General features: G+C 44.8%; 6 protein-coding genes across 8 annotated transcripts; 3 read left to right on the forward strand and 3 right to left on the reverse strand.

Annotated features, from left to right (window-relative positions):
- Window positions 1-14,083: 14,083 nt before the first annotated feature.
- On the reverse strand, window positions 14,084-34,451 carry TFAP2A (transcription factor AP-2 alpha). Of its 3 annotated transcripts, XM_030492181.1 has the most exons (8): window positions 34,347-34,451; window positions 26,419-26,476; window positions 26,042-26,317; window positions 23,025-23,076; window positions 20,986-21,217; window positions 19,895-20,013; window positions 17,431-17,572; window positions 14,084-15,908 (listed from the first exon to the last, which is right to left on the reverse strand). In XM_030492181.1, the coding sequence occupies exons 1-8, from the start codon at window positions 34,418-34,420 to the stop codon at window positions 15,620-15,622; spliced, it is 1,242 nt and encodes a 413-aa protein (XP_030348041.1). In that variant the 5' UTR covers window positions 34,421-34,451; the 3' UTR covers window positions 14,084-15,619. The 3 variants fall into 3 exon arrangements, with proteins under 3 accessions (XP_030348041.1, XP_030348021.1, XP_030348031.1); XM_030492161.1 differs by having other exon boundaries at window positions 26,042-26,476; XM_030492171.1 differs by lacking the exon at window positions 34,347-34,451 and adding an exon at window positions 27,774-27,853 and having other exon boundaries at window positions 26,042-26,476.
- Window positions 34,452-53,538: 19,087 nt separating this feature from the next.
- On the forward strand, window positions 53,539-56,069 carry LOC115605521 (N-acetyllactosaminide beta-1,6-N-acetylglucosaminyl-transferase-like). The gene is made up of 4 exons (XM_030480135.1): window positions 53,539-53,574; window positions 53,656-53,755; window positions 53,859-54,017; window positions 54,882-56,069. The coding sequence occupies exon 4, from the start codon at window positions 55,113-55,115 to the stop codon at window positions 56,067-56,069; it is 957 nt and encodes a 318-aa protein (XP_030335995.1). The 5' UTR covers window positions 53,539-53,574; window positions 53,656-53,755; window positions 53,859-54,017; window positions 54,882-55,112.
- Window positions 56,070-66,689: 10,620 nt separating this feature from the next.
- Window positions 66,690-74,890, forward strand: LOC115605568 (N-acetyllactosaminide beta-1,6-N-acetylglucosaminyl-transferase-like). Its single transcript, XM_030480261.1, has 3 exons — window positions 66,690-67,758; window positions 71,305-71,397; window positions 72,556-74,890. Exons 1-3 carry the CDS (start codon window positions 66,690-66,692, stop codon window positions 72,744-72,746), a joined length of 1,353 nt encoding a protein of 450 aa, XP_030336121.1. The 3' UTR covers window positions 72,747-74,890.
- Window positions 74,891-80,364: 5,474 nt separating this feature from the next.
- LOC115610523 (transmembrane protein 14C-like) lies at window positions 80,365-83,955 on the forward strand. The gene is made up of 4 exons (XM_030492194.2): window positions 80,365-80,514; window positions 80,864-80,965; window positions 82,853-82,937; window positions 83,150-83,955. Exons 1-4 carry the CDS (start codon window positions 80,439-80,441, stop codon window positions 83,205-83,207), a joined length of 321 nt encoding a protein of 106 aa, XP_030348054.1. The 5' UTR covers window positions 80,365-80,438; the 3' UTR covers window positions 83,208-83,955.
- Window positions 83,956-85,805: 1,850 nt separating this feature from the next.
- Window positions 85,806-116,241, reverse strand: MAK (male germ cell associated kinase). The gene is given in 17 exon segments (XM_030492207.1): window positions 85,806-87,886; window positions 90,822-90,950; window positions 95,795-95,815; window positions 95,818-95,893; window positions 95,895-95,926; window positions 97,162-97,165; window positions 97,614-97,743; window positions 98,310-98,482; window positions 99,511-99,831; window positions 101,566-101,733; window positions 104,784-104,955; window positions 105,044-105,176; window positions 106,884-106,963; window positions 108,006-108,127; window positions 109,063-109,117; window positions 110,790-111,131; window positions 116,130-116,241. Coding segments are annotated over 16 exon segments (1,869 nt in total). The 5' UTR covers window positions 110,891-111,131; window positions 116,130-116,241; the 3' UTR covers window positions 85,806-87,734.
- Window positions 116,242-124,193: 7,952 nt separating this feature from the next.
- On the reverse strand, window positions 124,194-128,995 carry GCM2 (glial cells missing transcription factor 2). The gene is made up of 5 exons (XM_030502674.1): window positions 128,952-128,995; window positions 127,394-127,646; window positions 126,880-126,992; window positions 125,287-125,412; window positions 124,194-125,091 (listed from the first exon to the last, which is right to left on the reverse strand). The coding sequence occupies exons 1-5, from the start codon at window positions 128,991-128,993 to the stop codon at window positions 124,210-124,212; spliced, it is 1,416 nt and encodes a 471-aa protein (XP_030358534.1). The 5' UTR covers window positions 128,994-128,995; the 3' UTR covers window positions 124,194-124,209.
- Window positions 128,996-142,428: the final 13,433 nt, after the last annotated feature.

A 142,428-nucleotide genomic window follows, 5' to 3' on the forward strand; every position in this document is an offset into this window, starting at 1 on the left:
CCTAACCTTTAGCACCAGTGAGGCAGCTGTGCTGCGGGGTTAGTAGGAGTCATCGTGTTGGTAAATGATAATTGCACTGTACATACAGCCCTGAGCTGAGCACCCTACAATTATGGGGGAAGGTTTCCTGGACCTCTCACAAAAGGCCCTCCAGTCAGGAAGGTCTCACCAGGCAAGCTGGAAAGACCCTTCTCCCTGCAAGACAAACTCTAAGGCCAGGGTGGCCTGGACTCTGAAGCCTCAGAAGACAAAGCTCAGACAGGACCTAAGAAAGAAGCATCCATCAAGCCATCCTGCTGGTAGCAAGAGTGGAAAGTACTCTCTGCTATGTCTTTATGCACTGAAGCGTATATTCAACACCTTGAGGCACTCTGAGTTGCCTCAACTCAGAGCAGTTGAAGGGAGATAAACAGGACATTGTGTTCAGGTGTACTTTGCTCCCTGTGATTGCCATGGTATGAGAGAAGCACTGCTCCCTTCTCTCTCTGGTTTGACTTCCACCACAATTACAACCTTTCTCTGGGGTGGGAGTACCATTCATAGGTCTCCTCAACTGTTTTGGCTGAAGGAACCCCTTCCCATCACTTGCCACACTGGTGGATGGGAATACCTTGGGTACAGTCCACGATGCTGGCAGGCACTGAGAAAGTCTCCTGCAGAGAGAAAAGGGTCTGTGGAGAGCAGCGATGCTGGTGACTCTTCACAGAAGACCCATCTTCTTGACATGTGGCCAAATCTTGCTCCTCTAGAAATAAAATAAACAAGCATTGAAAGAGCCTGTCTTCCATACAAGCCAAAGAAAAGGCAGTTTGCCTACTGTTAAACATAAGTTACACCAGCCAAACACCAATACCAGCAAAACACCACTATGGATATTTAAGGACCCAAATCAGAGTCTTGAAGTCCTTCATCAGTCATGGCTGCAAGGGCTTCATCTGACCACACTCATACCCCAAACTGTCGTATTTTACCACATTAACTCTATATTAAGCCCCATCACTTGGATTAGACCCAGTCACATCTTCTGTACGGATATCTATGCCTCTGCCAAAATACAGCAAGGAAGGGGACCACTACTGCCCTCAGCAGCTTATTCAAGTGGTTTATGGCTTGCATGTGCCTTATCTTGCATTTGAATTTGTCTGGCTCCAGCTTCTGGCCTCCAGTTTTGGAGAAGGTCCCTTCTGTGTGAAGTATTTTCTGCCCAGGGAATTATTGTCATGCAGGGCACTTGTTGCTCTGGGCACGCCAGGTTTCCCCTCCCAACCAGCAGCAGCGCCAGCCCCAAAGGCAGAAGCCCAGTCACAACTTGACACTAAGTAAACATCCCAGCCCCATTTGAATGGAAAGGCTGTCCAAGCGCCCTCCAAAAAAAAAAAAAAAAAAAAAAAGTATAAAGAAAAAGAAAAAGAAGACTTGCAGGGCTCTGCTGTATTTGTTTTAGTCCTCCTTCGCTGTCTGGAGGAAGGGGAGAGAAGAGGACAAGGCCCCTCAGCCCCCTCCTCCCAGCTCCGGCCAGGCGCACATCCATCCCACCCTCACCCCTGCGCCAGCTTTCAGATCCCCTGCAGCTGAAGAGTGTAGAAGACCTCTCAAATCTGGCCTCTAAGCTGATAATTGCAGCCCCTTCACTGGCACAAGGCAGCTCTCATGCCATTTTGACCCAAACTATGTCTTCTTTCTGTATATTTTTAATTAGACTCAAGAATGCAGAAAAACCAGCGTGAGATCCTTTCATTCCCCTTTGTTTAATATCTGTTATTATGACATTAAGTGTAGGGTTTTGTTGTGGTAGAGAGTTCAAAATCCCCCTCGGTTCTGCTGCTGTAGCCATGGGTTTGCGTACATTAAAGTGGTCATTTTCGGATTAGCTCTTGCTTTCCCTTTGATGCATATGAAACGCTGAGCCAGTTAGCTGGAGAAGGCATTTTACCTCTTTTGTTGCCCTTCCTCACAACCAACGGCAGGGAGAGAACGAAAGCCCCCTGGCTCTCTTAAATCAGAAAGGAATTTCCAAAGGCTTTAAAGCTTTAGTTGCCACTTCTGTCTGGGGTTGCCTGACAAAAAATAGAGTGGGGTTGTTTTCAAAGGAGCAGGCGATGAGGAGCCTCGTATTTGCTGCCGTTGTTGTGGTCGTGGTCCCTCCTGCGCCTGTTCTGTGGGAATTCAGGAGTCCCAACAGCAGAGCCAGGGCTGAGTGGTGGCACACCCAAAACTTTTCTCTGAGATACACATGGTTCAGCGGTGGGAATCAGCATTTTGGGGCAATCAAAGTATATTTTTTTTTTTTTTTAATTCTTTCTGGTCTCATCCTTTTTTGTCCTTTTCTTCTTTTCCCCCTTTTTCTTTTTGATTTGGCAGTTAATGGGAAGCAGAACAGAGGTTTGATTGAGCAAACCATAAATTTCACATACACCTCACATGACACCATCAGCCCAATGATTTCTTTCCAGTTACATAAGACCTACGCTCTGCATGGTTGTTTCTTTGGGATGTCTGATAGTCTCTTATTTTCTCCCAGGGAGAGAGCATTTTCCAGCCTTGAGCTCTTCCCACCTTAACCATTCCTATCATTACAACTAATCCTAAGGGCTCTCGATTAAAATAAAATTGAGCCAATTATAAAAAAAAGATGGGGGGAAAGTAGTTAATTAGAAAAAAAATAATATATATATATACACACAACTTTTTTGCCACCCTAGAGATCATCCTAAATATTCGTGTGAACGTCGGGCAAACCGGGAAGGGGGGGTAGGAGGTCGGGGGTACGGGGTGGTGTGTTTATGTCAACACGGTTCAGTGATGGAATAATGCTCCCAAACGTGAAGCCCCAGCCGCGAGGCATGTGAAGTCCCAGCTCCTCCAGGTGACAGGTGCTGCGGCAATTCGGATGCGTGGGGGCCGCTCCCGCCCCTTTCCCACCCCGCCGGGGGCAGCCGAACCGGGGAGCGGGGCTGCTCCTTCACGAAATATTCCTCGTCCACCGGGATTATTTTTACGTTGGGAAACCCGCTTCCTTCTTTTTCTAGCTTATTTTTCCTTTTTCTTTCTAATTTTTTTTCTTTTTTTTTAGGCGTTAATACGCGCCTAATCAGCGAAATATGTTTTAATTTAAAAGCCAATAGACTGCAGCGGAACTACGCTGCAGAAATCCGATGTAAGGATAATTTGGAGTCTTCAAAAGCGCTGAGTCAGCGGCGGAGCCCATCTCCATGGCTAGAATATTGTTTCTAACTCCCGCTGCTGTGTTTCGCTTACTGTTATACCGATTGTATCGTGTAATTATTGTTCGTTTTCCAAAAATGTAATTACTTTTTTTTCCCCTCTTTGTTTCCTTTGCAACGTTAAATCTGCCAAATGCCTGACTAAGGCAGCTCCAGAAAATAAAAAGAGGGGGAAAAATACCCTAAAGCTAATGAAAGGGGAGGAGGTCCCTTTCTCTGTCTTCAGCCAAAGATTTTCTCTCCCAGGCACCTTCTTGCATCGACGATTTAATAAAAATACCAGCATGTGTAGAACAAAACCTTCAGGAGAGCCCGGCCCTTGCTGGGGGACGACACCGGCTCCCAGGCAGCCCCACGCGTGCCCCGGGTGGGTTTCCCACCTCGGACGGGCCCGGCGGCTCCGCACGGAGCAACCTGCGAAGGGTTAACGGGAATAATACCCGTAATACCGATAATAACAGTAAAGCTCTTGAGCTGAGGCCGGGCTGAACGGCGGGACCGGGCGGCCCGGAGCGGGGGGTCCCCTGCGCACCCCCCTCCCCTTGCCATGGCCACATGGAGGGAGCCATGGTCCCCAGGCAGGAGGCGGCGGGGATGGGGGGGGATGCCGTCCAGCAGCCAGGAAATCGGGTTCCCACCCGGGGCACCGGCCGCTCGGCGGCAAGTTTGGCTCCCGGGCCGAGGAGCAGGGAGGATGGAGGATGCTGACCCCCCGCCGAAACGTCGCGTTGCTCTTCTCGGAGCAACTTGAAAGGGTCGGCCCGGCGGAGGGGGGAATATATGGGGTGGCTCTCGCAGCGCCGGAGATATCCTGGCTAGAGTCGGAGGAGTAGAACGCCCAGGAGAGGTGGCTATACTCGCCTTCCCCTCTTTTTTAATGTAGGATCCGGGAAGTGTGAAACCTTATAAGACCAGCTCTCCCCATAAATTATACCTGCTTTAGCCAAACCGGTGCAGAAGGGTCAAGTCCCCCGCACGCCAGCAAACCTCCCCTCGGAGCCAAGGGGGACCGGGGGCAGCTGGCGGCGCTTCCCACCGCCCCAGCGCCAGATACTGCTGGCGGGCTGTCTTCGGAAAGGGGGTGGAAAGGGTGGGAAGAGTTCTCGCTCTCGTCTTGCCTGGGTCGGAGGAGGATCAGCCGCGGTAACTCCTGTCCTCAGGAGCGTGGGTCTGGGGTTCCTCAGCGCGGAGAGACAGATAGTCCCTGAAGCCGCGGATTTTGTTTCTGCCAAACAATGCTCCCCCGGCCAGCGCTTGTGTGGGAGACAAGCAATTGTGCTCCCTTGCTTAAATAAATCATTGATGGGTGAAATTACACATGCTCACTTAAAATGTAATGTGATTAAGAGATTATGGGATCGCAGTTAATATGTTGCCTCACAGCTTCTGGACCCAATTCCTGACACCAGAAATCTGTCAGCCACAACTGTCCCTCCGTGCGGGGAGGAAGCTCCCTCTGACACAGGCAGCTGTAAGGGGTGGCCGCGGGTGAGGGGGGAATCCCCCTTCTGCTCCCCGCGGGGGACAGAGCAGGGGACAGTCAAATAAATAAATAGATAGATAAATAAATATATAAATAGATTTTGTTTAGGGTGAGCGCAGGGGGAAAGGCAGGAGCCGGGCTGGGGAGGGGGAGAAGCGAGGGTCTGGGGCTGCGGCTGCAAGCTGATTACCTCTCATCTGAAAGCTGCTCCATTTCCTCACACGTCGGGTAAGTCCTTTATCATGAGGTGGCACAAGCCCTGCCGGGGGCTATTGGTCGCCCCGAGGAAGGAGCCGGGATGGCAAGCGGGATCCTATCATCAGGCTGCATAATAACCCCGGGCTCGCCACAGCTGCGCTGTGACCCTTTGTGATGGAGCCGATAGCGCTCCCGTGAAATAATGTCCTGCTTTTGGGTGTGAAATCACCATGTTTATTAATTGAGCTAGACACGAGGGTTACCTTTTTCTTTCCAAGCCATGAAAATTTGTGATTCAGGGCAAATGGTTCCCCCTTCCTCCCCGCTCCCTCCCCCAAGTTGTGTTGCCAAGGGGTTAAGAGAGCAGGACCAGCTGGGGAGAAGAGATATTTTAGAGGTTCGAGCGGCACCAAGTTCCACGGCAAGTTCACAGCAGCTTCAAAGACAGCCAGCCCACACCTTGCTCAGCCCCAAAAGCAGTCTCCCCAGTCCGGGCAAGCACCGCGGGGAAATATAAATCGTACCCCAAAAGGACGGAGGCCGGGGCAGGAGGGGGTGAGATGTACACTGCGCAGCCTGCCCGGGCCGCCCCGCGTAGGGGTGCGCGCAACCCCGCACATGCACTATGGGAAGTGTGTCGTGCCGAAAGAGTGAAGCTCTTCTCGCTCCCAACGCACTTTTTCTCCCTTTTTTTTTCTTTTTCCCCTTTGCAATTAGGCTTGTAACGAGCCTGTCTGTGTTTCTGGGCCGATAGTACTTGTATTTAACCTAATTAAAGCCGACCTTTTAATTTTTAAAAGATCTGAAATACAAACACGCCTTTTTTCTTCCTCCTTTTTTTCCCCCCCCCTTTCCTTCTCTCCCCCCCCCTTTCCTATTCCGCTTTAGTAATTTAACGTTTGAATCTCTGGGCTGGAACATGCAACCTTTCACCAGAACACAGACGGAGAGAGAGACGGAGGGAGGGGGGGGAAGTAGCAAAAACCTGCCATGAGGTGGAGGGACTGGCTTTGCCCGAGCATCCGCGACAGGCTCCCAGGTAGGCAGCTCCCCCCACCCTACCCCGCCTCCTGGGGGGAGATTCCTCCCCTCCCCTTTCTCATCCTCCTCCAGTGGGCAGGGGGTGACAAGCAGGGAGCAAGCCGGGGGCCCCCAAGGAGGCGGAGTGGGCACCGCTGCCGTGGGGGGGCCGGGACCCAGCGGGGACAAGCAACTCCCGTGGCGGGGAGTGGGGATAAGGAAGCGCTTCTCCCTATGCGCCGAGCAGCCGCGCGATTTTCAGCCGAGCGCTGCCTGCCGGGGGGCGGGCGCAGCTGTGGGGGGGCCCGACACGAGCCTCGCACTGCAGGCAGCGGCACTCCTGCCTGCCTGCCGCTCCCCAGCCCAGGTGAGGCTGGGGCAAAGCCCCTACAGTAAGTCGGTAACGAGTGTGTGCATTAATGTCTTTGACGCCCATAAAGCAGGAACTGAACGAGCCCGTTTCCCGTGAAAGCCCACCCTCGCAAGATTTCAGCGAGTTTTTCCGATCAATGGGAAATTAAACTTCTTTTATTATTATTGTTGTTCAGGGCAAACCCGATTATGCTGATTTTTAATTATTTTACTTTACTTTTTTCTTTTTGGTAATCAAAATTATCCTGGGTTTTTTGGTTGGGTTTTTTTTTTTCCCCGCTGAATGACATTACAAAGAATTTTGTTAAAGAAAGCCAGACTAATTGCTGCCAGAGAGTCTTTTCATAGAAAAGTCTGGTTTTCATAAGGCAGTTTCTGTGGATGTTGCGGTTAAATCCAAACCTAGCGGAAAGAGGATTTTTTTTTTCTTACTTTTTTTTTTTTTCTTTTTTTAAGGCGATTTTTCTCAGCAGCAGGAAAGACCCACGATTTAGTAAAACAGGGACCCACGGAGCAAACGTTGCGAGGAGAAAACGCCGGGCGCCTCTCCCCCGTGTGTCCCTGAAAAGCTCCTCGCAGCCCCGCAGCCAGGAGGGTGGAGGGGCGGCGGGAGTGAAGAGGGGGCACCCCGGCCCTGTCTAGCACCCCGCTCGCCTGAGAAAGCCTCGGTCTCCAACCTGCGGCGACCCCATAGGGCTGATGGGGGAGGCAGGATCCCCATCCCCTGTAGCCCCAGCACAGCAAGGCAGGGAGGTTGGCGGGCAATCCTCGCCCCAGGAAAGGCAACGGACTCCCCCGGGAACGGCGGCGGAGCTGGCCCGGGGTGGGGGCTGCCTCCCATCATGCCCTCCACCAGCCGTCCCAGGCAGCTGCGCCAAAACAAGAGGTGAGAAAGAGCTGAACAGTCCCACAAGGATGTAAACATCCGCACATCTTTATCTCTCCCCACCCCCCCAATATTAAATCATCGTCGGTTAACCATCCTGCTTTCCTCTCCCTTCACTCCCTCAGCTCGGGGCTCCAAGGAGCAATTTTTAACCCCCTTCACAACATCCACGACCCCCTTGCCTGAAGGCGAAGGGAGGAAAAATAAACGAGCGAACAAATAAGAGAGGGAGCCCGTCCGTGCCGCCGGGCAGAGCCGCAGCCCGAAGCCGCCCCTTCGGGGGCCTCGGAGCCGGCCGGGACGAGGGGCAGGAGCACCCCTGCCCGTCGCCCGTGCCCAGCGGCTCTGTCCCGGCGCTGCTAGGGGGAGCCGGAGTGAGGGCAGATTCCTTCAAAACCCCTTTCCCCAGGCCACGGAGAGTCGCGGGCGTTTTCCAACCGCTAATTCCCAGCCCTTGCCCTGTCATCAGCAACACAGCTACCGAGAGGTGGAGGTTTCACGCACACAGCCCCCAGCCCCTCTCCCTGCCCCGACGGCACGGCTGGGCTGGCCGAGCTGGCTATCGGAGCTGTCCTTCTTCCGCGCACCAGGGAAAAGAGCTCAACTACTCGGCGGGTGGCTTTTATTTTTTTCCTTTTTTCCTTTTTCCAGCATCAACACCACCACCACACTCAAACGCCTTTGCAGTCAGAGCAAACTCAGCCCGGTGCTGCTGCTCGGTGGCCCCTTTTGTTCCCGGCGGGGGCACAGGGGGCTCGGCCCCACCGAGGCTGCGGGGAGCCCGGTCCTCTCCTCCCTCCTCTCGCCGGAGCGGGGACGTGATAAAAGGAGACAGGGTTTGATTGAAATGGCGTGTGCCAAGCTGATGGGAGCCAGCGAGGGACAAAGCACCGAGAAGCCATGGACACTCGAGCAATTATTCCTCCACGCTGAAGGTGGATTAGTGCAATGGAAAGAAGCATATGTTCGGCCTGGGGCGACACTCCCCCTGGCTGGGTTTAGAGAATGAGAGCAGAGAAAGAGGCTGAACCTGGAATATCAACTATCCGGGAGACAGCCCACCCCACCCCCTCTTCTCCCGGCCTCTCCAAAAGTCTCAGGGATGAAGAGAGAAATACACACACCCATAAAGATAAATAGATAGTACGCACATGCACACAAACACCCATAAAGATAGACGCACGCACACCTCTGTGTACAGACACACGCACGCACAGCTCTACACACCGACACGCGGATAGGCAGGGAGAAAGAGGCGCCCTAGGTGAAAAACCTCCCCGGGTATGACAATGCGAACAAATAAACAGCCAGCCTCCAAGAGGGCTGTAGCAGCAGCCAGTTCTGCTGGAGGCTCCAGCTTCCCCAACCCTTCCCCAGAAACTTTCCAAAAGCAGCTGCAGTGACAGACAGGGTGATCTCCATCTCCCCTACTAGGGGCCTGTCCAGGCTCTCCTGAGACACAAAGCAAAAACCTCAATTGCTCTCTTTCCACCTGATTTTTTTTCTAAGGCATATCCACCATCCTGCTTTCGCTCCCTTTCTCCAGCTCTCTGCAAAACCCCACCTTTTCCAGCAGGATAGACACAAGCTCTCACAAGGGTGCAGGGATGGGGAGAAGCCCATCCCCACCCCAAACACCTACACCCCAAGGAGCAGCCTGCATTCAGGCCCTGTGGCAAGGGGGCACCCATTAGCTTCTGGCCTGGGTCATCTATACCCATACTAAGAGCCACAGGCTCCAAAACATGGGCAGGGATGGCAGGAGCACCTTTTTAGCACTATTACAGTGTAGCTCATTAGGCCTAATGAGGAAAGGAGTGCTGAAGCCAGGCACAGACCCTGCCATCCCCCCAGCACTGCCCTTCCTTGCCTGGGTGCACATGTGCTGCAGCATGGGGCATCTCCCTAGCTATCATCCAACCTGCCCTGCTTGCAGGGCAGAGAGATAACCTCCATCACAGGAGAGGAATGGCCACAGCACCAGACGAGAGACAGGACAAGCACAGGGAGCAGCACCCATTAGCAAGGCGAGGGCAAGGAGGATGTGCTGGAGAGAGGAAAGCCTACCAGCAGGCTTAAAAGGGAGGGAGGGAGTGAGAGAGAGAAGGAAAGAGAACACAGCTCCCTTTCTCCTGGGAGCTGCAAAAAATGCTCTGCTCTACAATCAGAAACGTGCCCCAAATATTTCACACCTCCACTTCTTTATCCTCAGCTTTGGGGATCAGGGTGGATCATACACAGAGGAGGGGGCTGTGCCTGAAGCAGTGCTAAGGCAGAAAGTTTTATGGGATGAACGAGCGGGTAAGAACATAACCAAAAACATTGTGTAGAAGCAACATACATCTCTCAGCCTGCGAGTGTAACAGCACAGCCCACACTCCTGCTAGAAAACAACTCTCTATTCAGAGCCCCTGCATCTGCTTTCAATAGAGTATTACAAAGGGAATTAACTATACCACAAGCAACAGCAATGGGGCTTGAGAGCATCTCTGGACATGGAAGGTCTTCCTGTAGACACTGCCTTATAGAAACTAGTGTATGCAGCACACTCAAGGAACAACATGGTGAAATGGCTCACACGTCACCACCAGCAGTCCTCCACCTTCTTGCTCCAAACAGAAAATTATTTCTTCCTCATCTAGGCTGTGCTTTTCCTCCTTACCCTGCTTTGAAGATGTCTGCGCAAACGAGCTCTGTGACTATGAAAAGGACAGCCACGGAGCTTGGAGTAACCTCCGGGCCCTGGTTTTGAGAGGGAGGGACTCATACTTGCATGAGAAAACCACAGTCCTTGGGTGCTGGCACTTGCCTTGCAGAATCAGGGCCTAGAAGACAAGTACCTCCAGGAATCAACGGCTGCCTTCTACCCTACTAGAAAGCTCTCGTTAGTCTTGGTCTGATTTCCACACTGTGTTCACTCGGTGACAGTACTCTAACCACTCTGTTGGTTAGATAAGAAATTTTGGACCTTTGGGCTACCAAAGCTGAACTCAGCATTAGAGAGACATGACTACAGTGGTTGTAAGAGGGAGTAAAAGACCACAGATCTGTCACCTTTTATATGTACAGCACCAGGCACCAGTAACAGTTCAAGGACACAAACCTTTATCACCACCACAAGCTATATTTCTATTTACTGTGCTTGAAATATCAGCTATTTCAGCCACCCAAGAAAGCCTTGAAACTTCAACTACAAGAGAAACAAGGATATTTTGCTATTCTGAAGCCAGTAAGGCTGCATTAGTAATGGGTCATGAAAGACTTTTACTTTTCCTCTGTTTGCAATTGCTTACTTTAAACTACTTATTTTGGTCAGTTTGGAGTTACTGAACTAAATATTGCAAATAGAGAGGCTGAAACCTATGCAGAAGAAATTATTTAAGAACTGGGCTTGGATGATTTCTTGTTTCCTCCATACTGGAGATAAAAAGAAGGAACACATTCTAGTAATCCCTGCTCATTTTCATGGCCATTCTTGCACCTGTAACTCAAATAATGAAGCCATTTGTTATTTATATTGCACTTTCCCCTCCATTCTAGATTTCTAACGATCTGACCCTGCTTTATGGCCCTGACAAAGCCTGAAACCGGTGTGGAGTTCCAATAATTGAACGATATAGGGAAAAATCTTTAGCTGGAATGAAGCAGATGTTAGCTTCATGCAGTCCCCTAACTTGATTATTCTTTGGACACGTTAGACAAGCATTAGTGATTGATAATGACGCTAATTAACCCCTTTCCTTTCCAAAACAGCAAACCAACGCCAGCAGGATTCAGCAAACAACACACACAAAGTACAGCGTATATCAATATCCATTCAAAGTGGACCAGTGACACAACTTCACTGCCCAGTACACAAGAAAAATCTTCTCCTGCCAACACCGAACCAGCTCCAAATCCATTCTAAGAGCTAGCAGCTCCCGCCACGTGCAGGACAGGGAGCAGGAACATTTGGAAAAGGTGCATGGGACAGAATCAGAGGCACTGTTCATTTTTTACACTCATGACCCTGCGCTTTGCATTATCAAGCTGGTTTAAATCACTCTCCCCTCACTAGCTGAGATGGGCTTCGCATTGCTTCCCATTGGAAGGGCGCTTGTTATTTTAGCTACACTTTGCTAACACCAGAGCTGACGCTCTGGGAATCTGGTCTGGGCTGAGACAGGCACATACCGAGGAGGGAAAGGGAAGTGCACATTCTGGAATTTAAATGTGAGGCAGAAGACGAGTAAACAAACAAGGAGCTGATCTGATTACGCAGTCGAATTTATCATGGACAATAAAGAAATCACCTTTAAATGTAAGGGTTTGGATAAATGAATACTCCTAGCAAGTGAATAAAATGTATTCAATTAACTAAAAACCTTGTGCACTTCTGAACTGAAGTGGAATCGACTGTAATTGATTTATTTGAAACCAGAGGTTAAGGACTGAATTAGCTAAGTACAACTGGGTATTTCAAGCCACTGACTTCTCAAATGTCAAATCCCTTCTATTTTAAATATTATTTCAGCTGCGGGGCATTGCTGTCCTGATGACTGTTCCACCAGTTAAATCTCAAATTATATTAATATTTGATTTTTGGAGGGTGGGGTAAATTACGGTACAAAGTGGAGGGCTGTCCTTGTTCACAGTGAAAGAGCACCGAGCTGTATTTTGGTTCACATGTAGGAATTAGCTTAGTGTGGCAGTGACGGTCTAACATTCAGCCACCGCTCACCCTCCTTGCAGCCAATCTGGGGGGGTGGGTGGAAAATAGCAGCAGATTTTTGTTTGGTGTATAAAAGCATGACCTAGAATTTCACCGCTCTGCCTTGATCACAACGTTAAAAACGCATCCAAAGAACGCTAAAGTAATTAGCACGTTTTAGTAACTGCATATTGGTCACAGCAGAAGAGGCTGAACCGAAGCTAGTCTGATTTCCATTATCGCCTGTAAAATCCTTCCTTAGAAATAACAGTAATAAAGAAATCCATGCAAGGTCATTTCATTTCTGTTTTCTGGTGGCTTGCTAATGCAGCAGCAGGATACTCAAAATGCGCTCTCCTAGCATAAAGTAGCTAATTATGTATTTAAAACATTATTTATTATGACCTTATAATGTTCAAGCATAAGACTGCTTTATACATCGCCCAGTATAAAACGATTATATTGGGTACAGGTTTCAAAAAGTAACAAGCATCTGTAAATCCAGATATGAATGAATGGTATTTAATAAGATTGTTTTCGTTTAAAAATGAGTATTTATGTGTTGCTGTAGAAAGAGCAGCAATGTATTGCTGTTTATGAATGCTATTGTGCCTGAGGTTAGGATCCCACACACAATCTGAGATGCAGCCAAGAAAAACAGCCCTCATAGACAATGCTTCACTTCACCTGCTACAGTACTGTGCATTTCATTTATGTCAAGAATATGTACAGTTAGGGTTCATTCACCTCATTATTTTGTTACATCTACTTTACGGTTAACCAGTCTCTCTTGGAAATAATAAATAACTGTTTTTAAAACAATTGCAGCTTTGCATTCAAAAGATCCACTTTCAATTTATAGGAAAAAAATATTCACCATTTTTATAAACTGGCTGGCTCTCGAAAATAGAATTTAGACTCCACCAACTCTCTTTGTGCTTGGCAAGATTGATTTTACACTGCCTTCCATAAGTAGATTACCAAAGCAAAATGAAACATCTTGGGCTTTATCTAATGCTTTGCTTCACCAGCCCTACCAAACGTCAAAATATATGAGCAAATGTTAATTCTCTTTGCGGCTTTATTGTAAACACCTCCCTCTTAACCACCTCAATTCCTGCCTGAGCAAAAAGGGAAAAAAAAGGGGGGGAGAGTGAGGGAGGGAAGGAAAGAGAAGAGAGAAAAATCAGCCACCACCACCAAAATATCATGAACACTTAAAGGAGACCATCTCTTTAAAATGCCTTTACATTCTGAACCACGTTAGCCACCCTTCCTATGATATAATATAATCCAGCCTGATTCTGACTTCACCTACTCCCTGGGCCAAGGAAAACAGATTCGAAGTCTGCAGTCTCTTGTTTTTACAGCCCATCTCCAAGATGCACACTCCATTTTTTTTTTCCAAAGCAAGCTTTCCTATTTTACAACCGGTTTCCACAAGAAGAAACTCAGGATAAAAATTTCAGACCCTTATAAACCGACACAACCACCTCCAAATGTCAATCTGTGCATTCCACTAAAACACGAACCATCAATCAGAAATAATCTGTCTCCTGCAAGATTTCACTAAAGTTCACAACCGTGAGATGATTTTGTTGGCATCGACTATGGAGCTTTTCTTTTTTCTTGAGGGGGAGGGAGCACCCAGCTCTGATTCACCAGTATATAATTTTTTTCATAGCACCTAATTTTTGGTATTTGCTTGATAATTATTCTTTTTAAAACACCTTTCTCAAGATGTTTTTTCTTAATCTCTGCTCTGCATTTGGACAACTACATGTACAAAATATTATAGGCTTGTAATTCTGCACGCTACATATGAACATAAATAAAAACCTAGAGGTCAACATAAATAAAATAAAACTTTATTTTTTTTTTTAAATAAAATTATGTTTTGGTTAAAGAAAAGATAGTGTGTCATTTTGTTAGTAGTACAGACAATTTTTTATCCAAAAGAATACATTGTGCTTTATTGTGTCATTTGTCTGAATACAGACTCAGTGGAATATCTAAATGATACCCTGCTCTGAACTCCAAGTTGAAAGTAAGTTTTTATTATACTTGAGGGAAACAATGGGTTCAGCTGCTTATTGCAAGGAGCAATTGTCAAGGGAGAGTTAAACTCAATTACTGTAACCATACTGAATAAAAAATACTGCCAAGAACAAAAATACGCCTGGGTAAAGACAGCCACTGAATAAAAAAAATCGACATAAAGCGTATCAAATATTTATTTATCTGGGCAACAAAGGACTATGATACATTGATAGGCATGGAAACTACTGCCGGCACAACTCAATACAATACAACTATAACTGCTTCCAATATGGCCAGTGGAAATACAGGATACCAGGTGGTCCCAAATGTTTGAAGTTCTTTGGGAAAAAAAAAAAAAGGAAAAAAGAAAACAGAAAAAAAAAAGGATAAAAACAAAAGAAAGGGAGAAAGGAAAAAAAAAAAAAAGAGGAGGGACAGGAAAGAAAAGCTAAATCTTGTTTTAAAAGACAATATTAATTTATTGCTCTGATGGTGCTTTCGGGAGAAGGACAGTGGATGAAAATAACTTCTTCTTTCATTTTCCACAACACATAAGGGTTGTAAAACCACCAACATGTTTAAAAACCTTGCCAGGGTCCAACATCACTTTATTTTATCTTCAATGAGAAACTAAATGTCATACTAATTATATATAAAAATTCATGGTTTTTTATTTGTTCAGCTGCTTCATTGTCGCCTTTAACATGCTACAACAGGGCTAAAAATGATGAATCCCAGAGAAAAACCCCCAAAAAACCTCTGATATCTAAATAAGTACCATGAACCACATGATGAACTAAGAGGGGAAGATTTAAAACCCACTAAACAAGAGGTAAACGAGATCACCAGATAAATAAAAAAAGGCTTAAAACAGACTCACCATATTTACAATTCCCATTAAATTACACATAAATAAATATATACATACATGAACACTGATTCCCTTATATAATAACCGTGAATCGTGTTGCAATAGAAAGTTCAAGTGGGTCGCTTTACCTTGGACAGGAAAAAGTTCTACAACTGAAGATATGACATGGAACTGCTTGTGTTTTGTGTTCAAGTTTATTCACAATACTGATAAAATGTCATCAGTCCTTTTTGCCTTTCATTTGTTTGCTGCTGCTGTTGTACTTTTTTCGCCTCTTTTTTTTTATGTTTTTCATTTTTTAATATGGCTACAATCTTAACTGAAGTTTATGTAAGGGAAGGTGGTGATTCAGTCCGGTGAAGCTCATAGAATTTTTAAAGTATTGTTTATTTCTTTTTGTTATTTTTTTTAATTTTTTAATATATTTTTAGAAAAAAAAAAAAAAGTCCTTTTCTTTTTTGTTTTGTTTTTGTGATTTTTTTTTTCCTCCTTTTGTTTTATTTAAAAAAAAAAGTTCACAAACTCAAGACAGAACTTTTTTTCCTTTGCTGGCTCCGTCCCCCTGTTCTGTTCTCTTAGGCTCCAAACTGGGGTTAAAACGGTGGTGGCAGCAGAGAGAGGAGGGGGAAGTTAAGAGGGAGCAAATGGAAATGTGGATGCTGGGAAGGGATGTGGGGAGAGGGCAGAGCAGTCCTGCAGAGTCAGAGAACAAGATTGGCAGAAGGACGCTCATTCTGTTGCTGTAGCCTGGGGTGCTGGGTGCAGGGGAGAGGGAGGAGGGAGATGAATGGATCGATGGGCTATGAGGGGGAAGGGAGAGGAGTGGGGGGGATCCTCACTTTCGGTGTTTCTCCTCTTTGTCGCCGCTTTTGGTGCTGTTGTCTGTGTGGCTGTTGGGATTGTTGCTGAGGTACATTTTGTCCATGGCCTTGAGCGCCTCGGTGAGATAGTTCTGCAGGGCAGTGACGGCAGCGCACACTGCCGGGCTCCCGAAGCCGTGCGAGATGAGGTTGAAGTGGGTCAGGCAGCTCTGGATGCCCGGCTCCAAAATGGGGTTGGGCCGCGAGTTCCCCAGGGGAGATCGGTCCTGAGCCAGCAGGTCGGTGAACTCTTTACAGATCTGTCTGTAGCACAAATGGAGCAGAGAGACGGAGGGAGGGCAAGAGAGGGGGAAAGAAATGAACCATCACTGGCGGCAGCAAAGCCTCTGCATTCTCCCTGCTAGATTACACAAGCCTCTGGATCAAGGGGGCTGCTGCCCCTGAGCGCACACGCGCTCTCTTGCCTCTCCTTCTCCTTTCTACACATCCTTCCCCCTAATTCTCACACGCACAAACCTCTTCCCTTCAGCTCACATGCACACACTAGCACACACACACATCATGCCCCAGCCCTGGCCAGCACACAGGCAATTAACAGGCACACAGATACGTGCACCTCCCTCATCGCAGCTGCCTGCATCCTCCCCACAAACACATGCCCCTGCTCAGCTGGGTTTTGGAGCAGGCACAAGGTTTAAAGTTCCCCAGCAGGGCAGAAGGGAGTAGATGGGGTGCGATATCCAAAGGGATTTATCTGTGTCTTGGAAGATACTTTTTTTGGGGGGAACTGGAGAGAGGTGCGGGCCTCTTCCTTCACAAGGCTAAAATATGTCTGTGTGTGAGGAAGTAACAGTGAGGGCAAAGAGGGGAATCGAGGCTTTAAATTAGGGTATTCTGAGACATCTGTGTATGTACATCTCCATCTTCAAATCCAAAGGGACCTTCCCACACAGGGGAAGGCTGACACTAACTGGGGTCTGGAAATTTCCTTCCAGGGAGGTGGGAAGAGAGGATACGAGGGCACGGTGCAGAAGTTAGGTTAAACCATCCCCTCACTGCACAAATGGTTGGGGAAATAACACACCTTATAGCAAAAGAGCTCGGAGGCATGTTGGAACATTTTGTATTCTAAAAACCCGCATTAATGTCTTCCAGCCATGAAGCGGCTCCCATCTTCTGCCTGCATCCTCTGGCACTGTGCCCTTTGGTGACACCTCCATTGGTAATTAAGGGCTACTAAACAACCCTTTTCATTTCCAGCAAACATATCAAAACTATCTTTTTCTGTCCACATGCCACCTGGAAACCTAGGCAGCCCCACCAATGGCAAAGTCCGCTAGCACTTTAACTGCATGCAGATCGGAGTTTAAAATATATTTTTAATATCCGAGTACTCAGTGAGTAACAGAGCTGCTTAGGCAGAAAGAACCATTGCCGATTTTAATGAACTCAAATCAGTTTAATGTGCTGGTTCTATTTTACTGTCAATGGGAAGGAAGTTTTCCCCTTCTACCTAAATTAAGAAGCTAAGTGAAAAGGCCTGGAAAATGTTTTGCTCTGAAGAATTACTGCTTTTTCTTTAACTAAACATCCACCCACAATTTTCACGGCTTGCTTTCAAGGTAATCTGCACAAACTTACTTGATGCAAACCAAGCTGGGTGATAGAGTTCTCCTATAGCAGGAGGGCAAACACACCCCCTCGCCATTTGCAAACCCATCAGCCACTGGCTATGTGGCAAATGCTCACAAATAAAAGCCCCAAACCCGGGTTTGTTGCCCACCCCTCACTCCTGAGCAACACACCAGAAAGGTAAATGTCTTACTTTGTAGCTAGAAGCATGTTTTTTCTTGTGACTTGCTCGTTTGGATCGGAATGTTGTCGGTTGAGAAATTCAGCTACTGCTTTGGCAGGAAATTCTGTCTCACAAACGTACCCAAAGTCTCTAGCTAGATGTACTGCTTCTCCTGAAAAGGGAGGCACGAGTGGGGATGGGAAGAAAACACACGGCTCATCAGTACACATTGCACAGAGAAAAACATCCATTAGAAAGAGAAGTGGGCTACATTCTACTTGGGCTTTTCTTCTAAAAGGCTTGGACCTTTTTTCCTTTGAAAAAGGTAGGGTAAGAAATGCTAATCACGTCTTATCTTGCAGGAGTTTTCTTTGCTTCAGTCAGAGCAATGCAAATGTGTATTTTCATGACAATCCTTACAGGTAAAAAAATTCTTATGCGAGATTTCAAAGTTTACATTGACTAACAGATACTTTTAGACAGGCAGGCTCCATCCATCTCGAATGTGCGCTTAGATTTACATATCCACACCTCTACACAGGCATTTACCTACATTTCATTCACAGCTATTCACTCTGGAAATGTTTGTGTGCCTCAGCCACCTCTCTATACTCTTTTGCAATGCATCAATGATTAATATTGATCATAATTACTCCTAGAGCTCTTCTAAATAAAATGCATTAAACAGCTAAGTGTTTAAAATTTAACTTGATCGCATATAATTATATGTTCACCCCCAAACGATTAACCATGAGAATTTTAGGGTCATTCCACTGAGTCTGTCTGTTTTGTTGATTTTCAAATCTTTGGTTTTAATTTCCTGAACCAGTTGGTTTTTACTGCAGGGCTTCCTGCCATTAGCTCTAGCTCCGGAAGAACGCATGCGCCAATTAGAGCTTCAAAGCCTCAGTCCAGTGAGCTTGTTTCCATAAAATGGAGCGGATCATAAACAATAACAGTACTCTAGAAACTGCCTCATCGCTACAGGACTCAAAGCCACAGCAACGTTTATACTGTCATCCCCCCAAAAATTACCCACCATCGCGAAGTTATCTGGAGATGGGCCTCTGGTTTTGTTTTGGTTTACAAAAAAAATCATTCTTTTAAAGCCATTGTATATGAAAGCCAAACAGAACAATAGATTACCATAAAACCTGCTCCATATTCATTAACATCACAAAAAATGTCAAGCATCTACCAAATCTAGACTTTTTACAAGTTTTCGCCTCGAGATTTTCACTACAGTGCGTGGATGCGATGGCAAAGCATTTTCAGAAACACAAAAACACAGTAATTTTCACGCAGCATAAATATAGTGGGGCCGCTAATCCTGGTGTTTAAATAAATTGAAGCCTGGCATCACATAGCACTTCTTTCCCCATCCCTTTGAACATGAAACATCTCTCGCAGAATGCAAAGCGACAACAAAACAAAGCAACAAATTCCCTCCTACACATCCAAACTTCAGCAAACCTGCGCAGTCCAGGCTGAGCTTAAAAGTGCTTTGCAGACTGAACCAGTCCAAAATGCAGTCAAACCCATAAGTGAGGGGAAAGGACAAGGATCTATTTGCTAGCTTTGGGCTTACTTTGTGCCAGGCTGTGTGACACAGAAACTGCGTCAGAACTAAATGACTGCAAACCCTCAAGCTTCCCACCTCCCGTTTCTGACAGCACAAGGTATCCCAAGGCATTAGACATTAAGTTGCACCTTTTCTGGCCAGAGCAAAGCAGAAGAGAATGATATAGCCAAGGGAACACATGTTCTGAAAATGAGAACCAAAAGGGAGTGGGGGCTGGTGGTGGTTCAACTTTGAGGCTTTCAGGACACCATTAATTCATGGCTGAGGTCAAGGATTCCCAAATTAATTCAGGAAGTAATGGTCACGCATTTCTCAAATGCAGATGTCAGAAAACTTAAATGATTTACTTTTATGTGGCTGCAGGCTGGGAGGGAGAATAAACTTAAAGTAGCTGCAGTTTCTGACATTTAAAATTGCTTGGTTGTCCACCTGTGGCAGAACGAGAGCAGCGAAGCATTAGAGGCTCTGCTACCCGTAACTTCCAACTCAACACTTTGGGGTCTCTTACAAGGTTGAGGCCACAATCCCCATGAGCAAGGATCCTTCCCATGCTGCTCCCAGTGAGATCTGCTTACTCTAGGAAGGGATTACTCACTTGAACAAGGGAGCAAAATAGGGCCCTGAAAACATCTAGCTCAGAGACTTAAAAGCAAATAAATGGTAGAATGCAACACTGAGTCTGTAGAACTCACACGATCCCGCTTCAGGTTAAAATAAAAAGAAAGGCACACAATTAATATTTTTTCTGAGGCACAGAAAATAACACCTTTCCGATTTCCAACAAGCAGCACTGACTCCAGGGGAAAAAACCCCAAAACCAACAAAAACCAGAACACAACCCAACACCAAGTCTTCTCCCATTATGCAAAAGCAACAGGCATACTTTCCAAAGGAGCCCTCCAAGTCACTTACCCTCCACAAGTGACGTGAGCAAGGTAACGTTAGCAGCTTTACGCCTCCCGGCTGGCAGGTTTAATCCTATTTTGTCCAGTTTCTCCCGCAGAGATCTCCCTCCGTTTTTAGACTTCGCTCTGCTCCAGACAGAAAGGCATTAAGAAATTGGGCTGCTGAGGGGCACCCATTCCCACTTTGTGTCCCTGTCATGGATCGCCCCATCACCTTCCCATAGAGAGGAGTGAAAGCGTGGGGGAGCATGGTTATGGGGAGCTGAAAAGCAAATGCTGCTGAAAGCAGTCTTGGACATAGGGATGGGGCTTTGGGTGGCTTCATGTCTAGGGAACAGGGGCCCTCACTAAGGTTTGGATCAGCCTCCAGGCCATTGGGGAGCTCTGACCAGAGGCAGCTATCAGAGCTTTAAGGTAACATAGACCCGGGGTACCTTCTTCCCACAGACCCAGGCAGCGGTCTAGGCCTTTATGGGAGGTGTCCAATTTATACACCAGTAGCCCCCACTACTGCCATGGAGCATCACTGCCCTCTCACTTATCCCTCCATGGCCCATCTGTGGCTTTTCGGCCAAGCCAAACCAACCCAGGCTGTGGAGGTGGGAGTTGGCTTAATTAATCCTGGATGCTATTCCCTGCCCGGGAACTGCGTAATTGCCTGGGTGAGGCCACAGGCCCAGGGCAGCAGGGTGGGTGCCAGTGACGGGGCACCCACTGGCAACCTCCCCCTGTTACAAGGGTAAAGGGGTGATGCTGGGGTTCATCACCGTGATGGGACAGTGTGTCCGGGACATACACAGAAGGCTGTGCGTTGCCATGGTTACAGCCCCCCCTCTCCCCCGGCTGGCTGGCAGCGCTGCCCCAGCGGCCGCGCACACCTCGCCCCCTAGCGGTGGGCGCCGCGACCCCCCGCACCATCAGCCGCTGCCGCCCCGTGCGGACTCTCATCATTATCATCATCATCATCATCATCATCATCATCATCCCCCTCCTTCCTCCATCACTCCCTCCCTCCCGCTCGCCACGGCAGAGCACGGCCCGGCGGCAGCGGGCGTTATCGGTCGCCAGCCCGCCTCCCGCCGTTCCCCCGCCCCTCACCTCCGTAGCACTCCGCCCAGCAGGGAGGCGTTGAGGCACTCGGGCGGCGAGAGGCGTCTCTGCACTTCCGCCACCGTGACCTTGTACTTGGAGGTGGAGCTGAGCAGCGAGAGGCGGCCCGGCACCGAGCAGAAGACCTCGTTGGGGTTCACCACCCCGCCGAAGAGCGTGTCCTTGTTGATGGGGATGGAGGAGACGGCGTTGTTGTTAGACTTGGAGAGGGACACGGGGCCTGCAGGGAGGGAGGAGCAGGGAGGTGAGGGTCAGGAGATGGGGAAAAGGGAGGGCACGGGACGGGACGCCGCCGCCGGGCACCGGGGCCGCTCGGTGCGGCCAGCCCCGGCCCCGCACCGCCTGCGCGCACGGGGGGAGCGAGGGCAGGCCTGCGGCAGGGGTACCCTCGGCTCGCCGAGGGAGGGGAGCGGGGCAGCCCTCGTCCCTCACCACGGGAATCCGAAAGGAACGCGGCGGCCCCGCGCTGCCCCTTTTCCCCCTATCCGGGAGCGTGGCACGCCGTCGAGGGGGGGCGAGTGCTGGTTGTTAAAGCACGTCAGTACCGACCGCGTTAGACGTCACGGGCAGGGCTGGCCCGCAGCGGGGAGCCGCCGACTGCCTTGCCCTCGACCCGTGCCGGGAGATGGGCGCCGGACAGGCTCCCTCGGGGGCCGTCCCGCCCGCCCCGCGCCTCCCCGGCGCGCAACTTTTGACGTGGGAAAACACGTAACGCAGCGGGGAGCCGGCACGCGCGTGCCCCGGCTCGCGCTCCCCCCAAATATAAAAGCCTAGTCCCTCCCCGGGGCGGGCCGTGCCGCCGTTCGGGTTTGCGGTGCCCGCCGGCCCCGGCCGTGCAGCCGCCTGACCGTTTCACACATGCACACACATGCACACCCCGCCGCCCGACCTCGGTACTCTTTCGCGGGCGCAGGCAAACCAAGCGGGGGGCTCTCTCCATTTTGGATAGATCGCTTGTGACATTAATAGCTCTGGGAAGGCTAATAGATACAACAGGAGTTAAACGAACTCTTGAGATTACTAATAAAAGAGCCAATTATCATGTCGACTTGGAAAGAGCATCTCTTAAGATTTATCCCGTGCACATCTAATTTGACGTGACAAAGGCTTTGCAGAGGGGAGAGGGGGATTAAACTTTGGGCTCGCTGACTGCACAGCGGTTAGGGTTACGGAGGAGGGCTGCTCTGCTCAGCACCTTGCTCCGATGGCGGCCGGGGCACCAGAATCCCAGGCGGGCACACGGCCGCGGCACCCCTCGGAGCGGGCAGTGCCTATGCCACGAGCGCCGCGAGTTTTACTCCACCAGCAGCTCCCTGCACGGGATCCAAACGCAAACCACTCGCTTTCCACCGAGACCCTCTGTTGCAAATTGCCCTGTGCCATCTTTCCCAATCCTTCGGTCACCCGAAGAAAACCGGGAAAAGAAAACCGAGTGGAAACACACCAGAAATACTTTGCGCGATTTGGGGACCGGCTTCCAAGCAATGCCATTCCAAGTGAAGCAAGCACACAAAGCCAACGAAAAGCAAACCGCCTGCCTGACAGACACACACCAGCTTCCAGAAACCGGCCCCTTGCTCTCCAGCAGCCCACCTCATCACCGCCGCGATTTAAATAAGAAAACCCGAAGAAGGAGGAACAACGTTTTGTTTTCTCATTCACAGCCCCGTTTACCAACAACGACTAAACCCCTCCGACCGTTCAACCAGATGTGTGGGGCAAACCATGGAACCGAATTGTTCCCTAATGCACTAAAATACCATCTCAGATTTTCTAGATCATCTACTATCACTTTTCCTCGTTAACGACAACAATAATTAAAAGACCCGGCAAACGTGGCCACGTAAGAGGGCGGATTTTGACCCGCATCGCCCGTTTTCTTTCTCTGCCTCCGACCTCTTGGCCAACAGTACATGCCAGAGGAAGAAGCCCGGGGCCGGGGGGTGGGGGGAGGCCGGGTAAGTCCTCCCTGCCAGTAGTCCCCAGCCTGTGACGACATGTTTGGTATGCGCAAGGAAACGGCTTACCTTTCTTAATTACAGTTTGATCTGGGATGTTAATACCGGGGTCTTCTACGTGCTGCAACAAAAGGAACAGGCAGGGATGTAAATGTACAACCACAACTAACGGCGGGGGGGTGGTGGGAGGACCTGAGGTGAGGGAGAAGTTGTGGGCCCCCACCCCAGGCACGGTGCAAGCAGGGAAAAAAAGATCCTGCGGCAGGGAGCAGATGGGATTTAGGGGGGGATTTCCTTTATCGGGAGGAATCCTGCATCCCTCCCTGCTCTTCCCCAGTTCCTCAAGAAATAGAAATAAATGATAAATCGCCCACATGCCCCCGGGGCTTGAGCGGCCGAGCCCGACATCCGAGTGGCCTCCAGCTTCTGCCGGCTCCCTCCTCTCCCTTCCCTCTCCCCTTTTCCCTTCCCTCCTTCTCCTCTTTTCCCTGGCAAGCAGTCCTGGCCCTTCCCCACCGGCGCTGCGCCCACGGGAGGGAAAGCACAAAGGAGCGGGGAGCGGTGGGGTGCAGGGGGGGGTCCCACGCCGCCCCACGCACCCCCGGGCTCCCCCACTATTGTCCCCTCTCAGGTTCCGTGGTGGCGGCTACAGCTGGGGTTCGCGCGGCAGAGCCACGACGTGATTAGAAAGTCAAATGAAATCATGTTTTCTAATTCCAAAAACTGACAGGCAATATAATGTCTGGCTGTGTTTACAAATTAACACCAGTGCTGCTGAGATAGAAGATTTCGCAATCGTTACAAAACCCAGGCATTACCATTTAAAAAACTATTACTTCCTTCTCTAGTCTTTGTCCAACAATAATACTGATTCTAACATTTTCCATTCTGTCTTGGATTTATGCTCCTGTTAATTGTGCCTGATCTCAATGATTCCGGGTGGATGGTACTAAGTTGCTTTATTACAGGTTTTATTATACTCAATGCTCTCATTTGTAACTTGCCTAAAGTGCTTCTGGATTTAAGTATAATTAAATTGAGAAATGTTCAGAAATGACTACTGCTGCAGTTCTTGTGTTTTAACTATATGGGGAAATATGATCCCTTTATGCATGCACCCTAAACCCATAAAGTAAATGTAGTGTGGCATAATACTTTTATTTGTGTTATTTCTACACATATTCCATACAGGGAGGACTGTTAAGTTTAAAATCCCACGGAGATATTTATGATTAAATAATTTTCAACGTCTACTTGATTTTCTTAAATATTTAGCAGTCGTTTTTATTAAAGGTTAACCGTTGCAGCAACGGAAAAATTCAAAAATGACCCTTTCTCGACCCAGATTTCAGTAAAGGATTTTTTCCTTTTTTTTATTTTTTTTTTTTTAATAACTATACAAAATACTAGTTAAAGATACATCCTCTTATTTTTATGCCTTGGTGCATGCAGTCTGCTGATTCAGTTTTACAGAGAAAAAAAAATTTGGCTGGGCTGGTTTAAGGATTTAAACCAGATGGCATTTGGTTTTCCCGAAGTATAGCAATGCTATTAATTCATAGAACTGCAGAGAGAGGAGGCTTCCCGAGTAAGCCCTCCGCCACAGAGCACCATGGAGGAGAGGGAGAATTCAAGAGAACATTTTAGGTCATGTTCCTCCTTACAGCAATCAGGGGCTTGCAGTCAACAAATTAGTTTATTCTTACTATTGCCTCCATGTTATTTTATATCAGGTTTAGTGAATCGACCCGCTTTTAACGGATCCAAATTGCTGACTAAATCCTCCACTTTGGGAAATGTATGCGTTTATTGCAAAACTGCTAAACATAACCAGCAATTTTCTGTGGCTAATTTAGCCAGATGAGGGCTGTAATAAATTCACTATTTTCCATGAGTATAATTTACAAAAGATTTCAAAATGACCCCCAAAAATAGGTAAGTTCATCTGAACATTATCCTTGCAACACGAAACTGTACTCATTAAACTGTCAACGAATATATTATTGTAATATTTGATCCTGTAATTTGGGATGGCATTTCAGCAAAAATCACATCCAGATACCACACTTCCCTCCCTCCCTCTTTCCTCCTGCAAGTCGGGCAGCTTCAGCCCCTCAGCACGAGCTCTGTGGGCTTTGATATATTTATTGCCATATTCTAATTCCATTTTCAGGGAGAAACCCAGAAAAATGAACTTTGATCGGGACCCATCACATTGCATAAGGCCACTTGCCTAACCGAACAATAGCCCTGGCTTGATTTGTAAATAGCCCGTGTGCTAATGTCATGCTTAATTAGAAATCATTTTTTAAATCTGTATGTATCGATAACAGAATTAAGTCCCCCAAATAATGCATCCTCCAATGGACTCCCAACGTTTAATTTAATATAGGGTGTAGCAGGTCTGGCTCGAATTTGATAACCTATAGCTAATGATTTATGAGGTCATCCCTTCACACCGCTACTAAAAGAAGGCGGCAGCATTTTAGTATACCTCGTCCCTGATTTGTCAATTAATTCCTTTAGAGAAGAGGACTGCCCGTACCCCCTCACAACTTAGGATGGCATTATCCCGTATGTCAATTCTGTAATCACAGGACATCGATTTTCCCTTCTTAGGCCACTTTCACCCAGTTTTTTTTTTTTTTTTTCTTTTTGCTTTCTTTCTTTCCTTCCCCCTTTCTGTTTGCCTGGGAGGACATTTAATGAGATCTCGCGTTTCAGACTCGTGTTTTTCCCAAGGCAGTGAGAAATCCCCAAATGCACAGCCCTGTGGTGATATTATATATTCTTCCAATCGTAACAGCTTATTGTCATTGAGAAGGAAAGATATTGTTAACGATGACAGTAATTTGATTTATTTATATTTTAGCGGGCGCTTTAGCAGGGAGGCGTCGCACAGGGACGGGCTGCAAGAACCTATTGTTCTAGGTGGGGGCTTCGCCTTTCCCCTGGGGGGGTGTCTCTTCTTCCCTCCCTCTTCTCTTTCGGGGGGTGTCCCCCTCCATCCCCCCGAAGTTGGGCTGCCGCGGGGTGAGGGGACAGGGGACGGGGGCAGCAGGCCCTGGGGCAGCATCTTTGCTTACCGGCACGTCCTCGATGGCGTGGGGGATGGAGTGGAGGGGCAGGTCAGCCAGCCCGGAGCCCAGCCCGTGTGGGGCGTGCAGCAGGTCGTCGTGTCGCCGGTAGTCCCTGCGTGGGTCCAGCCCCGAGAGCTGGTGGGGCAACCCCCGGTGCGTGTGGAGGAGCCCCGTCTCCTGGCTCTGCCTCTGTCCCGGCCATCCCGGGTGCTGGGGCTGCGGCTGGGCATGGAGGGGGTTGAGGCTGTAGGGGTCGTTCACGTGGGAGTAGGGGTCCTGAGACTGGGGGTAGATGGGCTGGTAAGGCGGAGGGAAGTAGGGGGGCTGGAAGTCGGCGTTGGGGGTGTGGGAGAGCGGCGGGGCGCTGGTGTAGGGAGACTGACCCACGGTCCCCAGCTGGGGTAGCCGGGCTGTCCCGTTGCTGGTACTGTCGTGGCGCTCCTGGGGAAAAGGGGGGTGACGAACGGGGGGGGTTGGGGGGGTGAGGAGGGGGAGGGGAAGGAGGGGGAGAAAAGAAAAACAAAGATAATATCAAACTGTTTCTTCCCAAAATCACCTTGCAAATTTTACCTATTGGGCAAAGATGAGCAATTCGTCCGCTCCGAGGCGGAGAAGAGCAGATCTGGGGGTTTCTCTGCCTCTGATTTCCCTTCGCACGCAATTAACAAGCAGTCTAGCTTTTTAAAGAATAATAATAATAATACTAACGGCAACAACGATAACAGCAATAATAGCAATAATTACAACAGGACTGCTTATAATACTGCAGCGATACAGCGTGGACTCCCGATCGGGCCCCGGCATTTCAGGAGCAGGTATTCCCCGCAAATAAAAAGGAAAAAATCATAAGCGGGCATTATTGAAATAATAATTCTCCCACGACCCGAAACCCTCCCACTGGCCCTGGGCAGAACCGAGACAAATACCGTCGCTGGCATTACCGGTAACGCATCCCAAGGAAACCCTCGAAAATCCAAGCCCACTGCCATTTTGTTACTAGAAGACGCCGAAATAGGCTTTAAACAAACCAGTCGTTCCCCCCGCGAGTTTTACAAATGTTTCGGGGCGAAGGTACGGCCACGGGCCCCCACCTACGGGGAGACCCACCACGGTGCCCGGCCGAGCTCCCCGCTCGCCAGCGGGCCATTTGGGATCAGAGGGAGCGGCGGCGGCGGCCGGAGCAGCGGAGGAATGCGCCGGGCAGCCGGGGGGGAGCTACACCCCAGCCCCGCCGCCCCGGGCCCTGACGGGCAAGCGGCACCGGAACGCTCCCGGGCCCTTCGGCACGGCTCTGCCGGCTCCCGGAGCCGGGCAGAACAGCCCCCAGGTATGTCCGGGGAAAAAGGCATGGCCTCCGCGGAGGAGGAGGAGGGTACAGGGGAAAGAGCCACGATCCCGAAAAAGGGAAACGAGAAAGACGAAAATATCCCGTTTGCAGGTGGCAAGGTGAGGAAATGGAAACAGTAGGGTCCAAGGAAAGGTTTTTGCCTTTCTCTCGAAGCAGACAAAAAAAGAGAAAAATTTTAAAAAGGAGGAAAAAAGAAAGAATTAAAAAAAAGGGGGGGGCCTAAACCAACGAATTTATAAAAATGAAGGAAATGCAAGGAAGAAAAATGAAGGAAGGAAAAAAAGCTCTCTCCGGAAAGCTGCGTGCGAAACCCCGACCGCCACCGCCGACAACAATAGCAAGCCCCAGCACACACCGAACCCCCTCCGAGAGAAACGCGAAGCAACTCACCATAGCCGAAAAACTGTGCACTAACATCTGCGAAGAGTCGGGGGTTACAAGTCAAGGTAGAAAAAAAAAAAGCCAAAACCAAAACCCCAGAAGAGGCAGAGGAAAGGGACCGGCGGAGCGCGCAGCCCCCGGCGGAGCCCCGCGGGTGCGGGCGCGGCACGGGCGCGGAGGGAGCGCGGCCGGAGCCCGGCGCTAGGCGCGAGCGGCGGGACCGGGGCGCCGGGGCTGCTCCTGCACCGCGGGCGCACCACTATAATCCATCAGAACTTGCACCGATCTCTGCTGCCCTTCATCGGGTGTTGCCAAGGCGAGCTCTCTATCCTGGCGTAGTGTGAGGAGTCAAAGTTGGTTGTTTTGGTTTTTTTTCCTTTTTTGTTTGTTTGTTTTGCGCTTTTTTTTTTTTTTGCCTTTTTTTTTTGTTTTGTTTTTAGCGTATGTGTGTTTGTTTCTTAATCCTTTTTTTTTTCTTTTTTTTTTTTTTTCCTCTGTCTCTTTCTTTTTCTCCTTTGACTTAGCTGCTGCTTCACTTGAGCTCCTAATAACAGATCTGCTGCCTTCCTGGAGACTCCTAATAGCAGATATTCATGACTATTAATATTACACGAACACTTAATAAGGGAAGAATGGCTGGAAATCGAGCGTGAAGCGAGAAGGCAACTCAAGGCAGAGCCTGTTCTAAATGACGTCCATTGAATGAAGAATCAGTGTATCTAATCAGAGATGGGGGAGAGGGAGAGGGAGAGAGAGACAAAAAGGGAGAGAGAGGGAGCGGGAGAGAGAGAGGGGGCACATGCTGCTGCGTCTGACGAATCACAGGGAAGGGGCAACATTTTAAAAGGTTGCAGGGCATGCAAAAGTGAAAGAGAAAGAGATCCGGAGAGAGGGAGAGGGTGGGAGCCAGGAGGGGGGTGCAGGGGGGTGGGGTGCGGGCAGAAGGAGAGAGGGGAGGGGGCGCGGGATCCCCCCTTCCTCCCGTTCTCTTCCCCTCCCTTCCCTTCCTCTCCCCCCACCGCCGTCGCCTCCCCATGCCCCGAGCCCCGCGGTCCTTCGCGGGCGCACCTCGGGCTGCGGCTGCTGCGCGTAGCCGGCCTCAAAGCCCAGCGAGAAGAGCGGCTGCTGGCTGCCCGCTTGGCTCTTGCCGCCCTCGGCCGCGCCGCCGCCTTTGCGCGGAGTGGGCTCCGCGGGGCCGCCCCCCGCCGCCGCCCCGTCCATGCCTCGACGGCGCCCCGCCGAGGGGCTCCCCGCGCCGCTGCTCCCGCGGCGGCCGCCCCACGCCGCCGAGCCGGCTCGCCTCCGTGCCCCGCGTCCCGGAAACCGGCTGGGAAAGTTTTTTTGGGTGTCTCCCCTTCTGGGTGTCAGCCCTCCTCCTCCTCCTCTTCTTCCTCCGGTTCGAGCCCAGCGCCGAGGCCGGCGGGCGCCCAGGGCGAGGGGGCTGGGGAGCCCAAGGAGCATCCGCCGGGCTCCCCGCGGCCCCCCTCTCGGAGGATCCGGGAAAAGACGGGGGGAAAAGGCAGGAGGCGGCGAGGCAGGGAGGGAAGGAGGGCGGGAGGGACGCGAGCGGGAGAGGGAGCCGGGAAAAGAGGCAAGGCGAGCGCTTCTCCCGGCCCAGACAAGCCGGGGCTCCGGCGCAACCCGTCGGACTGGCTGTGCAACTCCCAAACAACTCCCTCAAACAGGCACCGCTCCTCCTCGCCGCCGCTGCCCCACCGCAGCCGCCGCGCCGCCGCCGCCCGGCCCCGCGCTCCGCCCGCCTGCTCCGGCCCCCGGGGCTGAGCGAAGCTGGCCGGGCTTTACTCCGCTTTCCTTCCCCCCCATTTTTTTTTTTTTCCTTCTTTCCCTTTTAAAGGCAGGTCCTACCCCTGCCAGGGCACAGCCACCCTCTTTTCCGTCCCCTCTGCAAGTCACCTCGCCGCCGCTCCCGAGCAGAACGAGGAGCAGCACCGCGCCCTCCCGCACAACAGCCCGCGGGCTGCGGCGGAGCGGCCGCTACCCCCGCCGCGCTCGGGAGCACTTCGGTGCAAAGTCCCGTTAGCGCAAGGCAACAAAAGCCATTGGCGATGAAATCCACACGCTCGCACGTGTGCACGCTTGAACACTGAGCCTGGGGGAGGAAGGAGAGAGACACTCTCTCCTTCTGAAATCCAGCTGAGCAATATATATATGCACACACATATATATTTTTTTTCCCGGCTTAATAAATAAATAAAAACAGACCCCTGACACTTCATTCCTAGAAATCAAAGAAATCAAGCATCCGCCAGCGAGCGTATCTAAGCCCTCAATTTCCGCACCGGGAGACAGCTTTATCCCAAACTCCTCGATCCGGGACTAAACCACCACATCATTTAGTCGCCGGCGAGCCTGGCCGGTCCTCCATCCCTTCCCTAAGCTCCAGCATCGCCCGAAGCAGCGGCAGGGTCGGTTGGGATCACGGCCCCCCCTTTGCCCCAGGCGTGCCCGTCGGCAGGGCTCCGCCGAGGCTGGGGGCACCTTCCCGCGTGGGTCACGACCACATAACTGCGTTCGTTTGCAAAGTGGAGTCCTTTATTGGGCGGTGTAAACGCGCTGCACAGCCAACTTTTGCGAAACGGGTGACAATAATATTCGTTGGTTTGAGACTAGGCATGGGTCCTGGGCATCGCTCTTCTTTTTCCTCTTCACCTTTTTGTCAGATTAAAAGGCACTCGCCTCTTTCTAAATATATGGATGCACACACAGACACAGAGAGATGCACGCACACACTCGGTGCTGAACGGCTCCAAAACCAAATCAGGGTGGATTTAATTTTTTTTCCTTTTAATTTTCCACTTGGAAAAATATTATTTTTCGAACTCGTGGGAGTGTGGCCCTGAAAATTAGGAAGCTGGGGAACACCGCTCGCAGCCCTGGGATTTCAGTTCGGCAGCTGACCACTGCAAATTTGTGCAGCTCGGTATAATCGACATGCCGCTACATCCAAAAGATTGAATTGAAGCGTCGATCCTGAGCCAATTTACTGGGATGCCTCGGGTACCTGGCGTTTAGGAATAATTCTCTTCCCTTTGTCTCTTTGCCCTTTCATTCATTCATTCATCGGTCCATTCATTCAGCTAGCCAGCCACCTATCCATCCATCCATCCATCTGGATGAGTGTAGCCTCCTAGAGCCTTATCTACAGAGGATCTACCTATAGCCCAGACTGATGCTGGATCCTGCTTGCCTTTCCTCATACACTTCCGACAAAGCCGGTTTTCCACAATCCCCGAAGTTCCTGGGGAAGGACCCCAGCCCCTCTCCAGCTGCAGGACCGCACGGAAGCCTGGCGAAGGAGCAGAAGTTTTCCTAAACGAAATTGGGAGTCGGAGGGATGCTTCAGGCTCCCGCTCGCAGCTGCGAGGCCGGGGCTCTGCCCCGGCCAGAGTGAAGCGCTTACCTCACATTCCTCATACTTGATATTATCCGTCAGTTTCCAAAGCATTTTCATGGATTGGCGTGAGAGAGAGAGGGAGAGGGTTTGGTTCTGCCTTTCCCTGCGGTGGCGGCGTGGGGAGCGCGGCTGGCGGAGGCTGCGCAGCGCTCCCGTCCGCGCTCGGAGATCTCCCTCTAATGGTGGAAACTTTTCCCTTTTCCAGCTCTTTACCCACAACCTAATCGCCTCATTAGCATATCAACAACAGCCCAATTGCTCGCCAGCACAACAACCTGCAGCGATGGACACAGGTAGCGAGGACCCACGAGCAAAGAGGGGAAAACAAAAAACAAACCAAAAGCAAACAAAACAAAAAAAAAAAAAAACCCAAAAAAAAAAAAAAAAAAAGGGACAAAAAAAGAAAAAAAAAAGAGGAAAAAAAAATAAAAAGGAAAAAAATGCTTTCTCCAACCCGCCGAGCCCTTGCACAGGGGGCAGCGGGCCCTGGCTGTCTTCCTGCCTGCGGGCGAGCAGAGCTCGCCGGCCTCCGCTCCCCCCGCGCCCCTGCCTGCCAGGGAGGAGGGGAGGAAAGCGGCCAAAGAGGCGACCGTCCCTTCATCTGCAGCTTTTGGGGCTAGCCATGAGCCACCCCCTGGCTTACTTCTGCCCCTCCCCCCCCCCCTTTTTTTTTTCCCAGGGGTTTTAAAGAAACCAAAACGAGGAGAAATGAGACTCGGGTCTTGCTCTAACGAGGTTATTGTCTGCGGAGTCTCCTGTTGCCCTCTGGATTTGGTTTGATCTTTTTGGTGGATATTTGAAAAGCTTTTTTCTTTTGCAAACTATTTGGTTCCTCTCGGCTCTGTTGGCTGTTGGGCTTCAGGAAAAAAAGTAGCCGAATAAACCCAGCATAACCTCCCAGAAAGAAGTAGATGAGCGGTAATGTGAATGCAGCAGGAGCCAGAAAGTCTTGCAAGCACTTGAGCAAAGGGACAAAACAACGACCATAATAAAACTTCGGTACTTTCTTAGGTGGAGAGCTTCGTTTGCTTAACAATGTGCCGCTAAGCGGGCGCTCAGACCGCCCTCCCGGGGGGCTGCTCTTCCACCCTTGTCCTCCTTTACGTCCTCGGGTGCCCAGCCTGTATCCATTCACCGAAAGGCTTCGTTTTCCCCTCTCACCGATCCCGCGCAGCTCCTAACGGGGGACCGAAGCATCCCTTCTCCCTGGGCCCAGCTCCCCGGGCACTCCCCGGAGTGGGGCATCCCCACGGGAAGGGAGGGCATCTGGCTGCCCTGTCGCTCCCCAAAACCCTCTGCCAACCGCAGAACCTGCCCTGTGGGCCCGGGGGACCCTGCGGCCCCTCCGCCCGACCCTGGGAAAAATGCACTGCCTCCAGCAGCCAACAGCCCCTCCGCTCCGTGGGGAGCCACTGCAGGGCCTGGGGGGCCAGGGCACGCGTCCCAAAGTCGGGAAGGTCGGCAAAGCCTGCAGGCTCCGGGCCTGCTCTTCCACACACACACATCTACATCCTCAAAACGGATTATTTTTTTCTTTTATTCTCTTTCCCCTTACCCCCTCACCCCCTCCTCCACACCCCGATGCTCTTTTTCACCAGCGCTTTTGTCTGCAAGTCGCAGGAGAGTAAACTGTTGGTTTTACTCCCATTGAGGTTCAAATGGAACTGGCAGATTAAGCCTAGTTAATGCCCCCGGGGGGGAAGATGAGAATAAGAGGAGGGGCGGCAGATAACTAAGGGGCCCATCGCCCCTTAGCGCCGTCCTGGCGGAGCCGGGACAGCCTCCCACCCGCGGCCACTCGGGACTCCCGTGGGCCAAAGGCCTGGCCCTTGTCCCTCCTCTCCGCCAGCTCCAGGGTGTGGGAGTACTAAGGGAAGGAGCGTCTTTCCGCAGGAGAACCGCACTGGGACTCGGCTCCTGCTGTCTGCGCACCGTGTCTGCCAGGCTGGGACCCTCCGCCGGGCACGGGGTGGAGGGGCAGTGGGTATGGGGCGGCCGCAGCGCCGGGGAGCGGGAGCACGGAGAGCCGGGTTGTAAGGAAAAGTCGGGAACAAATTTCAAGGCAGATAGCCTCTAAGTACGAGTTGGCTTCAATAAAAAAAAAAAAAAAAAATTAAAATGCTCTTTTGATCGCTTTTCCGCACCAACATGATAAAAAGACGCCAGTTCTAAATGTAAAAAAATAATCAAAAATAAATCTTGGTTTACTGCATTCTCCCTCCCCCTCCTTTTTTTTTTTTTCTGCAGACGACTTATTGCTACCCTAAGAAATAAATAAGACAATCCGAAGAAAGACTTAGCAGAGAAATTTGAGTGGTTGAGAGCAGAAAAAGCAGCTAGGCTCCCATCTTCAGCTGGACTGTCCGGGAAAAAACAGTGGTTTTCGACAATAAGAGCCCGGGTGTTTGATCGGGACGGTTCTTCTTTCCCTGTATTAGCCGGCAAATCGCGGCGGTCCGGCCCGAGGGGACAGACACCAAGGCGCTGAAGAGATTTTCAAGTGTCTCCCGGTTTGGGAGCCGCCGTAGCTCCACGCGCGTAGGCTCGCCCGCGGGACCCACAGGGCCGGGCCGGGGCCGCGTTTTCCCCACCCGGCCACTCTTGCTGATGGGTGCTGCTTTTCCCTCCAGCTCACCCCGCGGGACTGCTTTCCACGGGCGCTGCCGCTGCGTCTACAGCCGGGTAGGACCCGACAGCGTCCTTTATCCATGGGACAGGCTCAGGTGAGGGCTCACGGCGACGTACGCCTGCAGCGCAGGCCCCGGGCTATGGGGCCCGCCGCGCTCCGAGGGCAGTCCCGGGGCCCCGCGGCGGGACGACTACCGCGGCCGCCGGCCCCGGGCGGAGGGACGGCGGGCGGGCACACGCCGCCCTTCTCCGGCCCACGCTGCTGGGCAACTCAGCCCCGGGCCGCGCCGGCCCCAGCGGCGGCGGAGAAGCAACCCTCGCCCCTCCCGGCCATCGTCCCGGCCCGCCGCTCTCTACCTGTTGCGGCCGGGTCCCGCCGGTGGCCGGGGGCAGCTCCCAGCACAAGCAGCCTCATAACCGCCAACTCCGGTGTCAGGTTTGTCCCCGCTCCCTGCCGGCCCGTCACCTTTCCCGCTCCAGCTGTGCCTCCCGTCCCAAAATAACAATTACCACCCCCCAGGGCAGGAGGGTCGCCTTACCTGCCAGTCCCCCATTTTGGCAAGGATAGACATCCTGGCTGCAGGCTGCGGATCCCAAGGTTCCTGCTGGTCATGGACTGCGAGGCCAAGCCACCCGCCCGAGACGCCTATAGGTAAATCCTCCCCCTTACCTGCGCCGGGACTCTCTCACCTGGCCATAAAGAGCTGGGTGCTCCCTACCCGCGCCTGCGCGCTACTCCCGCGATGCCTGCGCGCTGCCCCCCGCCGCCGCACTCCCACCGCGCCCGCCCGGCCCGCGGTCCCCCGGGGTGCATCGCCGCCAGCCCCCCCGGGCATCTCCCGACCGCGCTGCAAGCCGCCCGCTCCGCTGCCCCTGCGCTGCTCCCCAGAACAGGGTGGAGGAGGGGGGGCTCTGCTCGCCCCGGTGGCTGCGGCCGGGTTGGGCGACGGACGAGCTTCCCTCTTCCCCCGGGGGGCGGTAGGTTTCCTCGGGGGGCAGGTTGCCAAGCGAGAGTGAGCGCTCGTAGCAATAATAATAATAGTAGTAATAATAATAATAGCAGTAACAACCCCAAAAGACAAAACAGCAGGAGAGCTGAACTTGCCCAGGTGGGTAACGGAGGCGCTGCAAGTGGCCGGGGGAGCCCAGGGGGAAACAAAGAGCCCCCCAAAATGCATATGTTTTCTGCTGGGGGCGGGGCAGCAGCGGCCGGGGGGATTTGGGGCCCGGCGCGGGGTGAGGAATGCTGTGGGTCCCTCGGGGAAGAGCGGCCTGCGATATCCTGTGGCCCTTGTTGGACCTCCCGTGTCCGCACCCTTGTCCCCGCCGTGTGTTTTTTTCCCCCCCTCTGGGTTTCAGGTGCCGAAGTGCCCTGGAAAGTTGCCAGGGTGCAGCGCAGCTCTGATTTCACGCCCCAAAAGAGAAGGAGCGCGGCCCCTGCCTCAGCTCCAGGGGTTGGGCACGGTGGGAAGCAGCACTCCAGCTGCAGGATTTTGGGGAGGGATGCAATAAATTGCCCCTTTGCAGTTGCACAGCAAGCCCCTTTGCATTTCAGAGACAGGGGAATGTGGCATCGTGTCCTAAGTGTGTGTCACTTTGAGGCTTCCCAAAAGCCGGAGCTCCTTGCCCCCCACCTATGTGCCTGTGCTGGGCCGGGTCTGGAGTCCTGGGCTGGTCTCAGCCTCCATTGGAGGGAAGGGGAGCACACCTCTCGCCCCACCCTAAGAATCTGGGGACAGAGACCTTGCAGAGGGAGGTCAGGCCGTGTTCCCAGCAGGTGGCCAAGCGGGAGGCGAGAGCCGGCACCCGCAGGCCGCTCTCGCCCCAGGGAAACGCTGGGGCCGCGGACAGGTGAACCCTGGATTCCTACGCGGTTCCGCTTCCCACCCCCAGCTCCAGCTACCCGGGCTCGGCGGGACCAGGCCCCTTCCGCAGGGACCAGCGGGGCGGAGCGCGGTCAATGGGCCGTGCGCGGTGCGCTGCCACCGCCGCTCCCAGCGCCGGCCCGCCGTGTACAGTTAGCGTCAAATTACAGCAATTAGCCGGGCACCGGAATTTAATTACCCAGCCCTGCCCCTTCCACACGTACCCCCCCTCCCCTCCCCATCGTTCCGGTGAGGCTCCTGCTCCGGGGAGATGCGGAGCAAAGGCAGAATGGGAGAGAGATGAGGATGATGAGCGAAGACTTCGTAGCTTTAGGACTCTGCCGCTTGTCCTGTTCCAGGTTCCCGGCCGCCCTGCCCCTCCGAGCCCGCTCCGGGAGACGGCAATTTTAGCCCCGTAAAGATAATTTAAAATGATGCTTTTAATTATTGTTATTTTGCGGGAGGGGGGAATTAATCCGATTTCAAGTTGGCTTTTGGCGAAACGTTCCTGGTAAACTTGGGTGCCACGTTTCTGTTGTACTTACGGTGGGGATGCCTCCCTTCTTCCCTGCCTCCCTGGGCTCCCCATGCAGGGTTAAATCTCCCTGGCCGGGACCCGGCTCTGTCCCGCGGTGCAGCGGGGCGGGAGCCTGGTTTGTGGTGCTACGGACAGCCCTGGCTCCCATTGGGCTCATCCCTCCGCCCTTTTTCTAGCCCTGGGAGGAGAGCATGGACTGGGGTGTGCCTGCAGAGCCCGGGGCTGTGGGGCGCTACTTTTCCCCTCCCGGAGCGTTTGATGACCGCACTTCGGGGGTTAATTCAACTTCCTGTCCCGGTGTTTGAAGGATTCCTTTCCCTCACCGGCCTTGAGGGCAAATCGGTCACGGACAGGAGCGGGGAGCTAAAGCCACTGCACCCTGGGCTGCTGTCACCCCTAAGACGCCAGCTCTCCGGTGTCTTCCTTGTCCTGCTGCCCTGCCGCTGCCCTCCTCCCGGTGTTAAGGGAAGATGAGTCTGAGGAAACTTCTCTTCCCAGACAAAACAATCTCTTTTAAAGCAAAGACAGATGCAACCTCTTTCTTTTAATTCTTCTTCTTAATTCCCCCCCCCCCGGCACACAACCCTCTTTGTCACACCGCGCTGGGTCACAAGCTCGGCAGTGATTTTTGGCAGGTGGATAGGAGAGAGTCAACCGCGGTGTTCCATCCCCTCTGACTTATTTCTGACGGACGCGCCGGGTCCCTCCCCGTGGGCTGTCACAGATGCAGCGGGCAGCAGACGGGGTGCAGCCCTGCTCGCCCCATCCCCTCCACCACCCTTTTTGCTAAACCGCGCCACGTACCTATTCCCAACCAGGGAAAGGGGAAGAGGAGATGCTCTCGGAGGGCTTTCCCCTGCCCGGCTTTGAGTATCCCCAGCCAGTGAGAGTTACCCGACGGGTCGCTGGTAACCCCTGGAGCCGGGAGCATCCCACACCTATCCGGCCCCCGGCCAGCTCTTGGCGTCTCCCTCCTGCCTGTACTGCCTGCTCCCAATGCGAGCTCGCAGGAGCGGTGTGATATACCCGGCTCCTGATGCTCTGCGCAGAGTTTGGGGTTGGTTACTCCTCGCACTATTGCGTTTCCCTGCCCCAGTGCCGCCCCGCTGGGGAGAGGCTCAGCGCCGCTGATTTCCACCGGCTCACTGACACATAACTAACTTGTTTTCTTTTTTCAAATTCATTTTTGAATGAATAGGGCTGCGGAGGGGTGGGCTGGGCTGGCTCCCCGGTGGGGTCCTGGGAGAGAAAGATACTCCTCGTCCTTCCTCGCTTTGCACTTTGCGGTCCAACACGATTCAATGAGGTTCTGGGGGCTGGTGCCGGGGAAGGGGATGGGTTGCGCCTCGGGTGTTAGGCAGAGGTTTTCCGTCGGTTGATCTGGGGGTTTGCGTCCCGGTTTTGTGCCCTGCTGCGGGGGAGCCGGCTCCAGGCTGGAGCAGCACCATCCCTGCCGCCGGTGGGTCCTGGGAAGCCCTTCTCACGCGCGACGTGTGGAGGAAAGGAAGGATAAAAGAAGAAATCCGTCCGTGTCCGCCTGCCACCGGCCTGCCCACGGTGCTGTCCCCCGGCCATTCATTTTAGCAGGGGTTGTTTTCCTTCACTCCGCTTTCTCACGGGAGAGAAGCTCGCCGAGAGCAACAGCTTGCTCCAGCCGCTCTCGGGACCTCAAGAAACCAATGCCCTTTTCCTCTTCGCACTCCCCCCTGGATACGCTTTGGATGGGAATGCGAGCGTCCCGCCTGCGGGGTGTCATGCGTGGAGCCCCTGGGCAGCCCCCGCCGAGCAGCGGGAGGAGGATGATGCTGAGGATGCTGTGCTCTGAGCACAGCACTGAGGTACTTCTACTTCTCCCATCTCCCCACCCCCGGGGCACGGGCCCGGCGTTTGAAACCCCAGAGTGTTGTCAGGGGCTGATCAGTTTGGAAATCAGCTCTACATATAAATAGCTGTTTCTTCCCCGATGTCAAATGAAGGGGCAGAAGGGGTGTCTGCGCACAACTTTTGGGAAGCAAGATGAAAACTTGCGGTTTAGACAGGAAAGCAAAGATTTTCCAAGGAGCACACAGGTCTCACCTGCTCCTTTAATATTCATTTGCTAAACTAACTTTAGTATTTATTTGCTAAAGCAACTAAACTAGCAAAACCAGGAAGTAATTGAGAGTTAAAACGGAGCGCAAACTGTAGTACCAACACAATCCAGCTACTGAGGGCTGGCTGGTGTTTGCATGAGCAACCACATGGCACAAGTTCCCATGCTGTAGACGACCTAGGGAAATGGAGCAGGTACATTCTGCTTCACCAGATGCCTCTCTCTCAACCTAGGCCCTTTAGGGCTAGGTACTGTCATTGCTGGAGCTCCTCAGATCATCCCTATGAATAAAGCATTGGTGTGGTAAAATTCTGTGCTTCGCTTTTTTGGATTACTCAGGGAGCAGTTGAATGGTCTCAAATACAAATGTTTGTGAGGATTTTTTTTTTAAAGCACAATAAACCCACACTGAAGCCACCCAGCATTGTTGTCTTTAGAAAAATAAATCTATCCACTAGAAGCATGTCAAGATCTGAGTGTTTATTCCAACTTGCCCACTTTTTGCTGTTGCAGGTTCATTTTCCTGAATGGGAAATAAAACCCACCCAATTTTAGAAAACTAGTTGCATTTGTAACTTGGATGTGTAATTGGAGTATTTTCCCGGGGCAATTCTGGACTGCTCTCCATGTGTCCTACAGAAAAGCTTTTGCATTTGAACATTGGCAACCATTTTGCCAACAATCTCATAGCTGCATGAGGTTGCGGTTTTACTGACCATGCTACCCATTGCTTACAAGTAAGTTTTATTTGACATTTATTATTAATTTTCTCATCAATAATAGTCAGATGAAATCCAGAAAACATTATGCTGCCTAAAGGTCCCTTCACTGTGACTGCCCTGATCAATGTTAGTGCTAATATAAATATTCTGGGAAGAATTGCTTTTCTTCAGCAAAGATTCACTGCCTTCACTCCATTCTCTGCCCTCAGATACATGATGCAACTGACATACCCTGAGTACGAAACACCAAAGTTATGCTCTGGCAGTAAGTAGTAAGTTCTCTACACGGGGAGTTTTTGCTTGAATTAAAATTTCGAACTGAGCTCATAATAAGATATGCATAAACCTCAAACAACCTCCTCCCCCGGGATATTATCTTCACATTTAATTGCGCCCAGTAAAATAAATTCTGTACGTGTACACTTTGGGAAGGATTTTGATCTGGTAATTTTGGTGTATCTTCTGATCTGTGGCAGCTTAAAATAAGCCTGTACTAACATCCTTAGAAACTGTGGAGAAGCAGAAACTGTGCCCTGCTAAATAACGCCTATTCAGCTGCTAAATATTTACACATAGGCAGGAATGAGCTTTCCTTGTAATGCTATCTCTTAACTATATATTAACATTCAAGAAGAAAAACAAATGCAAGTCATTTAAGCATAGGCCAAATCCCTGGTTCTGCTAAAGCAAATAACAGAGCTCCGCTGACTTGCACGGAGCAGAATGGGGCTCCTTCATGTTACCTTCATGTCATATTAACATTGTCGTTTTTATAATGACTTCCCTCTTAGAGCACTCGCTACTGTATAATAAGCTTCAACAAACCCTCAAGAGGTGCAGTGTTATTAGTTTATCTGCTTTACAGATAAGTAAACTGATGCAAGGGGAAGATAAGGAATTTCCCCAAGGTCTTGCAGCTGGTTTGCTGGAGATCAAGGGAAGGAAAGGAAACTTCCCTTTTGGGACTGAACTAACCACCAGACCAGTATCCACTCTTCCTACTGCTGGAGACAACATGTCCTATAGCCAGGAAAGTGATATTAAGAGGAGCAGCAGGTGATCAGGATCTCTATAAAAAAGGTAATTTCCAGTCAGGTGCCTAATATTGCTCTTTGATACCTGAACTTGGGCACCTACTTTTGAAACTCCCGGTTTCGCTAATGATACTTTGGTGTTGCATCCATCCTAATAATTCCAAGACCTGTTTAAAAACAAAGCCTGGTATTACCCGCAGCAGAGTTTAAATAAATCTACTTTGATATGTCTAGGCTAACATCTGGAATGCTGTCTGCAGGCATATATTTTAAAATGTTGACTAATTACAAAAGCCGTATTACTGGAAAATGATTGGTTGGAGGCTCTGATGTCCAAACAAAATTAATCTGCACAAAACCCCCTTTAAGTGATTTTTTTCTTTCTTTTTTTTTTTTTTTTTTTAACAGAAACTTCCAAAGCTCTGTAGTCTTTAATCTAGCCCAGCCTTGCATGCAGCTGCAATACATTTAGCCTTTACATCAGCTCTAGCCATTGTCCCTAGCACATGCCACAAAACTTTATGGTATTAACAGCAATGCTGTATGGTAGAGCAATTGTCAATAAGATTTATCACTTGGTGGAGAGCAAACCAAACGAAATAGTGAACAGCATGGCTTTTTTTCCATGGCAGCCTATGCTATGGTTTGCTTGGCTCAGTTGTGTTTATGTGATGTCCTGCCTGTCTTCCTGAGAGCTATGGAGTAAAACCTCCGGAGGTGAGTGAAAGAGCAGGCCGTTCACCGGATAATCCAGCAAAATCATTCCATGTAGCCATTGCAGGAGTACCAACCCGCTATACGTATAATCTGATGGCAGTCAAGAGCTGATGTAATCGCTCTTACACTAGCCTCCTCCCTATGTCAAAGGGGAATGAGGGTGCGGTTGGAGGATGGAGGTTGTGCCTGACATGCACCCACATTGCAGCCGTCCTGGGGATCTTCAGCCGGGTGTCTATTACAGCATCAGCAGACACCTCCATGCCAGAGTCAGCTCGTAAGGACAAACCAACTGGATGGACATTCAGACCATTGCCATCACACTCAGGAAAGCAAACAGTTACTCGGACACCAGACAGCAAACATTTTATTTTCCAAAGGGTAGTATTACCATACCAATGCAATGGGACTTTTCCAGCTTCAGCAGTGAAATCTGTGCAAAGGAAGCTTGAGGTCATACTTGCAAACATGGCATGAGAAGGACAAAGCGAAGCATCTGTAGGAATTAGGTCCCCACACCTGGGCGCACACCATCCAACCGTCTTTCCATGGCCGCTCCTCTGGTGTCCCCCTGGGAGAGGTGCAGGGTCACCACCAGTCACCTACCCTGCTTACACCAGGCAAGTGTAAGCGATTGCAAAGCCCCAGAGATTTTGCAAATGAAATTAGGCCAGGGCTGATAAGATGCTTCCTTAACACCACCCACCCCAGAGCAGAGTCCTCTGACTACATGGAGTGGGAGCCTTCCCGGACAGGAAAAGGCTCAGCTTTAGATGTCTTTTCCTCAGTCTTTGGCGCCCCTGTGTGTCTCCTTTTGGGGAAATTCAGCGGCAGAACAACCTCAGACTTTATTCCTTTAGCACCGGAAAGGCTGCGCTTGAACGTGGTGCAGCTCTGCTCTGGACAGCACTGCCGAGCAGCCTGACCCTAATTTGAGCTCTGCGATTTCCACTCCTCACCTGTACTCCTTTTATATGCTGGAATCACCCTCTTAGGCAACTTTATCCGAAGTGACTAATGTTTCTAAAGCACCACTTCCTGGAGTCATGGCGTTTATTGTAATCTTTTCTACATCCCTGTATCTCCCAGTATGCATGAGGTGTAGACTGTAAAGAACCTTGAAGACAAGAAGTAAAAATAAAGTGTTTGAAGTACTTTAGCACTCAAGGAGTCAGATTTACAAATTGGACAGGCAATATGGTACTTGTGGGAAATACACATCTGTATCTCTGCATCAGGATTGCACTATAAGCTTCTGTGTTCTTCTAAGGTGAAGGCAGAAGCAGAGGAAGTTCAGTATAAAAACTTAGCAAAATCCTAAGAACTGTAAATATTTTTTTTTGTGAGGTAGGTGGTATTATTTATCTTGTGTCTTCAAGATAACTGGGACACAAAGGAATTAAGCGAGTTGCCTAAGGGGAAGACAGCTGGACAAAGAGGAAGGAAATCCAGCCAGCCTCAGTTTTGAGATTTACTCTGTCACAGGTCCTGCTATAAATGGGCTCTGCAGAAATGAGTCTCCTAAGTCTTTGCCCCCTTTCCTGTCTTCCAGCTGTAGGCACCTATTTCAAAACATGTAAGAGATGTGCATGTCTGAGGGGTGTGGTGTTTATTTGGGGCTATGCTGAAAACACACACACTCTCTGTGCAAAGTGTCACTGGAAAAATATGGCATGCAAATGCAGACAGGCTATCACTTGCCCCAGAGTCAGCATCACCTGCTTCACACTTAACCTTTGCTAACCCTGGAGCAGGCCCTCCTCTCCCGACACCCTTCCCTGCCTCTAGACAGATGGCCCCAGCTGTAGGCGATGTAGATGTAGGTCTGCCCTGCCCATATTTATGGGTGGGTGGTTGTCCTGCCTTTGTTTCCCACCTGGAGTGCTTATTACTCCTTTCACCAGCTCTTCCAGGACAGCCTCCCTTGCCCAAGTAAATCTGGCCCCTAAGGCCACAGCTCTCCATACCAGGTGAAGCTGTCCTAAGAAGCATTTCTCACCTCATTCCTTTCTTGTTCTATTACAACCCTTCCCCTCCTTTCACACAGTATCAGGTTGCCCCACCAAAGCTTTTGGTAAGGAATGCTGCTGAAGTCAGGCAGCCAGCTTAAAAATAACCCTAGAGAAAAAATAAAGGTATTTAAATCAAGGGACTTGTCCTGTGTAAGGACCTAAGACATCTGCCTTGCAGCCTGCTTCCCTCGTGGATGTGGGCATGTCTTAACCCCTGCCTGGTCTTGCACATTGTGGGTTGTGTTTCAAAATTTGAGAATAAGCTACTCAATCTTATAGGCCCATTAGGGAACATGGGCTTTGTTAATAGCCGGGTGCTCATGTGGAGCTCCTCAGAAGGAAAGCCTTTCCCTGTGTTCCTGGAAATCCTACTCCCAGCAGCACAAACGGTAGGAGGATAGTCTTCATCTGACCAGGGTGAAGCTCTTTTGCTTACCTCCATTTTATGCTCTTCCCGCACAGAGGGGAATTGGTGCTGCTTCATTTTGGAAGGCCATCATTGGTTGCAAAAGGTGGTGGCTAATCGAGTGGGTGAGTGTGGGGTCAAACTCAACCCTGCAATTGTATGAAATTGATTTCCAGCGCAGGAAAAGGGTTTCTATAATTTTCCCTTATAACCGGGCCCATTAGCTAAGCGGGGGATATATCGCACTTGTGAGGAAGCATAGCACAAATACAGCTCTTAAGGGCTGTAAGCCCCAACTGCCTACGCTAATGGGTCATGTGTTGGCTTGACCCGGTTTACAGGCTGTTGATTGAGCATAAGAATTTAGAGCAGGAACAAAAAATTGTCCCATAAATAGGCTGTCTGCATTTTAAACTAAATTAGCCCCACAGTGAATGGCCTCCTCTACTGAATTACAGCATGACTGAGCCTGCGTTGGGGATTGAAAGGGATTCATGTGGCTGGTTAAGAGCAGCATTATTAAGATTATTATTGGGGGCTGGATCAGGCCCAATATGAATGCAATTATTCAGGACCTTTGAGCTACAATTATGTGTGACAGAAGAAGCCTAAGTAGCTGATGGCAGAGAGTTTTTGGCCTTTACGGCCATGTAGCTCATATACAAGCAGACAAGGCTTACGGCACTGACAGACGGGTTGTGGTGAAGCTTGCTGTGCTGGTTGAAGACGTTTCCATCTCCAGCCGTGCACTCCTATAAAAGAGCTGGCAGAAGGGAATTGGTTCCTGAGCCTCAGTCGCTCTGTGGAGAAGCTCAGCACCTCAGGCTGTGGTTTCACACCACAGAGAGTTCAATGACAATACCAGCCTTAAGGGATTCACACCCTCTTCCTCAGCCTCCTGTCAACTTTTTGCAGACCTGCTCGACTGATTCAGTTCATAAAGAACAAAAAAAAAAAAAAAAAAGAAGGGGGGGATTTCCCTCCCCTTCAAATTTAAGCAGATCAGTTCTTGAATCTGATCATAGTCTGGCCCAAGCTCTCCAGCCCATGGAGCTGAAGGTGTAGGATGGGGATGGTCACCAATTTGGAAACCAGGGCCTTACCTTAAACTGCTATTGAGGGCGTTTTTTCTGTGTCTCTCTTCCATTCCTGTGCCTGGAAAATGGCTTGTCTTCTGGCTGGACTTTGACCTGCAAGCAAGGAGACAGAAAGTGTGTATGAAATCAGAGCGGAAGCAGCGTGGAAAAGCATGTTTGGAACAGCATGAAATTTCACATGCATTTTCATCTCCAAGTTTGCCCCAGCCAGCTTACACACAGCAGAAAACACTACCTCTTTATAATGGGTGAGTACCTACAATTTATTGGAACTGAGCTGTTGCTAAACACATGGAGTAGCGATGTATTAACACATTGTAAAAGGCCGTTTGATCACCATGGGATTCCAGATGAGCTAACAACAGAAAATAAGCCGTGATTCAGAAATGACTCATTTCAGCATTTCTCTTTGATGCAGCAGTTCAAGCAAGCCCTGTCTATGCACATTCAAATGAATTCACTGAATAGTCATTGAGCCCAGCCATGCCATGCTTACGAAGTCGTTTTTACAAAGTATAAGTACAGTTTTTAAGTATAAAAATTGGGCAATTTCTAGCAAGCCGTGCCAATGAGTGACTCTTAGTCACTCCTGCCCCCGTAGGAAGACAACCCCTTCCTACGCTTAGAACCTCGACGCCAAATACTAGTTTTCCATGATTCAAGTCCTCCAAATGCGGGGATCCTAAGAAATCACCCGCACCGTGCGTCGTGCATCTTCTGCCAGGTTGGAAATAACAGCAAATGGGGCGACGTCTCAGCGGGTCGCGTTTCCCACCGACTCGGCACGACGGTAGGAAAAAGGCTGCTTCTCCTCCTCGTCTTCCTCCTCCTCCTCCTCCGCCCGGTCTCTGTACCGGCCGCGAAACCTCGGCGATACTTTAGCCAGCATTGCCATCCAGCGGCGCAGGGGACAAATGACAGCGGAGAGGCTCGCGGGTAGGAGCGGCGACCCTCTTGGTTTAATCGCGATACCCGGCTGGACAGGTTGGCCCAAACTTGGGCAGCAACCTAATGGGTGGATGTAATATATTATTTATTGATAGCGTGCAACACCACTGTATAGTACCCCTTGCTGTTAACCAGGATGTTGTGGAGAAGGCAGGGAACATTCATTTAACATACCTAGGGGATGGTGTGCTAACTGAAGGGTACCCAGTCCACTTCAGAGAACAGCTGCTGGTGGATGCTAAATCCTGACTGTATTTGGAATCTTTTTTTTCTTGGTGTAAGTTCTCTGTGATTTAGCAGGCAGAATTTTGCTTTATCATTGTTCTATAGATTGCAGATTTCAGTATATTACTCAGATGGTCGTGCTAATGCAGTCACCTGGCCATAGAGCTTTATTTTTTCTGAGATGCTGCTAGCCAGGATGCTTTCCCAAACCTCAAGCATTAAGTAACCAGTGTAGAAGACTACTGGTAAAATAATCTGTAAAAATACAGGGTTGTTCTTTTCCCGGGAAAACTTCCAGTATTTACATCAATCTGGTCTGGGCTTTGCAATGTGTGTATTGCCCACCCGCTCTTCATGGCTTGGCCATGCTGCCATTTCTTGTTGCCCAGCGGGAAATTCTCTGAATCATCTGGGTTGCAAAGGACCAAAGCCCAAGCTAAAGGAGGCAATGACAGTCATTTTCCACTACTAATGTAATGAAAAAACCCCCTAAGCCCCATAATAACTGCTTGGGCTTAAGTGGTTGCATAAGAGAGTCAAAAGGACTGTTTTCTTTTTGCCAAAACCAGTTTATGGGACAGCACAGAAGTTATTCTGCAAGCCCCAGTACAGCTGCCGGCCCTACATTGTGAAGCGGGTCTGGCTGCCACAGTGGAAATTGTCGCCACAGGATAGAAGGTGCTGGCTGGTGAATGCCAAGGACTGGCTGCTTAGGGACAGCATGGTGGCCAGCAAGTTTTGCCACAAAGAGCTGATATACAACCCCAATGTCTATGCAGCTGAAACCACTGTGATACTTAAGACCAGGCAGAGAACAGGAAGCGGGGCACCCTCCTGGTGTTCCTGTGGAAGCAGTCAGGATCCAGCAGAAAGCGAGAACCTGTAGAGGTTTCAGTCGCAGCTTCCCAACTGGCTTCCCAATTGGTGTAGCAACTGCAGGATGGGTGGGAGGAAGAGAGCAAGAACCCACATTTGCAAGGGAAAGGTAAAGCAGGAGGACATTGGCAGATGGTGCGCTTTTAGACCCAATCAAGTAGGATGTAAAACACCACAAATTTCATGCTGTACACACAGCGGCATCACTAGAGCTCAGTCCCTGAGCAGGCTGGATATTAAATTGATCAAACTGGTAATGAAAGTGGGAATTACTCCATCTCAGCTGACACAAGGCAGGTGACCTTATTAAAAAATATGCCAGTATATTTAATGGGGTAGGGCAGTTTCTCAGGGAATTCATGATTAATGTGGCTATAACTCTGGAGATCCCACAGCTAATGCCCCTGGAAAAAGTCTCACTTCCACTATGAGATGGCCGGGCTGAAATTTTTGAGATGGGACTGTCTGAATAGAGGCACAGGAATTCAGCCACTATTTTCTGACAGAAAAGCCAAATCACTCAAGAACTGCTGCACTGACTATAGAACACGGTGGCCTCATGCTGGACATTCTAAGCTGGGTATGTAAGAAACCTCAGAGCCTCCTGAGGGATGCAGTGTGGCCGTTCTGTGGCCTGTTCAGGCTAACTGCCAGGAGGCAACTCGAACTCCCATGCTGTTTAGTCATCACTGAATCAACAGAAGCCACTGTCCAGACACTGGCTGCATTTTTAATGTCCTGAGCAAGACCTGACTTGGAGAAACCTTGGTATCCACTGACAACCAACAGCCTGGAGCTGGGCAGTGGTTGCAGCTGTCTTAAGCTATACGCACATATATGAAAAGGATGTGAAAGTGAGAAAAGCAACTGTCTGTGCACCTCTGAGAGGGAGCAGGAACTTAGGAGAGTCATAGCACCCCAGCCCCGTGTTGTGTTCCCTACAGGTGCTAAGGCCTACGGAAGAGCAAAGGAGCAGGACAAGCAAATGTGGCACTTTTCCTTAGCACCCTTCTAGCCTCCAGCTATGCTGATGGAGGCTTGTGAGATGGACACAGTTGTTGTATATCCAAGAATGGTCCTCTGCCATGAACTTGCCCAGTTACATGAACACAGCTCACACAGAATGGAGCAAGCAGAGGTTTAGGAGTAAAGTGTCTGTTTTCTTCTGCTTGCTGTAGTTGCAGGGAAAAGACGCCTTTGTGCACATTCTTTGCAAATAAATATAGCAAAATCTAACCAAAATATAGGCTTGGGTTTCAGGCCAAGGAGCATCATCAGTGTGAACAACAGGCAAGAATCTGTAAGTAGTCCCCAAAGAGAGAAACTGAGACAAACTGGAAGAAACAGATACTTGAATTTTGAGACTTCAGAGTGAAATTGCAGTTCAAGGCAGGATCCAGGCATGCTGCAAAAGGAAGGTCCCAGAAAGCATCATGATTTAACCTGTCATGAGACAGAAGACCCATGCCAGGGTACCAGCTGCCAAGGTATGTATGGTAACTGGGGAACCCAGTAAGAAAACCCTGGCCTGGGAGAGGCAGTTTAGCGGGAAGGGACCAGACAAGATGAGGCTGGCTGCAGGAGGAATGCAATGTTGTGCAAGACAGTAGTTTTCTATCCTCTTTACAACCTTCCAGTGACCCAATATGGGGAGAATAGATTGTCTCATCCTCAGTAATGCCATCAAGGTCTGTCTCTGACCCTGTGGCAACTGGTGATTGCAGCCACTGCCCTTCCCGTAAGAAAGCCGTAAAACGTTTTTGCACATGCAGTAAAACAAGGGACCAAAACATAAGCATGAGCCTCCACCTGAAGCAAAAGCAAACAGGAAGGTGCTTGGCAATTGAAATACCTGGGAGTGGAGTGCAAGGCTTTTACTGAACACTGTTCTGGGTGTCTGTACATCAGCAAAAAAGGGGAAAAAAATACTGTGTTCACGGCAGGACAGTGGCAATTTTAAGCACAAGTTTGGGGCTTACGCAATGTGAGGCAGATGGCTCATCAACACAGATTGCTTTGTCCAGACTGTTGGTTATACAAAGAGGAGACCTTGACATACAGTAAAGCCTCCAAAGGGAAAATGAGGCAACAGAAGTTGAAAGTCCAAACCTTAAGAAAAACATTGTTCTTTAGGCTACAAAATGTGGCATTTCTGCTAGTGGGAAGAAAACTGCAGCTGCATGGCACAGGCCAACTTCCCTCCCAGCCTGACAGCCAGCATTTGTCACTTGTTACACGTTATGTCTGCCAGTTATGTCTGTCATTACTCACTAAGAACCTGGCAGGCTTTAATGGTCATGGATGTCTAACATTATCTCCGGAGCAGACCTGGAGTGCAGTGTGAGGGGAACACTTTCAATCCTGAAAGCCCTTCGGGAGACTCTGGAGCCTCACAAACCAGGTGGGCACCTCACCCTGCTTACAACTTGGTGGGGTGTGAAGAGACTTTTTTCAAGCAAATCCTGGCTTGGTTCTACCTAAACCTAGTAAGTCTGTCCCAGTAGGAAGACATTAAGCACAATGGAAGCATACCTACCACAGCCCTCTGAAAGAGGATCCTGATCATTCTCTGAAAGAAAACTAAGCAAAGAGATGGAAAAGGCATCATGCTAATTTGTCTTATGATGTGAAAAGACATGAGAGGTGAAATACCTGTCAATAGGTATACAGTTACAAATTTATCATTTATTAAATGATTTTTCTTAATGCATAGGATGAATCATCAAAGTATCATACAAATTCTTTTCCTTCTAGAGCGGTCCAGGACTATCTTGATCTTACTCAAATTGCAATGCTAATGGTAATTAGCAGAGATAAGCATATTTCTAAATGATGACAAAATACTTTTGTTACAGTTCCTAAATGTAATAAGATCCCCAGCCCAGCTGCAGCCAAGCTAAGGTGATACTGTAATATAGGCAATCATAGGAAAGAAAGCTGGAAAAAACTAGAAAATTACCAGGCCCAGACCAGTACGACCTGCAAAACTGCTGAAAAAGCTACACCTAACCTGCTTCTGAAAGCATTAAACAGGAAAATTCTAGCCTCTCCAGACAATCTAATTCACATTTAACTGTTTATCAGCTACAAAAGCTTCCCTAATGTCTGATCTTCACCTCTCCTGATGCTATCTAAGAAGATCAGTTCTTGTCCTACGCACAGAGAACAGGGTGAATCAGCTACTCCCTTCCTATTTGCACCAGTATTTACTTCTGGCTTTCTTTTTTTTACATGTTTAAAGACTCTCTGCCTTTTTTTTTTTTTTTTTTAATGACAAAATAACCATATGTGTATTTCAGTTATTCCTGACAGGGGATGTTTTTGAGATCCCTATGGACTCTCAGCTCATTTCATACCTGGCATACTGTACTAGTTATATTGCCAGAATAAAGAGCACAATAACGCTAAATGATTAGTGGAGTCATTAGAAATAAGAGGAATGATCCATAGATCCACTCTCTGGAATAGCCAGTCACCTGTACCAGCAGGCAAGGATGTGGCCAGCCTTGCTTGGCAGAGCAGGTCACTCCTGCCCTTGGCCACACAGGGACCAAGCGGGCTGCAGGGATGCTGCCCTGGCGTCTCCCTAAGGGTCTGACACCAGCTGCCACACTTCGGCAACTGAGGGGAACACCTCAGGTTTGTATTCATAACGTTAGCAAGTGCCCATATGATTGCAAAATCCAATGTAAGCTACCTTTGGACACCTCTCCAGTGCAAATAATTGCTGCATGTGTACATTTGTACTTTACTGTACATTAATCTGTAATAAGAAAACAGACCTCTCTCAGTGCCTTGACTACACCAGTGTCACCTATAAAATCCAGACATATTTAACAGAAGAAAACCAGCTTTGCCTCCACAGCCTGCCTGTCCTCTATTAGGACATGTTTAATTATGTCTTGCTTTTTCTGCGCAGGAGGATAAATGAGCTGGGAAGAGAATGCCGTGCTGTTGCTCCTGAGCAGCTGACGAGGAGTAGTTTGCACAGAGGTGAGAACACATCCCCATTGAAAATTAATTGGAGAAGGGAGTAGTAGAGTGATCTGCTTCGGACCAGTAGCAAATCTGACTTGCAAAATGCACTCTGCTAGCGACTAGGCAATATTTCTATTCCTGAAACCTCTATAGCTGAAAGACTATCACAAATTCAGACAAGCAGTGAAGTTCCTGCAGTGTAAGAAGCTCTGCATCTGGAGCTTGAGAGCACCACAAGACAAAAGGGAATGAGATGCTGTACTGTCTGGCCCCTGCTGTTTGTGCAGACAGATGTGCTCACTGACTGCATATGATTAGATTACTGGGTGATTTTACTGGACCATGTGAGCTGAGCTAGCGTTTGCCTTCATGTGTCATTTCATCTCTCCTCCCATTCGCTGCCTGTGCCACTGACTTGTGACTGTCCGGTGTCAGCGTGTCTGCCTGGGAACTCCTGTTGAAGGTAGGCTTGTACTTTCTTCTCTTTGAATAGTTAGATTATGGCTGGCTGGGAAGCGGAGGAATAGCAGGGGCTGCTCTGAACAGGAAAAAGCAGGAGCAGAAGAGAAGAGATAGAAATAAACTTTAACTGCTCCTGCGTTCAAACTCTGCTTTCTCCTTCCCTTTGTTATACAGTGCATATATACCTTCCAGCTCAGGCGGGGCAGGTAAGGCACGGGTTAGAGAAGATTGCTGCCAGGCAGGGCTGCTCTGAAAGAAGAGTTTTAGGGAGACAGTGCACATTGCACAACATCCCAGAGCAGCCCAAGACCAAAGAAGTTCCATCTTGTTGTGAGGAAGTGTGAGGGATGAGGAGATCCTTTACTTAGGCACAAAACAGTGGGCTGTGGCTACCTGCACTTCCTAAGCAGAAAAACTACACTGAAGAGAAATAGGTTGCTTGCAACAGCTTTGCTGTGATTTTAACATTAATGCCAATGCAGACTGACAGCTTTGCATGTGAGGGTCACATAAAAGAATGTCATGATACAGATGGTTTAGTCCTAACAATAGAATAGAAAATGCCAAGTGACTCCAAATAGACAGGAAATGCATGATGTTTGTCACTACTGACCGAGGCCAAACAAGAACTGAAAACCAACGCGTAAAGCCTGCGCATCTTGCTTTTTAAGTTAGCTAACAAATTAGCTGAAACCAATTATCTATATTTATTAAGGCGAGAAGCAGTTTACTGAGTATGAACTGTATTTCTCAGATAATATCTTTGTGGTCTGGAAAGGTCTGTTCCTATTTAACCACAGGGAAGCCATTTCAATCGCCAGTCCCACTGGAGAGTGTGTTTCCACTACAGGAGCCACACCTGTAATGTTGACAGAATGTAGAGAAACATGCTCCTCTCATGTTATAACAAGAATTCTGACAATGCATGTCCAGGGAACAATAGAAAGGAGCAGCACTGCAAGCATCAGCCATCAACAGTTTTAGCTAAACCAGCACAGACCCCTTTTACATAGTCTTTGTCAAATAGCATGGTAAATTTGATCTGCTGTTATCATTTTGCCCAGTAACCGTTTTTGCTCACAAAATATGCTGAGGCCCAATACAATCCACAACAGGAGAAGCCACGGGCATCACAAGGTCTCCTGCCACCTTGCTGCTTTTTCACAGACATTTGCCATAATATGGTTCAGATTTACATCTCGATTTGGTGCTAGTTGCATCTGAACTTCAGATGAGTCTGTAAAATTGACACTTCACTAATATCTGAGAGTTTTTCCATTGAGGTGGCTCACGTGAATTGTACACTCTGTTTCTTTGTTTCACTGATGTTTTTTGGTTTTGTTTTTTTTTTTCCTTTTTTTTTTCCCCTTTTTTTTGGGGGGGTAGTGTGTGTGTGCAATATCTGCCGATAATCCAAGGCATGGAACTTATTTCACAAAGAGCAGCATAAGGTAGAACTAGTAAAAAACCCCAAACCACAAAACCTCAAAGGTTTTGAGAGCTTTGTTTTCCACAGCAATCATTTGCATGAATGGATATCGTCCAAGTCATTTAGATGCCTTGGAAACTGTTAGCTGTTATACAGCTAGGAAAACTTTTAAGAACTTTAATATATATAAAAGATACATATATATACACACATACATATACACATATATATGTACCTAGGGAGGCTGTTTTCTCTTAGGTGTTGAAGTTTGCTTTACTAGCATGGTCCATAGCAAACAAGTAAGTTACAGGAGCAACAAGAAAACAAGATCATTTGCATGTGTTTTCAGGTTTTTAAGTACAAACTGTTCCAGGGAATCGAGGCACCAGGTTGAAGAAGTGGCAGCAAGCACGCAGCCTTCTTTCCCTAAAGGCTAGTAATGCCAAAGGATCATGGTTAGTCTGGATAGCTGCAAGGGTGTTGCAGCAATGTCTGTGCAAGAACAACCAAACAAAACCACAGTGAAACACACCAAGGAAAAGTTAAAATCTTGCATTTCATTCTTACGATGAGCAGGCCTATCTCTTGTTTTCTGCGTATATATATATATGTATATATATGTGTATGTATATATGTATGTTTTATATATATATTTAAAGTCCTTGAAGGTTTTCCTAGCTGTGTAGCAGGTTACACAGTGTCTAAAATGGTTTTAAAAGCATCTGAGCAGACAGTTTAAAATGCATCTAAGTGCCTTGGGCAATATCAGCCTTTGGTACTTTAGAAAATCTACATGTGCTCTCTGCCCCTGACACTCCACCAAGGAAATCCTGATTCCTGCAGGAATGTTGGCACCTGCCTCTGGTTTTCTTCCTTCTCCATTTTCCTAACTCCAGCTGGATGGAGGTCTCATGTTAAGACCATGGCACAGGGGAAGAAATGGTCTTGCTGCCAGCTGGCCCAGTGAACATGTGAGAAGATGCTGAACTCAATGATCTATAGAGTGCACAGATGACAGCAAGATGCTGCTGGCCTTATAGTCACCTGTGGTCGTGGCAGTTTGTGTTACTGAGGTGTGAGGTGGAGGAGTGTTGTTCACTTTTGGCTATAATTTACTGTAACAATCAAATTAGGAAGGAGCAGTGTTTTGAAGCACTCTGGACAACTCTGTGCTTCCTAGGACAGCATTCACCAGTAACTGAGCTGGGACACATCTTCCCCTCATGGCGTGTTTGCTCTGCATTTCTTTGCGAGACTCAGTTAATGGTCCCAGGTCAGTGTCTGCTCATCTCTCTGAATCCTCTTTTAATAAGCCACACTGTTGGGCTGCGGCAGCATTTTCCAAGTGATTTCTCAGCAGCATCAGGTGAATCTTTGTTACTTCCTGGATCTTTGCACACCTCTATTCAGGCCCCTCAGTTCCATCTGAGCTATCCTCCTTCCGAAGGCACTGGTGTCCATGAAGAAGGCTGCTGTGACCATAGCCATCCCTACCTGTCCCTGATGATTCTCTGGTGAGGGGTGGCTCTGCTGCTCACTGTCTCTGGGTAAGTTTAACTGCAAGGTCTGTCCTGTACAGTGCCCCTCCTGGGGGACGTTTTGGCCACAAGCCCTTGCAAAGCTTCTCCAGTGCTCCTCTCCTCATTACAGCTTATGACTGTACCTGATGGGCTGAAGTCACTGCCTGCAGCCTTCAGTCTGTTTGAACAGAGAATCCCGGAGACTGTTTGGAGCCAGGATGGGAGGAAAGCACAGCTTCTCGGAGGGACCTGCCAGCACCTGAGGTGACTTGTCTGCATGAGTTGGAAGGTAGGTGTCGGTATTTCTGCCTCTGTAACGTGCTGGTCTGCCCAGTCAAAACATTTACAGGCATAATCTCAGATCATCTGATACTGACTTAGCATTACTTCACATTGGAGCAAAAGGACATGATGTTGGAAAAAATTTATATGCCTCAAATGTGCTGTCTCATGGCAGGAGATCCAGATCAACAGACTCACAGTTGGAAGAGAGAGAGCCACCAAGTATTTCACTTTAGCCAGAGCCATGCCACAAGCTTTAATTGCATAAGTATGCTGTTATACCAAATGCATGCATGGCTCTTAGAAACAAGAATGATTCATCAGAAAGCCTAAGGTTAGGTTAAGTAGTTTAAAAAACAGGTTTCGCTAACCCAGTTCCTTTTGATGGATGTAAGCCTGGAGCTCATCACGACTCATCCATGACACTTGGCAGAAACTATTTGGCAGATTTTGAATTTACAAATAAAGAAAACATCACTGCAAATAATGATGGCTCTGATATAACTCAGAGGCTAAAAAGATTCCCCTGCTTCTTATATGCGGTTGTGTTGGTGGCCTTACATGGTAGCACGGTGTGCTGAACAGGCCTTTTTATAACTCTGAAGCGGTAATGACTGATACACTTGGGTGGTTAAAAAAAATTCCTGTAAGTAAAAAAAAAAAAAAAAGAATTATACATGAGGTAAATGTGAGGGTTTCCTGTCACAGGGTGCATACTCGAAGTTTTACAGCTATATGGTACATGCAGGGAGAGCAGTGAGGGAGCAGTTAAGAACTTATCTGTAAATTGAATTCAAGGACACTGAAATATATGCTACTGGCTGTTCATTGCCTGGCCAGTAATTATGCAATATGTCTGTTTAATCTTCAGGGTGCCGTGGAGCAGCTTCTGCCTGCACGTTGTTTGCTACTTATGCTGCTTCCACATCAACGATGACTATAAAACTATTAATATTGAAAGTAAAGACAGCAGCTGCATGCTATGCATCAGATGGATACATCTGTTCTCAAGAAGGAAGCAAGAGCAGCCAGCAAAACAGTTTGTGGTGTCTGATCTGACCTCTCTGCAATATTTCAAGTGAGACTCTTTTTCGGAGCAGCAATGAATACACTCAGATATTGTTTCTTTGCTGTTCTGATTCTCAGTGTTTCACTTCCAATTGTTTTTTATGCTGGTAATTTGCACACACAAAAATCTCTTCGGAGGCTGAACGTCCCGGTGAATTCCACTTTAGCAGAAGCCTGCAAAGCACTTATTGAAGACAAGATGCCCTTTGTGAAGGAGAATGCTTTAGAAACTTCATCCAGAGAATCCAGTTGCACGGAGTACATCACGCGGAACCGCTACATCACCCGCACCCTCTCTGCTGAAGAGGCCGCCTTCCCCATTGCCTACGTCATGACCCTGCACAAGGAGTTTGAGACCTTCGAGCGGCTCTTCAGGGCAGTGTACATGCCCCAGAACGTCTACTGCGTCCACGTGGACGCCAAGGCGCCGGCCCGCTTCCGTCGGGCGGTGCGGCGCCTGCTGGGCTGCTTCCCCAACGCCTTCCTCGCCTCCCGGGCGGAGCGGGTGGTCTACGGCGGCGTCTCCCGCCTGCGGGCTGACCTCCACTGCATGAGAGACCTGCTGGCCTCGGCCGTGCCCTGGCGCTACCTGCTCAACACCTGCGGCCAGGACTTCCCTCTGAAGACCAACCGGGAGATTGTCCGGCTGCTGAAGGGCCTCAGGGGCAAGAATGTCACCCCCGGGGTGCTGCCACCCCCCCACGTCACCTCACGCACCAGATACGTGCACAGGGAGCAATTATACTCTCTCTTCTCTTTCATGCTGGTGACATTTGTGCGCAAGGCTCCCCCTCCCCACAACCTGACCATCTACTTTGGCTCCGCATATGTGGCCGTCACCCGTCCCTTTGTGGAGTTTGTGCTGCAGGACCAGCGTGCCATCGATCTGCTGGTGTGGTCCGAGGACACCTACAGCCCTGATGAGCACTTCTGGGTGACGCTCAACAGGATCCCAGGTGAGTACTCCTTCTCTCCTGTTTTCTGTAGATAACACAGATGCATTGCCAGGTATGCACATGCATGCGCACACACACAAAGACATATATCCAAGGTTGATTTTGACAAAACCTAGATGAAAAATTTAATCAGATCATAATTGATAAAAAAGGCTGATCAGTCAAATAAGCTTATTTGCCCTTTTTGACCATTGAGGGAGAAATTACTGAGCAGTGCAGGACGTGCTTTACTGGTCTGTCCCCAAGAAGGAAGTCACTCAGAGGGTCTAAGTTCAAATTGAAATCCTCAGATATTTCAGCTGTTAAACATTTTACCTGTAAAACTGGAGATGAAGAAAAAAGAAGGAATAAAGATTAAAATATGTAAGCGTTGTAGGGAACGTGTTTTTTACAAGTGTCCTGGGTCCAGCTGTAGCAGTCATTTGTCTCCTTCTTAGCAGCTGGTGCAGTGCTGTGTTTTTGACTTTTAGCCTGAGAACAGTGCTGATAACACCAATGTTTTTAGTTGTTGCTAAGTAATGTTTACTCCGATCAAGGACTTTCAGTCTCATGTTTTGCCAGTGAGGAGGCATACAGGAAGCCGGGAGGAAGCAGAGACAGGAAACCCGACCCAAACTGGCCAAAGGGGTATTCCATACCGCAGCACATCATGCCCAGTGTATAAACTGGGGGGAGTTGCCTGGAAGGCCCAGATCACTGCTTGGGTCGGGCTGGGTATTGGTCGGTGGGTGGTGAGCAATTGTATCCTCTCCCCTTGTTATTTCCCTTATCATTATTATCATTGGTGGTAGCAGTAGTGGTTTTGCATTATACCTTAGTTACTGGACTGTTCTTATCTCATCCCGTGGGAGTCACATTCTTCCGATTCTCTTCCCCATCCGTCCGGGAGCGGAGGGACGGGGGGAGGAGGGGGAGTGAGCGAGCGGCTGCGTGGTTCTGAGTTACTGGCTGGGCTTAAACCACGACAAGAAGATGTTCATTTTCTAGGAGGAATTTTATTTTTCACAAATAGAATTCAATTGCTCCCTATGTATTACTCCAGAGCCAGAAAATAACGTGAGTTCAGGCTAGAATCTGCTTCTAGTCTTTGTATGCTTTTCTGTGGGCACACACATACCATCTCTCACATAACGCCTGCAGAAAAACCCCATGTACTCATAACTACTGCCTAAACCTCACTTTGCAAGGTCAAGGATTTATTCAGTAAAATAGAGCCAGTATTTTCATCTTCACCTTAGGTATTTGCAATTAGTTTTGCTTTGTTCATATGACTGGGAAAGGGTCAGAAGATGCATAGGACTTCTCCCCCATGCACATTGATGCTTTTAGAAACATCTGGTAGGACTTCATTGTGCCCAATGCCCTAGAGCTTCACAGCAGCTCGAAGCAGGGCTGTGAGGAATGGAAACAGGATAAATTTCTTCTTCTGCCATTTTTTTTCTTCTTTCTTTCCACCCCTTCCCTACTGAACTTGTGGAAAACAAAAACAAGGAGCAGTAACAGTGGGGCAGAGCATGGCTACTTTAACCTAAGCAGTAGACTGTGGGTCCATTTTGCAAGGCCAAATTATCACTTAACTCTATGAGAATAGTGCTTGCTCTTCTCATAACTATATTTTACAACTGGCATGCATGAGATGCACAAATGATTACTGATTGAGATATTTATGGTACAATCATCACCAGATGCTATTTGTAGTTAGCTGACTTTTCAAAGAAGCTGGTTGCTGTGATCTTATCATAGTCCATTGCCTCAGGAGCAATAAACCTGGGACCAGATATGTTCTCCACAAACAGAAAGATTTAGGTAGTTGCCATTTGTTGTACTGCACTGTGTAGCTTACATAGGCTGTGCATTTCATTGTATATTTAGAATCATAGAATCATAGAATAGTCGGGGTTGGAAAAGACCTTAAGATCATCTAGTTCCAACCCCCTGCCATGGGCAGGGACACATCACACTAAACCATTTCCATGATCACCACTGTATGCTTTCCAGTGTTGCATACTGGAATAACAATTTTTGTGCTTTTTCTCTTTGCATTCAGAAGATGTAACATTTCCACAGCAGATATGTTTCCTTCCTCTTCCTTGTTTTCTATGCCATCACATTAGTGTGTCTGGCCAAAAGTGGCCATGCAGCTCTCATAGATGTACTCAGGGGCTGCTATTTCCAGGATTTTGAATCCAAACTTGTAAGCATAGCACAGAGTGTCACTCACCTGAATGTATCCAAGTCAGATCCAGACTCTGGGGTGAGAAGTCATCCCTCTCAGTGCATAGGGTGTTAGCCTGGGACTCAGTTCCTGGCTGTAACAAAACCTCTTGTCCAAGTTTGACCAGGCCACTTCCTCTCAGCTTTTCAGGCATATCAAAGGGAGATAATGGTGTGAGGCAGTGGTCCAGCTGTTAGAACTAATAGTTGGAGGCCTCCAGGCAAGCAAAGAGATCGTTTAAGGACCAGTTTGGATGGACAGCATATCATGAAAAAACTAAACCAGACAGATTTGTCATTTCAGACACTCACAATATTCTCAGTTCAGATAAAAGATTAAAAAAGACTGTTTGATTCCCAAATCTTAAAATAGCATGCTTATTACCCAGAGACATGCAATGAAGACCAAGATATATTTTTTTTTTCAGCCTCCTAAAGCTAAAGACTTTCAATTCCCATTCAGTTGGTTTTCAAATACAAGTCTTAACTTATCTTTGGTATTTCTCTCAGGCCACTTATCTCCCACATAAATTCTGTGTGACAGAAAATTCTTGAAAGTCACTTTTCAGATAAGGAAGAGAAGCATGGGGAAAATAAGGGAAAGTATTTGCAAAGTATGTAGGCCTGAAGTGACTGGCCCTAAATTACTTTCCCCAGGTCTCACAAGAAGCACACACCACCACAGTGCAGGTTAGTGGCCACGTCCCAGGCCAGCAGCATAACCACTGGGCCACCTTTCCCCTCTCTGCTCACGTAGAGCAGAAAGTAGACTCTGGTTGCTGTGGGAGAGGTGTGTATCCAGAGTTCACGTTATCGAGTTCTTCAGAGTAGTTTTTACTGGATCCTCTTCCAAGCCAAACTCCTGTCCCACTTTCACGTGACGAAGTCACAGCGTATGCTTGACTTGGGATACAGGCAGTCCCAAGTGATAATCCCTCAGGGTACACACCAATATGTACATTGACATACACATATGCTGATCCATTAGTAACTTAAGCATTGTTCATTGGGAAAATAAACGTCAGAAGAAGTAACAGCAGCACTTCTCATTCAGAGATGCCAACATGCTCTTAGAAGGGAGATCGGTCCTATTATTTCCCATTCGCAAAAGCAGGCAGAAAAGGATGAAATTACATTCCTAGTGTCTTAAACCAGACCGTAGGCAAAGCCAGAACTGGAGCACTGACACCTAATTCCCACTCTAATGCACTGGATTAAACTGTTGTATTTTCAGAATTGGCTCACTTGCAGAATAACAGAGTGTGGTTGCACCGTCACCTTTGCATCAGTCCCATTTCTTTACTAAGGGTGTGGGTGCACAAGACAGCTGAACACTAAAAGCTCATTGTTCCCAAAATAGGAAATTTTCTCCTTATCCCTTCCTACTTCTTTCTGCCCACCAGCCCTGTGCTAGGAGCTTTGCCAGTTTAACTCACTTGGTCTGAAGAAAAACAATCTACTTCTTTCCTCAATCTGTGAATTTAATTGGCTTGGTGAAGAATTTGGCCAGCGCTGAAGTAAAGCATGAATTAAAGCTGGGAGTGAACATGCAGATGTGAGCAAAAGGGAGAGGAAAATGGGAAGGAGAGGAGGAACAGCAGCCAGATCTTCCCCTTTCAGTGCCGGTGAGCCATGAGCCTGGCTCAACTCACTTTCTACAATGCCATCTGCATACAGGCATTTTTTAACACCTGATCTTGGAAGGGTAGGGCAGAAATATTTAAAGGCATTGTGTGTGCTTTATCGCTGTCAACAGTTTCTGTACAATTTCCATCCTAGTGCAGACGAGATGTATTTGGGAAATGCAACACTGCTAGTTGAACATATTTTTGCTATTGCGTTTAAGATAAATTTCTAGGAAACGATGATATGGAGATAGATACAAATTTTATGGTCTCATGGGTTATATCGCTCTTACAAACTTTGTCTGTTTAAAACTCACATGCTCAGGTCTTTGAGCTAAAGCTTTTACCTATAGGAAGTTTTTGCACATTGATTCCAATGAAACAAGTCCTATCTTTGCTTTAATCTTCAAGATTATATCATGCGCACCCTCCAACTGACAAGTAAGCTATAGGGAAATATTCAAGAGTGCATCCTCACAGCCAAAACAAATATGTTAAAAAGGCTAGCCCATAGCCTGGTGAACAAATGTCATCTGTGTGCCACAGGTAGCTTACTGCAATATCCTGTAAAAATGGCATCAGTTTTCTACTTCAACCTTTCTGTTAGGTGCTGCTGGCACCAGGTTCTGTATTAATACCAGCCTGGAAAGCATGAAAGAGTTTATCTGTAATCAGTCCTTGCCCTGGATCACTGCACAGTGCTATAAGTGACTGTGCTGGCAGGGCTGAAGGGCCTTGGTGGTTATGGGAATGAACAGCCAAGGTGTTCAGGGACAGGAAATAAATCACCAGAGGTCAGCAGTATGTATTTAGGTAAGAGGCTCATCTCCCAGAGTACTTAAACCACCATCCTCATCCCTTCTCTCAAAACTGTGACTGAATGCACTTGTGCACATGCAAAGGAAGTCTCTTTCCTAGTCTCCTGCACCTGTTCTCCAAGTTTCTTGTTCAGGTTGCATTTTAGGGAATTTCTCCCAAATTCAGGCATGCCAAGAACATCCTTTTATCCAAACCCTTTTCAGAGTCCCTCTTGACAGCTTCTTGGCAAGTTGGCCTCTGTCCTTTCTGCCCTGTTACAAAGAGACAAGAATTGTTACTGCAGCCTGGGAAACATACCCAAGGCACTGTCTCTTACCTGCTTTACCAGGGTATGTGCAATAGCTGCTGCTGTTGTGGTGGGGACAGATGTGTTTTAATAGTTGTCATCTTTAGCTTCAGAACTTAACCAACATTGATGGAGATGCCATACCACTGAAGAAGCAAGTGAAGTCTTAGCTATTTAGTCATGAAAAGATGCTGGCAGAGCATCCTCTTCTCCATAGGGCCTCTGATCAGAGCCAGCCCTGAAGCGCGTTTCACTATTTACAGGCAGATATGAAGGTCCTCTCCATTCACAGGGGCAGGAGATGCTACATTTGGGGCTACAGCTATGGCTGGATTTAGAAGTGAATGGCAGTCAAGACTCAAGAATCTCAGTGAAGAAGTAGAGAAGTTTGGGAACAACTCTTCCGGAAGCACACTGGATGGGCACAGTGGAGTGTTGCATTGTAATATCCAAGCTGGCCAAATACTACAAGCAGTCTAGGCATAACAAGAAACACAGCCATAACCAGCAGAAATAGGGTTTTGCACGTGCACTCTGATGCTTTTGGTGATGGATTATTCCCAGCAGGGTGCTGCTCCCCCAGGGTTCAGTGTGCGGCTCCACAGAAATTGCATCAGCACAACTAGAGTACTGTACAGAACCATGAACAAGAGGAGCAAGAACTTCAGGAATATGGCTCATGGGGCATTGTCACTGACAGAAATGCTGAGGAATCACTGCCACACAACTAGCTGGTGTGCCTCCAAAAGGCACTGTGTTGCTGCACAGACAGAGCATGGAATTCTGGAGGCAGGCTTTGCACAGGCACGTTTGATTTGCTGATTGTGGTTACACAATTAATGTTTTAGTTGGGAGCAGAAGTGTGCTTCTGAAGTCCTTTCCATCCAACTGTTCCCTCCTATGGAACACTAGGTTTATTCAGGTAATGATCTTAGTGCGCAAGGGCTGGATTCCTTCTCTGGTGGAACCAAACCAGAAGATGTACATTAGCGTGCATCTAGTGCACTACAGCAGCTAAGGGGAACACAGGAATCCCAACAAACAGCCTCACCACTGCCAAGCATGGTACTGGTTCTAAAGTGCACACCAGCAAGTATGTGACAGTAGAAGACTCCAAAATGTCAAGGACTCATGTTGTGTAAGTAGCTAGGTGATGCCTGCCTCCATATTCTTTCCTTGCTCTCCATCTCTTACCAGTTCCCCCATGCTGAACTTCACCTGTTTTTCTATGCTCCACTTCTCTATTGCTTTCCTTCCTTGATGGTAAGCAAAAAAGATTGCAGATCCTGGCACTCATCCAAGATCTTTGTTCCTGGATATCACAAAGCGGCCTTGCATGAGAACATTCACGTCCAGCCACACTGCTTTTTCCACCTCACCCCAAGTCCAGCATCAATAACTTCATCCCACTACCCGTGTCTCCAACCCATACAGCAGGGAAGTGTGGGGATACATTAAGATGAGGCATCAGACTCTGTTTCGCAGAGATGCAATGAGTATTGCTAGTCCCAATATAGGAGCTGTTAAATCATTAGCGATCCCCTCAGGATACGAGCTGCAAGAGAAAGCCTGCGTGTAGCAACTGGCTGTTACAAAAATCACTCACTCATTCCCTGCCATGTAGGAGTGCTCAGTTATATTCTGGCAACTGAGCAAGGCTGCAAACACATCCTGGTGTGCTAGAGCAGCCTTTCTAAGCTTCCATGAAAAGACCCTAACATGTGGGTCCTTTCTCTCCCGCAAAATGCCGGTGATGTAGCAATGGTGCCACGGTCAGCAATTCTTTGCTTCCTGTCGCTGCAGAGCACAACAGCAACTTGTTTGGGGTGGTTTGCCCTTACATGGAGTGCAAGGTGGTTAGCAGCTATGCAGCCATTAGCCACATTGACACCTCTCTTCCCTGCTTTCATTCTGGCTGGCACAAAATTCATCCAGTTACCCATGGAGAGGATGGTCCCACCTCTGGCACATGCCTTGGTTATGCACATCCCTCTCATGCACAGACATCATGAGTGGTGCTTGGCAGTCATTTGCTGTAAGGGAAGCTGGGGATTTGCAAAGTGCCAGAACAGAACCACTTCTATTCCTGGTTTCTGCAAGAAGCCTGCAGAATGGTGACCAGCTGCGGGTCATCTGTCCCAGAGGAAGGGAAGGGGAAAGGAGCACCATGTCGCTTTTGCTCTTGTGTCAGCCCAAAAGGGACATTGGGTACACAGCATGCCACTGCTGCCTGCTGCAAAACTAGACAAAATTTTGCATCAGCCATGCAAGCCCACAAACCCAGACCACTCTCTGGTCTGAATGGGCAGACCACAAGGCCTCCAGAAGCTTCGTGTCAAGCACAGGTATCTGGGAACATCAGCAACCTCAACCCCGTATCTTTGAGTGAGTTTTTTTCTCTTGTTCCAGCTAACATGACAGAAACTGGAAATCCATGGAAGATGATGTTGCATTCTGGCTTGTACTTAGTTTTCCAAGGATTCACCCAGCTGTGCACTAACCACAATTTTAAGCGTTTTTGATACAGTTACATATCGTGTCTGTCTAAGTGCAAAGGACCAGACTCACCTCAGCTCTCTCCAAGCAGGATGAAGGTTGTGAATGTGTTCACTTATTTTGTCAGTGATGGGTAGTTTTGTTTTTAAGTTGAGTGTTAAACCACCCCCAAACTTTGAAAGTCTATCTGCACCACCCTGATAGCAATTCCTCATTTGGGAGCTGAGTGATAGACAGAAAAATAAGGAAGAGATTTGGCATACAGTATGTCTCAGGTAATGGCAGGCATGTGGCAGGTAATGCTGTGAGTCAAGCTAGTATTCTCTCAAGAAAGACGGGAGTTGTCCTTGTTAAAATTTCACTGCAGTTCATCTGAAGCAGTAGCTTTACATCCAAACAAGAGCTGGTGGCTCTCAAGGAACATCTCATTCGCATGCCTTGGATGTAGGTGTGAGATACAAGAATAATACCAGAAAATTCTGAGCAGCGCTGCTAGCACATTAATCAATCATGTTAGCCAATTCCTTATTTTAAAGTTTTTATAAAGCCATTTGCTTGTACAGACCTGTGTGTTTTCCAGACAATTTAGCTTGCACCGAGCTTCTCTCTACAGCAACTTAATAATTCAAAACTGCGTTGGTACCTCTCCACCCCACTGTTGTTTGTAGACAGCCTCTTGGACAGCCTTCTCCACAATGCAAGCATCATACTAACATGCACTACAGCAATTCTGTTCTGCCTATTAAAATTGTTCCTTTTCCTTAGCTTAGTGCCCACCCTTCAAAAGACAGACAGACAGTGACGCAGAAGCTTTTTGATGATTCCAGACAATGATGCTAGTTGAATAAGCCGTGTTCTAGAAAAGAAGTATTTTGTACCTATGTCTGCAGTGTTACTCATCTAACTAATCCTTATTGTCTTGATCATATTTTCCATTATTTTAATGAGTCTTCCTTATTGAGCAAGAACTTCTCACAGGAATAAGGCATTAAAAAAAAGGGATTTTCCTGTGACTGTTACTGAGTCTCATGCCTGCACAGCTGTTGTAATCTCATGATCAAAACCTTTCTCTTTTGAAAAACCTGCTTAAGGAGAGGTGTTGCAACACCACCGCAGCAATCACAAAGCCACCATCTTCATGGCAGAATTTCCTGAAAAATTACTTTTGTCCTCTATCCACCATTCCGATAACTCATAGTTCATCTGAGAAGATATAACTTAAAGTAGGGCTTGGTCTCTGTGCAATCTGCAGTCATTGGAATTTAAGTACTGCTTTCAGTAGGAGCAATACTTTGCTTCACAACCAGTTGTTTGCTTCTCACTAAAACATCACTTAGTGATGATGGGATAAGGAAGGCGATGTCTTCAAGAAATCTTTCTGAAAAGCCATAGCTAATAAATGAGCTTGTGTTCCTTTGCTTGATTCTCCTTTATCTTTAAAATTATCAGGCATTGGACTAACAGGCTTCAAACAGCACAACTCCTTGAAGAACAGAATCAGATGACAGTAATTTAAGAAAGAATTTCTTTCTTTCTAAATTCTGGCATCAGGTGATGTCTGTCACAGTTCATGCATGTAACAAACTAAATGTCAGTCCAGTTGCAGTAACAGAGACTTCTCTTGATGTTCCCAGATGCTGAGTTGACAACAGCCCTTGTTTTTGCTAGGGGGGGGAACTCCAGTCAGGCCACCCGAACCTGTCCCCTCCTTTCACCTATGAGCAAATTCATCTGACCACACCTAAAGCTACGTTGCACTTGTTGAGAGACAAACCCTGCTGCCAGCACCCTGCCTGGGCAGCCGGGGTGGAAGTTGCCAGAACCACGCCTGAATGGGTGCTGGGGTGGGCGCTGGCGTTTCCTGCACAGCAGCTCTCCCATCGCTGTCCTTGGCACCCAGTGTGTCCCCACAGGTCCAGCTCACTCCTGCTCCGGGAAGGAGGTGTTTCCTGATCAGCCCTGTAGATTTCAGCAGCTCTGATGCAGGACTGCAACCCTGCCAAAGACACTAGTTTATGGATCACTAACACCTCAGAAAAACCTTCTTCAAAACACATCATCAAATGAAGGTACTAGACCTGAGATTCAAAACGCATCATCAAATGAAGGTACTAGAATTGAGATTCTTTCATTATTATCTATCAGACGATTAAAGACATGAGGTGCAGTTTAGCCCTCTAATGACTGTCAACAGCCGGATGGCATTGCCTTAATTCAGATGGCTGTCTTGAAAGAAGTAGTTGTAAACAACTTCCCCCCCTCCCCAACTTTTATTTCCTTCTCTCCAGGTTCTAAGGTCTGCTTTAAAGTTTGATAATCTTGAGTTTATTTTAGTTAACCCTTCACCCCTCCACACATATTTTTGCATTCACATACCTCACTGAAATGAAAATTTATGGTGGCAAAATACAAAATTAAGCCTCTGTACATTTTTAAGGAGGAATGATGGGGTTTTTTTTCTCCGATGATTCAGTCTTATCTTGAAAGAAAATCTCTTCTTCTGAGGACTCCCCCATATCTTTACCAGCCACCTCCCTCCCATGGACAGCTGGGAAAACTTGTCTCACAGGACAAGCAAGAAGACAGATAAACCATGATTTCGGAGCAAATCGTTCTTGCATACTGCCTTATGAGCCCAATCAGAGAAATTCTTGTTGCTGTACAGGGTTAAGAGGTGTCTGTTTCCATCCTATCTGCATTTGCTCATCAGCTTCTCTCCATCCTCCTAACACTGACAGCTTAAACTCCTTGACTACAGTTCTGCAAGATGACAACAACTGGAAACAAAACAAATCAAAACAAACCTAACTAACTGTTGGAGAACCTGGAAGGGACTAAAATGGACTGGATGTACCTGGGTGTGAAGCCCTGTGTCCATGAGCAGGACTTTGTACACACCTAGGAGCGTTGCAAGCATGGTGGCCACCACCAGAAGGCAAGGCCAGCCCGCAGGGTCCGTGTCCCCTTGCCTCCAGCAGTGCCAGCAGCAGCCTGAGGGCTGTGTTTGGAAACACACCATGAAGGCAGCAGGTGTGGGGAGCACCCTTGGGTGCTGGGCCAGCTGCAGGCGGTGGCAAGACTGCCCTTCCCAGGGCAGGGAGGTGGCTTGCGGCTGTGCATTTCATGGGTCAGCCTCGCGTTTGTGTCCCCTCGCTGTGGGACTGCTGGGAGGTGCTGGCCGGGCCAGGGGTGGCCCGAGGCTGGCAGCGTGGGCCATGCGGTGTCAGCGGGTGGTGAGACTGCTGGTGGCCACCGCAGTGCTGCTGGGCGCTGCCATGTTGCTATGGCATGGCAGGCAGCAAGCGGTGGGCAGCAGGGGCTCCCCCGAGGCCATGGCGCTGAAGCAGGCATGCACCACACTGCTGGCCGGGCAGGAGTCCCGCCTGAGGGACAGGCAGGTGCAGCCAGTGCAGCGGGCAGCCCGCTGTGGCGCGTATGTGTCCCACAGCCAAAAATCCCTTCAGAGACTGAACGTTCCAGTGAATTTCACTTTAGCAGAAGCCTGCAAAGCACTTATTGAAGACAAGATGCCCTTTGTGAAGGAAAATGCTTTAGAAACTTCATTCAGAGAATCCAGCTGCACGGAGTACATCACGCGGAACCGCTACATCACCCGCACCCTCTCTGCTGAAGAGGCCGCCTTCCCCATTGCCTACGTCATGACCCTGCACAAGGAGTTTGAGACCTTCGAGCGGCTCTTCAGGGCAGTGTACATGCCCCAGAATGTCTACTGCGTCCACGTGGACGCCAAGGCGCCGGCCCGCTTCCGTCGGGCGGTGCGGCGCCTGCTGGGCTGCTTCCCCAACGCCTTCCTCGCCTCCCGGGCGGAGCGGGTGGTCTACGGCGGCGTCTCCCGCCTGCGGGCTGACCTCCACTGCATGAGAGACCTGCTGGCCTCGGCCGTGCCCTGGCGCTACCTGCTCAACACCTGCGGCCAGGACTTCCCTCTGAAGACCAACCGGGAGATTGTCCGGCTGCTGAAGGGCCTCAGGGGCAAGAACATCACCCCCGGGGTGCTGCCACCCCCCCACGTCACCTCCCGCACCAGATACGTGCACAGTGAGGGGGCCAGCCGCAATGCCTTGGGGCTGGTCTTCCCCCTGCTGCGCAAGGCTCCCCCTCCCCACAACCTGACCATCTACTTTGGCTCCGCGTATGTGGCCGTCACCCGTCCCTTTGTGGAGTTTGTGCTGCAGGACCAGCGTGCCATCGATCTGCTGGCGTGGTCTGAGGACACCTACAGCCCTGATGAGCACTTCTGGGTGACGCTCAACAGGATCCCAGGTAGGACATCAGGTCTGGGGAGCGCATGGAGGTCCCCACCGTGGTACCTACCACCCAGCACTTGCTGCCACTTGGCCATTGCATGGTACCAGTTCTTCTATGGTGGCCACCATGGCTCACCACTCCATGGAGGTGTTTCCAGCTGTGGCTATTGGTGGTGCCCAACAGCAGGTTTTCACCAGTCCTATTGTTTCACATGGAAAAACCACTCAGCAGGTGAGAGCCCATGTTGGCAGTGCTAGTGGCAAGTGAGCACACTGTGCCTCCTTGAGTCTGATGTCCCGGTCATTCATCCTCTTGGCTGAGCTGTCTCCTGGGAGAACAGCATCTGTGACTGGGTAAGGGAGGCCCCAGGGGTGGTGGGCATTGCAGTGTGATGGGTTCAAGGATGCTGCATGCCCTCCTGGTTAGCAGCAGCTGCCTTGCCCCATGAAGACCCAGGGGTGTAGCACGGCGTCCCCTTGGCTTACACACTCTTTGGCCATGCTGTCTCACTAGTCCCACCTGCACTTCCTTATACCATCTTGCTTCTCCAAAAGCCACCAAAGAGGGTTGTGAATTTCGAGGTCCCTGCATACATACAGGCTGCACAACTTCACTTGTAGGGCTGAGGTTATGCACTTTCCCACCTATACATGGCCCACACCAAGACCTGAATGTTTCCCAAACATAAACACATGGCCCCAAAGACCAGCAAAAATTATGGTTGATTTCAATCAGGTCTTGCAGAATAATACTCCCAAGGGCGATATGTACACCATTTGAGGCAGACATCTGAAGTACAAGCTCCTGAGCACGAGCTTATAAAGTGCAGGAGAAAAGCTTGGATCAGTTGGTGCCACAGAAATGCAAAGAAATTGTCCCCTCCCCTAGAGCGAGATACCAACGAGGAAGCATAGGCTGCTTCAGGGGACTGGTGGAGACTAGACTGTTGGCAGCTAGGTTTTAACTGATGTGTTGGTTTGATCCTGTAATCACAGGTACGGGATTTGGAAGGCCAAGGCAAATCAGGCAGCCTTTTATGCTGCAAGATTCCCAGCCCAATGTCAGTTTATGTTCAGCGTGTGTTACAGAAATTCCAACGCAGTGGCTCGTTTTGTGTAAGCTTCTTATGTTTGTCTTCATAATACATGGTAGCGATGCAAGGAGGAAAGGGAGTGGACTGCCTCTTGGAGCCAATACATGCAGATCAGCTCTCAGTGGAATTGCAATGGCAAAAACAACCCAGGAAGAGCTTAGCGGAGAAGCAGGTTGTGTTGCCTTTGTTCTATGAATGAGCTCCAGTGTTTTTTCTGCTTCCAAGCTTCTGCCAACATGAAACTAAAGGCGCTGGAGCAGCTGGCCTGTCTTTCTAGTCACTCATGGCTGCCTTCACACCCGAGCAGTGTAGTTCTGCTGGTGGCTATTTCTAAGACCTGGTGGTGGCAAACTCGTTTCCAGGACAGTGCTCAGTATGGCTGCCCACGAGGAAGCTCTTCCCCCCTGCTTCTTTTCAGGGACAAGAACAAAACTCTGCTAAACAAGATAGAGTGGGAAATGAGAGCTGAATAAAAGTAGAGTGAGCAGCTCATGCTAAAGTTTATATTAACTTTCACATCACCACCACTTCTCAGACAAACTATTTATACAAACAGGACCCCAGAACAGCTTCCAAATCTGAAGTCCTTTGCTCAAACAAATATTTAAAAGAAAATGTGGCAAATCCATTTTTTTCCCCAGTGCTGAGCTGTGCTTTCCCCCACTCTTGAATTAACTTACAAAAATGCCTAATTTGCTCAATTTGGGAGATGGTGAATAATGTGAAGTCAGTAATTTTGTATTCCTAGAAGGCAGTGCCTCCCAGTCTTTCTGTGGATGTCCTGGGGTCATTCCTGTTTTGTCAGTCATCTTGCTGCTTCTCCACTGTGTCAGCATTTTCCAAGTCTTTCCGCACACCACATTTACCTCCATCTGTTATGAACAGGTTTTTAATTGAGGATGGTAATGCACATCCCAGGCCATTTAAAGCGTCTATCCCCTACCATCAGTGCCTCTTTTCGTCTTTTATAAAGTGTTATCTTTAGCTTGATGCTTTCTACAGAAAAATAACATTTTCCAATTTTTTTCCAGGACAAACCCACACTTTTTGGCATGTTATTTTATTTGATAATAGCCCGATACAGAGAGGGGGAGAAATAGAGTAGTAAGTTCTGGTTATAGCTGCCACATCTGTTTATGGCAAAGTGCTGTGGTGGTTCTGCTGTTGGATCACATGGTCTTTTTGCATCTGTTATAGAAGTTGTGACTTGGTAATTGCAAACAACCATCCTTACTTACCAAGAACAAGCTGTTCTCAAAAACACAGAGCAAAGCAAGCAAACAGAAAAAAAACCCTGATGCTTAACCTTTCTCCTATCCAATTTTTCAAAACACCCCAGCCCCAATCCCCTCTGACATTATACAGTGCCTTCAGGGTCTCGTTTGTCCTTCGCTGTGCTTCTCTTCAAGTTCACAAGCAAAACAGTTGTTGGGTTATGGTAACTGTAGAGGTACTGTACTTGTTGCCATCTGGGAAAGGAACAGAAAAACCCAAAATATTTACAAAATCTTACTTTGCTTTCACCTTTATTTTTTAGAAAACACCAAGGTTAGGATGATGACACACTCTCAGCTACCATTTCAGCGCCGAGGGCTTCTTGCATGTGCTGCAGCCACCAGCTGAAACTGTGTTTTACGGAACTGCTGGCAAATCACCCCGTTTAGGGTTGTAGTTAACCAGCAAAATGAATAGCCTATATTAATACATGCTTTAAATGAAGTTATGAAATCAGGAAGATGGGCTAATTAGCCTTAAAGAGAGAGGTTAGAACTGGAGATTAAAATGTTACATGTTTATTTTAGCTAAAATCATTTTTGAAGGGCTTAGGTTCCCTGTCCTTGCACAGGTCCCACAACTCCAAACCAGTGCTATTATGCATTTCATACAAGCTCTAAAAGGTTTTGTTCTCATCTCATTGTGATGAAAATGCTTGTCTTTTCAGTATACAAAATGAGTGTGCTGGTTTTGGCTGGGATAGAGTTAAATTTCTTCATAGTAGCTAGGACGGGGCTATGTTTTGGATTTGTTCTAGAAACAGTGTTGATAATTCAGGGATGTTTTTCTTATTGCTGAGGAGTGCTACACAGAGCCTAAATTCACGTGAAGCTATTATCTGTCGGTAGCCCAGTGTTCAAATAGCACTTGGAGGGCACCGCTGGTTGGGAAGGTAGAAGGTTACATGAGTGATGGTACACACATGCAGTATCCTACTGAGGCTGTTGCAAAAGTGGGATTTTATTTCTGAAGTGAAATGTTTAGGTCTCTTGGTCTGATATCTTGTTTATGTCATGAAAGCTGCTTTCTGTGAAGAAGCCTGGCAATAGAGTTAGCAGCCAGGCATCTGCTGATGCATATTCCTAAGTATTTCATCCCAGCTCTGTGGAGAAAGGTCACAGACAGTGGACACAAACCTGAATACACAGCTGTTAAAGGGACTAATTACTTGATTTTCTGTTACCTAATTGCAGGTGTCCCAGGCTCCACGCCCAATGCATCATGGGAAGGTGACCTGAAAGCAGTGAAGTGGATTGATATGGAAGAAGCACATGGAGGTTGTCATGGTAATGTATAAATTTTTCTCCACAACTTTTTTCTGTTCATATGGGGAAAACCACTCAACTGTTGTTCTTGTACTCCTACAGCCTCTAACCATAATGTGAGACAGTCTTTAGACAGCACTTCATTGTGACATTAGAAAGAAGTCAATTCCTTCATAGCCCATACGTGAATGACAGCAGCTACATAAACAGTGAGAAAGCTGGAACAGTTGCTTCTTCATCAGGAATTTTATAGAAACTATCAGCCTTGGAAATGCGGATATCTGGCAGTGCTTAAGGCTCCCATGAGTTAGATGACTATTTTCTTGAAGACCTTAGGGGAATTTTCTCACAGGTGGGTGGGAAGAGTCCACGTGTATGTCCCACACTGGGACGCAGATGTTCTAGAGCCAGCAGCAGTGCGCAGTGCAGATGTCACATGTGAACTTGGACAAATCCCAGCTCTCAGCTAGGCACTGAGTCTTGCCAGAGCCACAGCTGACCAGGAACCTAAGGAGCTGCTGGCTGATGATTACAGTTGAGCTTTGAGTTTTCCTATGTCATGCTACTTCATGACATGACGTTACCGGTAGATAATGTGTGGTACAGCACATTTAATTTTTCAGTCACTGGTTTGTACATTGCATACTCCTACTACTGACATATCCAAGTGGAACAAGAAAGGGAATACCAAAATGCTAACAATGCAAACTGTATTTCAAGAATTCTTAATCCATAACATGGTTGTTTGTGTTGAGGAGAAAAAGTTTTAGAACTTCAGTAAGCTTCAGTTACAGCAGTTTCACATTGGCATAACTACGTTGAAATCAGTGAAATTACACAAATATTGCTCAGAATTAGCTAGTGGAAAATCTAGTATGAGTAAAAGTATCAGTTTCTCTTCACTGACAGAAGGAAATTCCCCTTTGCTGTGTCTTAGCCTTGTCTGAGAAAGAGTCTGAATTAGTAATGTTTCTTTTCTGATGTATCTCCTTATTTTGCTCATTTATTCTGAAGCAACTTTCATTTCATCCCATTGTTCACACTTACTCCCACTGCACATCCAATAGGCCTTTCAGTATGTTTGTTGAGTAGGAGCTTATAGTGGCTTTGCAGAAAAAACTTTTAAAAATTATTTGGATTTTGATTCTGACAATGCTTTTTTCCTTTTTCATCTGGCAGGCCATTATGTCAGAGGCATTTGTGTATATGGAACAGGTGACCTCAAGTGGCTTTTTAACTCCACCTGTATGTTTGCAAATAAGTTTGAGCTTAAAACGTACCCCCTGACTGTGGAGTGCCTGGAGCTGAGACATCGGCAGAGAACCTTGTCCCAGAGTGAGGTTCAGGTGGAACCCAACTGGTATTTTTAGCTAGCAAAACCTCAAGCTACAACATCAATAAAAGTGGTCAAGAGAATAGCTGCAGCAATCTTTATTTTTGCTGTACCAGAAGCATGAACTCAAGAGACAGGTTTCTTTAGTATATTCTGTAGATGCAGCTCAGGCCAGCTTATCTCACACTGCCTGCAAAGCTCACCTTCCACTTAACACCCAGAAGCTAGAGCACAAGAGATACAAAAAGAGACACCAGGACTAAGGTCCTCTTGCAGCTGGAGGAGCTTTGCACTTTTGCCATTTTTAATGGGCTGTTTTCCAGCCCCAACTTTTGTCTTGTTACACTGTCATTGCTATTTTTTTCTATAAAAATATAAAGAGATACATGCATCCCAGGCACTTTTCCTGTCTAAAAGACAAGTGTGCACATTCAGTAAGCAAAAAGATAATGAGTCACAGTCAGCAAGGTTTTAAAAGCAGGAACACAACTGCTGGCTATACATACAGATGAGGTTTTGTCAAAGATACTGATATTTACTGTCAGAGAAGTACTGGAAATGGAATAAAGATGCTGCACTTCCCAGATCTTACCTGTTCTTTATCTGTTGGGACAAGTTTTTTAAGAGAAAACAGCATCTTTTACTAGATCAATGGGTGTGGTTAGAAAAATCAGATAGGCTTTCAGACACAGGAGCCCTTCTCCCTGTTTGAAAAATGGGGGCTTGCATATTTGTCTTACTTGGTCAACTAACAGAACTGGGAAAAAAAAAAACCCAAACCTCTCTACGTGCAGATTTTGGCTCACCAGTGTCCTTAAATCATCATGTGTAAGGACACAGAGAGTTGGAAGGCGGGGAAGGAAGTAGATAAATATTTTCAGGACTGAAAAAGCAGTAACTGAACTTTGGCAATAAGTCATTAATTCTGTGTCATAGTTGGATATGGCATAAGCCTTCTTCCCAAGTTGACTTCTTTTCACCTTCATATAATGGTTAATGCACATACTTAACCTTGGGGTTCACTTCATCACAGCCCTACTTTTATTCCCCAGTAACAGCCACTAGAGGGAGGCCATCAAATATCTGAGCAGGTTTTCCCTTCCAAGTCTGCATAACCCCTTAAAGCACACAAAATCTCAGCAAACTAGGCATGCCACAAATAAATAAATCAGTGCTTGGAAATATTTTAGCATGACAAACAGAAGGTAAAAGTTATGAATATTGGTTATTGTGTCCTAAAAAACAAACCAAAGCTATGAATGCTTCTTCCTGTAACTATGACAGTTGTATTTATGTGGCATGTTAGCAGCACTGTTGAGTGACCAAGTCAGCAGCACAAAGGCAGTGTAAACTGGGATGCCTGAATCTAAGGAGGGTGTGTGCTGCTCTCCTGTCTCTCTTCTGAACAAGCGATGATGGCTCACAGAGTACCCCTTGGATAACAGCAGTTTACCACCAACTTTATTAAACCATTGCTGATTTCAGGGTCTTTTAATAAACTGGATTGCAAACTGCAGCAGTTCAGAAATGACAACGCATCATATTTAGATGTCCTGAAGCAAGGCTGGTAACCTGCAGGGAAGGTTCTCAGCAAGCAGGATCTGCATCAGTCAGCTTATTCTGCATCTATAGCTGCCAACACCTAATAATGCAGATCCCTGCAGAAAAGTACAAACTATTTACCTTGGGAACAGAACTTTGGTGAAAATCCTGTTCAGTTTTTTGGGGGGAGGGGAGAAGAAGAGGGCTTTGCTAACTTGCTGCCATGGTGGGAGCCGAAGAGAGAAGTTTTTCAGAGGGAGTAATTCTCCCTCTTTAAAGAGGGAGTTTTAGGGTGTCCAACTCAAGAGAGATCTGGAACTAGCTCCCATTTGATCTAACAAGCTGAATATCCCCCAAATTGAAACATCCCAAATAAAATAAAGGCATTCTCACAGTTTTATGAGAATATTTAAAATAGCCTAGAGTGCAAACAAGATGGTATTTCGTTGTTCGGACTCCACAGGCAAATGACAAAATATCACCCAACAGCAGAAGCAGTAAGCTTGGAAGTTTGAAACTCTGGATATAAAAGGGTGTTGTACTCTGAGCCTGATCAAACAGAGGTATTTTAATCCTGGGTTATATTACCTGTTTAAGTAAGAACTCAGAAAAACATCACAGATTTCTGTCCAGCTGTGATTTAGGAGGTTCGCTTTTTTTATGAATGCTATTCCAGATTATGTTTTTCTGTAAGTAAATAAATATGTTTTCACAGTGTGACTGATTTTTGGGTGCAATATCTGCCTCATCAGCCTCTTCTTTTTTTAAAAAATAAAGAATATTACAGTTAATCACTGTAGAAGAGAGAAAAGCACAATTTCTGGCAGCCGAGCTTCAGAAATGCATCTACACCAGTGAGATCTATCAGTACTTTGGCATAGCAATAAAAGACAGGGAAAGATGAAAAACTGGAGGAGGTGGCTGGTAGGAAGGACGTTAAGGAGGGTTAGACTCCTGTGCACAATGGTAGCAAGAGTGATTCCATTCAGCAACTGTGGTGCATCTCCATAGAGGGAGCTTGCGCTCTGAGTAACCTCTACCTGCACTTCCTTGTTTTCTACAATTACAGCAAGGCACATAAAAAGTAAACTCTTTCCCAGTGCTACCTGTAGCAAGTTCCTACTTTCCAAATCAGTAGGAACAGAGAAGCAAAGTTTTCAGTTCTGTCCAGTCGCTCACTGAGATGCTGACAGGGACGGGGCACACACAGCACATGCTCTCTCTAACAGGATTTCCAAGCAAGTCAGACTTTCCAGTGAAGACCCTGTGGCCACGCATTCCCCAGAGCCAGCCGACATAAGCAGGAGCTGCAGTTTCGGTCTTGCACAATGTCCGTGGCTACAGGTCTCCTGTTTCCCATTATGAGTAACTGGCAGGTTTCATGCTGTTTCCCTTTCAGCTGAACACACCCAAATACTTCCAAAGATCCCCCACCCCTAGGAAGATGTGTGGTCTGTGTGTGCCTGCAACATCAGAGGTGTGCATAGCAGCCAAAAATGTCTGGCAGTGTGTGCCAGGTTGCAGCAATTGCACAAGAGTCTCTGGGAGCATAGTTGTGAGAGCAGGTCCAAGAAAAGCAAAATACAGCTCTGTGCCTCCTTGTGTTCGCTGAACGGATTGAGCCCGCTACTGCTAACAGGGTATTGGCACAAATACTGCTCTAGGGCTCTGGTCTATACACCTGAAATAAATTCCCTGGGTTTTTTGCAGAGAAGAGAGGGCAAGTTCTAGGCCTAGCTTGTGGCTCGATGTTTGGCAGCAGGTATCCTTTTAACTTCACTTAAGCAATGAAAGTAATGTGGATGTGTTCATGCTTTCAGTTTTACCTCTGCTATTAGGCATCACCTTAGAGGCCATACAGTAGCCAGCTAATATGGGTCCACTACTGGACCACCTTTACCCCAAATGAATAACAGAAATGGTATAAAAGAAAGGAAAGGTGACACCGAAATTGAAGAATGGAGCAAATGCCAAGCATGCCTTTAACGGGCTTGTGGTCTGGTTTGGTTTGCTCTCTTGCAATATCCCATTCCTCTGTTAAAGTACACAGCCTTGTTCTGCAAACTGTGTCTCACTTAATTTGTGGGCACCACAGCTATCACAAACCCACCATTTGGCACTCACAACTGCAAAACGGAAGCTCTGATGCGCATGAATAAATTGCATGGCCACAGGGGAGAGAAAACTAAAGTACCCAGTAGGACTGTCTTCTCACTGGCTTCTGAGTCAGTCACTGGCTTCTAAGTCAAAGGGCCAAAGACGCTGATGGACCTAACTTTTGTGAACTGAGAAGTCAGCAGTGACATCAGTAGCACCAAACAAGGAATGAAGTAGAAGATGTGAGTACTGCAAACATGGAGAATGGTGCCAAGATCTGCCCATTAGCACACACTGATTCGAAGGTTAAGACACTGTTACGCCATAATGTGCAGGAAGACAGTAACATCCTAAGTTTCCACCAGGAATCAGCCTGTGAACATGCAAATATCTAATGAACAAAATGTCTTTACATAAGGCTTAAAAAAAGAGTTACTGGCACTACTCCACAGCAGAGAGGCACTTTTGCTGGCCCTCTGCAAACAAATCCATTCCTAACAGAGCTGAATGAAGACAGATTTTCATTGCTTCAGATTCACAGTGCCACATTACAGCTATGGTTTTGCTTGCCATTTCCTTCCTCTCCCCATGCCAGAGAAACCAGGGAAGAGTTCGAACTCTGCTAACAGAGGGCCGTTCAAGAAAAGGTCTTTGCCTAGCAAATCCTCCTGGCTCGTGGCTGGTGACTGCCAGCAGAAATTTTGTCACGGTGGCGGTTTGCTATGTGAGCAGAAAGGCTCACTCATAGGAATGACAAAACAACTGGCCAGTGCGTGAATGTCATTTCTGGGAGGGGAACCCAAAGAGGCTGGAAACTGGCACAAGAAATGGCCTAGAAATAGGCAATCAAGGTGAAACAATGGCATCAAGTAGGTAACAGGTAAACCTTACTATCTCTAATTGATTAAGTATGTCAAACCAAAAGTAAAGGTCCTGCTTTAAACAAAGGAGCCTGCTTGGTTTTGATCAGCAAGTCAGGCAGACAGCCGTTAGCACTACATTGGCTAGATGCTTCAGGCCCCACCACAAACCCTATGTGCCTAAACCAAACATTTGCATCCCATGTAATGGCACAAAAGTGCAAATTGCCTCCACAAAAGGCAGGAAGCATCATCAAATATGATCTGTAGTGTTAGTCTTTTCCATGCACCCACTATTAAGGGCAGTAGAGGAGGTCTTAAGAGGAAATAGGAGCTTAGAGTAAGGGAGAACCCAAGAACGTGGGGAAGAGGAGGACAACAGAAAAGACAAAGAAAGCCTGAGGACAAAAGTAGGGTGGAGGTAGAAAGTAAACAAAGATGGGAAAAGGAAAACACAGCACATGAGAGAATGAACTGAGAATGTGAAGAGCTGATAAGTTAAATAGGACAAAAATACTGTTTAGATAAGTGTCATTTGTTCACTGCAATCCTTCTTTTACAGAAAACCTGGGCCAAACTCTGCTTTGCCATAGAGCTCATAAAACTGCAATAGGCGGCCCTTTGTGATTTTGTTTTGTTTGTTTAGTGAAAGCTTGACAATCGTATTAATTTTCTTTTGGTTAGAACATGTTTGTCCTAGTCTCTTAATCGTTCACATACAACAGAACAAAGTTCTAGGCTGAACACTTCTTCTTTGTAGTTTTTTATGGAAGCAAGCATGGAGGACAGTTCATTGCCTTGTGAAGGAATTGGTCTGACCATAGTTTGCAGATTGCAAGCCTCAGATCTTCTGATTGCTTTTTCCTTGCAGATATATCTAGGCCTAAGCAAAGCTATCATCAGTAGTGCAGTTGAGGAAAAAAATCCCCACAAACCAGAAAGCATGATCGACAAGTCATTTGTGTTGTTCTAGAGGCAGGCCTTGAAACTTGCCAAGTTTGATAAACCTTTGGGTACACATTAATGAACAAGGTCTGCCAGGGGTCAGAAGGCAGTTTGCTTCTTATGTCAGCTGGGCCTCATGATATTTTCCTTCCTGTAAAATACATAAGAGATCTTGTCACAAGCACAACCCTCAGTGCTCAGTTCTCAAAGCACAGCCGGGAAGGAAGGAGGCAGAGATCAGCTGGGAAACATGCACCGATTTCACAGAGCTTGTGTCACACACAGTTATTGACCAGCTGAGGTTGGAAGAGACCTCTAGAGACCACCAAGTCCAACTGCCCTTTCTCAAAGCACAGCCAACTTGCTTCGGGCTGTGTTCAGTTGGGTGTTGAATATCTCTACGGATAGAGATGTCACAGCCTGCCCGAGTGCTTCTTCCAGTGGCTGGCCGCCTTCACAATGAAAAGTATTCTACTTATGTTTAAAAGAAATTTCCTGTATTTCAACTTGTGCCCATTGGCCTTTGTCCTGTCACTGGGTAACACTGAGAAGACTCTGCTCCATCTGCTTTACTCTGCTCCATCAGATATTTATACATACTGATAAGATGCCTGCTCCTGTGCCTCCACTCCTCCAGCCCAAATAGTCCCAGCTCTCTCAGCCACTTCTTGTATGAAAGATGATTTAAGCCCTTAATCATTTTCATAGCCCCTTGCTGGACCTGCTTCAGTATGTCCCTGTCTGCCTTGCTCTGGTGAACCTAGAACTGGACCCAGCACTCCAGCTGTTTGTCACCACTGAGCAGAGGGGAGGGATCACCTCCCTTGACCTGCCTATTGCAACCCAGGGTTCTGTCTACCTTCTTTGCTGCAAAGACATGTTGCTTCCTGATAGGCAACTTCTTGTGACACCCTGGGATGTCCAAGGCCTTTCCTGCAAAGCTGCTCTGCAGCGATCAGCCCCAAGCACCTCCGCAGCCCTAGCCTGGGAGAGCCGCACCATCCCTCAGGAGCTGGGACTGCATCCAGTGCAGTGCTGGGGCAGCCGCTCCATGTGGTGCTGGGGATTGTGCCCTGTAGCACATCACCACCGTCACCCCGCATGTGCACTATGTCTTCAGCAGAGTTTGTGGGGAATCCAGATGCCTTCTTTTGACATCTGTATTGGGCTTATGTGGCAAGGTTGTGGTGATGGGAGGGCTGCAGGGATAGCTTCTGTGAGATGACACAAGCAGCTGCCCTCATGTTGGGCAGAGCCAGCTCCAGTTGGCTCCAAGGCAGACCCACTGTTGGCTGAGCCCATCCGCGATGGTGGCAGTGCCTCTGGGATAACATATTTAAGAAGGAAAAAAGAAAACTGAACAAGAGCAACTGCAGCCAGAGAAAGGACTGAGAACATGTGAGAGAAACAGCTCCGCAGACACCAAGGTCAGTGAAGAAGGAGGGGAGAAAGTGATCCAGGTCTCGGAGCAGATTCCCCTGCAGCCCACGGTGAGGCACCCTGTCCCCCTGCAGCCCATGGAGGTCCATGGTGGAGCAGATACCCACCTGCGGCCCATGGAGGTCCATGGTGGAGCAGATACCCACCTGCGGCCCATGGAGGTCCATGGTGGAGCAGATACCCACCTGCGGCCCATGGAGGTCCATGGTGGAGCAGATCCACCTGCGGCCCATGAAGGACCCCATGGTAGAGCAGGGGGATGCCTGAAGGAGGCTGTGACCCCCTGGGAAGTCCACGTTGGAGCAGGCTCCTGGCAGGACCTGTGGCCCTTGGAGAGAGGAGCCCACATGGAGCAGGTTTGTGGCAGGACAGGTGACCCCGCTGGGGATCCACGCTGGAGCAGTTCATGAACTGCAGCCCATGGGAATGACTCATGCTAGAGCAGGGAAAGAGTGTGAAGAGGCAGGAGCAGCGGCGAAGAGGCTTTATGGACTGACTGCCACCCCCCCTCCCACCCGTCGGGAGCCCGGAGCGATGTTGAACCCTGGAAGAAGGGGAGGAGGTGGCTTTATTTTGCTTTATTGCAGGCTCTGCCCGTGTCGGTAACCGATGATGACAGAGCTTTGCTCCCGGGGAACCCCAGCACCAAGACGCTTCACAGACCCCACGCCCACCCCCACCGCCGGCTCCAGCACCGTCCAGGCCGCTCCCCGTGTGCCCGTCAAGGCCTGCGGGCGGGACCTCCGGGGGAGGCGGTGCCGGCGCCGCGGGGAGGGCGGCCCAAGGTCGGAGCGCGGGGCGGCGGGGCTCGGCCAGGCGCTGCCTGCGGCCTGCGCTGCCCGCAGATGGAGTACGACTGGCTGGGCTTCGGCTACGCGGCGCTGGTGGCGGCGGGCGGCGTCGTCGGGTACGCCAAGGCAGGTAGGTGCCGGTGCCGGCGGCGGGGCGGGGGTGTCCCGGTCCTGCCCGCAGGCAGCCTCCGCTCCGCCCGGCTCCGGCCCCGGCCCGGCGGGTGTCCGAGTGCTGCGGGCGGGAGGAGGGGCTGTGTCATTGCTGGGCGGACCTCAGGGGCTTAAATGCTGTCCAGAGAGGTGTCGGGGTGTCGGCCGTGCCCTGAGGCTCCGGGACTGTGTGCCGGCCCCGAGCGGGGGTGACCCCGGCACGCCGGGCTGAGTCCTTGTTGCATGGGCACGGTGCTCGGCCGAGGTCTGGCAAGATCAGCAGTATATGTGTTCTTTTACTAACTGCTTTATCTTTAATTTTATTCAAGGCAGCGTCCCTTCTCTAGCTGCTGGTCTTCTCTTCGGTGGCTTAGCAGGACTAGGCGCTTACCAGCAGTCCAAAGATCCAAAGAATGTGTGGCTTTCCCTTGGTAAGTGTGCATGGCTGGTAGCAGTGGGGATAGTAACCTGCTTCCTACCACGTTTCAGCTGACCCATGCCCTTTTATTTGTACAAATGTTTTAAGTGGTGGCGGGGCCTGCTGCCTACAGCCAGGAGGTATTTGTATGAGAGCGTGGTACCTGGTTCTAAAACCTAGGTTGTCCTTGAAGCCAGAGTTGGTGAAAAATACCTATCTCCTCTGACAGATCAGATCCTGTTTAAGCTAATGTAGGCACAGGAAACATATGTGGAAAATGGTTGTGAAACAGCATTTTTAGCCTGTTGTTGTGGAGTGTTTTTTCAATAGTGATAGCACTGTGACAAGCAGTATGTGGCTTCATGTGGCTGGTTTGCACAAGCATCTCAGAAGAGCAGAGCATGTTTTAAGGCATCATATACTGTGGAAGAACAGTCTGGAGTATGTAAAAGAAAGGAAGCAAGGATCTATTCTGCCAGAAGTGGTAGGTTGGCTTGCAGTTAACCCTTCAGGTGAAGGATGAAATGTCAGTGGAAAGTATTATGAAGCACTGGAAGAGGTCAGGTGGACCTTGGGGACTTCCATCACTGCAGGACTTTAATAACTGGTTAAACCAGTATCTGGGATTGATCTTGCCTTTGGGCACTAGGTTAGCCTAGGGGTCCTCTTGAGGTTCCTTCTAGTTCTGTAACTATGTCATAGTATTACTAGTGTTATGATACTGTAGCATCACAGTGATTTAAGACTGCTTAAAACCAATAGGACTGGATCATGTAACGTGCTGAGAGGCTTTATGAAACAACCCCTGGCAGATACTGCAGAGGCCCAAACTGTCTTGTCAGTACGGAGTGAAACATAAAACACAGCTTAGTGTGAGTCAGAGTTTCCATTTGTGAACTGTGTCTCCCACTCTGGTGTGCTGTGGGAATGGCTATGCATCTCTGGCATGAGTTTGTCATCAGTGTCACGACAGAGAGATGAGCAGCTTCCGTACATCCTGGTGTGGTGCATGTAGTGCTTTCAAGTGGACCTCTTGAAAGCTGTGTTGTGTCGCATTCTGGCACAACTCTTTATTCATCCATTCCTCCTCAGCCCTGCTGTGATGTACAGTTGTGGCTTCCACTGAGCTTTAGGTAGAAATACAGAAAAAGAACCTTGGCAGGATGTCTTTAGAATAGCTTTTGCTCTGTCTGATGCAAACAAACCGGAAGCTGTGGAGAAGGGTATACAACGCCTCCACCTGCCTTTCTTCCTTGAAGAAACAAGGGCCCTGTAACTTTTGTGTGAATATTGATGGGATTTTTTCCCAGATCTAGAGATTAAATAATTTGGAGTAACGTTTAAAATGTTAGTTGCTCTTTCAGTTTAATCCCTTGGATGGCTTGTTGTTTGCTAATCCATATTTTCAAGTGGGGCTATTTTATTTCTAGTTGTAGTATTTAGTGCTGTCTTCCAGAGCAGAATGTCACAGTGAAATAGGAACTGTAATAAGATTTGCTTCCCATGTAGTGAACTTTGTCACCCTCCCAGTTTTCTGGCAGTTCTGGGCCTCTCTGTATTCAAGGAAATAATCATTCTTCTGCAAATAAGGAGAAGCTGGGGGAGAGTTAGTGATCTGCCCAGAGGATTGGAGGGTAGACAGTAGCTTCAGCCCTGATGAGATGTATAGGCCTCTGCTGAGCACTGGAGCATGCTTACTGATGCTGCTGAGAAGCTTGCAACAGCTCTGCTGTTTAACACAAATAAGTAAAATGTTTGCATACGCCTCCCTAGGGAGAGGAGGGAGGGAGGGAGGCATTCCTGCCTGTGGACAGAGGCCTGTTGCGCTGGTGCTGCTGAATGTCCAAGCGCTGCAGCACTGCGCTGGTATTTCTGTTCTGACTGGGCTTCTTTTCAACAGTGGCGTCTGGGACCTTGTCTGCTGTTATGGGAATGAGATTTTACAACTCCAGAAAACCAATGCCTGGGATAGTTGCTGGTGCCAGGTAGTCACCTCTCTTTTGTTCTTGCCTGTATTTTTGAATAAGCATTTTATTTAACTCATTTGTGGATTATATTGTTTTAAAAATGCTATGTGGTGAAAAATGAAGTCTTCTGGTGGAGTTCTGCTAAATGAAATCTCGTCGATGTTTTCTTCCTTGTTGTTCTTTTCCTCCACCCCATTTACTTTTTCTGTAACAACTGTTCTGTTCAACAGTTTACTGATGGTTGGACGGCTTGGACTGCAGCTCATGGAAAAGCCTCTTGAGCCATAAGTCTGCATCAAGTCACTTGAAGATATGTGATTGAGAAGCCTGAAAATGCAGCTGCCTAAACGTGCTATACAGAAGTGGGAAAGGCACTGCTACCTGTGCACTGTATTTTTTATATCCTGACACGTGAGCTGTGTTTTTTAAAGGAGAGCCCTTCTTATGTTTTCCAAAATAGTATTTGTCTTAACTGCACTTTTTTTTCTGCACTTTGAAGCAAGAAAATATGATTATAGCATTAGTTTAGCCTCTGGTCCTGCAGCTTACTGTAGGCAAAGGCCTCTTGGCACTTACACATAGATAGTTGCAGGATTGAAGCTTAAATGTGCTATCTGGACTTATCATTCTAAAATCATATATAGCCCAAAACCAAGGGGTGAGGAGGTGCCAATTTATAGCTAGTAACTACCATAACAAATGTGCTTATTGTGTTACTTCTCCCTTTCTGTGCCACTTCATCCTGTCATCATGTTTGTCAGTCAGGGGCTTTGTTCTTCCAGCACTGTGTATTAGAACCATGTCCCACAAAACACAATCATGGAGCAGGCTGTCAGAGCAATGAATGCAAACCTGTTACTTGCAATTACTTGTAAGCAAAAGTGCCCAGCTAAATGTAATTTGTTTCACTTTTACAATTATTATTCATAAATAAAAAATATGCTTTATTAGATAATGCTGAACTGTAAGCATAGCTCTTGCATTTAATGAGCATTAAAATGTTATTCTCAATAAACCAACAAATCATTATTGCAAACTTCTGCATGCCACACAACTTTTTCTTTAATTGTTTATCATCTGGATTGATACACTTTCGTGTCTTTTCTGCAGGGTGCCTGGATGTATTTGCAAACATGAATTATGTAAATAGTCTTTACTCTATTCCCTGAATCTAGTGACTTGCAAATATAAAAATCCCATGAACTAGGGGGGAGATGTAGAGAACAAAAGCATGCAGACCATGTGTTCAGAGAAGTGTTATATTAGAGTTGGTTTTTATTTTGTTTTGGTTTGTTTTTTTTCTTCTTTCTGAGAGGAATCCTCTAGTTTAGATTTGAAAAATGCCTTATGAAAGTTTAAAGACTGAAGTTGATCAGCCTTTGCCCTCAGTTGATTCCCCTGATGCCTGAAATCATTCTAAATATAAACCTGCGATACAGAAATAATCCTGGACGCTGCACATGGATGGTACCATATCCCTTGTCTGGTCTCATTTAACTTACATCCCTTTGTGCAGAGGTTCTGAGCTTCACTTTTTCAGCCATTCTTTGTTGGTGCTGGTACTGGGAGAAATGGAAGCAGTGCTTGCATTAGATTGGTGACCCTCTGGAGTTGCTCAGAGTTCTCTAGATATCAGGCCAGTACCTTAGCAGGAGAGTAACATCTTGTGGATTTCCTTCTTTCTTTCCTTGATGCAGCAAAACAGGCTGGGCAGTGAACTGCTGCTGCTGGGGCAGGAGGCACAGAATTAGTCCTGTGGTGGTAGCCAGGCTCTGCCAGCCAGTGGTTTGCCAGGCAAGTGGCAGTAGTGAGGCAGGGCTGAGGTCAAGCCAGGATGCCAAGTCAAGCAGGTTGGGTTCCACATTAGAAGGGACATGCTGAGACCTTTGCTCCTGCACAACTCTGGTAAGGGTCTCAGGCCACACAACTTGGGTCAGAGCTGGCTTAAGCACAGGCAGTGAGATTTCTTGAGGGGAAACTTGCACACCTTGTGTACTTGCACACCTTCCTAGAGGCGTTATTCATCATCCTGCAGAGTTCAGCTTCGGGTGCTTACTTTTTCCTCTTACCTCCCTGCACGGAAACAAGGGGTGTGCAGGTCAGCAGATGATTTTGTTTATAAATCATCCTTTTAAGTGCCTAATCCCAGGCCATGAACCCAGCGTTGGTGGGCAGATGTCTGAATATCTTTGCTCTAGCTCAAAAAGCTTCATCAGCCAGACATTAACATTTAAGCCACTTCTCTTTAAACTACTGTATGAGTTTCGAATTGCTTTTGAAGCAGTGTTCTTCTGTAGAAGATGCAAACAAAAATACATCTTCTGCAATAAAATGAGAACAGCCACAATTTGGCAGTTTTCTAATTGTATAATGCTGGTCTCGTATCAGGTATCTTCGCGTTTGGGCTGCGATTCTCCTTCAATGGAATAAAGACAACAGAAAGCAGGGAATTGGACTGATAAGCTTTTAAACTCTTAGGCCAAACTCTTAAGCCTTGCTGCTGTTTCATGAATTTCGGAAAGCAGTAATTCCTTAATTAAAGCTTAAATTCAGAACAGCTGGTAGAACTCATTACTGCTTTCCATGTTCAGGAGAAACTGCAGTAAACCAGTGAGGAGAGAAAAGCTTTAGCCTTACATATTTTTTACCCCCTTGGAACTTTATCAGGATATATATTAAATGTCCTAAGCATTAGATGGTATTTCTGCACTAACGGTTCAACATGTATCAATGAATCAGAGTTAAAATGACTATACAAAGCGTATCTGCTCTTACTACTGATTTTTCTTTCTGTTTGTGAGAAGAATTTCTGAACACTTGTCATGCTTTGATTACAGACAAGTAAAGGCTGTTATGGTTATGTCAAAGCTGTTCCATATGGTAAGGACAGCATGTTTCTTCTAGCCATGTTTAGTGCCATAAATAGTAGCTGTTTATTTTTCTGCTCTACGTGACTTACAGACATGTGAGCGGTGGACACGTTATTAGTCAATTCCTTGACCTGACTGTGATTTTAACCAAATCACAGCATCTTGTACTAGAGATGAGTGATTCATTTCTCTTGTTGGGTTTTTTTTTTTTATTTGGTTTGTTGGTTGGGGTTTTTTTTAATTACAAAACCAGTGCATTTATGCCTGTTGAAAGTCTGAGGCTGTCCTCTGCCGCAGCCAGTTACAGGTATACTTTACAGATAACTTAAGATGCATTTAAATAGCATAGGGGCATCTGTTAGTACTAAGGGAATGACAAATAGTTAAGCCTAGGCCAATGGAAATTGAATTAAACTGTCTAGTGCATTACTAAGCAGATATCCTTATCTAGCTCTTCTAGTATTGAAAGTGGCATTTTCTTTAGGTGCAATTTTCATAACAAAATATTTGACTTTTTAGTACAACTGGTTTAGATTAAATTGATTTCCAGGAAGTTAATGTAACCCATATATTATAGCACATTAGGTCAACAACAGGAATTTAAAATTTATATGCAGTTATAAAAGCCATACAAATACATTTTTTACAATGCTTAATGTAATCATTAACAGCTTTACATCTTTAAAGAACATAGTCATTTTATACTTTAAAATGGCAGGTTTAATGTAACTACTAGGCCTAAAGCATCTGCTCTAAATGCAGTTGTTAACAGAAGTAGCCTAGCCCTACGCCCAAAAAACAATTTATTGTACATTGCAAGGTCCTTTGCAGGATATTATTATAAAGCTTATCATGGAAGCCAGAGAAAGTACTGAGTAAGCATATAAACAGTGAGGTATTGCATTATTAAAGTTTTTGTGTGCTTTCAGGTACCTAAGTTAGCCTTTAAGAGCTAAACCAGAAATCAGCGTTTTTGAAGAGCAGCCCAATATCCTCCCTCACGTAGCTTATTCAACTTGTGTTGTTTAGTTTGATCACCCAATAAAGACATGTAGAAACAGGAGCTTACTGAGAATTCATGCCTTTTTGACTAAGTCACTTTTAAATTAACTGACAGACTGCACTGGTTTAGGCTCCTTAAAATGTCACTGTGACACCCCCTTGACAGGACAGATATCAATCTCCACAGATCTTTGACCAAAAATGGTAATAAGTTAATTGTAACAGTAGAATTTAATTTTCAGGCTTCACTACTGCTTGGCGAGATCAGTCTAGCATCCACTACTTGTTTAGCTATTTTACAGTATTGCTATATCATTCTATAGCCATGTAAGGGCTAAGTTTTTAGACCTTTTCTTGTGTAGTATTTATCAGTAGATTGTGTATGTCCTACCACCAGGAGTCCTCGTTGTTATGAATATTTGCACATTACAGATCCTAAGTAGCTCTTGAAGTACAGGTGAGCTCTGAAATCCTCGTAGGAGAGCGTGGTGTCCTTCACAAAGCCCTGTCTGTGCTTTCACTCTGATCTTTTTGGTAAGGAACTAGCTGAATATCTGAAAGCATGGTGCTGCTCTGCTTTAGCCCTGCTTCCAGCTGCTCGTGTACTTCAGACACATGCCAATAGTGGATGTTGCATTGGGCGAACAACCATAACAGTTGTTTTAAGAGTATGACGAGATCCATCTATAGAAAAGTGTCGAGTGAAGTCTACTTCTCTGTAGTTTTGGCAATATGTGTCATACAATACCTCAGTAAATCCTACTGTATAGACACTATTTTACATGGTATTATACGTATTATACAGGTAATAGAACGCAAGGTCTTTTTTCCTTCTTTACTGTTGCATAGTCTTCGGACAAGTTAGAGCAAATAGGCATTTCAGGTTTCCAGTGCAGAACTGAACACAGCTGACATAACCTCTATAAGGATGTATATATACTTTCTATCTGTTTCCTCCATATTTGGCCATCCAGTCTGTTCTTCCGTGTACTGGCTGAATTGGTGGGCGAGTTAAGATACTCAAGTTTTTGGCTGCTGAATTGAAAGTAGGACCTGGTAACTGAGCACGAGCAGCTTTGGTTTTCCACGAATAATCTGAAAGGAATAAGAACTCAGAATTAACTATGACTCAAGAGGTATTTTACTCTTCTGCAAATAAAAGAGCTTGAAGACGATTTGTACTCAAGGATGCTAACGCAGCAGGATGCTTTGTTCTCTGACATGCTGTCTATGCTTGTTTATAGATGATGTTAATGTTTTCTATAGTTTGTGTATCTTATTAGTTATTCTCATCTACTGGATACTTGTTTTGCAGCAATCCCTTGAGAAAACACCGAGACTGAAATTCAGTGCAAAAACTGATGTGCATGTCTACAAGTTTGTATCTCCTGTTACAAAACCGCTACAGAATGGAAGTGTTCTTTCCTCTATCTCAAATATTTAAAAAAGCATATAATTATAGCTTTGATAAAATTATTAAGACCCAAGCAGCCGAGACTGAAGTACAGCTGCTGGAGAGCCTCTTGTTCCTTTTGAGATTTTATGCCTTTTATTCCCCTCCTGCTTAGCTGAGAACTCGTGGTGTACCTGGTGGCGAGTTCTCTTCATCTCCTTCTCCTGTTTGTCTATTGATTTTGTAGGATCTGTCCAAGTCGATATTTTGGGGTTTTTTTTATCCCTTATTATTCTCTTAATATTGGCATCCACCTACTCTCAGGCACTGAAATGTGCACTACTGTATTCCCATCCTTCCTACTCAGATTTCCTGTTTCTGCATTTCAGATAGATACCAGTACCCCAAGCTTCATGTGATTAAAGTATCTGTCCTGCTGCAGGGGGGTACAGCTCATAGTTTTCCTCATGTTCATCACCAATTCTGCCTTTTTCCCAATCCCTTAAAGTCAGTCATTTGAGACCTCTTATCCAGACTCTTACTATACCTTACTATTGTTTCCTTAGTATTCCCAAACTATATCCTGCCCTTTCCATTTCTACTTTTGTATTTTAGTCTTCTATTAATATTACTATTTTTATTTTTAAATTTAACATATTACAGCTTTGGGGTTTTTTTTCCTGCCTATGTATCGTTCTGTTTCTTATGGAAAACCACCTATTTTTTTGTGGTATTTTAAAACAGTGGCTTGAACCCATTAAGGAACCAGGTGAGGATCAAGATATGTAAAAAGGAGGACTCTCAGGGAACTGAAATTGGGGGTCATATCTCTACCTCTTTGAAAATGAATACTGTTCCTTTTTATTGTAGGCTGGCATTCCCTATCTTTCATCAACAAGTATGATTCCAGCCTACCCCCTCTCTTGGCAATAAAGGTCATTTTTCTTGGGTCTTAGCATTTTCCTCAGAGAAAGTGAGGAAAATGCTACATTAGATTATTTAAATTATGGCATTAAAAACTTAACAAATGAAGACAACAGAATAAAAACAATTGAGAGCATAACTTATTTCAGTTTGCATAATACAAAGCAAAGGGTCACCAAAAATGTTAATGGTTAAATATTGACAGATACGAGATAAAACCTGCCATTTGCTTCATCCTTATCTCTCTTCCCATACAAGTATGCAGAATTTAGGCTAAATATGAGGGGGTTAAGCAATAGGATTCTTGTTCTTCTCCAGGACATGGAAGAGTCTCTTAATTGACCTCCATCTGCCAGCCTTTCTGACTTTACTACACATTTTCAATTCCTAATTACAGATTAACAGTGAATTTATTTCCCTTTGGATCACCACATGTAATTCCTTTTCGTTCTCACTATTCACAGCAGTCTAGAGATAGTTGCAGATTTTGTCCTCCTGTGAACTTACTGATCCACACACTGTGACAAATCAAAACTCTCGCTGTTGTGTTTCAGCTGTGAGTTGATAAGATAATGAAGTGCAGCTCCAGCCTTCCCTGGTGGGCTTCTGATCAATTCAGAATATGCATACATCTAAGCATATTTGATGTATGTATGCCATCTCCTTCCTTCCCTCCCTCTCTCCTTTTCAGAGGTTACTTGCAAGTGTCTAAGGGGAACGGGTAACTAATAAGAGCACATCAGCAAAAAGACAACATTAGGGAGGACCACATCAGATGGGTCTGCCACAGGCCCTTTAGTTGAACAATTCCGATTAGTTTAGGTCCTTGCCATTTCCTCTGAAGTAACTAGCAAAGTGTGCTCTTGGGTTTGGACAACAGTTCTAAATCTTCATTCACAAACCAGTTTCTCCTACATCCTGAGCACTTCTGTCCACCTCCCCTGAACTGGAAACATGCCAGCAAGGAAGGTGCTCAGAATGTCATCCACAGCATAGAGGATCCAAGGTAACAGTTACATTCAGAGTGGATTTCACATTGTTTTTAACTGATGAAACAGTCTTTTAATGTACATTAATGTACAGTTACATCATTACTGTATCATAACTATTAAGAACTCATCATTTGCATTCTCATTTGGCTTTTCCCTTGTACAATGTAGTGACATTGAAAGTTTGACTTCACAAAGGACTCTTGTGATACCTCATGGTTACAAGAGAAGTGTCATCTCGGGATCCGTAGGCTTACATAGCCAGTGAGATGAAGACAGTGAAAAACTGCCTATGTGATCACTGCAGAAACCACAGGCCAAGTTGGCAAGGCCAGTAAATGAGAGAAAATAATTTGAATTTACTGCTTATACCATAACTGTAACATTATTTGTGAATTTACTAAGTCACTTGATGGAGGTCTTTGACTTTTTTGAAACTGTTGAGGCCACTGTAAGCATGGATCAGCATCGTTCAATTGCACCTTTATTCTTTCTTTTACCTAACAACAGTAACAATTTCTTTACCTATCAGGACTGCCTCTAGACATCTACATTCAATTTTGTTAAGAACAATTTATGCCCAGGAATTTTATTTACAAAACTTGAGGAAAACTTTGCTAAGGGTAAAAAATCCAAAATCTAAATTTATAGGAATAAATTCAGGGAGCATGGGAAATGAACATTTCTTTTTGTCTCAGACATGTGGTAGAAGGATGTTTCTTACCTGATACAGGTGCACCAAGAGGAGCTAGCTGTATCCGTTGTCCTGCTGATCCAACTTCTTTTTTATGAAAGGAAGAGTTATATACTCCTGATGGGTTGTAAGCAGCACCACTTACAAAGCCAGGATTTCCTGTTGACATTACAGAGGTTTAATATTTTCAGTTGTGTTCAGAAAACCTTGCCTACTTTTTAAAGCCACTTCAAAATATATCTGCAGAACCACAAGATTTCCAAGTATGAATGTTCTTTAAAAACTCCCTAATACTTGTCTGTTGAAAAAAAAGTGTATGTTAACTCTTTGCTTTGTGTATTAGTTAGACCTTTTACAGCACTTAACAGACTTGCTACGCTGCAGATCCAGTACATCTGATCTGCAGTTCAGGAGGAATAAAGACAACAGAGCACAATGAACATTTCATTAGCATTTTCATTAAACTTAAACCACGTAGAAAGGTTTACACTGAGTTTTAGAGAAAGGTAGGATCTTACTTTTACTTATAGTTACTTGCTTTACTGGAAGCTGCTTTAAACACTTTAGTATTTGAAAGCTGGTGCTCAACAGCACTCTTATGCTCAACATGTTCTAAAGGCCTAAATCTATCCAAAATAATGGAACCAAACTTCTCTTGTGGGAAGAGGTGCACCACTTGAAGTTGACTTTGCCAGTTTCGCAGCTGAAAGCCTGCCATAAAACTTAGACCCAATTACCATCCTTCTTTAACCCTGATTATAAATGCCTAGTTTTGGTCCATCTCTTTCTTTAAAGCAGTGCTACCTTGGGATGGTTGACATAACCATCCTTATTTGGAAGCTGAGAAACATTGTGCATTTACCCACGAAATCGGTACTGAAGTTATTGTCCAGTGGAAGAGGTATTTGTTACAATATTTAGGCTCCCTCCTCCAAGAAAATTTCTTACCTTCATCACCTGGGACAGTGTTAATACTGTGCTGGCAAAATGTCCAGAGAGAAAAGCTTTTCTCTAGTGGTGTGGTTCTGTACTGAGTAGTATTAAAGCTGTGAACTACAAGGCCATACACCGTAGATTTAATTTGACCTTTATCAAGTGTGAGCATTTTTATCATACTAGTATTCAGCATGGTTTCAGTGGTAATTCCAGTAAAACACAAAGTATCTGATTTAACAGTTTTTCTGTCTCCTCAATCTCTGTCCTCAGTGCAATCCCAAAATGCTTCACTTCACACAAACACTCCCAGCCCTCTGTGATAATTTCAGAGCTTAGAGCAGTGGATCTATAAGCTGCAAAATTGGTCAACTACAAACCCAAAAAGGTATCCTCAGCTAATTACAGCTGTGTTGTGTCATTGCATATCTCCCTGTTCAACAGCACTAACAAAAAGCATTAAAGTTAACTCAGTTTCATCAGCCTCTCCAAACCGTCACTTTTGTCAGTTCCACAAGTAGTTGGGTGTCCATGTGGGCTCCCTGTGTCCTGTTGATGCCAGTCTCCAGCATAATAAAGAATGACACAAAAGCCTTGCTGAAAAATACAACTTTAATAAAAGTACTCTAAAAAAATTAACTTTCTTGTAGTCTTTAAGTTGTTCTTTCTTTTCAGGAATTTGCCTGAAAAACAAAACAACACAGCTTTAGTGATTTGTTCACCTGCCTGTGCACATACACACACACATAAGAGAATGTTATTCCCTCAGTTCCTCATTATTTCACTGGGAGTGGTTCATAGCTCTGACAGCTCAGTAGCATCCCTTAAAATTCTGGGGTTTGAAAATAAGAACATGACAGGCCTTAATTTATATAACCTCAGAAAGACTACTTCTGTCTGCTTCTTATCTACAGCTCAGCAAAGCTGCCTATCCTGTCAAAAATTGCTCAGCCATTATTTGGTTTTCCTCACCTTTCAATGTCCAGTGTCCTTTATGAACCCTTCTGCAGGAAATGGAAATGTGCAGCCAGGAGAAACAGCCTGGGGGAATCAGAGAGGTCTGCAGGGTGATCTTTTGTTCATGAGAACATGGGAAGAAAAAAAAAAAAAGCACATTATAAAATAACAGAATAACTACAGATAAATTAAAAAAATCTTATTGAAAAGCACAGTTCTTACCTCTGAACACTCCTGTACAAAAGAAAGGGATTCTTGCTATAGAAGTATTCATCCGTCAGGCATCCAGGAGGTTAGGCAGCAGGTGTACAAACGAACACTCATGGCCAAGATGTCAGCAAGTGTGTGGCCCAGGCTGTATGCTCTACCTCAAACAACACATACTTGATTCTTCATAATGAGGAATTGATGAAGAATTCATCAAGAATTGAAGAATTCATGAAGAATTTATGATAATTCATAATGATAAAGTTATTGAATCATTTTTGCTGGGTAAAGAGTGTAAAAACCCCTATGAATAGCTGCAGTGAAACCCATCACACAGGCAGTACACACCAGAAGGGCCAGAACCTGGGGGGAGAGGTGAAACATTCCAGCAGCTGTACAATGCTTTCAGCAGTGTGTTTAGACAATAAATGATATTAAACAATAGGCTCCATGGAAACCTGAGTTTCCACCCTCCTACACTGATGTAACTCCACCAAAATCTATGCAATCACAGCTCTGTAAAATCAGTGTAACAGAATCAGAATGCTGTCAATGGTGCAAGTTCCAAGTGCTGTTATGAACAAGCAGTCCTTCAAGAGAGATGCATACGCTGCTCCTTTACGATCGCTTCTTCACTCTTACCCATCAACAGTGCAGTGATATGCTGTGGATTATAATCAGGGTAATAAAATATTCTCTGTCTTTTAAAGCACATTCAGTGCCAAGAGTCCAGAAGTCACAATGAAGAGAGCAAGGTTTGACAAAACAGATTACAACTGAAAATGAAGTATATGATCGTCAGGAATCTGCATTATATGTGCAATTTTTACAACGAAAGGTAAAATATAAATAGGAAATGTGCAAAAGAACCAGACTATAATTGCTATAAATTACCTTTCAGATCCTCTAATTTTTCATTCAAACTTTCTTTGCATGATAGCTTTTCAATAGGTATAATTAAGTTCTCATCTGTAGACAGGGAAAATGAAAGGAAGAGAAAGATGGAAAGATAGAACTTTAGAAAAAGTGTATGAAGAGCCTGGTTAGGTGATACAAAAGAAATGAGGGAAAATAAAGCAAGAAAGAATAAATATCTGACATCTTTGTAACTATGTCTAATTCCTATCTTTTTTTTTCAAGCAGGAAATGTTACTCTAACAAGTTATTTAACAAGGTCCTTTTGTAATAATAAAATAAAAAAGTTTTTTACCAACAATGCAACCACATTCCAGTCACACAAATACATAAATCACAAGTTTAAGCACTCAGGTATATCTCCAAAGTTGGCTGATCATAACCTTACAATTTTTCATAAAAAATTTGTAACTATTTGCTTTTATCTTATTTCACCTTAGGGCAATGTTGTGGATGAGGAGAAAAAAAAAGAACAACTTAAATAAACTAAACATAATTATTTAGACAGTAACCAGCACAGTGTCAGCTTTCAGTTCTGTCAATATGAAAGAAGAAAACATACGTAATTTACATGTGTTGTATTTCCGTGATTGGTACTCCAGCTATCCCGGTTTCATGTGTGTCTTAAATATTGTTGCCTCTTCAGCACATGAAACATCACATGCAGATTAAGATACCAATGGAAATAATACCAAGTATTTTCAAATATACTAAATAATCAGTTTTAGGGGTTTTTTTTTTCTTCAAACTTTTGATAGATATACAAAGTAAGCCAGTAAGACAAAAGCAGGATTTTTACCATTACCATGCACCTTAATTCTATTTTCAGTGCAATTTGGTAGGTAGATGTCTAGCTTATTGAGGCATACTTCTGGAAACAGCTTTTGGCCTTTTTATTCCTTATTCCCTTGCATGACTGTTTTATGAATATATTAATTCATTAATTTTGAGACACCCAGATACTATATTTTGGAAAACAAAAAAGTATATATGATGATTGCTTAAAAAAGAAAAAGTCTCTTCTATTCCATCAAAATTCTGATAGGTGCTGTTATTTTTTCACTTCCTAAAATCTTCCACATAATTTCAGATGAACAACTTACAGCTCACCTGACTTTCAGAGGGAAAATCAGCTTTGCTGACACTGCAGAATGGCTACTAAACTTCTATTAAAAAGGAGTGCAGCATCTGTATGTAAACAAACCTGAAGTTCTTTCTGTACAAGCATGTAAGGCTAGGTGATTTATTGGCATTAAAGTGTTTGGGAGGGACGCATGCTAGCTGGACAATGCTGCAAAGTTGTTAATAAGGTAACCTCCCATAACATGGTGATGTGACTGTGTACTTAAAGTACAGGGCTTAGTGGTCAGAAGATAAGATTTTAGTCTTGAGTCTGATGCTTTCCTCAGTTAAATCCCAGATAAGCCTTTTAACTAGTCTTACTCTATAAAATGCTGATAATAGGATTCTTCACAAACTGCAGTACCAAAAGGCACCTTACTGCAAGTTCCTTACTGAAAATAAGGGGACTTTTCATGCAGCAAAGTATCTAGGACAAGGCTAACAGATTGTTAAAAGACATGTTTAGAATATTAGGTAGTACTTTCATTACATAAGCACACCACTCACCATCTTGTTTTCATATGTGAGATTGCTGTTTGACAGTGTTCCATAGCACACTGACCAGGCAGTAATGAGGTCAAACTATTTGCTTAAATTAACACAGTAAAATAATGGTCTGCAAGGATTTATGGACAAAATTTATCATGACACAACTTTATACAGGAGCTGGTCTATATTTCCTTTATGCTCTGAAAGCAAATACTTCATTTACATTTGAAGAAGTTGTTATTTTAAGAGTCTGTTGTTAAAACCAAGACAAAAAAATATCAGCCTAGAAGCTAAGCCTGACAACAGAAGTTAAACCAGATGGTCTTAATTAATTAAAGTATGATGAGATATAATGCGACCACTTTTAATTACACTTTTACCTGTAGTATTTCTGTTGAAGTCATTCCTCCTCCAGCATGTGCCAGTGGTTTAGAGTACAACTGGTTGTTCCAGGTTCCATGTAATCCTTCTTTAACTGACTGCTGCTAAGGAGACATTCTTAGGGTTTACACCTTCGGGGGGGGGAGTAGAAAAATGTTTAAATAATCAATTCTCAAACATAATTCAACCAATGAAAATAGACATTTCTAGAACAGTAAAACAACACTGAATTATTTGTGGTATAACGTAAACACCATCTATTTAAACAACAATGTCCATTGATTAGGTTAGATTTTTCAGCCAAACCATGAAAACTAGAGACACAGTTAAGAAACACTATTAAGAACATATTCGCCTTCAGGCTTTCAAGACCAACTTTTAAAAAGTCTTTTTAGCACAGTTGCTTAATTTCTATAAAAACCATAGTCTCATTATTGATATTTTTGACTCAAACAATTAGCACAAATTAAAAATACCTATGAAAAACTAGGGTTCTCAAGGCTTGAAAATAAGGTATTTCTTCAAGGATAAGCTAGAGTAGAGCAAAGAGGTTCTTGTTACTTGGCATGTTATGAGCATTACAAGAGTTAATAGGATTACACAGCATGAAGCAGCTCCCCAGATCTAGGTGGGCCCAACAGAACTACAGTAATATGGATAAATAACAAATATGGTCCCTCGGAGCTATTATTCTCTTAAGTGCTGAAATTATTTTTTACATCTATTGCTTTCTCACTGAAAGCTCTACTAAAACCAGAGAGACATTAGAAGCATGCTTAAAAAAAGATAAATACAGATGAACTTTCCATTTGTGTTACCTTTAGATAGGGAAGCGCTCCTCCCCCCCCCCCCCTTTTTTTGTTTTCACTTAAACTGATGAATTTCAGGCATGCCTATTTAACATTCAAGAAGCGATTTCCTATTCAGAGGTCATCACTGCCTAATGAATTCTTGAGAATTAGTAATACATTGTAACAAAACAACTTCCCTGACAATCAGGAATTCCTCTGTGAGCACCTAAATTCTCATACGTGGATTACAGTAAATGTCATGATACACTTACTGTAATTGTGCAAACCATCATGATAATAAAGAAAATATACTAAATGGAACACCAAGGGAAATAATTTGATTATAGAATATTTCAGAATATTAACTGAAGGAAACATTCAATTTTTCTTTTTCCTCCCTCCCATTCTTATTCCTAGCAATTTCATCATTTCATGTTATTTTCCTGATAAAATTACCCAGATTTAGACTAAGCTATCTATTAAGTTTTAAGGAAGATGACTACCTTGGGAAGGGAAACGAGTATGTGAATTCCCGCCAATGTAAGCGGCTGGTATTTCTAAACACTTCCTACCACAGGGCTAACTGTGCTTACCAGAACGTTAAATTCAAAAAAAAAACCCCAAACCTCCTGATATTTCAAAAACTGAGAACTATGCTCTCTCTATATATTATGTAATTTCTTTAGTCCTCAAATACACTTGCAATATATCAGGATATATTCCTAAGAATCCAAGAGACATTGGATTCATATTACTGAGGCGTTTATATGTTACTAGGCATAAGAAGGCCTGTGAGCCTTTATGGTGTACAGACAGCATTGATCTCCCTTCCACGTTTACATAGGCAGGAACTTCTGCATTAATTATGATGAAAGACATTCTAGGAAAGGCATTTAGGCCACAACTTGAAAATTTAGCCTGGTTATGAACAACAAAATTATCCAGTGTGAAATCTAAAGTTTAAATGTAGTGTATGTGGATTGTTCATAGGTTGGATTTTCCGTATGTATTGACTTTTTACCCTTACCAGGTAGATTCTTGATTGTCTTAAATAGTACTGTTTTGCTGATGTATTTAACCTTCCAGAATCGTTTGTCATCAGAACCTTATTTTCCCCTCCTGGCTGGATACAGAATGAAGCTTTTGGTTCTGGCACACTGAAAATCGAGATGTTCAAACAAAAATCAAAATGTGACCAACAGCTCCAGCTCAGAATACCACAAACTGACCTAGCCTGAAGATTACAGTGGCTCTTCTCTTACCGTACTTTCACCAGTAAAATTTATTTCCACAAAGTAACAGCCAAATATCATACCTCATGGGAGTTTGACCTAGGACTTTAAAGAAAAAAAAGTGTATCCAACACTATGGAATTAAAGTAAATGTGGATAACTGTGGCTGAGCTGAGAACCCACACTTAACTGACAAAGGAAATGAAGTTAGTAAATCTGATTTTAGTAAAACACACAGTTTCTTAATACCATGACAAATACCTAAACCATGCAGTCCCTGAAAACAAATTTGGTTGTTTGAATACTACTGGTGCTATATCAACACCACATCCAAAGCTAGTCTGCTTACCCAGCACTCTGCATTCTTGCAGAAGTTTTGGTGACTTATATTTTAGCAGATTTGTCTTAATCAATCTATAAATCTACTGGATAATGTTTACCTAAAAAATTTTATAATTAATTTTATAATTACAGGACTTACCTAAAAAGACTTTCCTTGTTTTTCTTTTCTTTTAATAGTGGCAATGCTAGGTTTCTTTGAACATGACATTCCAAATTCTGTGTCATCCAAGTCATCCCAGCTATCCATAGCCTTTAATCAAAGTCTGACCCATCGTCTTCTGCAGCTTTTTAGGACCTACTGGCACCATTCTGAGGGCCACTACTGGCTTGTTTCTATTTTAAAATAGGGAAAAAAGCTTTCAATTCAATTCTATAATTTTATATTTTGCATCTAGTTCACTTCCTGACTACACTTATGAACTTTGAGGGATTTTTTTTTCCATTGTGTTGTGCCCATTTTGGTCATAGAATGATTTTAAGCAGAAACAATAACAATAATGCCTGCAGGTATTTTGAGTGTAGCCTCCTTTAGACTGTTATCCTTCTCAATCTACCTGAAACAACTGAAGTTAATGTTCTACTTGCAGACCCACTACTCCTTTGTGTCTGGCTGGACCTCATGCTCTCCAAACAGTGGTTGTAGATGAACTGTCAAGAAGTAGCACACTGGTGCAAGAACATTCCAGCAAATCTGCTCAAGGTTTAGGCATGCCAATTGTTGTGGCCCCAAAGTAAATACAGCAAATAAAGTTACTAGGCCTTTCTTCACACCATTTTCCAAAGAAATTACTAGATTTTCAAAATTTGTCCTTCTCATCTACTGTAAGTTTTGCTTTTCCTATATTTTCTGAATACCTGATTATTTAACACTACTTCCATATTTTAGTTACAGCAAGTGGAAAGCAAAATCAAGATTACAAAGTTTAAATATTCATCTTGCTAAAAATCTCTTGATAAATTCTTACAGCTTAGGAATTGGATGAAATCTCAGGTGTTTTATTGCTTCTAAGGGAGCAAAGTTCTCCCTTTCCATGCCTCTGTTGTACACTAAACAATGTTTTTGTGAACTGTTTCTCAAGAGTCAATAATGATAGCTGTTGTAACCACATTACTGCATAAGCATAACAGTAAAGGCTATTATAAATGAACATAACACTGTTGTCACAAGCAATCTATTTCTTATTTGTTGTGAATTTCAGTAAGTGGCCAGTTTGTCATCTTTATGAGTCTCTAACTACCCTGTCTATATTTCCTCTAATAAAAAGTCTGACAATTTTCATGGGATTGCCTGGCTGAATATAGTAAGAACCTTTAATAAAACCACCTAAGTATTTATTGAAGACAACTTACTGGCAATGAGGTTTTATTGATAGTTGGTAAAAATGGTTGTGCCTGTGGCTGCTGCTGTTTTGGTACTTGCTGGTTAGCGGTATTCTGAGGCAACTGAATCTGCTGGAGAGGCTGGTGGTTAACCTTTGACAGGGGCTGTGGCTGTGTTTTGTCAGCTACATCCGGTGAAGACAGAGGTTCTGGCTTGGATATAGCTTCCAGTTTGGGTAAAATTGGCTTTGGCTCTGTTGGCTGAACTGCTTTAATAGGAGTCTGCTTCTCCAGATACTGTGGAGGAGGTCCTAAAACTTGTCCAACTTGAAAGTAAGGGTACTTCAAAGCCTGGAGGAGATACAACATATTAATTTTACTTCAAAAAGTTTACTTTAAGCAGGTTCCTGAAGCATTTCAGCAAACCCTAAGGCAGAGATGCAAGACAGATGCATAATGAGAATTGGTAATTCTGTATTTTAAACCCTTCCCATCATATAATTTAGTAAGATGGGTCCAGTTGTAACATGTTAACAGCAGTCACGTCCTTTCTTCCCCTCCTTAACTTCTAGGTTTTGTAGAATCTGTGTTTTGCAGTGCATTTAACATTCAATACCATTCTATATTCATGCAGTAACAAATTTCAATCTTAGAACAGGGAATCTCCACTACCTTTACCACATGCTTTATTACATGTTTCCACTGCTAAGTATGTTTTGGCAACTCAATGAACAGATTAAAAAAATCAAACAAACCACCAAGACCCCAGAAGTGCAATGATTGCCATTTAATATTAATATATGGGGTTTACAATTAAAGTTTCTCCTTCATTTTTTTATCACCAGCTTTCCTTGTTTTTGTTTTGCTTTGAGGTACAGTCACTGTGCTTGCTGTGCTTTTGTGGTGTTTATTAGGAAACTACAGTGTCTGTCTTCAGGCAGATGTGCATTTCATTCTTTTCCTCTGACCTTTTAATGTCCACCGCTAGACAAACAGCATGGACATATCTTAGAAACACAGCTCCTCCTATGTCAAAACAATGCACTCTGCTACTCCTTCTGGGTAGGAGCCTACACTTTGTTAGTTCTCAAAGAGATGTTTTGCCTCAGCTGCACTTGAGCATTGCTGCCTTTGTACACATTTCAATGTATATGCATTAAACTCTCCTTTTGGCTGTGGATTACACAACTGCTGCAGCTGCTTCCTTGATAACTCACTTGGGCAAAAGCTGGTTGTTTACTCTCACAAAGCACCATGCAGTATTCTGTGTAGAGATATATAGCACCAGACTACAGTTAGATCTCAGTGACTGTAACAATAGATATGCTTTATAAAGTGGAGAGAAAGGGTTGCTTTACTTGGTACCATCTGCTTAACCACTTCTGAATGACATTACATCCACCTAGGATAACTTGCAATGTGTCCTTTTCCTTTCTCTATTGTATTCTCCTTTTATACCTTCTAAATAGGATCGCAGTAGGTATGAACACTGGGGAAAAAAAAAAAAAAAAATCAGGAATATGTAGAATATGTAACCGTGTTTGGTACTTGAAATCTGTTCTTTAAAAGTTAACTTGGAGAAAAACAGCAACCTTTGTGACCTACTGGTATGTTCTTCACAAAGTTCTTAGCACTTAGTACGGTTTACATCCCATTTCCAAGTAAAAATAATCCTTAGCTCTTCCATACTGCATTCCATCTGCAGCTTCACAAAAGTAAAGTTTTATTTTACATATCCCCCTTTGTACAGATGGGGAAGGTAAAAACAGGCAGCAGAAGTGACATATAGTTACAATTGAGGAAACTTGCAGCTCAGATTTTTCTCTATCCCGTACAGAGAATGTTTTAGAATACGCCAATATAGAAGACAACATAGCAGGAATAGCTAAAGAGTTTATGCTGTCTGCTGGGTAAGGTTTAGGACTTTCTCTCTCATTACTAGTCTCATTCTCACCAAAGTGTTCAAAATGAGGAAGCATTTCTCTGGCCATCAGTATTACAACAATGAATCAGTTTCTGTATCTACAATTTTTTTAACAATGCAAGAAAATTCAGTCTTATACTTAATCATTCAAATGCTCAGACCTGACTTGCTGTAGGTCTCTTCTTTGGATTCCAGTTCAGCATATCACTCATAAGCTGTATTGCTTCATTGCTTGCATTTGGGATGAGAGTTTTTAGGCTTATAGGGACGCATTGTGGGAAACGGAAATTCATGGCAGAAGCAAGGTGGTATCCTTCTGGCCAGTCACTCTGTTTCAAAGAAAATAAAAATCAGTACTAAAAAAGAACAAAGACTATATATGTTTGAGTTATTAGATCAAATTTAATTTTATGCAGCTTGAGTCACACTTGCTCTGCACAGCTTCTTCCTACATAGTGGAAAACAGGCATTCTTACTTTCCAATTATTTCCTATTTACAATTATTACACCAGTGAACTCAACAGTAGTCTCCAGTGGCAGTTCTTCTCAATCCTGTAGGTAAATGTGGAACTATCATTGTGGGTACCACACCTGTACATATTTTATCTGAAGGAGAAGAGAGTGCAGCAGTACCAGGAGCAGTACTGAACATCCCATCTACCACAGAAATGAACTCAAACCGTTGACTTCAACATACCTTCTTTATGGGAATAATTAAATCATAATTAGACACTATTACAACAGAAAAAAAAGACAACAACATGACCACCAGATAAACTTTTTTCTTTGAGTGTTTTAACTTTCCAAAAGTAAATCCTGAAGTCCTTCATTGCCTGATAATTGTATTGTTTGAATATAGAACTATAGAATTATCAAAGACCTCAAGAGATCATCTAATCCGTGCCCTTGTCCCTTCCTGACAGGTGTTAGTCTCGAAAAGCTTCCAGTGGCATTCCACAACTGCTCTGAACAGTTTATTCCAAAGCTTAATTCTGCACAAGATAGAAAAATGTAGGTTTCTCTTATGACAATAAAAGACCATTGCCGAGTCTGCTACCATCCGTGGATACCAAGAAGGACTATTTATTTCTTCTCTCTAACCCAGCCTTTTTATACATTAAAAGGTATATATTTCTCCCTCCCTTATTGGATCAGATGACATTCTGTTTGCCAGCGACAGTGATAAAAGAACAATTTAGAACAAAGTAGCAAGGGTTGCATGCTGAACTAGTGAAGTGCAGGGATAGGATGAAAACAGATCAAGTGCAAAAATGAAAAATACATTTCAATTAAAAAAAAAAAATTTGGAATTATTGAAAGTGCCATTGCCAACCTTCAACTAATGAAAATGCATTTATTTCATCTTTCCTTTTCAGACTGTCAGCAGCCTTTTTGTTAAACTGGCATAGTACAAGTGCACCATCACAGTCAGTACTTGAATGGTACAACTTATTGCTTTATTTATAAAATAAATAAACCAAAATTTTATAAATAAAGCAACTTCATTTATTAAATAAAGCAAAACAGTTGCATGTCACTATTAAAAAAAAAAAAATCAAACTCACAGATGTCATTAGTATGGTATTACAGACTTAAACAAAGGAAGGCAAATTGGAATGAAGATAGCTTCTGGGCATAATCCTTGTAATTCCTTATTGCAGGAAAATGGAATAAATGAAAATGTATGTTTGAAAAAAAACATGCTTGTAAAACTATCTGCAAAACCAGACTATTAAAATAACTGGTTATGTTTTTCAGAATGCAGAACAACGTAACAAATTTGTAACAATTGAACAATTTGTAACAAATGCATCATTTGTTGTGATCATTCCAATAATATAATATTTAAGTACTCGTCTCATACAGTAATCTCCCTGAAGAGGGGATGCCTTAGCATTGTTGTAAGGAGATAAAATTCCCAAGTCTGCCCCACAAATGACAGGGGCACAATGGAACTAACTGAAGCTTCCTGATCCCACAGCCTGCACTTCCAGAACTTGTTTATGCTAAACATTGCAAATGTTCCAGAAGCGCTTATGTTGCTCTCTCAGATATTCTTCATATCCATCAAAATATTCTTGTTGCTATCTGAGACTTCTGAGCTGCTTAAGAAACTTACCATCTGTGTTTGAAAACTTGAGTCTTAAAATACTGTTCATATTACACGTTATTTCTGATATACAATTGTCCATAACAAGCACTGTTTTACACTATGATAGCCAATTTTCACTTACTCCTCTAGACTCAGTTTTCACTTCCCCAACATATCATCTATAACTCTCCACCTCTGACCTTTTACTCTCTAATCTGTCATGAGTTTGCAGCTATTTCTCAGTATGTTCTCTTGGATGTTTTTGCACCACTTCAAGCTTTGCGTGTTCCTAGGTAGCTTAATCTATTTCTGTTCCTCACTTCTCTATTGATAACAGATCCTTTACTGGACAAGAATTATGCTGTATTTTATATCAGTAGAACACTAATGAAATTGATGTTTTTCTCTCCCACTCACACATTTTCCAGAGCTAGAGACTCTGTGCTCAGTCAGTTATCTCACCAAGTTCTGTTTGTACCCATAAAGTACCGATATACATCTCCTATTTCTTACCTCATTTTCAAAAAAACCCACTAAAACTTCTATGGTATTTTTCAGTTTATTCAATATTTTGAAATAAGCTTATTATTTTCTTGCATGTTCATATATCCATTTGTTAAAACAACATTTTAACTGAAGTAAATATAATTGCATATTTTTATACGCATTACCCAAATGTTCCTTGTAATTTTAAATAGTATTTAGTCTGTCCAGAAATAACTGACAATATTTGCTGCTTCTCTAAAATAGTGCACATTTTTCCTCCATGACTTTCTATTGCTAATAATATTTATGAGAGATTTGTGTTTGAGATCAAATATTTCCTTTATGCTTTAATATTAAGAAAAGCGTAATTTATCTTGTTTATGGTATCTTCCACAAGCTCCAAATTCTGGGTGCCAGCCTAGAAGAATTACACTTTTAAGAAAGAGAAGCAAATTGACTATGGCAAAATGGAATTCTAGGAGACTTCTGATGTTCTCTCCAGTATGCATAGCTTTAAATAACTGAACTAAACAATTTTATCTGGCTTTCATTACACGAGAGCAAGCCTACGCATAATAGTATGGCATACAACAGATGCTGATACACAACAAAAGACTAGCATTACGTGCCTTAATGGAAGTTTAAGATACATACAGTTGAAAAAACCTTATGTCTGCAGGAAACTTACTAAAACCATAATTTATATGGATGTTCCAAAAGAGAGCTAACATTCAATGTTTTATAGTAATTTTTTAAATTTATTTATTTAAATACAATTGTGTGAATTTTTTTGAGTCTTACCTTCTTTGGAGTTCCTAATACTTGGCAAATTTTGAAGATTTCATCTACTTCACTTGTGCCTGGGAAAAGAGGTCTTAGTGTGTATAATTCAGCCATTATGCTGCCAACTGCCCACATATCAATAGGTGAACTATAGATAGATGATCTTAGCAAAACTTCAGGAGCACGGTACCTGTGAGGATGGAAAGAAATAATAGATAAATTTAAATGGTAAGAGAAAGCTAATTAATTAAAATAATGTATTAACTTAATATACTTACCACCTGGTAGAAACGTAATCTGTATAAGGTGGCTGAGATCTTAGTTCTCTAGCCAAACCAAAATCTGCTATTTTCACCAGTTCTGGTCCAATACAGAGAAGGTTTTCAGGCTTCATATCTCTATGAAAAAAACCTATAGAAGACCGGATGGAAAAGAACAGTGAATTATTCTATCACTGTTTCTTAAACAGCAATCTCTACTAGAGTAATCCAAAATTTACTTTGCTTTGGGATGTTTTGGAAAAATATAGGGGGTTTTTTGGCATCTTTTTTTTTTTTTTTTAATTCAACAGAAAAAAATGGTACCCTTCCCCCCAACAAGCACACACGTTTTTCCCTCTGGTGATTATTACACCAAGTATTCTTTAATTAACAAATGTAAGCTGTCATTAACACACTGAAGAAAATTAATCGGCTATTGCAGCATTATCAAATAAACCAATTTCAGAATGTCAGAATGAAATCTTTTGCAAAAACTAGAACTGCTTTGTCAGTTTTGGGTAATAGAAAATTGAGCATCTGACACACTTACTTGATTAATAAAATTCCCTGAACAATTTTAAACTAGTTTATTTATCATTGTGACAACAATTTGCAGGTACAGACATATAAAAGATATCAAAATAAAGGTTCTTGATTACTTGCTGTTGGCTTGAGCACCTGCATACCTGGACAGCAGTTCTGTCGCTAAGCAAATCAATTCTGCCGTTTAACTGGTACACACAATTTGTTATACTATAAATCAATTTGACTGAAATGCACTTACTACAATAAAGCATTCAATTTCTACATTCAGAAACTGACAACCACTGCAAGAAATTGGCCGAAATTATTACAGTGAAGTGTAAATGTTCAAATTTATCATACCTGTCATTCCCAAACACTTATGGTCAAACCAAAATATTAATATGCTAACTTAAAAGTAGCAGTTTTTCTTAAATTCTAATTTTCTTATTCATTTCATGTAGAGAGGAGGAAGAAGAAGAGAATGCTACTGATCACAGAACTGTTTATGATCTTGAACAGAAAGACATGGAAGGACAATTTTGGGCAATTTGAATTCATCGACAAGCCTCACCAGGGTGCATGAAAACAAGTCAGAAATTACTGGGAACATTGTTCCTTGTTTCATTTTCAACTAACATTTTATTGTATTTGGAAATGTGATGTGAAGGACAAGTACAAAATAAGAGTTGAGCATGAGAGTTTTTAAATGCAAATGAGCTTAATACCAGTATCTCAGAATGCAATTTGTGAACAGATATTAAACATGAACATTAAAAGTTTTGTAAATGCTGTGAAACTTTTTGTTGTTGTTGTGAGCACACAGAACCTCTTACTCAGACTATGCTTATAATTCCTAGAAAAGCCCTATCTCTTAAAATATATTTGAAACCAGGTTGTAATTGTTGAGGAGACCATTTGAATTTAGCGAATAAGTTATTTTAATAATTTTTTTAGATGTAGGGTATCATATTAGTTATAGTAAAGTGTCAATGCTCCTTAAACAGATCTTTTTGAGGAAAGAGAAATGCATAACATAGCACAGGATACAAGATTCTTTAGTTTGTTTATTCATCTGGTAACTATGGTGGGAAAAAAAGCACTCAACAGTGTATGAACAATATCCAATGCTTATAAAAAGAAAAGAAAAACCGATTATAGGAAAACAAAGTGTAACGTCAGGTATAGTTTAAAAATGTACCATACTTCAAATAGATAAGATTAATTTTTGAGATAATTAATAATCTTTGCTAGATATTTTTATTCATGTTATTGCTGTGCATTATCTTATTTTCTAAAAAAGTGCTACGCAGTTAGACTCTAGTACGAAACCTACCGTGTTTATGGATAAAAGCTAGCCCTTGTAATATCTGATACATCATGTTTCTGATAACCGACTCAGGGAACAACTTGTTTCTGTGAAGAAACAGATTAACAATGTCATGTAATTAAAAAGAATAATGTATTTTCAGAATATACATGTTTATTATTTTGCATAACACATTGTGAACAGATGAAAATGGACCCATCAAATCTTACGCACAGACATATACAACTAGTCCTCATCTCAAAACTCACTTGCTGGCGGACCTTAATTTCACTCACTTACTGAAAGTGCTGCAGAGGGACTTGCTGCAGGGAGGCTCACGATCCTACCTCTCTGTAGAAGCTGGTTGGCCAGTGGTGTGCTTGACCAGATGAACATGGAATGCACAATAATGAAGCAAGGAAGAGGCTGCACAGTGCAGCACTGTGGTAGGTGTGTTACCCAGTGGTGATAACCTTAAGTGAACCCTGAGAGCAATGCTTCCCAGTTGTAGGGTAACATAGCGCTAGTATCACTATCGGCTATGTCGGGATGCGAACCTAAGAGCTCTGCACATGAGGAAGTAAAAAAGCATGACAATGTCTGAAGGAAACATACATTAAAGGCAAAAGAATTCAGCAAAGGAAAATGTTACTGAAAAGGCTGGTCCTATTCCAAAGTCCACCTTTCAAGCCTTGCTATGTACTGTTTGTCCAAGATTGCAACACCACACAGTCCATAAATAGGTCGTTCTTATGAGCATGCATGCAGGTACATGCAGATGACCATCCCCACCTTAAGCCAAATCCATGAGCAAAAGCGGAATGAACAGTATTTATCCAATCCTTCATACATTAAAGTGAAGGCTAATAAAGGAAAAAAAAGGAAAAAAAAAAAAAGTACTTGGGATTTCTCTCATGGCTCTACACACCAGAGACATGCAAACTATTGTGTAAACAACTGAACAAACTGTTATTTCCAAGAACATTACAAAATTCTACCCTTAGATAAGCAGATGCAGCAACTCCTGTTCACATCAATGGGGCTGCAACAAGAGCCAAACCCAGAAATTCCAATGTGCTCTTCAAGGCAGCATACAAAATACTAAATAAAACAAGATGGCATGGTATTTGTTTTGTGAAAAAGACATACCTGTCCTTCATTAGCTGATAAAGATTTTCTTTCATATATTCAAACACAAAGTAAAGGTGGTCATTTTCTCGTATGACTTCTTTCAATTTTATTACATTGGCATGATTTAGCTTCTTCAGAGACTGTAATAGAGTAAAATAAGGGTTCAGGTAACTCGACAATGACTTTGACTCCTTAGGAGAGCTAAATTTTTAACATGTAAGTTTCTAGCACAGAATTTACAAAATATGTCAATCTGACAGGCCATATTTATCTTGTAATGCCTGTTTCAAAGAACCACCAAATAGCATCTAAAATCAATTTCAAAATAAAAGCAGTAATAATATTAATAGTAGTTTAAACCTTCTATTTCTAGGGGTTTCATCATAGCTGGAGTGAAAATTAACACAAAAGCCTAATTCCCTACAATGAAAGACAGTTCTGAAGGTGTAACAGCTCTTGCTCACAGAACTGAATAAGAAAACCCAACAATTTTTTTTGTTATGAAACTTTAGTGAAGAAGGATCATCTCACAGGTGTTCTTTTTGGAGATACTGATTACGTGCAATCTCCAGTAAGTTAAACCTAAACTATGGATGCCCAACTCCTTTGTTAGGGAGTTTTGTATATACAGAAAATCAGATGCCTGAAACATGGGATGAGTTGGAATTTAAGCCCTGAATTTCAAGTGTTATTCTATCATTCAGCTAGCCAAAACTCCCAGTGCTTTCTGCAAATACCCCAAATACAAGATATAAGGACTGGATATATACCTAGAAATCTGCTAGTAAAATGAAAAAGCAGGATGGGAAAACTCAAAAACACACATGCAAAATCCATTTCTTTATTTCCTCTCAAAGACAAGAGGTTGGCTGTGAGACGTGGCCACTGCTTGAGAACAGTGGGATATTCCACCAAGCAGCAGGAGCTCTAGAAGTTTTTGTGGTCTGTGCAATCCGTCACCCTCATTTAAAGAGTTCAGAGTTTGGGCTTATGGTTGGACATTTTAGATGCCCTTTTCCTTCATGCAAACCTAACCAGACACTTATTTTTAAATGTGCTATGTTCACCGTTTTACCTTGACTTCTCTCAAGTTCATACATTCATCCCATGAATAGAACTTTCTTTTCATTCTGAAATACAAGTTCAAGATAAAGTATTTTAAGTGAGCAGCACAGAATGTAGCATTAGCTGTATTTTGAACTCAATTTAAAACACTCTAGAATACCCATCAGCAATATAATTAAAACCAAACTCAACTCTAAGAGTTGCAAGAAAAGTGTTTGATGATTAATCACTGCAAACATAGTTTTAGAGGAGTAGAGCCAGAGAAACAATGATACTCCAAGGCATCAGGGAGACAAAATCCCTTTGTATAATTTAAATTGTGCTCTTAATAATAAGGAGAGCAACAGCAACACTGCTCATAAAACATGGATATTTCAAACCAGAAAAATCACTTATTTGTGCTTAAGATGCAGACTCTAGGAAACCAGGAGAATGATATTTTTGAAATCTACAAAGTATCTTGACTGCTTAACATTCTTATTAAGCATCTGACTCAATCAGCCATTTTTACAAACCTGTTCCAAGGTATTAAATACCAAATAAACATGGTTTCAAGCATCAAGCAATAGCCATACATACAACAGTCTAATATAAAAGCGTGTAATACATTTATTTGTAAGTCTGGCATAGATACAAACATGGATATTTGGTGCTGCTGAGATTTTGGGATGGGGTTGTGAACGTCAGTGCTATGTTTGTGTAAAGTTCTAGTGGCTAGAGTGAAGAGATTTAAACCCATGATTTTAATTTAAAATAAAAGTATCTTCAACCAAAACTGACCCCCCTCAAATTCCAAATTTAAAAATCACACAAAAGAATTCCACATCCTGAAATCATGAGAATGAAAAACACTTCCCACAAAATGCTGCTCCTGCCTAAAAATAACGAAAATAATAAATTTCAGATTTTTTTTCTTTTAGCTTAGATTAATATTAACAACTTACTTAATAGTACTAGCAGTATAAGGGGAAATGTGAAATTCTCAGAAATTCTTAAAACAGAAGTTAATTATATTACAATTATCTTTCTGCAGTAAATCCATAAATGGAAAAGAAAAAATCTCAGCAACACACAATTTCTGATATTTCAACTTGCAGTTCTGTAGGAATATAAGGGGAACTTCCCCGCTCCTGTAGTACAATTGTTGTTTTGTAAAAATCTTTTTAAAGAAGTATGACAATGCGGATGGCTATGCACAGCACGACTTTATTGGATCCAAGGAGACAGCCTTTGTTTACCTGACCAGATTGTTACCTGGTATTTATCATTGTAACAATATCTCAAACATAATGCAGCACCTAAAAAGATCTCTGGGGGTGGGAAGGCCTTTCAAATCCACTCATTAAGATGGTTATTCTTACAATTCATGTAAATAAACAACTCCCCTAATTAATCAACTGCACATTCAGTTTTGCTTTTCCTTCGGTGTTAGCAACCAACACCATTTTTAGAAGAAAGCATGTTTGAACTGAACAAAAGGAGCATGCAATTTTATAAGCCAAGGTAAACCAGTAACTTATATGAACTGATGAGTCTCTCTATTGATCTGTTAGCTGAAGGCTGACCCACAATCACCTCATTAAGCACCTTAATTAAGAAAATTAATTGTTATGTTTGTTTCCTTAAAAAGAAAAGGGACATTTCTTTCTATTCTACACAGATGGAGACGACAATAAAGTTAAAAGTGAAAATCTTTAAGCTTTGGCACATACTTTACTGAATTGAGATGTCACATACCTTTTGATAGCCACAAGTTCTCCTGACTCGTTGCTCTTGCCCATCAACACACTGCCATAGGTGCCATCACCTAGCTGTTTCATGACTGTGTAACGGTTCATTTTTTTTTTTTTAAAAACCTAGATAGCCAAAATCTTATAAATTCTAAATATCTTCTGTCTTATTAAAGGATTCTACAATCTTTGATTTTCTTAGAGAATTTTTTTCCAGACTGTTTTAGGTTGGTGAAAATCTTCTCATAATGGTACAGGATATTCACTACTCTCCTCTAAATTACAGTTACTTTGAGATCCAGATATAAAATTCAAGAGACAGAAGAACATGGTCATTCCTATATACGTCCTAAAACAAACAAACAAACAAAAAAGAGGGTAGTAAGTAATTTTGCAGTATTTTAGGATTTTAGGAAGGAGAGTCTACTATTTGCCAACAATAACAACCCCCATTTCTTTAATTAGAACTCTTCGATGTAACTAGTTCCTTTAAATCCTTCAAACCACAGAAGGTGCTTAGTCTAGGATTAGAGTTAGAGTAAACAGAGACTGGAGAGCCAAGATTACTGTTGTAATTCCCAAGAACCAGAGAAGTGTGTTTAAGGCTGGTGTGCTCTAACGGAACTTCTTATTCTTGATTTGCAGACAGCAGCAGGTTCCTAATCTGTAATGAAGGCAAGGCTGAAGTTTGAGAAAACAGACACAAGAACCCAAAGTTTGCATAGGGTGCTGTCGTAAACCTAGAGCTTAATGCTGTGTTTTGGATTCGTAGCGCAAGCAGGTTTGCTATGTGTACAGTTAGTGAAGAAGCAAAATAAACACTGCATTCTTCACCAAGATCAATTGAGTTGTTGTAAATGTACTTGGATATCTTGCTCTGAAGTTCGCAGAATTCTTAGTCTATAGCCATAGCTAGGATTAGGCACAGCAGTGACTGAAGAGTTCAATTTATTGTTCAGTTTTACAAGGCCTGCAGAAAGAAGTATAGAGCTCATGTGCATTGGTATGGAAGGCTAGATGTGAATCGTCATTTGGAAAAGAATTCATATTAATCAATGTTGAATCTTCATCTTTGAATATGTGTAAACCTTAATTTGAATCCTGATCCAAACTTGAATCTGATCCCTAGCTTTTGTTATACACAATACTACCTGTTACCACTTCAGATGAAGGCCAGTTCCTATAGGTCCTATGTACAAATCCCAACTCTAACCTTAGCACTGGCTGCCTACTAGATGTAATCCTAAAAACTGATGTTAAGGTACTCAAGCAAACTCACAACAGTCATCCACTTATGAAGGCCTAGGAAAAACTAGCAACCAATCACTGTACCATTTATTCACTGTAACCCAAATGGCTTTAGCACAAACCAACCATGGCCTGCTAAACAAATTCCAGCCTTACCTCTACCTTTTGTCTCTGCTATCTGAAAATGCAAAATAAAGCTCAAATTAACTGGCATTCACTGTTAGCCTACTTCTACAGAAGATGCAGGATTTTGCATGCAACTCTGTAGTCCTTATCCTTATGTCAGAATTAGCTACAGGCTAGTAAGGCTGTCCAAACAGATTAAGGAATTCAAATTCAGCTGGTAAAAAGCCTCAGGCCTGACATTTACAGGCCTGGTGAAAATCAGCCATAAAATTGGCCTCTTACAAGAGTAAATGCAGCATTCTCAGGTAGACTAGCCTGCTGTGTAAAGGAAACATCTGCCTGGACAATACACTGATGTTTCTAAGCTCTTACTACTTGAAATGCTGCTTCCTTGGAGAAGTTGTAACATACACCTTGTTACTCCCTGTTGCTTCTGTTACCAGGGAGGAATCTTACATCAGCTGTCAAGATGCCAGTAACAGGTGATCTAGTAGACATCTCAATTTGTAATCTTTGCACCAGACACCCACCAGTTTGGCAGTGAAAAACATAAAAAAGTTTTTATCCATGCCCCCCCCCAAGCTATCGCTGTAGTAAAATTAGATCACTGGTTAATAGCATGTTCTATAACAAAGCTAAAAACCAGATTTAACAAGTAACAATCATAGACAATTCAAATTATGACTGAGTTCTAAGCTGCACTTTCATACAACATGAAGTTAAATGTAACAGGATTTGGGTGCCTGCATTTCTGTTTCAACAAATATCATTGTACATTGTTTAAGACACGGTTTTCGGAGGGGACTCAGCAATATCAGCCAAAGAGGGCCTGAGCCTGAAGTCCTAGAGTTACATACACTAAAAATTTGGAGAACACGCACGCATTGCATGCCCAACCTTTTGCTCTCTGATGAGAGAAAGTGAACCAAAACACCAAGATGAAAACTTCTGTATTTGCTATAAATAGACCCAGATCTAGACACAAACCTCAAATTTTGACCTTTAAGCCATCTAATTTTGTTGCCTAAATCCTATCAGCTTTCCTAGTTATTTTTGGAGTATAAATTAATCACATGCTTTTACAATCATTCCTTTTGTCCAATTCTGTTATTTCAGCATGTGCATCTGAAACAACACCACATACAGTGTTTCTTCCCCCCAGCAGTCCTACGTAATGTAACACATTACACACACGATTGTGCATTTTGTCTGTTTGTAATGCATTTTTATTACCTTACTCCTTTTCTGCCGTATATTGTAATTTTTAGGGTATGAAAAAAATTAGCCAAGTAAAGTACAGAAATGTCAGCACGTTCCTTCAATAGTCAAATAGAAGCATCAAATTCGCTCTATGGAAATGCACAAAACCAGATGTGAAAACTACATACCCCAACAGTGATATCTATGTACCATCATACACACCACATACACTTACCACCACGCAGATCCATGCTAGGCCATTCCGCTGATGACTCTCATGAAAGAGTTGTCTTGATCACTTACAGTTAACAACAAAGGCAAATGAGGTAACTCATCATGAGACATCATCAACTGAAAACTAACCAAATGCAGTGAAAAAAAGGACTGCAGGTATCACATGTGACTCTCTTAGAGAATTCATCCTTCATACAGAACTATCTACAAGCATTGATAGAGTTCTGTGGACAACTAAATGGTCAGTTTTACGGCAATGTTATGGCATGCAGTAGCCCAAAATAAATGCTGTAGGGTGACAGAGGTTTGCTGGCCAAGCAGCACAGCACTGGATCCTGCAAGACTCTAACCACTACTGCTCACCGATAGTAGAATAAATGATGCTGCCAAGTACTTGCATTTACCAGCCTGGTGCGACATCAGGGTCAGGGCTTATTTCGCTCTTACTGGAATTACAGTGCATGAGGAGTTAGAATGTAAACGCTCTAGGGATTCACGTTGCACTACAACAGGCATCTGCATGCTTCGTACTTGGCACCACACGTACTCAACTCAGGCGTGCAATATTTTTCTCTGTTGTCTCTATTTGTTTTTCAAATTTGCAGTTCAGTTTTCTCTTTTGTACCAACCTGGGGAAAAGGAATGGCTCGATCTACCTGTTCTGGTTAACACAAGTCGCTGAAGTGGCTTTTCCCATCCTAAAGCTTGTATGATGACATTTCCTCAGTGATATAAAGCTCTAAAATGTAAAACTGTCATAATAGTCAGCTACCGAACTGAAAAGAGAAATCTTACTGTAAACAACAGCTTGTTTGATACTCTTAATGACATCCCGCCCATAATCTCTCCACATGAGATTAAAGAATTAAAGCAGGGGACATATAGAGGACAAAATACAATGGCTTGAAAGAATCTAGTAATTTGTGTAAATTTAGAGAATCTGAACAAGTACTAAATAATTTAAGCAAATTTTCACTTTTACTGCACTTCTGCTGTTTTATTCTAAGCCGCAACTTTAGATTATTGTAATGTCTGAATTACATTTCAAAACGTAATGAATAACAGCAAATCATCTGCATTTCTGCCATACAAGTATTAGGCATTACCAGAAGTTTTACATTTGCATGCTAAACAGGCTACCCTCAAATTGAAATACAGACTAGGATATATGACCCAATAAAGACCTCCCACACAGATAAGCAAAGCACTTTCAACCCAATTTCACCAACCTGTTTACAGTAACTGCTGAAATCACCAAAACCATTCACAGAACATGGTATTACTCTCAGTGTTCAAATCTGGCAGCACCACACAGTGCAGCGTGTACTGCACAGATTTTATGAGTTAAAACAACCAACCAACCAACCACATACCAACAAACTGCTGCCACAAGAACCTTCTTTGTAGTGACTGTGTATCACTAAAGCTGACATTAATCAGGTCCCATGACAGGTGGATCCAGTTCTTGAGATTAATGACAAATCCACTACTCTAATCAAAAGGCCAGCGGTTATTTAAAAGCATGACAGCTCAGCTGCAAGCAAGAATTAATAACACTGACAAAAATTTGTACTTTCAAATATACTGCCTTAAATATTAAAAAAAAAAAAGCAAAAAATTATTTTCAAAAGTCTAATATGTTGTTTCACTTATTTGTGAAACATTTGTATGTATTTTGGTATGCCCCATTCAGGATGGGACATATCAAAAAGCAGGAAACTCCAGGTTGCTGGAGTTTCTGGTTTCTGGTTTCAAACCAAAATGAGGCACACCAACTCTTTCAGGATGTTCCAGCAGTGACCTGCCTGGATGCTGCCACTCCGTGCCAAGAAGGTTACCTCCTCCCACCCCTGTAGAACCTCTTTCTGCACTGCAATGAGTGGTTTCATTGAGACCTGCTGCCAGACTTTCGAGTCTCCAGCCTTGGAGAAGGAACAGAGGCTACTCTCGTGTTTCAATGTCCCTGCACCACTGTAAGTTTCCAAAAATGCCCATTTCCATACAAATTTTAGTTTCACCTGATGCCACTCAGTCATCTCCCAATGATGCAGTTACCTAACTTAATACACGCTCAGAGCAGAAAGGAGAGCACAACCCTCCTCTTGCTTATTCAGGCCACGAAACTCAAGACCGCCTGCCCTGGAAGTTCCACCCTGGTTCTCATGAATAAAAATTCACCTCCTTTTAAAAAACCTGCACATTTCGGGCTGCCAAGGCCTGGACCGGCCTTCCCGAAGCCAAAGCAGGCAGGATCCCCATCTCCACACGCTCCACGCCCAGCCCTACAGAGCGGGATAGCTCCTCCAGCACCCGAGGACAGGCCGCCGGTGACCCAGCCCATCCATCCCTAGGGTCAAGGGGAAGCCACCCTGTTCAGGAACGGATGCCGGGCGCCGGGCTGCTCCCGCTCCAGCCTACACCGGCAGCTCCTTCACGCCGGTGGGGCCCCCGCCCCGGGGGACACCCGCTTACGACGCCCACCACGGGCCGACCCAGCTCCCGCTCCCCGCCCACCCCCGAGCGCGGCTGCCCCACTCACTGTGGCGCTGCGGGCGGGGCCGCCGCCCGCCACCAACTGCCGCCGCCGGGCCGCTCCGCCGCGTCGCCGGGACGACAGTGCCGGGCCGCCGGGGAGGGAGGGGCCTGCCGCTGGCCCCGCCCCGCCCGCCGCGGTCAATTGGCGCACGGGAGGCGGGCGGGCGCTGCGGGGCGTGGGGATGGGGTGCTTGCTTAGGGGTTTATGCCTAGGTGCACACCTGCATGCAGGCACGGGCGGGTGGGCACGTAGAGGAGCCAGGAGCCGGTCACCTCTCTGTGTGCAGGTGCTGCCCACGAGGGTGTTCGGAGCCGGGCAGCGGAGGGGACGGGAGACGGTGACCGGCCGAAAGTCGGTGCGAAAGCTAGTGATGCGAAGCAGGAGCAAGAGCCGGCCCACGGGCTGCCTGGAGGTGGCACCGTGATACACCAGATCACCGTGAGGGTGTCTTTACTATCGTTATTGTTAATGGCCGTAGAATCACAGAATGGTTTGGCTTGGAAGGGACCTTAAAGATCATCCAGTTCCAACCCCCTGCCATGGGCAGGGACACCTTCCACTAGAGCAGGTTGCTCAAAGCCCTGTCCATCCTGGCCTTGATGTATTAAATGCAGCCACCAGCTAAGCCACTGCATACTTAGGACTTGTACAGGAACTCCTATCTGTAATACTGACAGCTTTAGTGAAGCCTGAGGTTGTTTTTCCCCTAGCAGCTTTTTTTAGTTATTATCATTGTAAGGAATATTCTAAGCAATTTTTTTTATTGTAAGCAATTTATTAAAACGCACATTGCTAATAACGGATGCAGGGGGGGGGGACTGCATTCAAAATTATAAAAATAAACATTAGTCCCTTGTAACCTGCATACCTCCAGTGTATTCAGAAGGCATGATTAATAAAAATGGCACATTCAGTGTTCAAGTTGGTGAAGTCTCATTTTAAGTTTTAATTCTCAACATTAGTTTGAACTTCCTACTTTTTAATGTTTTTGAGAGCGAGGGGCAAGAAAAGAGGGAGATCTTTTCAACACGGTAACAACTACTTGGCACCATGGAGAGAAAAGCAGAAAATTGTTTTAGAAATTCAGATTCATATCTGCTTCACCAAGCTGGGGGCTCAGGCTTGCTGAGCGAAAACGGGAAGCTGTCTTAATTATACCTTTCCCCCACACACACCTCCCTGTTCCTTATTAACTGGTGTGGTAACTTTGTGACTTTGTGTTGGCTTAAGCACCGTTGACAGATTAATTGATTCTACCACAAGTCAACTGGGTGGAACATGGGGCTATGGGAATCGGTTTTCTGGAATCCAAAGGATTTGACCACTCACACATAGTTTGCTGAAATGAAAGTTCGAGAAAACAACACTATATTTTCTGAAACAGAATATGCCCATTTCCTTTAATGAAATAAAACATCAGAGGTGCCTCTCGGGTAAAATGAAGTTCAAAGGTGAGGCTTGAATGTGAGAAGGAAGGAGTTACCGTCACCCACACAGGCAGAATTCAGGCAGGGATTCAAGAGGAGTTGATCACACATAGCAAAGCCCTGAACCATAAATTCATCTGTATGGATGTGTTTGAACACTATTACATGTATGCATTACGTGCATAGAAGTACCTCTCCACCATCAGTGGAAAAGGTACAGCAGTTGCCCTGTGATGTCCCTTCTCTGCTCTTATGTTCTTTCCTCTCCCTCTCCAGCTTATTCTTGCCCCACAGCTGCCCTTCTTTCCAGTGATGGGTGCTCCCCTCTGCCTCTGATGCTGCCACCCAATTTCACAGAATCGTAGAATGTTTTGGCCTGGCAGGCACCTTAAAGCTCATTCAGTTCCAACTCCCTGCCACAAGCAGGGACACCTTCCACTAGACCAGGTTGCTCCAAGCCCTGTCCAACCTGAACACAACTTCTCTGGGCAACCTCTGCCAGTGCTTCACCACGCTCACAGTAAAGCACTTCTTTCTTACATCTAATCTAAATCTACCCTCTTTCAGTTTAAAGCCATTTCCCCTTGTCATATTGCTACATGCCCTTTTAAAAAGTCCCTCTCCAGATTTCTGTAGGCCCCCTTCAGATACTGGAAGGCTGCTATGATGTCTCCATGCAGCCTTCTCTTCTCCAGGCTAAACAGCCCCAACTTTCTCAGCTTGTTTTCACAGGAGAGGTGTCCAGCCTTCTTATCATCTTTGCGGCCTTCCTCTGGACTTGCTTCAACAAGCCCACATTCTTCTTATGTCATGTATCCCAGAGCTGAACGCAGCACTCCAAGTGGGGTCTCACAAGAGCGGACTATAGGGGGAGAGTCAACTCCCTCAACCTGCTGGTCACTTCTTTTGATGCACGGCAGCATATAGTTGGCTCTCTGGGCTGCAAGCCCACACTGCTGAGTCACGTTGAGCTTCTCATCAACCAGCACTCCCAAGTCATTTCTCCTCAGGGTTGCTCTCAATCCAGTCTCTCCCCAGCCTGTATTTGTGTTAGGGATTGTCCCAACCCGTGTGCAGGACCTTGTGCTTCACCTTGTTGAACTTCATGAAGTTTGCACGGGCCCATCTTTCAAGCCCATCAAGGTCCCTCTGGATGTCATCCCTTCCCTCCAGCATGTCAACTGCACCATACAGCTTGGTGTTGTTGGCAAACTTGCTGAAGGTGCACTCAAACCCATTGTCCATGTCGCTGACAAAGATGCTAAATAGCGCTATCCCCAACACCCCAAGGAACACCACTCATGACTGGTCTCCACCTGGACATTGGGCCATTGACTGCCACTCTTTGAATGTGACCATTCAGCCAATTCCTTATCAACCAAGCAGTCCATCTGTCAAATCCATGTCTCGCCAGTTTAGAGACAACGATGTCATATGGGACAGCATCAAATACTTAGCACAAGTCTAGGTAGATGATGTCAGTCACTCTTCCTATATCCACCAGTGCTATAACCCCATTGGAGAAGGCTACCAAATTTGTCAGGCATGATTTGCCCTTACTGAAGCCGTATTTGCTGTCACCAATCACCTTCTTAATTTCCATGTGCCTTAGCACAGTTTCCAGGAGGATCTGCTCCATGATCTAGCTGAGAACTGACAAGAGGCTGACCAGCCTTTAGTTACCCGGCTCTTCCTTTCGTTCCTTTTCAAAAATGGGGGTTATATTTCCCCTTTTCCAGTCAGTGGGAAGTTCACCAGACTGCCTCAACTTCTCGAATATGATGGATAGTGGCTTAGCCACTTCATCCACCAGTTCCCTCAGGACCCATGGATGCATCTCATCAGGTCTCATGGACTTGTGCACCTGTGTCTGTCAATTGCTGGTGCTTTCTGAAATGCTCCCCAACATTTCACACGCCTGAAGACAGAAAGGTTGCGGACAGAACTTGCCAGTGTTTAAGCCAAACTGCAAGATGATGCAGAGCTGCAGGACAAGCACTGCAACCCAGTCACTTATCACTTCCTTTTGTCATAAAGACAGCAGAGAGGTGCTGTGCTGTGCTCTTGCTGTGAACCAGGACACTGAAGGGAAGGCAATAGGCTCGAACAAAGAGACCCAGGAACTGCAGTGATGTTTCTGAGCCTTGCGAAAGGACCTCCAAGAACATTCTCATGCACCTGCTTCCCTGCTCGTTTTACACAACAACATGAGCAGACCCACTGCTAATTTTCTGCTGAAAGAACCTTCTTTAGTTGCAATCCTTAAAGGTGTTGATGCTATGCTGAAATGCCAGCCTAAATACCTGAAACTGGCTTCTCCCAAACACCATCACAAGTGCCAGCATGCATACCGAAGCTAATAGGGATTGCGTAAACTTCGTTTGGTTTCTGTTTGTTTGAATGAGTTTGAACCAAATGAGCCATGTTTCTGTGTGATACTTCGTTGTGCCTGAATTGTCCCACTGATGTTCATGTTGCTTGTGGGCTCGTGCGAGCCCACGGAGGTGTTGTGTTGCAATGCACACTCTGTTTTCCACAATGTCAATTGTAGCACTACATAAACAGGAACTGGTTCACCTTCCGTTTGTTTGTGAATGACAGGCAGATATTTACTTTCTGCAGCTAGGACACCAAAGGCAGTTATCCAGACATGGAACACCACCTTACACCGATCTCATTACTGCTCAGGCAGCGGTTTTAACAGGCCTGGTCTAACTTTCTACTCCATGTGTTGGGAGGAACTACTCCAACACTAAATGTCTCAGTTCTTCCCTTTTTATCTGCATGTGACTGCTACTGATAAGGTTGGGAATGAAATGAACTTTCCTAGATGCACATCTAGAACTGCATTGTGCATCCTGCTAAGCAGTGTCTTTCAGGAAACATGATCTACTTTTGTGAATGGAAGTAGCTCGGTTGTATTAGATAGCTTCCCCCAAAAAGACACAAAGAAAAACCCTAGAAAACCAGAAAAAAATCCCAGAAAACCTCCAGGAAGAAAAAAAAAAACAAAAACAAAAAAAAAACACCAAACCCAAAAAACAAACCTCCCCCAAAACCCCCAACACTAAGAAATCATATTCTGCTCTGTTGCATTGTCAGCATCTATAGGGTAGCTCTGGTTTCCACCTGTAGAACTTGGAAGAAAGCTTGCCTCTGCCTTTAAAGATGATAAAGCCTGTACCCCAAAATGAGGAGATCAACTACTTCAAGCTCAATAAAGCCAAACCAGCCATGCGTGTGCATGCTGCCTTTGTAGCATTTGATGTATTTGAGAAGCCCAGAGGTAACCTGCTTTCAGAAGAGGAGCAAGCGCTAGGCGAATTGCTCAGACTCTCAACAGAGGTCTTTGGCAGGACTGGGTGGACACGTGTGGCTGTGGATCAGGGTAGCATGCCAAGCTGTGTCCTAAAAGCAGGAGGAGATGGGACTGCAAGATGATGCCCACATGTAGTTGCACCCATGTGTGACATACCACTGTGGTGGGTACACAGTTGAAAAACATTTTCACATGGCCCCTTGTCTCAGGGAGGCATCCATTCAACACTTGGGCTTTTAAACTTTGCCATGAAGAGGTTGCTGTTTTGGTACAAAGGGCAGCCTTAGCATGGGGACAGATGGCACTTTACCTCAGTAGGGCCCTTGTAGTCCATATGAAGCCGGAGCCACAGGTGGCCAAGGTTTGAAAGCACCTTTTTTCCCCTCCCTCTGTGACTTTGCTATAACAACTGGAATGTGTTAGATGATGATGTCTGCTGTGGTACAGGATGCGGGCTGGCAAGGGGCTCCTCTCATGTGCTTGAAGGGGACGATTAATGGAAGAGAAGCTGCTTACTCAGGGACCAAAGGGAACACATCTTTCTGCAGAATAGTGTTTTGCTTAAGAAACATGCTTTTAAAGTCAATCCTGCAGCTGTATAAGCCAAGAAGGAGGCTTTCAGTTTCAGCTTTTTTTGTTACACAAGCTCACAATGCCTTTACATATATATATTTTGAAGAGAAAACTATGTAGAACACTAGACTTCACCCATATGATCTTTTATCTGGAAAAGGTAATGTCCAGCTATCTTGTTCCAGACACTTGAGCATGAAAGGAGCAAAGTGAAGAAAGACTGCAATAACCTTTAGAGTGGTTTTATTTGCTCTAGGGCTACAAATGATACAGTGAGGCAATTGCTACCATAGCTTTTTACTGTGCTTAAACAGTTGTCATTTTTATTAGGAACAAGTCCACACCCGAAAAGTAGCATCTTAACACAATTGGTTGCATTTTCTTAATTGATGCACAAAGTTCTGCTTAAAAGGCTGTATGTGTTTAAGAGCATACCATAATGATTTAAGCATACAGCTACAGTGACAAGTTTTATACCAGTAATATTAACAGCACAAAACCCCCACAGCTTGTCTAAATGTTTTAATACACTTGAAGCTTAACTCCTCTAAAATCAATATAAAATGGAGCAAATTCCTGCTTTAAATTTTTGACTTCTGCACCTGCTGCAAATCTTTCCAGTTTTTTTAGTAGTTTTGTTCAGCCTTATTCCCCTACAATCAGTTTCTTTTCCTTTTAAACTTGGAAGGCTGTAACTCTTGATTTTTAAACTACACATCAAATGCTGCAATATGATTTGGAGTACAGATGAGAAATCTCAGTTCTGTAAATGGGCATAGAGTTATATGCTCCTAAACTCTGCATCTGTCTTGCTAGGTAGTAACTTCCTCCCTCCCCTCTCTTTCTGAAGCTTAGTATATGGGCTAATTATCAAACTGATGTTGCTCATCTGAGACTGTTTTTGGCAGTCATTTAAAAGACCTGATAGAAGAATTGCCATGCGATTTTAACAAAAGCCAAGTGAAGTATACAGCAAACACCCTAAAAGACAACGTAAGCTTGCTGCACATGAATTCATTTAATCTTTTTGTAAATTACAACTTCACATGGTTTGAATTTGAAAAAATAGCTAAATTCCCATAGGGCTCAATTTCACATGTCAGACTGCTTGCATTGTTCTCATAAAAATATAGTATACTGTACCAGAAATAATTGTTTTAAAAACTTGGGTATTTGTACACCATGCTTTGAAAGTAAGGTTTACCAGTTTGATGATAGCATTGCAAGGCTCTGTGTGTTGAAGCCATCTAGCAAGCTGCTCATCTTAGTTTACATGGTGCTTAATTGTGATTTCGTGTTTATTGAAAGGATACAGTAGCATGCTGTTCCTCAAAACATGGCAAAAATATACATAAAACTTTTTTAAAAATATTTGTGTCCATAAAAACACTTGGTAACAATAATTATAATGACAATAAGAAGAAATGTTGAAACCCTGAATAATCCTATTTCTACATAACTCCCTTGATCGTCACACACAGCTTGGGCACAGGTTACATTCCTCAGTACTAGGCAGCTTTCAAAATACCTAAGTTTTAAACCAGCAGTACTCCTGTGTTTTTTCTTCTTCCTGGGTTGATGGAGAATTAATTCATTTAGCTTAGTTTTCAGGGATGCAAGTTCTTACATATTTTTGTGTAGCTCAGGCTATCTAGCCCTTAGTTTTAGTTCCTTCATTTCCAGGAGAATGGTTAGGGGGAGTTATGATTGCAGAGAGAATGACTAGAAGTCATCCCTTGAAGGAAGGAGAAAGATCTAATGGAGATGCAGTGCAGAAAGGCAAGAAGGGAAGGCAAATTCAGCACTGACCTGTACTGCTAAGCAGCTAGGATGTTGCATTTTTTGACAGGATGGAGTTGTATTTATGAGTAAAGAGAATTTCTGCAGCAATACCTGTACAGTATTTGTCTGACCAGCTTGCCAGACCCTTTTAGACAAAAGCAGTTTCACTGCAAATGGTTTTCAGGACCACAGATGTTAACCTGACACCCATGCGATGTTGAGCATGCTTGGGAGGATCACCTGAGCCTTCTTGCCTCCAGGTCCAGGTTGAGTGTGGCAGGAGGCTGGTTCTCAGTGGTAGTGGGGCAAGCCTGGACTTTCCCTTTTGCCTAAAAAGGCTGGCAAGTACTCTTGATGCAGAGGATAAAAAAGCAACATGAAATCAACATGTAGGTTTTTCACTTCTCATTTCAGAGAAACCTAGCTGGTCTTCCCATTCATCAAATGGATCACAGCAGGTAAGTGGGCCATTCAGGTGAATTATTCTGCAAATTGTCTTGCTTTCTTTTCTTTCTTTCTTTCATTTTCTGTCGTTTCTTTCAGTTGACAATAATCTATAGCCACCTTCCTTCATCTTTTTTTCCATTACCCAGTAAGCATTTTCTTTCTTACAGATGGAGTGTTTTCTCTCAAAGCTTGAGGCATCTGGCAAGAACTGTAGCTGTAAGGGAATTGCGCTTGCCATCAGAAGAGGCTGTTGACTTCCAGAGGTGCGGTATCTTCCTATTGCATTCTCCCAGGCATGTCTGGGGCTCAGCTCCACGTGCCATTTTAGGGATTAGGTGGGGCTGCTTTGAAATTGTATGCAAAGTACACTTCACTCAGCACAGCTCCAGAAAAGCACTTTTGGGGGATAAGCCATCGTGATGTACTGCTTCCTCGCCTCTCCTCAAATCCCAGGCCACTGGGCTTAATATGCACATGGTCAGCACAATAATTTATTTTCCCATTTGCATGTATTTGCCTTTTGGGCAACATTTAGTCAATATTCAGCACTCTCAAACTTTAAGGTCTGGCCTTCATGCTCAGCATAACTGTTCCCTAGCAGTGGCCCATACTGGTAGGTCTCCACATTCTCAGCTGGTTTGGACTTTGGGGGGACTGGGTCATGCTGGTAAAGCAACGCTGACTTTATCATCCCAAAATCTTCCTGAATCTTCATCCCTGAATAGATAGCACCAGAGACATTTTCTGCCACATGCGTATAGCTCTGAAGGTTTTTCATATCACAGAGGTTGTCACTGTATTTCAGCGTGGATGGCTTGTAGGCCTGGTAGGACACCTTAGTGGTGGTTGTGATAACTGTTTGCAATGGCGGGGCTATGGGAGAGGGGCTGGGACCGTACCTGCAAGGGTAGTCCCCACTGTAGCAAGGGTAGTTAGCGCTGGTTTGCATCTGTCCATAGTCACTCTGGTCTCCACTACCAGTTTTCCCCCAAGCTGGTTTCAGTCCATAGTGTCTGCCAGGGTTATCAAAGTTTTTATCATGGGTGGTCACTGCATTGTAGTGAGATCCATTCAAACTGAGGGGATCTGCATCGATGGTAGGACTTGGCAGATCTTTGTAAAATGTTGGGTAAGGGCTGGAGCTTATAAAGGTAGGAACTCCAAACTCATAGCTGCATGGCCTGGGCATGTAGATCCTTGGATTGGGGCACTTCGGGTATGCTGACAGCTGGTCCTCTTGGAAGCTGGCTGAGTCATAAGATGCTTTGTAAAGGTCAGTGTTTTGCAGCAAAGGGTAAGACTGGGCTGGAATCGAAAAACTGGTGTCTGTGATGATGCCAACCCTTTCTGGGCCATCCATGCAGGGCAGATTCTGTAGGTTATTGGCATAACCACTGCTGTCGTGGTACCTTCCTGCCTGACAAGGACAAGTAGATCTTTGAGATTCGTGAATCAGTACTGCCCACACAGATGTATATGTTCCAACACTTGTGCTATTGCTCATTTCAGCCCCAAATCAACAGATGTAGCATGATGTAAAACATTGTTTTGCCCAAGGATCCCCAGTACATGCTTATGCCGCTGTTATAATTGACTAATGACTTTGACTTACCTCTGAGTTTAGAGGTCTTTTTTTCTGGGAATGGTGGAAAGAGGACATTTGCTTCTTAAATGCACTTCGTCTTGCCTCTGCCTCCAACTTACTCTCTGGCCTGGGGTGGTCATGGACTCCTTTGGCCTAAATTAGGATTAACAAAGAATTAGGTGTGAACTGGAAGGGGGTAAGAGAAAAGAAAATGCAATAAGTAGGATGAGACATAGCCACAACACAGGAGAACGGGCAGGAGGTACTAAACAACAAGAAGGGATTTAATGTAAAGATAATTAATAGGGATTTACAGGTACGTAGAAGGAAAAACTGAAGGAGAAGTCAATGGAGACTGCAGAGCCGATGAAGGAGGAAAGGTGTTACCTACATTTGTGACATTCAGGAGTAGTTAATCAGAACCATGAGGGAAAAAAAAGAGTTTATAGATTTAGTTTGGTTTTCTGCAGTCCAGCATCGCAGTTCTACTTTGTAACAGCCACCACTAAAACAGTGTAAATAAAATAAAAGAGGTTTAATGTCACCAATCTTGAATAGGACTGAAAAGTATATCCTGGAAAGGCATCCAAAGATGCTCTGCTATTGAAACATCTGTGGATATGCAGATCCATGTATCCAAAGCTATATTGATACATGGTGAAACAATATATTTAGCATGTCTTTACCTATTACATTCCCTTGAATGGGCCTTCATATAGTCCCTAAGACAAAGTAGGAAACTTAAATTGCCTTTAAAATGCTGTCCTTTCTCAAATAGGAATTAACTTCTAAGCAAGGATTTATCAACTATTTTGATGGTAAAAATCTTCAGTTTTTCCATGTCTGTAACAGAATATCTGAACAACAGCAGCAGCAACAATACACATGAGAATTTGAGAACACAGCTAGTTTGCTTGCATATACTGACTGGAGAACAGAATTCACTGCCGGGGGGGTCAAGGAAAAGAAAAAATCATGTAGCAGAGAATGTGATCTCATAGAACAGAGATTTTTGTGATTTTTTTTTTTTTGTCCTACTGATGCTAAAAAAAGAAATCAACATTTCAAATTTTAGTTTTTGAAATCTCCTTTTCTGCCAAGTTTTTAAACCCTCTTAAAATTCAAATAGTATTTTCACATGAAGTAGGAATTTCACATTTCAACTTGTACAATTTAAGTAAGGTTTTTCTTTCCCCATTTGTTTATTTTAATAGGAAATAAATATTAGGTCCTTGGTGACATTCAGTTGTCAGCTACACCAGGGTACAGGACAACCTTTTTGTTAAAGTTCTACTCTTTACAGTACACAAATATGAGACATCAGTAATGTTGTTAAAGCTGAATATAGTTAATTTACAAGCACCGCTTTTAAAAAGACAGACAAGTGTTATTGTTTTATTTATTATTGCCACGTTTGTACTACAGAGAAGTTCAGTCATGGACCAGAACTCCAACATGTTCACCATGCTCGATGTTACACAAGGAAAAAAGAATAAAGGGGAGGAAGGGAGGGCAGGAGAGGGGGAAGTGATAGATCACTCAATATTATCTTTATATAGATATAATTTATATATAGATATAACATACATATGTGTGCACACATGTATGCATGCTTTTTACCTGGAAAAATATTGCTTTGCCATCAAGTCTCCAGAAGTTTGTGACTGGATAGCCACTGTGTCCTCGGCAAGGGATCAGTTCAAGGGCTGAATTACAGTTTGGGCAGGCTTTCTCTGCAAGTAGACAAATAAAGAAACTACTGAAGACACTGTTTAAAGTCAAGGGTGTTGTCTGAGAGTAAACAGAGCTCAAGAGCAATAAAATCAGCCTTCACTGAAATTCAGATTAAAATACCATGTTCAAGGAAATACATCATAGACTACCAAGTGTAACCAAATGGTCGAAACTAGAGCTGCATAATTGAAATAAATGCTAATGAGTTAAAGGATCTTAAATCCATTTTCCTTTAAGTATTTACAGGCAGACATCTATGAAATTTGAAAATATATGTATTCATCACTGTCTTTGCAATGACGCCTTAATCTGCATGCAAGGGTGATCCCAGTTTAGAACTCAAGCCGAGCTGAAGGAAGTGGGGTCCTTGGGCATTCCAGCTCTCCTTTGTGCCTCTCACTTTGTTGCTTCTGCCGAGCCTTGTCACATATGGCAGGGCGAAGCTGCAGCCTGGCTCCTCCGGGCAGGGCGCAGCTCCGGGCACACACCACCACCCCCAGGCAGGACTTCTTGAGGATCTGGCAGTTGTGGTTGTTGGTGTTGCGCATGGCCCAGCCGCTGAGGTGTCTCTGTGCATTCTTCTCTTCACTGGAGTAGATGAGCCGCACGTAGCCATCGGGCCACTCCTGGAAGGCATCGAAGTGCTTGGGCTCCTGCAGCAGGGCAAGCAGGGGTGGGAGGGCAGGCAGCAAGGAAGAGAGCAGGAGAACATTAGTAGGATATTGCAATCTAATGTTTTTGCCCCATTGCGAAATGCATAATGGGGGAAAAAGGGCTTTTCCATGACCACCTGAGCAGCAGATGAATTAAGAAAATTAGTTTTTGAGAGAAATGCCCTAAAAAAGGGGAAAGGCGGTCTGAGCTTCCATGTCTCAAGAGAAATTAGGATCCTTTCCTCTTTTGCATCATGATCCATAATAACATGGTCAATTGTCACAGGTGCCTCTTTGCAGTGAGGTTACTCAGCTGTAAGAGATCAGCCTTGTTAACAAAACTTACTGAGTGGTCTACTATGGATCCACCCAAGCAGGACAGAAGCCACCCTGCTCACACATACTATTAATAAAAGTTCTCTCCATCGTGGGACTGTGCATCTGCAGGCTAGAAACTAGAAGTTTTAGCTAAGGAATGGTTTCTTAAAGTGCATCTAATAGGAGTTCAATAAGGCTTCTGCCAAAAAATAGAAATAAAAGTTGCCATTGCAAATATACTTCAAATATCTGCATAGTGGTTCAGAGAAAGAACATTTCAGTTTGGGATTTCACTAGCTTTCTGGAGTTCCTTGCCAATATGAATTACCAGAACAATGAAAGAACTACTAAGATTTTAAACCCTAAGTTTAAAGTAAAGAGCAAGTGAAGAGTTCCTGTAACACTCATTTAACATATACATGTACTACATGTGAGCAGTCCCACTGAATGCATGTAAGCTACCAGCATTTACAGAATTGAGCCATTCTCTAGTTGTATGAGCTTTGTAAAATGAAATAAACTTTAAGATGAAAAAAGTTGTGAATTAAAAAAGCACTTGAAGCTCATAACTAGAAAAAAGCAGAGTGGTAATTGACAATAAAATGTCATATCACCAAGCCAATGAAATATTTAGATAACTTGAATTACAGTAGCAGAAAACAGGCAACTCAAGATTCTTTTCAACATTTCTTTAAATGGGGAACAAGGGAGAAGGAAACCAGCCAAACAGTGGAGCTTAAAATTAATTTAGGAGGTCATGCACAGCTGGCTAAAGCTGCACATCAAATCTGTATTTTCATTACAGGTCATTTTGTAAGGACTACTGCTGCCCAACCTAACACAGGTTTGAAAAGGTGCTGGAGAAGTAAAGCTACCACAACACGAAGCTTTGCCTAGACAGGAGATTTTTCCCCTGCCACCTCAGCTGCCCAGCCCTGCGTTATAGCCAGCAGGGGATGTCTGTACCGCACCCCCCACACCCGGTACCTGCGGGAGCTGGGGGTCGTTGATGTCCCAGGTGAGCTTCATGCCGGGGGGTGGTGACACGCGGCTACTCCCGCTTTTTTATACCGTCGGGGCTGCCGCGGGTGGGGCGCGCGGCCGGCCCCTCAGGCGGGGCAGCAGCACATACACCTCCGGGGGGGTGGGGGTGTGGGTGTGTGAGCAGGGCTTGCGGTCCCTCTCCTTCCCTCTACTGCGCTCACTTGGCCCTCAGGGGTAGCTAAGGGGGTTTTGCTCAATCCAGCCGCCAGCACTGGGGCTGGAAGTCTAACCCGGCAGCAGCAGGGCTCGGCTGGGGGGCGGTTTCGGGAAGATCCCCTCTCCAGGCGCATCTCTGCCCGGTGGGGACCCACTATTTGATTTCGAGCGCGGCTCAGAGCTTGCCCGCAGCTTGAGAAGCCCCACGGAGAAAGGGAAAGGCAGTGTGCTAGTAACCCGCTCTTCCTTAAATGTGCGGGTGCACCTGCACTTTAGGTACAGGTGTAAACAAATTAAGCGCTAATAGGGACGTTCTCCTTTCCCGCTGTGCTCGGTAACACAAGGTTTAAAGCACGAAGCTGGAGTCAGTGCCGTCTTACTGACCAGCACCTTTTCACTTATTACAAAGTTATAGACAAATCTTTTTTGTCGCCTTCTTTTGGGAAGAGACACCAGATAGGGCTTTTTTTTTTTTTTCCCCCTTTTCGAGTTTGCCTTTAGTTCTAAGAGGCAGAAGCAATTTAAAGCACGTGTAATATTATAGAGACAAAACCGTTGAACGCCTCGTGCTGCTGTAATCACTTAAACGATCCCACCTGTTCTCAAGGGCTTTCTCAGTCCTTTCCATCGCCTCCGAAAACTGACTGAATTTTCCCCTTAATTGCGAAGAACATAACTCAGCCTTAGGCAGAGGACACCGGCTATAGATCCCCATCTCCGGGACAGGAAGCAGCCCCTACTGTGGGGTTGGGCTCCCCTGTTGTACCCGCCTGCTCAGAGCGGGGTCAGATCCCACCACCCGGGTGCGGAGGGACTCGTCCGAGTGCCCCCCTGTCCCGCAGGTGCGGCTCCTTAGTGTCGGAGCGAAACCCGACTTTTTTTTTTCCTTGGGAAATACAGTTCGGTAGTTAGGTTGGCTGAGGAGAGGAGAGCTTACAGCCGTGGGAGACGCTGGTGAACGCTTTTTCTTCCAGCCCAAACGCGGGTGTATCCGATAGCAGTTGGACACGGTTGTGGGGAGGGGTGAAGGAGCACCAGCACTTGCCCCCCACCCGCCTCCTTCTCCCGCACCATGGCTCAGGTAAGTACTGCTCCCTGTGCTAGAGAACCGGCAGCGGGATGTGGAACGGCACCGCCGGAGTGATGGTCCCTCCGCACCCCGGGGAACGCCTGCGGGCCTTCGAAGCGGCTTCTCATGGTCGCAGCTTCCATAAACCTTTGGTTCAGAAGCGGGGGGGGACCGAAACTTTCCCTAGGGGTTAAGGAGGGAAAGATCACCTTTTAGGAGAGAGCAGGTGAACCAACAGTCTTCAGTTTCTGGGCAGAAAAAGTTTTGTGTTTGTTTTGTTCTCTTGTATTTTTCTTCTCCCTTTTTAAAGGAAGAAAACCATGAAGAATGTAACAGCGAGGTGAACAGCAACATGGCAGCCAGAGCAGAAGACTATGTAAATACCTTTTAAATGTATCCTTAGCTTTGTCTTACAAACAGTCTACATATACTTAGAAGTGTGTTTTTAAATGGATATGGTATGATGTAGAATTTTTATAATTTAATGTAATGTGGGTAGTGCTGCAGAACCCTTAATCTTTTCCTTAGCAAGCAGGACGAAATGACTATAATAGTTGTGGGACATGATATGACTTGCAAACTGAGTGTACTAAAGAGTCGCTGATTTCCTTATTCAGTATCCTTTAAGATTACTCAGTTTCAAGTGTCCTGTCTCTTCTGGAGATTGACTGATGGTTCACCTTCAGATGTAAGAGTAAAATGAAAGTAGTGAATCAAACAGAGTAAACACAGAGAAACAAAAAGACTGTAACTTAAAATAGCATTGCAAGTGTTTTCTGGTAATCAGTGTTGTTACAATTTAAATGCCTGTTTGTTTTACTCACTAGCTGCTTGCTTCCCCTCCCTGTGCAGCTCGAATCACTTCTCACTGATGCTTTTAAGGGGAAGGGATTTCAGAAAATAAGTGAACTGCTTCAGGAGAGAGAAATAGAACCTCTCCAGAAATACAGCGAATCTCTCTTCAATCAGCTAGACAAAGCACTGAGAAAGGTGAGTACCATAAATAATCTCAGCTACCCTAACACCCAGCTCTGTGGGTATCAGACTAATGAAGCTCAACACTTTGTGTTTCTGTAGGAGCTTGAGAAGAATGAATTCCAGAATATTTCACTGATGCTGAAATGTATTCAGCTCTACTTTAAAAGTGATCTTCAAGAAGGGACGAGTTTGTTCATTGAGCAAGGACTGGTAGAAAAGATGAGTATAATACTGTATATAAAGTTGCTAATGTGATTTAAGGTTGCTTGTATCAGGAAAAGAACTCAAAAGAAGTAAGAACTAGAAGATGATTTGTTGCAGAAAGGAATTTATTTTCTTTTAATATATTTTATAAGTTTAGTGGGAAAAAAATACTTGCTTTTGTTGCATTGCTTTTGGTACAGCAGCTAACATCATGGCTTTGCTTATTACCTGACTGTATGGGTATGTGTGTGTTTGTTTTGGGCTTTTTTCTTAAGCTAACAGTGGAAGGAGAGGATGAGCTTTGATGAGTCCTATTTGAGAAATAGTATAGAATTCCTAACTGCATTTTAAGTGCTCCAATAAAATACAATTCTAGTTAGTAATAGAATTGATGAGCAGAGTTTTATAGTTTTATAAACTGACATATTCTTTATGAAGGTCCCTTTTTAGGTTCATAGTAAACCTGATGCATCTAATCTGCAATTGCATTTTGTCTTCAGGCACAATACTGGTTTTAGCTGGTAATACTTGTAGTAGCAGAAATGTACTTATGCTGAAGATGAGGAATACCTGGATCTAGCATAACTGGGAGGGAATAGTTAACTCTTGCTCTGTGTTAGCAGAGTTGTACCAAAGAGTCCTCAGTGTAAAATGTTGTCATCCTGCCTTGTAATTATGCTTTTCAGGGATACAGTTGCTCAAAATTCCTGTATGGAGAGATTAATAATAAAGTTTCACCAATCTGACCTCTGTACTTCCAGTGAAGCATAAATTTCTAGGTAGCTATAGGTGTGTGATGCTATGCAATATGTTTAAATGCATAGGGTAGTAAAATAATGACTTTGAAAAAGCTTGACAAATTTCAAAACATTATTTTACTGTGAATTGATGTCTGCTAGAAATCTCCATAGAGGTCATGATGCCACTAGCAGCACGCATTGTGCCCAGAAGGTCCTGAGCACCAAGAGTGTGTGCCTTGACATGAGAAAGGAGGACAAAAAGAGGGCTGAGGAGGGAAGGGGAGGAATAAATCCTGCTGAGTGGCTGTAAGGGTGGCACTTTTAATGTCGTCCTAGCAAAATTTGAGCTCCTTAATGCTGTGCAGCTTTTGACAGAGTACATGACTCTGAATTTCAAGGACTACAAAAACCTGTCTCTGTGTTTAAGGTTTCCTGCAGATATCTGTAGTTTAAGGATTAATAACTCAGATTTTAACTGGTTCTTTTAACTTTTACCTGGTATCTTGGTTTGAAAGAGCAAGAGAGTTTGTGAACCTCGTTGGCCAAAATGAGAATAAGTTATTGATGCTACTTCTTGAAGACTTCTTTGACTCTGCATTGGTACGTATGTGTATTAAGAGGGCAGAAGGGTTGCTTTTATTGAATAAGAAAGCTAACTCTCCACAGACTGTTAAGAAATGAGTAGTTAGAAAGACCTTGTGCCCTAGGACTGAGACTGGGCTGCTGCTCAGATGGAGCATGCTCTGGGCTGGCATTAGGCTGGGGTGAGATACCTGGGAGAAGCTGCTCTGGGGCCGTGCATGGCTGCAGTGTTTGCTCGTTTTCTGACATGGAGTCAAATGTTTGTTTTTGCAGGAAAATGTGCAAGAAATTCTGATGTATTTTTAAAAGAAAAGCTTCTGTGCTGAAGCTCTGTTTTAAAAACACAAGTTACTGACACTGAGCTGCACCTTAAGTGCAAATGTGGTCCTGGCAGTTCATTCCTTCTGTGTTTGAAACAGCTCATTTACTTTTATAGAGTAATCCAACCTGCTTACTATTTTCATTTAGCTTGCTATTTTAAACATTCATAATGTTAGAGGTATTGGAGGCCTGGTGATGTAAATTTGCATGAGGAAGAATGCTTTTAGCTGCTTTCCCCAAGCTCTTCCCACAATCTTTGTCTGTACCTTACTAGAAATGTGTCAGTTTGTGCATTAGAATTTATTTGAATACTTATGACTCTCTTTAGGAGACTTGATAAAAGATACTTGAGCAAAATCAAGTTTTCCTTATTTTTTTCTTTACAAAACACATTAAAATTATATTAAATACTTTATAAGTTATTTATTTGCCAAAACTTGATTTTTTTTTTTTTTTTTTTTGTCTTAGTGGTCCATTTCTTCCATATTCTTTCACTGTGGAGGATGAAGTGTTGTTGGTGTTTTTTTGTTGTAGGTTGTGTGGGTTTCTTTTTTTTTTTTTTTTTTTTTCTCCTTTAATTTCCCTCAGGGGACCCTAACACTTTTCAAATATGCTACGATATCTGGTACTGTAGTGTGTAAGCATAAAATGTGTTTTTACATAGGCCCATATGTGTAATAAAAGTAAAGCAATGCCACGATGTGGGTTTCTCAGGGAATCTTGTGGCACTGCGCTCTAGCACTGCTGAAATCCCTGGGGGAAGTGGGTGCTTCTCTCTGTTTACCATCCCTGCATAAAGCCAGCCTGTATGATCGGGGTTACCATATGTGGCATACCTGTATCAGGTGGCACTGCTTTTCCTGATGTGGGTACACTAGTGTTTTATGTTATTTAGCCCCTGAAATTTGCAGTGATGGGTGCATAAACACCTCAGCACTTTGAGTACTGCTGTGCTTGGGTTGTGGTGTGCTAATGAAGGCTTCCTTTTTCCGTCAGGTGATTTGCAAGTGCAGTAATAAAGGTCAGTATATTTATTCCCCCACCCCCTCCCCCCTCCATTTCTCAATATCCTGAATCTCAGTCTTGGGAGCACATTTCCTAATTCTGTTTGAGCTCTATCCACTTTCCCTTCTTTCCTCCATGCCCTATGTCATCTTCCTCCTCCTCTCTGCAATGTTTTCTTTAAATCCTCCTGCTGATTTCGCTCCAGTTAATTTTCATTAACTTTTACCTCAGAGCACAAAACCTCTTACTGTTTCTTTTGCTTGCTTATTTTGAATATGCTAAAATAAATAAATAGCTGTGTTATCTTGCTTAAATGGCTCTCATCAGTGTATTTCACTTGATCAGAGTAAGTGGTGCTTCAGAAAGGAGTTCAGGCTAGATGGTCTGCTCTTGCACACCTGTTCCTATTGGCTTCAGATGTTATTTCCTTGCCGAATGTAGCCACCTCCACAGAATAACATGGTAACTCCTTCAGCCATCCTAACAAGGCAGAAGGATGTCTGTCTGTGTCTCATTCATTACAGCAGCAAGATTTTGCCTGGGACTGCAGCTGGCTTTCCATTAGTGCAGGGGAGCAGGTGCTTTCACAAGCAGCAGCAAGTATCTCTGTGCCCAGATATCCAGGTTCATAAGCCATATAGAAATGAAGCATTACACTGTGGGCTGGGTAACTGGAGTTTTTTCATCCTTGTAGCTGATTCTAGTGGGAGCAGAGTGGGCAAGAGCATCTTCTAGGTAAACTCTAGTGGTTTACTCTGTTGACTTTGACAAAAGACATATATTATAGATTTATATCTTGTGGTTAGTAAATGGCCTCTTCTTTCTATACCTATTTAAATAGTTACCCAGGTCACCAGTAGAAGTATCTTAAGCTCTTTTTACAGAGAAGTTACCTGTTCCCTTTTCTGTCTAGGGTTAGATGGTTGGAGGCTTGGTTTTAAAATGAATCCACAGCTGTGACATTTTTACTCCTTCAACACAACAAACTGTAGTTGCTTCAACTATTTTTTACAAGGAAACCAGCTTGCTGCTAGCTGTAACCTTTCCAATGATTTTTCTAGGGAAAATACAGATTGTGAACTTATTTTTACCTGAACTAGGGCATCTAGTGACAGAAGCAAATATTTACTGGACTCTGAGGCAGGAGGTAAGATTCCTACTAGGAGAAGGAAATTACAGGTACATGCTCACACACAAGTGGGTGTAATGACATACAAAATGTGAAAAATATGTTCCTGAACCATTTCCCTTCCTTTTCTGCCACTTCTTCTGTGGGGAAAGGGCTTGAGGACCCTCAACTCTATACTTGACAGTCTCCCACGGGAGGAGAGGAAGAAATTCCCTCTGTCCGAGGAGATGTGCTCACTCACGTAAGTGATTTTTTTTCCGTCCAGCTCCTGTAGCTAAACACCCTCCTCCATGTGATGAGTTAAAGTTATTTCCACTTTAACATGCTGCGTTATGTTGTTTCAGGAAAGACCTTGCAAAAACTATGCTGGAGGTTGGTGGTAAGAAGTACTTAGTGGTTATTCTTATGAAGCTGGGGTTCTACAGCTTTACTACTTCTGCTTATTTATTATTGATTAGTTATAATTTAAATTCTTTCCTTGTAAAGATCTGATACTTGGGGGGGAAAAATCTGATGGTACTTTAAGAAAATATTAATCGAAATTGTTAGATGCAACAATGCATTAGTTCTTTCTGATTAGTATTAAGAATTTCTATTAACTAATAAGAAAAGCTAAACTGAAGAATGTAGAAAAGTAGCTAGATCAGCTTTATGTATGTATTTACAAAGTATGCTGGCTGTGTTAGTCTTTAAAAAGAAAATGTGAACTATGCCATGATGCGGACTAACTGCAGTTAAGAAGCTTTATAACCTCCTGCCCGAAATCATTTTTGTTTTCTCCTAGCTCTTATCCTCTCCTGTTTTCCTAGGTGAAACATACATGAAGCTAGCTGATGAATGTGGCTGTGTAGTATACAAGTGCAAGAATAGCAATGCTATAACCCTCTGTTATGTTGGTGGATGATATTTATCCTATGCTTATGTTTACCACATAGATTATGACCTTCAGGTTGCACTTTCAGAAGCACTTTGTAGGTTAATGATCAAAAAATGGAGGGATGACCTTGTTCACCACTGGTTTGAAGATAACTATCTTGCTGAAGCTTTCAAAGAGATCAAGGATAGAGAATTTGAGACGGTGAGGGTCCTTATTTTGAAAACAACATACTTGACAAGTCTGTATAGGGGCTAGTTTTGGTTGAGTTCAGCCAGAATGTCCTTGTGAGAAGTTCCTACAAAACTGATTTTACAAATGCACAAAGTTATTTAGCAATTTGTGGAAAGTTTGGTTGGGGTGTTTTGTTTGGTTTTTTTTGGTTTTATCTGGCAAATATAAAGTGGCGTATTATTAAAATAGCCCTTATTTCTAAGTTATTTTACTTCTAAAGCATAAATAAGTAATTTTTGTGATTTGCTTGGAGGCTTGCTGGTCATAAGTTGGGTCCACCCATTTGTAGTAACTTGACTGTTTCTTCCCCAGTGGCCTTTGGCATCATGCTGACTGCCTAAAAGCTTATAACTGGTGTAGAGATTACACAGCCCAATAGAATAACTCTTGCAATGGAAATGTAGCCTGATTTTTAATAATATGTCATTTGTCTTGAAGGACTGCAGAAAATTTCTTAACCAGCTAAATGAAAGGCTTGGGGATGAAAGAAGGTAAGCTGGAAACCAACAGAATAAGCTGGTGCTGTTGCTACTGCAGAGGGGAAAAACTAGGATTGCAAACTGGGTTGTGTTTTATATATATAACATAAAGGTCTACTTCACATATGTGGATAATGAAGTTCTTAAGAAAGAAATTTTATTCGTTTTAATGGTAGTTTTTGAAAGTAAAATCAAAGGTAATGCATTGCTACTAAAATACTGTAGTCTCCAAGCTTAATTTACTTCTAGGGATTTATTCTTTTTTGAATGACAAGATTAGTAAACAAACTTAATGATTTTCTTTATCTTTCGTAAAGTCATATCGTGATGCTGAATGTATCATATGAAGTATGTTTTTCTTCCAGAGTCTATTCATTTCCTTGCATATCTGCTTTTGCTGACATGAATGAGGTAATAGTCCTTAACGCTGTGACACCTTCCCTACAGTGTTACTGCTGTGAAAATGTTACTTTCTGTGGTATATGGTGGGTGTTTTTCTTTCCCCTCCTGTTTTTCATTAAAGCTTAATTTTCTGGAGTGTAGAGTGTAACCTTCTATTCTAGTTGGAAATTTTGCTTATGTGTCGTTAGCTCCCAGCCTGCTGTTGCTGACTTTGCTTTTATATCAGCCAGGTGATACAGATGGTGCTTCTCTTCATGGTGATGACAGAAGAGAGATCTCTAAAGAGAAAGAGTAGGACAGGAAAACACTAATTCCTCTGGCAGACCTGCTCCTAGACTGCCAGAAAACAAGATTAGCCTGATGCCCCTGTAGGAGAGGTCACAGTCACAGATATAGATCCTGCAGATTGCTTTACTGGTTTTTAAGTACATGTACTTCTGGCACCATTCCTGATATTTGTATTAAATCAAAACCAAGTTAATGGAAGCTGGTTCCACTGCTTTTGCTTATTTCAAGTGCCCAGAAACACAGAAAACTTTTGTAAACTCTTTTCCAGCCCCAAACATGCAAGCATTTGTGTGTTGCATTTCCCTTGGCTGAGGTAGAGCCGCATCTGACTTGGTGGGTATGGCTGGGTGAGCAGTAGGCTGGCAACTGGCAGGTTAACCCCAACTCTTATTTCTGTGAGGTATGCATATGTGTACACACGTGTTGGGCAATGCTTTCCAATTTTCTCTTATTAATGAAAACTGAGAATGATACAGAAGTTGTGGGATTTTTTTCTGGGAATGGCAGCGCTCCTGTTGTGCTTCCCCAGCTGAAGAAGCCAGCAGATGAGAAGCTGGAGAAGTTCTGGATTGACTTCAACACTGGCAGTGAGAGTGTGACTTTCTATGTGGACAGTAATGAGGTAAAAACAAAGCCCAGGTGGTCTTGGGTTAGCCTAATGCAGCAGGTAGTTGCTCAGCCCTTCTGATGTGGTGGCTTTGGTTTTCAAAGGGTGCTCTTTGGGACTCTGTGAGGCTGTCGAAAGAAGCAGTCAGCAGTTACAGCTTTAAGGGTAAGATTCTAACTAACATTATCCTCCATTTGGCTGTGGGTCCACAAGACACATGGAGTCAACCTAAAATCTCACCATCACCAAAGAGAGTTCCTGTGTCTTCTCCTCCCTCCTGGTCATGTGCTTTGGTCACCTTGCACCAGCTCTGCTTGTTGGGCTGCCTGTGGGCCTGTTTGGCACAATAACCTACCCTCCTGACCCAAGCAGGACATGTTGAGGGGGCAGTTTATAAATGTAATAGTTGTAATCAACTAGATCCAGTGAGAAAGAAATGGGTGAACAGGGTAATTAGAAACACATGGGCAAGATGTAAAAGACTTAAAAATCTCAAACAATTATTCAGACATTTTCGGGGTGATAGACTAAATGTCTTGTTCTAAAACAGAATTTAACTGCCCTTTTTTTATTTTCTTTAAATTTTTTTTTTTTTTTTTTTACTCAGAGGAGGATGGAGAAAAGATTGTTAAAATTTATATGAAGATTCCTGCTACTTTTAACAAAACAGAAGCAACAAAAATCAAAATATCTTTCAGTGCTGAGTTTGAAATACTCAGTATTCTTAGAAAAGTCTTGGGAGATGAAAAAATGATGGTAAGCTCTTAGTATGAGGCTTTTTTCCTTTTCTAAACTGTATTTTAATTGCTATGCACTGGGTAAAAGCATTCAGTGAGGTTTGTGAGCATTTTTTGTGTGTGTTGATTTTTTTTTTTTTTTCCCTTTTTTGTTGTTGTTGTTTTAGCATGGTTTTTTTGCCCTCCAATGCCTGCTTGTTTATATATCTATCTTCCATTTGTGGATTTGTGACTTCTCCATATAGATGTTCTTAGCTTTGGCCTGAAAGAGAGATTAGAGACTTTAGGAAAAAAGTTCCAAGGGACTCAAATTCATGGTTTAGAAGCTGGAAGGTTAAACTGGTTAGTTAATCAATTGAGTGTGTTATGATTACTTCTGCTAAGTTTCTGAGCAGGAAATACAGCATATGGCATTTAATTGCATAACTTGAATTATAAACATGCTCCTACATTAGCTCGAAGTGTTGCGTTGCACAGGATGAGCAAATTGTGACATAACGCAGAGAAAAGGAGTGCTGCAAGTTGCAAATCTTAGACTGACTTTTTAGATAGTACCTCTAGATTAAAAGTAGCGTACTTCTTAAAACCTCTATTTTATTTTTTATAAGCTAATGTAAAAACATGGAGGGTGTGTGTGGGTTTGGGGGGGTGTTTTTGTTTGTTTTGTGTATTTTTTTTTGAGTTTTTCTTTTTTGAAAGTGTTAATATGGTTACTTTTTTATACTTTCATCCACAGAGCATGGGGTTTGCAGGAAACTTTAGGTGACAGTGAATAGCCATAGTATAGTGACTGTCATTGGTCCTTGCAGGAGTTGAAACCTTTCCAAATGGTCAACTCATCATCCAATGATTTCTTGCTGGCAATTAACAACAACTGGCAACTAACAACTGTTAGTTTTGTTATTAGTTAGCTAGCTTTACTAGATAAAGACTCTACTCTCTTTAAAGTCACTTTCACATGAGATTAATTCACACCAACAGATTAATGTGGCTGAAGAGGAGCCTGTCCATGGTGGGAAGCAAACCAGGCAGAATGAAGCAGGTGATTTTAAAAAATTGTTTTATCTCATGAAATTTAAATAATTCAGTTTTCACTTTTCAGTTTCACTTGCAATTTACAACTTGCAGTTAACCACATTCAAAACCAAAACAAACAACCCCCAGGCTCGATCTTGTACTGTTGATATCTTGTGAACTTGGTAATTGGTGTTAGTGATGGATGCTGAGTCCCTCTAGCCCAGGGAGTAAGGATGGGGCACCATGGCCATGTTGCTGCTGGGATTGCTGGAACTGCAGTGGGATGCACCCACATATCCTCCCTTCTTGCTTGCCCCATGCATGGTTCCTGGTTTGGCTGTGCTGTGTGGATATTTCCTGCAGGAGGGGATGGTGCCACTTTTGTGCCCATGGAAGCACAGGTCTTCTGATGGACCAGTTTTGCACCTTGGCACTTAACATGGTCTACTCTGTGCAGTGGCGTGTGTGTGGTGGGAAAGCCAAGCTTCCTGCAGGGCTTCTGATTCTTCTCAACAAAGTGATGTGATAGAGAACGGTGTGCTCCAGCTCACTTACTCCCCATGGGGTGGATGATGCCTTGGAGGTGCTGGGTGCTGTTGTAGAGGTGCAGCTGGGGGAGCAGAAACACCCAGCTGCAGTCCCTGTTTGTGGAGAGAGATGAGCAGCAGCACAGCTCCTGTCTGCAGGCAGTGACCCGCTGCAGTATGCAGGGGCATTGTGAGTGCTGCTGTAAATAGCTCATATGGCAGGTTTTGTGCCCCAACTACAAACGTAGCTGCTTGTCTTAGGGCAGGAAAGTTTTTTAGCTGGACCTGGAATAGCTATTGTTTCTTTCTACTCGCCAGCCTGCAGCAATGCTTTATGTTTCTTTGAACTGGGAACACTGACTTTTTCTGTGACCAGATGTCCTGTGCTGTCAGTGAACATCTCCTGCAGGATGTCTCCTACCAGGATCACTTGACTGAGTTTAATTTTGTTCCAAGTATGATAGATGATGAGGGAACACAGAGCCTGAAGTACAGATGTGACACTTGGGTTCTCGATCCAAAGGAAGATCCAAGCCCAGCACTTTTCCAAGAGGAAGAAAAAGTAGCTAATTTCTTTTCCTTTATCTTGCTGTGAAGTTCTTCTGTAAATCTCCACCAAGTCTGTGATCCACAGTTTGAGGAAAAACTGCTTTCAGCACAAAAGCAAGAGGTGTATACGATCAAAATTGGTCTTAAACAGGCACTTTTTTCTCAGCTCAATTTCAGTGTCAAATTATTTGGGAGGTGGCTTTTTTCTGTATAGTGTTCTTTTCTCTTTGGAGGCTGGGATATGTCCTTGCTGCAACACTGTCTGTATTTCAGTTTTTAAAGCAACTAATTCTTGTATAGATTATTTCGTGGTGTAACTTGGGTAGTAGAAATTTCCACATCTTCTAAGGCTATGAACTTGTAGCTCTTTTTCTGCTGCTACCACCCACCATCTCAGAAATGAATCACAAGTTTGAAGAGCACTTAGGTAGCATTCTTTCTGTGCCAATATTAAAGGCAAATTTTTACTTTCCTCTTATTTACTGTGCGTTTCAGATTTATCAAGGCAAATGCTTGAAAGAGCTACTTTCAACTTTAAATGTCTGAGGCAGTGGCTTCTTCAGTAGTCTTCATTTTCCTCCAGTTACAACCCAAAATGAGCTAGAAGGGAAGTCCTCCAGATTCTGGAGGTGCAGGTGAGGGAGGAGCTCCTTCATCAGTGTCCACCACAAAGCACTCACAAATGTACAAGGTGGGCACTATTACTTGAAACAATCAAGGAGTACAAAGGGCAGAAGGCAGTCCATCTGTAGTGAAAAAACTTTTGCAGTGCCCTGTGGACATTCAATGGAGGCGAACAGAGATGGTGGAAGATCCTGTTGGTCTGTTGCTTTAGCCAAACACAAAGGGTTGTTCCATGTCTTCCAGAGCTAAGAGTCAAGGTAGCAATAAGATCATAAGCTTATATGTATTCATGTAGTATAAGGGGCTTAGAAAGGGGTGGTCTCAAGATGCTGTTTATTTAGCATTGCAATTCTGCACAGGGTAATTCAGAGATGTTTGGGTTTGTTCTATTGAACGTCATCTGGAGATGTTTGCATCTAATAAGGTATACTGTTATGCTTTTATGCAAGTGTGTAAGAATGGAGAGGGGTGGTGGTGTGTGTTCAACTACTGGAATGATATTCTCACCCTGATTGCTGTTCTGCAGTGATATCTGAGTCCATTAATCCACAGAAGAGCAAAGATCTTTCAAACTCTGAAAATGTGGAGACCCTACCAGACAACTTAGCTTCTCAGGGCAGCCAACAGTTAACAGATGCTGTAGCAGTAAGTGTATGGTGAAACAGTCCTTGTGCCCCTGTTCCCACTCCTCTAGTCTGCTTCTGTAGATGTGGTTAAAACCTTTCAAAGGAAACTAGTTTGTATACAGATCCAACAGTGTTTTCAAACCCTAACTTATATCTGTGGGAAGTCAACCCAACCACTTGCCTCCAGAGCTGCAATTTTGGCAAAACTGCTTTAAAAAAAATAATTTTACTCCCTCCCATAAGGGGGTGATGGGACACTCTTAGTGAGAACC

The sequence above is a fragment of the Strigops habroptila genome, chromosome 1, assembly GCF_004027225.2.
Source record: "Strigops habroptila isolate Jane chromosome 1, bStrHab1.2.pri, whole genome shotgun sequence".
Lineage (NCBI taxonomy): Eukaryota > Metazoa > Chordata > Aves > Psittaciformes > Psittacidae > Strigops > Strigops habroptila.

Excerpts from the sequence above, each read along its gene's own strand:
- TFAP2A (XM_030492161.1), bottom strand. The coding sequence starts at position 34,379 with ATGTCTATCCTTGCCAAAATGGGGGACTGGCAG. Across the intron at positions 23,077-26,041 it reads ACGCCATCGAGGACGTGCCG|CACGTAGAAGACCCCGGTAT; the intron begins GTAAGCAAAGAT and ends CTTTTGTTGCAG. Across the intron at positions 17,573-19,894 it reads GCTCACGTCACTTGTGGAGG|GAGAAGCAGTACATCTAGCT; the intron begins GTAAGTGACTTG and ends CTCCCTTTTCAG.
- LOC115605521 (XM_030480135.1), top strand. The coding sequence starts at position 55,113 with ATGAATACACTCAGATATTGTTTCTTTGCTGTTCTGATTCTCAGTGTT.
- LOC115605568 (XM_030480261.1), top strand. The coding sequence starts at position 66,690 with ATGCGGTGTCAGCGGGTGGTGAGACTGCTGGTGGCCACCGCAGTGCTG. Across the intron at positions 67,759-71,304 it reads GACGCTCAACAGGATCCCAG|GTGTCCCAGGCTCCACGCCC; the intron begins GTAGGACATCAG and ends ACCTAATTGCAG. Across the intron at positions 71,398-72,555 it reads AGCACATGGAGGTTGTCATG|GCCATTATGTCAGAGGCATT; the intron begins GTAATGTATAAA and ends TTCATCTGGCAG.
- LOC115610523 (XM_030492194.2), top strand. The coding sequence starts at position 80,439 with ATGGAGTACGACTGGCTGGGCTTCGGCTACGCGGCGCTGGTGGCGGCG. Across the intron at positions 80,515-80,863 it reads CGTCGGGTACGCCAAGGCAG|GCAGCGTCCCTTCTCTAGCT; the intron begins GTAGGTGCCGGT and ends ATTTTATTCAAG. Across the intron at positions 82,938-83,149 it reads GGGATAGTTGCTGGTGCCAG|TTTACTGATGGTTGGACGGC; the intron begins GTAGTCACCTCT and ends TCTGTTCAACAG.
- GCM2 (XM_030502674.1), bottom strand. The coding sequence starts at position 128,993 with ATGAAGCTCACCTGGGACATCAACGACCCCCAGCTCCCGCAG. Across the intron at positions 125,413-126,879 it reads GCAAAGCAATATTTTTCCAG|GCCAAAGGAGTCCATGACCA; the intron begins GTAAAAAGCATG and ends ATCCTAATTTAG. Across the intron at positions 125,092-125,286 it reads AAAGACCTCTAAACTCAGAG|GCAGGAAGGTACCACGACAG; the intron begins GTAAGTCAAAGT and ends TGTCCTTGTCAG.